Source organism: Natator depressus, chromosome 1 (genome assembly GCF_965152275.1).
Source record: "Natator depressus isolate rNatDep1 chromosome 1, rNatDep2.hap1, whole genome shotgun sequence".
Classification (NCBI taxonomy): Eukaryota; Metazoa; Chordata; order Testudines; family Cheloniidae; genus Natator; species Natator depressus.
Genome location: NC_134234.1, coordinates 39,613,173 through 39,720,568, shown reverse-complemented (window position 1 = coordinate 39,720,568; position 107,396 = coordinate 39,613,173). Strand labels below are relative to the sequence as shown.

The window sequence follows — 107,396 nt, the reverse complement described above, 5'->3', positions numbered from 1 at the left end:
CCCAGTATTGGTTATTGCCCCTAACCCCTGATTGCCCCCCTGTCCAACCCACCCCCTTTGGCGCCCTCCTCCCCTGCCTGCAGCCTAGCGGGGAGGAGTGGTCGACCTGCTTCCCCTTTCCCCTCCTCCTTCTGGTGTCTCCCCTTCCCTCCCTGCTCATGATGGCGGGGGCCAAGACGGGTGGGGCTGCTCCAGAAAACCCCACTGCACCCCCTCACCTGCCACCCCAATGCCCCCCCAAGCCTCTACCTCTGCTGCCACAGCCGAACCACCTGCTACTGCCCCCACTGGGGCACCGCAGCGGTGGACACCGGGGTGACCTCCGCTGCTGCCACGTTCCTCGCCCCCTCCGACCCTGGGGAAGCCCCCCCAGCCAGTGGGAAGGGCCAGGGAAAAAAGAAGGGTAAGGGCCCTGCAAAAAAGACCAGGCCCTCCATGGCAGGGGCTGCCCTCACTACCGCGGCCCCGACATCGGTTGTGGCGTCCCTCCCCGCTCTTCCCTCCACCAGCTCTGTGGGTGTCCCTCCCCTGGCCCCCAGGACATATGCCCAGGTGGCGGCAGCCCCCCCGCCTGCCACTATGTCATCTCTCCTGCCTACCGCCTCTGCTACCATCTATAGCGGCTGGGACCCCTTCCCGACCTTGACCAGGAAGCACGGCGTCCGTTGCCTCCTGGTGCCCGCTTCGCCCTATGTGCGGGCGTTGGCGAGGGTGGTGGGGCCCATGGCCATTGCGGCGGCCTCCAAAATGTACGGAAAGATCGTCTTCTTTTTAGCATCAGAGGCCGCCACCCAGGAGGCGGTGGAGACGGGCCTGACGGTGGGTGGTGTGTTCGTCCCCCTAGAGCTGTTGGAGGACCTGGGCGTCCGTCTGTCCCTCCCTTTCTTCCCAATGCTGCCCTTTTACCTGCCCTCTCTACCCTGTGGAAACCCATCTCCATTCTGAGCCCTCTCTCACTGGGCTGCAAAGACCCCATCCTCCGTCACGTCCTCTCCTTCCGCTGGCAGGTGCAGCTTCAACTGCCACCAGCGGCGTGTGGTGGAGAGGTGCTTGAGGGGTCATTTCTGGTCCCCTACCAGGGGGCCCATTACCAGGTGCACTACTCCACGGGGGAGACCCGGTGCTACCTCTGCTGGGCAATGGGGCATGTCTGGAGGGACTGCCCCTTGGCCCGGCAAGAAGGGACATCCGGGACCCCCGAGCCCCGGCAGGGTGCCGGCCCCGTCATCGCCGGAGCCCCTGGCTGCCTGGCCCCCGAAGCCACCCCTCCTCCTTCCCAGTCCACCACTGCTCCCACTATGCCCAGACGAGCGGGAGAGCCCCGCCTCCACCACACACAATCTGGCGGGGCCTGTGGAGGAGGGTGCGGCAGGGATGTCGCCGGGAATGGGAGAGGGTCCGCCCCAGGGGGAATCTTCCCTCGTACTGCCCCACCATTACCCCCCCGAGTCCCTGAGCCATCGCCCCTGCCCCCTGACTCAACACCTGTTAGCCAGCCCCAAGATGATGCCATGGAGGGCTGAGCCCTAGTACAGGGGAAGCAGGGCAAGCGGAAGGCTTGAGCTCCTCTCCTCCCATCTGATGCAGAGGCCACCCAGAAAACCAGAAAGAGGGGCACCGATGCCAAGCCTTCCGCTTTGCCCACAGGTGCATTCCATCCATCGGTGCTGGCTGGGAAAGACGTGGCAGCAGTGGAAGGTAGTATCTCCTCTCCACGGGAGTCCCTCCCCTCCGAGGCCCGCGAGGGAGCCCCTCTTGCCCTGGTACCATCTGAAGCCCCTGTGAGCCCCAAGGCGACCGTCACTTCGGGTGCCAGCGTGGAGAACCCCAGGGTGGCAGAAAGCAATCTCCCCTCCATATATGAGGAGATCGAGGCCCTGGGTCTGACCCCGGTCACCCAGGGGGAGGACGACCCTTTGCCAGCGGGCCTCAATCTGGGCGACCTCACTCCAGCCCCCCTTTCCCCATGGTCCCTCCCCCTAACCATTCTTTCCGCTCCCACCTCCGAGGAGCCCCTGGACTCCTCCATCAACCCAGCAGCAGAAGGCACCCTGCTGATGGCCGCCGAGCCTGTTGAGGCAGAAAGGTAAACGCCGAGATAGAGCAGCGGATCCGCGCTCCACCAGATGGCTTGAAGTGCAGGTGGGAGGGAGCTCGCCTGCCAGCCATCCCCGACCACCAGGACAGAGCTCTTGACTCAGCTGACCTGGGTGGAGGAGGCTGCCGAATAGATGGCCTGGCAAGCCTGCACCTGTGCCAAGTCGCCCGGGTCCTGGACCACAAGGAGCACGTCGTTGGCGTACGCTGACAGGACCAGCCGCAGCTCCAGCTCCTGCCGCACCAACCCTGTCAACCTCCTGCGGAGGAGACAGAGGAAGGGCTCGATCGCCAGAGCGTACAGCTGGCCCGAGAGGGGGCACCCCTGCTGTACTCCTCATCCGAAGCTGACTGGTTTGGTCAGGGTCCAGTTGAGCCTGACCAGACACTTTGCGGAAGCGTACAGCACCCAGAGAAAACCCACAAACTTGGGTCTGAAGCCAAACGCTTGCAGAGTGCTCAGGAGATACCCGTGGTCCACCCTGTCGAACACCTTCTCCTGTTACAAGGACAGGAGGGCGAGCAACAGACCATCCCTACACCCAAGTTCCAAAAGGTCCCAGACCAGATATAGGTTGTCAAAGATGCTGTGGCCCGGGACGGTGTAGGGCTTGTATAGAAGGCTCTTGCCCTCCCGCACATCTCCACCAGATCCGTGAGGGGGGTGCCGTCTTCTGCCAGACGCCTCTCCAGCTCTAAGACCTCCCGTTCCAACTGCTCTATCGCCGCATCCCTCCGTCGGCTGGCGCCCCGGGTGTAGTCACAGCAGAAGAGCCGGGCGTGTACCTTCCCCAGGTCCCACCACCGCCGCGCCGAGGGAAAGGCACGCTACTGCCCTCGCCAGGCCAGCCAGAACTCCCGGAAGGACGCCACGAAGCCCACATCCTCCAACAAGCTGTTGTTGAAATGCCAATAGGCCGGTCCCGGCCTCTCCGCGCAGAGGGAGGCCATCACGGTGGCTAAATGATGGTCAGAGAATGGGGCCGGCCGGATGCTGGAGGAGTGGGCTCGTGAAAGGTGGAAGTGTGATAAATAAATATGGTCCAACCAGGAGTGGCGCGACCGATGGGCCTCCACCTGGACAAAGGTGAACGTGGAAATGTCATCCGGGTGGTGGTCACGCCAGACGTCCACCAGGGACTGATGTTCTACTATCTCCCGGAGGACGTCCGCAGCGGCCGGGCACTGCTCGGTCCCCGAGCGGTCCCGCTCCTCAAGGGTGGTGTTGAAGTCCCCGCCCAGGACCAGGCACTCGTGAGGATCCAAGGTGCCGAGGAAGGCGGACGCCTGCTGATAGAATCACAGCCGCTCCGGGCCCCATGGACCCAACCGACCTCCCCGCCCCTTCACTGTGAGCCGGCTGCACAAGCTGCAGCCGGTCTGCTTCCAGACCATGCCAAGGAAACATCTATACACACTTGTGCTCCACATGCTTCACGCCCTCACCCTTGCGTCCTGCCCCAATACAAAATGGCGGGACCTCCTGCCACCTTTGGAGGGTGAGGAGCCCTGGTGGGCCAGCCTATATTCTACCTTGGTCCCGAGGCCTGCCAGGGATATCAGTTGGCAGCTCCTTCACGGAGCCGTGAACATGGGCGTGTACTTGGCGTGGTTCACCCCTGTCCCAGACACCTGCCCCTGAGGAAAACCCTGGCACACATATATTTGGAGTGTGCCACCCGGATGACATATATTTGGAGTGTGCCAGGCTGCAGCCCCTATTCCGGCTCCTCATGAATATTTTATTACGCTTTTGGTTGCACTTTTCCCCTCACCTTCTTATTTATACACTCCCTATCCACGGCCCCACAAAGTCACGGGATCTCCTGGTCAACCTCCTCCTGGCCCTAGCTAAAATGGCCATCTATAAAATCAGAGTGAGGAGGTTGGCTGATGGAGTCTTCTGTGACTGTGCGGCCTATTTCCGATCCTCCGTCCGTTCACGTATCTGGGCAGAGTTCCTCTGGGCGGCTTCCACTGGCTCCCTTGACGCCTTTGAGGAGCAGTGGGCACTATCCGCAGTTCTCTGCTCAGTGTCCCTTCGTTTGACCCTTTGACCACACTCCTGTCCCTGTTATTTCATTAGTTGTCCCCCGTATTTATTTGGTGTCCAGATCCTGTGGATCCCCCTGTTAGGCTGGGGGGGATCCACTGCTAAAAGATCCCCCCCTAGCCTAAGAGGGGGATCCACAGGACCTGGGGGGGATCCTTTAGCCCACTTCCCGGATCCCAATAGGATTACTCTCCTGTAGCCATCTGGCCCGACCCTGTCACACTAGGTAGACAGAATAACCTTTACACTCCTTCTTTTCCAGCAGACTTTTGATTTGCTGGTCTTGCTGCTGAAGTTGCTTAATGTCAAACTGACTGTTTGCATTAGGATTTGATGGCTGGACCTTGGAGATAAGTGGCGACGTGTGTATCCAGAGATGATCTTCGTTGAGAAGTGCAGCTTCCTTTGCTAGAAGGTCCACTTGATGATTCAGCTTTGACACTTCTATGTGGTCCTTGCTGTGGGCTTTTACTTTACACAGGTAAGTTTGTCCCAACCTCTTGGATGCCAGATCCCAGGCATGCTGAAGGTAATTAGCATACCATATGGGTTTTCCGTCTACCGAGTGCATCTGACGCTGAATCCACACAGGCATCCAGTCACTTAGGGCTCAGATCACCCAATCTGAATCAGAGCAGATGCAAATGTCTTCTTCCTGTTTTTCTTCGCATAGGACAGCCATAACTGCCTCTATCTCAGCTGCCTGAGCTGAATATGGCCTGACCATAGTATCCTTTTCGAGGTTGGCTGTACAGCAGCATAGCCGGCGTGGGTTTGGCCATCCCGGTGGTAACAACTACGATCTACAACCCACACAGTTAGCTCCATCTCTTTTCCCTTTATGAAGCTATTCTCAGCTTGAAGGGAGACTCAATCGCTGGAATCGATGGTGGCAAGGGCACTCGTGATCTTGACCCTCCAAGAGTAATGCATACGGAATAATACTGAACTGGGGTGACTTGTGAACCTTGATGTCCCAGTTTACTAAACTTAGAGTCCAGTTAGCTAGTAAGGGGGATGACACTTGCCCTTCCTTGATTTTTCCCGGCACCACGTACTTAATTGGAATGTGTGTTGTTCTTAGGACGACTGGAGTCAACCCCATTAATTACTGCCAGAAACTAATCGCCCATACCAGCGCCAGGACCTCCTTCTCACAGGGACTGAATGTACGTTCCACCTGAGTAAGAACCCTTGACCCATAGGCAACTGGGCGTAGTCCATTGCCTTGGTCCTGTAGTAACAGCGCACTGATCCCTTCTCCATCAGTAGCCAGTTGCAGGTGAAAGGGATTCTCAGGCTTAGGAAAAGCTAAAGCCGGAGCCTTTGCCAATGCTTGCTTTAAGGTGTGGAATGCGGTTGTAGTGGGCTGGTCACCTGCTCCTGCCCTGAAGGGCTTGAAATCAGCTCTGGGAGAGGACTGAGACTGCGAGATGGCTGCTGCTAGGAAAGCAGCAAGCCTCAGCTGATTGGGGAAACAGCCACAGCTGAAGCCACACCCCAGTCAGACCCCAGCTGGCCTGTAGAAAAAGGCTGTGAGCCAGAGGCCCAAGGAGTCTCTCTCCAGGCTGGGAGAGAGCAGGGCCTGGCTGCCTACCTGACAGGGTACTGAGAGTGGTGCAGTGCTGGGGAAGGAGCAGGCTGAGGGTGCTCCATGCTGGCAACTCCCCAGGCTGTAGGGCCTGGTCCAAGGCCCACAGAGGTATTGGGAGGCAGAGGAAGGCAAGAGGTCTGAACCCCCTTGCCTATGATGAGTGGCCTTTACACTGCAGTCTGCCCCAGGGAGCGGGGGCTTGGTGATGACTGGCAGTAGCCCAGACTGAGGCAAGGTGGGGATAGGGGGTTGGGGGTTCCCCAGGAAGGGGAGACCCAGAGGCAGAGTGTGGGGGTACTGCCAGGAGGCAGAACCCCAGAGAAAGGGGCACTGGGGTCTGTGAGGGTCTGACGGGGGCCAGAGCTGTGCGGATCACCGGCCTGCAGAGGGTGCTCCAGGCTGGAAAAGAGCTAATTCCCAAGGACGACCAGCAGGAGGCGCTGCAGGGGTGAGTCTGCTCCTTTACAGCGGTTGATGAGTGTCTTCCACCTCCATTCTCAGCCTTTCTGGAACAATCTATAGAGGGGTCTGGCGATGGTGGCATAGTCCTCTATAAATTCTCGGGAGAATCCCTTGAGGCCCAAGAATGATCGCAATGCTGAGATGTCTCTGGGTATTGGTAGCTTACAGATTAGCTCAACTCTTTGCCTGTCCGGCTGCTTCCCATTTGGGGACAAATGGATGCCCAGATATGTTACTTCAGTTTGTACCAGCTGAGCTTTTGCTGAGTTGACCAGGAAGCCAGTGGAGTAGATTTTCTCCAAAACTGTTTCGAGAATTCGCTGATTCTCTTCATGGTCCACTGTGGAAATCAGGATGTTGTCCACATAACTCAATATCTGGTCTTGGTCTGACATTCCTCTCCAAATCCCGGAGACACAGCGGTGGCATATACTTGGGGTGTTCTGCAGGCCCGGGGAACACGGGTAAAAGTCAGTTGACGTCCCCCGAAAGTGAAAGCGAACTTATGTTGGGACTCTTGGTGCGTTGGTATACTGAAGAAGGCATTGACAAGTCAATTACTGAGAAATACTTGGCTCCAGCGGTGATGGCAGCCATGATGTCAATAAACTTTGCCACTACTGGGGCCAACTGAGGAATCACCCAGTTCAACTCCCTATAATCTACGGTGAGACGCCATGTTTTTTTGTCGGCTTTCATCACCGGCCAAATAGGTGAGTTGCAGGGACTTTCTACTTCGATCAACACATTCTGTTGCACCAATGCTTCAGTTGTCACCTTCAAACTCTCTGCATCTTCTTCTGGGTATCTGTATTGTTTTAGAGGGCATGGGTCAGGTCCTTCTATCCGCACTTCTGCATGTATGCGTCCACACTGCAGTTTGTTATTCTCAAATGCTCCAAGGTGTCTTTGAACTACACAATTGACATCGTGCTCTAATTGAGGTATAAGAAGCTCTTCAGGGGCCTTTAAAGCAGACACTCTATGGGAAGCCGGGATGACACCATGCTGTTTACCCTTGCCTTCTATGAGCAGTTGTCTATTGGGGAGATCTACAACAATACCTAATTTCTTTAGGAGATCAGTCCCTAAAATCCCCTGTCCGTCGGGCAATCTTTGTATACCAAAGGTAGCCTTGATGGTAACTGCTGTCAGAGTGCATAATATGGGCACCGTAAATGGGACAGAGCAACTCTCGCCACTATAACCCTCCAGCGTCTTGCTTGATAATATGGGAATGTGATTGATTCCCGGGTTTCCACAAGAACTCAAAATGGAGACCAAAGTGCCAGTGTCAACCAACATTTGCTGACTGAAACAACCAAACCCACCCTTAAACAGAGCCATTGTAGTAGGCCGTCACCACTGATCCAGGTTAACTGGCGCTTTAACGGGGGAACAAAGGGGGTCTTGGCCCCATCACAAAAGGTTCGGAGATGCCAGTGTTTGTTGGTTTCCGAAGTTCTTTCTATGCCTAACCAGCTTTGCCAGCAGCTCGTCTGTTGAAAGCCCATCAATATCCTCCTTAAGCTCAAACTGAAGCAACTGCCTCCAAATCATGGTGCGGAAAGACTTGGCATCATCTCTAGACAGTGTTTCCCCTGAATGTTTCACTGAGCTAGGTTTTTGTGCAGCAGGGCTCCTGGGGTAGCAAGAATTTCTTGGGCTATACTGGGGGTTCTCTGCCTTATGCTAGGAGCTTCTCAGGTTAGCTCAAGAACTTTTGGTGTACTCCTTCCCTTTGTCGGTGATCACAGACACCCATTTCTTAAGGGCAGTAGGGAAGGCCTCCTTCTGGAACTCATACGCCACCCTTACTTTCTCCTCCAGCTCTCATAGGGGAATGTTAGCTGGGTCTATGGATCCCAGGGCAATTCGCATGGTTGATGTTAGACCTTGAAATGCCGCCTCCACAAACTCGGAGGTGTAGCACGTCTCTGAACTCGCCAGCCAGTATAGCAGCTTTTTGTGACTTAGATACTTTTCGGGGCGTTCTCCGGCTCATTGACAGTTTCAGAGTAATAACGTCCTATTACATTTTGGCTGGGGTAGTAGAATTTTAACACACCCTCGTACCGTTTCAGGCAAGAGGGGACATCAGCTACCTGCAAGTGCAACCCGAAGTCTTCCCCAGTCATACACTCCCTTAACAGAGATGCGGCATCTTCCTTGATAACATTAGGGAGGGCACAGACTTTAGCTAACCAGTCTAGTGCCATCTCTCTGGTTAAAGGGCCCAGGGCTTTACCCATAGCATGGGCCTGATCAGGGGTGTACACCTTCAGTTCCTGCCTGGTTTCTACTGGTCGGGCGGAACCAGGACCAAAGCTGACCACAGTAATGGTCACTGGGGCCATAGGAAGACTCTTCCCCTTCTCGCATGCTTCTTTTGGGGGAGCAGTTGGCAGTGCCGTTGGTTTGGCTGTCTTGAGGGGAGCTCTAATGTACTCCTTCTCTGATGCTGGAGAGCTGCTGTTGTGATTACCGCAAGACGATTCCCCTCTGCAGATGAGGGCCTTGCTGACAGTTCTCAGGAGGCCCCGAGTTTTTTCGAACTTCTTTGTCAGCCTCCTTGTCTCATGCTGACACTCTAGGTGGTCAGTGGGTTTACTTTCCCTGGAGCTCAGTTATTTAAGAAGCTCCCTAATAGCTGTCTGGGATTCTACCTGTTGGGTCTGATGGGAGAGAGCTTCCTTCTCCCTTTTTGCTAGTGAGATGGTTAGATCTTGGATCTGGAGCTCCAGATGCCCCAGCTGGGACATGTAGGTGGTGTTCTGTGCCTCCAGCCCTTCTAATTTGTACCCCAGTTTTTCTATTTCCTGATCCCATGCTTGCAGTGGGTATTGGAGGTCACTGATCTTGGCAGCCTGTGTCTTTCCACTCTTATGGAGCTCAGCACTGGCTAAGTACAATCTGTAGATCAAGGCTCTTTTCTTTACTTTTCAGGAAGCAAAGCAAATCAAAGCAATTTGGTTTATCATTGGCCATAGCCTGCCATGTACGGGATAACACACTGAATGCTTCCCGCCCATTAATTAACACTTCGGACCATGGGTTTTTGCCCTTTCCAAAATAATGGACGCTGGAAAACAAAGAATTTTTATTCTGTTCCTCTTCCCATCCGGTTGCCCCTAAGGTTCGCATACTACTCATGGGTAACCTGAGTTGTTCATGTTACCAGTGTTATACCAATAAAATAAAAACCAGCAGGATCTTATTAAAGGGGAAAAGCAAAATGCCACATTTATTGTGAATACAGAAAGAATCATAGTAAGCAGTTAGTTATAGCTACAACATTCCGTTCAATTTCATATTTATTCACACATTCATTCATGCACACACACACAGAGGTTCTGCAAGGTTGTTATCATAGTTACCAGCCTTAGAGTTGCTCATGCCAAGCCACTGGCCAGGTGGCCTGGACATGAGGAGGGAGCAGGGCCTTGTCAGATGCTCATCTGATGCTCCTGGAAGTTGGTTTGCAGAATCAGACCCCAAAGTTCTCACTTTCCAGAGTCCATTTTTATAGGAATTTCTTCCTATGTCAGTCTATGGGAATTGCTTCATCATGCTGTTGCTGAATCAATCAGCAGATGGCACATTCCTGACGGCTTCGTGCTGCCAGATGTTATCTTGTTCTTTGGTTCTCCCATTCTTGAGGCTGTTGGGTGGATTCCAGTCTGCCCTCCGGGGGTCCTCTGGTTATTTCCACTTGACGCCTTCTTCAGCCGATGGACACTGGATTCTTAGGCTGACACCTCCCTGATCATTCAGTTATTATCCACACCAAGCATCCATCCACATATATCCTCTATCACTATTTTAATCACAATTGTTAACAAAGCGAGATGAATATAACAAAAGGGTGGGGAGTCTCTGGGTGCTGTTTCTGTTGTTACAGAGTATTGCTTTGAGTCTCTCTCTCTGTGTGAGTAGTTGTTGTTACAAAGAATTGCTTTGAGAACAGACTCTGTCTTAGAGTGTACTAACACAATTAGCAGCTTGCAAGTTTCACACAGAGGGAGAGAAAGAGTACCAAAAACCAAGAGACCTCTTAATTAGTAATACCCTGGAATTTAAACTATGGGGAATCAAACTCATTTGTGATTTTAATACAGAACTTCTTTAATATGATCCAACACCAGGACCTTAAAGCTTATTACAGCTTACTGCCGTTATCGCTGCTCGGTACGGCACTTCCGCACTCCACAGCTCCTCCTTAGGTGCCTCGGGGTACGTGGACCCCTGGGACAGTGTCCAATGCTGTCCCTCTCCCAGTGTGGGGGAGTCAGATCTCTCTTCTCACGGGGGATATCCCGCCCTCCGTAGGCCTACTGCCTTTCCCAGCCCTGGCGTGTTGCCGGGGCCTTGCTGGATGGTGATCCAGCTGCTCAATTTAAAATGACCGTAGCCAAGTGGGACACAACCACACTCCTTGTGGCCGGTACACAGACCGCCCACTGTGGGAATCAATGGCCCGTGCCACTGGCATTTCTGCCCACCCGCTGGTCTCTGCTCTGAGTATGCCTGAGTATGTGGGGCCAATGGGGTCTGCGGGAAGGGCGGCCAGTAAGTCCCTTGGCCCGCGTCGCTTCCCACAGCCCCCATTGGCCTGGAGCGGCGAACCGCAGCCAGTGGGAGCCGTGATCAGCCAAACCTGCGGATGTGGCAGGTAAACAAACCGGTCCGGCCCGCCAGGGGCTTTCCCTGAACAAGCAGCGGACTGGCTTTGAAAACCACTGCTTTAGAGGATCCAAGATGGCCTTAGGATTTTTACCCTACAGAGCATGCAGGGTAGCAAGGAGGGGTTCAAGGCAGGGGCAGGACAAAGGCAAGGCTGGGTGCAAGACAGGAGCAGCAGGAACAAGGTAACGCAGGAGCAGGCACAGTGATGGGCATGAGTGTTGAGAAGCCAGTGAGCTGCTGCTACCGCTGGCTTCTGCAGCTGATCAGGTGGTGTGGCTAATCAGGCAGCCTGCTGCAGGCCAGCTGTACTGATGAGGCTGCTTGGAAAATAGCTCTGCTGCAGGCCCTGATTACTGACAGTACCTCCCCAGGGGCCTTGAGACCTGATTTCTCAGGTAAGTGTGGTGAAAGGTGTGTAGGAGTTTCAGGGCATGGATGCGTTCTGCAGGTTCCCATGAATGTTCATCGGGGCCATATCCATCCCAGTTAATTAGATATTGTAGTTTTCCTCAAATCTGACAAGAGTCTAGAATCTGCCAAACCACATATTCTTCTTGGCCCTGAACAGTTATAGTCAGAGAAGGGGGGTGCTGAGAGCCATTTAACCAAATTATAAACCCTGTATATATTGGAAACCACTTCAAGCCAGGGGGTGTGGCAGCACCCGCAGCAAGCCTAGTTCCAGCACTTATGGGGACAACCAATCATCCTGATGACAGTTTCGGAAGCAATGTAGGTACTGTTCAAGAACCTGACTGACCCACTCCTCCTGCCCATTGGTGCTGGGATCATAAGTTGTTGAGGTTAAGATCTGAAAACTCAGGCATCATAGAAATTCTCACTAGAAGTGGGAAATAAACTGGGATCCTCACTCAGACACCACACCTGTAGGCAAGCCATACAGATAAAAGATGTTGCTCACAAACAGGCAAGGTGTCTGCTCAGCAGAGGGAAGTGCTCGACATGGAACAAAATGCACTATCTTCGTTAAATGGTCAACCTCCATTAGAATGGTAGGTTGACCTTGGGAGTGGTGGTAATTCCACGATAAAATCTATTGATATGATGATGACCCAAGGCCAAGGTGGAGTGGGTAAGGGCTGGAGAAGACCAGCAGTCTTGAATGGGGGGTATTGGTCCAGGAGGAAAGGTCAAAAGACTCTGTGTAGGAGGACCCAACAGAGATGTGTATAGCACCCACCGAAAGTTCCTGGAAACCAATTCTTGGGTCTTGAAATGGCCGAAGTGGCCTGCTAGGAGAGCTGTGTGGCAAATTGTAGGACTCAAAACCAAGTGGCCCCTTCGGGCACATAAATGCATCCCTTGTGGTATAGGATCATGTCCTGGAATGTGAAGCCCATGGAGGTTTGGTCCTGGTCATGGTCTAAGTCTTGACGGGTTTGGATTGCAAAAGGATCACTAGGTAACTGAGAGCAGATGTAGGTCAGAGGCCACATAACTTCAGAAATGAAGTTTGAGGGCTTGAGAATCATGGACATAGTCTCCTCACCAGGTTTTTAGTACTCATTTTTTTTGTGACAAATGCATCCGCCTTCTTGTTCCTTGTCCCTGGCTAATAGGTGACTACAAACTCAAATAGCATGAAGAAGAGAGACCAGCATGCCTGCCACAGTTTCAGGTGCCTGGCCATTTTTAGGTACTGCAAATTTTTATGGTCTGTCAGGACTTGGACTGGGAACTAGCACCCTCCAGAAGATGACACCATTCTTCAAAGGCTGCTTTGATGGCCCCAAACTGGATATGACACAGAGGCGACATGTGGGGGGTGCGCCAAGGTTTCTCCCATGTATTTGGTTCTGCTATCTCCTCACGGAGGAATGTTGACGGGATGAGGGGTGGTTGTTGGATCATATTAAAGAAGTTCTGTATTAAAATCACAAATGAGTTTTTGATTCCCCATAGTTTAAATTCCAGGGTATTACTAATTAAGAGGTCTCTTGGTTTTTGGTACTCTTTCTCTTCCTCTATGTGTGAAACTTGCAAGCTGCTAACTGTGTTAGTACATTCTAAGACAGAGTCTGTTCTCAAAGCAATTCTTTGTAACAACAACTACTCACACAGAGAGAGAGAGACTCAAAGCAATACTCTGTAACAACAGAAACAGCACCCAGAGACTCCCCACCCTTTTGTTATATTCATCTCGCTTTGTTAACAATTGTGATTAAAATAGTGATAGAGGATATATGTGGATGGATGCTTGGTGTGGATAATAACTGAATGATCAGGGAGGTGCCAGCCTAAGAATCCAGTGTCCATCGGCTGAAGAAGGCGTCAAGTGGAAATAACCAGAGGACCCCCGGAGGGCAGACTGGAATCCACCCAACAGCCTCAAGAATGGGAGAACCAAAGAACAAGATAACATCTGGCAGCACGGAGCCGTCAGGAATGTGCCATCTGCTGATTGATTCAGCAACAGCATGATGAAGCAATTCCCATAGACTGACATAGGAAGAAATTCCTATAAAAATGGACTCTGGAAAGTGAGAACTTTGGGGTCTGATTCTGCAAACCAACTTCCAACCAACTTCCAGGAGCATCAGATGTGCATCTGACAAGGCCCTGCTCCCTCCTCATGTCCAGGCCACCTGGCCAGTGGCTTGGCATGAGCAACTCTAAGGCTGGTAACTATGATAACAACTTTGCAGAACCTGTGTGTGTGTGTGTGTGTGTGAATGAATGTGTGAATTGAATGGAATGTTGTAGCTATAACTAACTGCTTACTATGATTCTTTCTGTATTCACAATAAATGTGGCATTTTGCTTTTCCCCTTTAATAAGGTCCTGCTGGTTTTTATTTTATTGGTATAACATGGTGCCAGGAGCTCTGTGCCTGCTGAGCAGTTTCCTCACGTGGGCTGTGTAAAGGGAGGGCAAGAGAGCACTGACCTCACAGCAGAGCTCCTGCTTCGGGCCGTTTCCAATAAGAGCCAGGCAGCTGAGCTGCTTCCCAACCCAGGCGAGTGCTGAGCTGCTCATCCCAGTGCATGTGGGGGGTGGGGGCGGGGGAAGAGGACGATGGCACTTCCCCTGCAGAGAGCCACTGGAGCCAGGTCAGACCCACTCTCAGCAAACTCACCTGGCTCTAGGAAGCTTTGCATCCCCTGCCCCCATCACTCCTCAGCTGCGGAGAGAGGGGTCACTCTATGGGGAGCTACCCTCCCATCTGACCAGCCCCAGTGCATCTGGATCCCCAGCATCCTCCCACCGAGCTCCCCACACCTGAATCCCCACACCGTCGAGCCTCACCCCCTGCATCCAGAGCCTCCCCCCCACTGAGCCCCTCCCAAATATAGAAGTCCTTGGATGTGGTGGGAACAGCATGGATCTTGGCAAAGTTTAAGTCCATAAAATTACATGAGGCCTCCGAGTTGTCTAGGGTCTGTAGAGGGATCTCGGGGCTTACTGGTAGTCAGATTAATAGAGATATTCAGAGAAACTGACTCAGGGATCCTGTTGTGCCAACTGTGGCCCATGGATGCTGGGAACCACTGAAGTGGGGAGAAGACCAGCTCGGCTTGGACCCACTCCTAAGGGCTGGGGACGTGGTCTTTCCCGGCCCCGGTTCTGCCTTAGTCTTCACTGGACATGTCAAGGCAAAATGGCCAGGTTCTCCACAATATAAGCACAAACCTAATGCCGAGCATTGGTGTTTCCCCCAGTTGGAGAGGTGCGGATTAACCTGGTTGGTTTGCAGGAGCTCTGATGCCAGGGAAGATCTGCATATTTGCGATGTCAGGGACAGGGTGAATGGCGGCTTCCAGAAAATAGAGGTATGCTAATGACAATGCTCCATGAAGTGAAAGTTGATTCTGATGCACAAATCAATCAGCTTGTTCAAACTGGACAGAGGCTCCATCCATGCAAACTCGTCCTTTATATCCTCATTTAAACCCAAGCGGAAATGGTGATGCTGTGCTGCCTCATTCCACTTGGTGTCAGAAGAAAAAATGATGAAATTCAGCAGCATAGTTGGTATGGGCTGGACTCCTTGCCATAAGGTGTGAAGGGCTGCCTTGGTGGTCTGCACGTAGTTGGGGTCACTGAAGATGATGGACATAGCTTGAATAAATTCCTCTAATTGTCACGAGGGGGCCGGACTGTTTCAGGAAGCCAAGGCCAAGGCCTGAATCAACAAATTTAAGATGAGCCTGCAGGGGCCTTATCCATGGGAAATGATTGGTGGTGGAGGAGAAACAGTGGCTGACATTGGTTCAGGAACCTCTGAAACGTGTCCCAATCTCTGTCAAATTTGGCAGGAGGAAGTCCCCCAGAACTTACACCAGCAGTTGAGGTATATCTGTTAGGATTGATGGGCTAGGCCTGCTGCATTCTTCTCTGGCCATATGCAAAGTCCTCTGGTGGGGTGGTATTGGTGGAGCCTCCTCGAGCAGTGCATCTTGAGTTAGCAACTCATTAATTTGAACAGGGCAGTTTCTCCTCTCGGATCTACTGTTTGAGATTGTCTGCAGACATTGCTGCATCAGTTGTGTCATCCTGTGTTCATGTTTAGGAAGCAAAACTTGAAAACAGGAGAGCTAAACCCTTTTTTTTAAAATGTAATCTGAGATTCTGATGTAATCACATGTCTCCTGGAGCTGGGTCCTAGGCACAGTCCTGTAGTCCTGCCACAACCTGACAGAATGATTGATACTTTGGGGCTTCTGTCTACTTTTATCTAGCAGAAGGAAAAGATAATTTCTGACATCTTGCAGTTCAAGATGGGCCTGCTGGCCTGCTAGGGGACCATGGGAAAGTCAACTCACTTCTGTTTCCCCATCCATAAAATGGGGATAATGTAGTTACTTCCTTTCAGTCGGTATCAAGCGGAGTGCCCCAAGGGTTGGTCCTGGGGTCGGTTTTGTTCAATATCTTCATTAATGATCTGGAGGATGGCGTGGATTGCACCCTCAGCAAGTTTGCAGATGACACTAAACTGGGAGGAGAGGTAGATACGCTGGAGGGTAGGGATAGGATACAGAGGGACCTAGACAAATTAGAGGATTGGGCTAAAAGAAATCTGATGAGGTTCAACAAGGACAAGTGCAGAGTCCTGCACTTAGGCTGGAAGAATCCCATGCACCGCTACAGACTAGGGACCGAATGGCTAGGCAGCAGTTCTGCAGAAAAGGACCTAGGGGTTACAGTGGACAAGAAGCTGGATATAAGTCAACAGTGTGCCCTTGTTGCCAAGAAGGCGAACAGCATTTTGGGATGTATAAATAGGGGCATTGCCAGCAGATCGAGGGACGTGATCATTCCCCTCTATTTGACATTGGTGAGGCCTCATCTGGAGTACTGTGTCCAGTTTTGGGCCCCACACTACAAGAAGGATGTGGAAAAATTGGAAAGAGTCCAGCAGAGGGCAACAAAAATGGTTAGGGGGCTGGAGCACATGACTTATGAGGAAAGGCTGAGGGAACTGGGATTGTTTAGTCTGCAGAAGACAAGAATGAGGGGGGATTTGATAGCTGCTTTCAACTACCTGAAAGGGGGTTCCAAAGAGGATGGATCTAGACTGTTCTCAGTGGTAGCAGATGACAGAACAAGGAGTAATGGTCTCAAGTTGCAGTGGGGGAGGTTTAGGTTGGATGTTAGGGAAAACTTTTTCACTAGGAGGGTGGTGAAGCACTGGAATGGGTTACCTAGAGAGGTGGTGGAATCTCCTCCCTTAGAGGTTTTCAAGGTCAGACTTGACAAAGCCCAGGCTGGGATGATTTAGTTGGGATTGGTCCTGCTTCGAGCAGGGGGTTGGACTAGACAACCTCCTGAGGTCCCTTCCAACCCTGGTATTCTATTATTCTATGATTCTAAGAGAAGAGGAAGGTGATGCTTCCTATCCCTGATGGATTATTAAGCTTGCCAAATTCATCTGGCTTTCACCTGTTACCATGATGCAACACACGAACAAGGCTGATTGCCTATACTAAGGGCCCTACCAAATTCACGGTCCACTTTGGTCAATTTCACGGACATAGGATTTTAAAAATCGTTAATTTCATGATTTCAGCTATTTAAATCTGAAATTTCATGGTGGTGTAATTGTAGGGATCCTGACCCAAAAAGAAGTTGTGGGGGGAATCGCAAAGGTTATTGTAAGGGAGGGTTGCAGTATTTCTACCCTTACTTCTGTGCTGCTGTTGGCAGTGACACTGCCTTCAGAGCTGGGCAGCTGGAGAATGGTGGCTGCTGGCTGGGAGCTCAGCTCTGAAGGCAGAGCCGCCACTAGCAGCAGTGCAGAAGTAAGGGTGGCATGGTATGGTATTGCCAGCTTTACTTCTGTGCTGCTGCTCGGGGGGCGCCGCCTTCAGAGCTGGGCGCCCAGCCACCAGCCACTGCTCTCCGGCCATCCAGCTCTGAAGGCAGTGCAGAAGTAAGTGTGGCAGTACTGCAGCCCTCCTAAAATAACCATGCCACCCCCCTGCAACTCCTTTTTGGGTCAGAACCCCCAGTTTGAGAAACACTGGTCTCCCCTGTGAAATCTGTATAGTATAGGGTAAAAGCACACAAAAGACCAGATTTCACAGTCCATTTTTCATGACCAGGAATTTGGTAGGGCCATACCTATACTGAGTGCCCCAGAAAAAGACTTCTTTTTTCTACATTAGCCATCCTTTTTTTCTCAGCAACTGCTGTGGCCACTAGCTGAGAAATCAAGATCTCAGAGATTTTCTCCTCTTCTGCTCCAGAAGACTGCATATCAGAGGCAAACAGATACAGGAAAATAACTGCTTTTGGTTGCATTTAATGTGGAAGGGGATAATACATTGCAGTGAGTATTCTGACATACCTATTTTGCTTCAGTCTTCACTAAAAAAGTTAATTATGGTCAGGTGCTTAACACAATTAATATTAACAACAAGATAGAAAGAACAGGTTAATGAATGTTTATATAAGTTAGATGTATTCAAGTTGGCAGGGCTTGACAAAATTCACCCTAAGGTATTGAAGGAACTAGGCGAAGCAATCTCTGAACCATTAACAAATTATTCAACAGTAATCTATGCTGCTGTACAGCCAACCTCGAAAAGGATACTACAAGGCATGGTCAGGCCATATTCAGCTAAGGCTTCCGAGATAGTGGCAGTTATGGCTGTCCTATGCGAAGAAAAACAGGAAGAAGACATTTTGCATCTGCTCTGATTCAGATTGGGTGATCTGAGCCCTAAGTGACTGGATGCCTGTATGGATTCAGCGTCAGATGCACTCGGTAGACGGAAAACCCATATAGTATGCTAATTACCTTCAGCATGCCTGGGATCTGGCATCCAAGAGGTTGGGACAAACTTACCTGTGTAAAGTAAAAGCCCACAGCAAGGACCACATAGAAGTGTCAAAGCTGAATCATCAAGTGGACCTTCTAGCAAAGGAAGCTGCACTTCTCAACGAAGATCATCTCTGGATACACACGTCGCCACTTATCTCCAAGGTCCAGCCATCAAATCCTAATGCAAACAGTCAGTTTGACATCAAGCAACTTCAGCAGCAAGACCAGCAAATCAAAAGTCTGCTGGAAAAGAAGGAGTGTAAAGGTTATTCTGTCTACCTAGTGTGACAGGGTCGGGCCAGATGGCTACAGGAGCGTAATCCTTCCTATCCTGGGAAGTGGGCTAAAGGATCCCCCCCCAGGTCCTGTGGATCCCCCTCCTAGGCTCTTATTCAACAATCAGTTTGCAAGCTCGTAGGAAATTAGGTTGGTTTGGCATGACTTCTTGACAAGTCCATGTTGGCTATTACTTATCACCCTATTATCCTCTAAGTCAGTGGTGGGCAACCTGCGGCCCATTAGGGAATAGAGAGTATGCTTATAAGATGTGTGGATGATTCCAGGCTGGGTGGGGTTGCAAGCACTTTGGAGGACAGGATTAGAATTCAAAATGACCTTGGCAAATTGGAGAATTGATCTAAAATCAACAAGATGCAATTCAGAAAAGACAAGTGCAAAGTACTTTATTTAGGAAAGAAAAATCAAAGGCACAAATACAAAATGGGGAATAACCGGCTAGGCAGTAGTACTGCTGAAAAGGATCTGGAGGTGGTAGTGGAACACAAATTGAATATGAGCCAACAATATGATGAGTTGTGAAACAGACTTACATAATGTGGGGTATATTAACAGGATTGTTGTATGTAAGACATGGTTAGTAATTGTCCCACTCTGCTCAGCAGTGGTGAAGCCTTAGCTAGAGTATGGTGTCCAGTTTTGACACCACACTTTAGGAAAGATGTGGAGAAATAGGAGAGAGCCAAGAGGAGAGCAACAAAAATGATAACAGGTTTAGAAAACATGACCTGAGGAAGGGTTAAAAAAACTGGGTATGTTTAGTCTTGAGAAAAGAAGATTAAGGGGGGATCTGACAACAGTCTTCAAATATATTAAGGGCTGTTATAAAAAGGACGGTGAGCAATTGTTCTCTATGTCCACTGAAGGCAGAACAAGAAGTAATAGGCTTAATGTGCAGCAAGGGTGATTTAGGTTACATATTAGGAAAAAATTTCTTATTATAAGGATAGTTAAGTACTGGAATAGGCTTCCAAGGGTGATTGTGGAATCCCAGTCACTGGAGGTTTTTAAAAACAGGCTACACAAAGATGGTCTAGGTATATTTGATCCTGCCTCAGCAGGGGGATGGACTAGATGACCTCTCAAGGTCCTTCCAGCCCTACATTTCTATGATTGTACCACACATTTCCCTGCTTGACTGGGATACAGCTGCACAAAAAGTTCCAGATGACTTGTTTGTTTGGGTAAACTGCCTGCCCAAGTCCATCTCCTATTTTTGAACACAGTTTAAGTGACTGGTAAGAAATAGCTGAGCGCATATTATATTTCAGATGTTGCTGCATTACACAGTGGAAAGATTAGTACACTGCTTTCTATTTTAGTTGGGAGTCTGATTATAGCTTTCTTGTAAGCTGGAGTACAGGCAAAGTACTTTAGTTGGAAAATATTGCCAAACACATATTCTGTGACCTAGCAATGTTTGTGAGGGATACAGCTTTCAGAGTTATTTCTTTAGAAAAGCTAGGATGCTTTCCTCAAGCTCAAACTGGTGAGTCCGACAATCAAATTTCTGGCAGCCTTTGTTTCCTTGACCAAGATCAGCATTACTTATAGGAGTAAAAGGGAAGACATATTCAGAGACATTGGCTTTCCCCCTCATTTTTCCAGATTCTAATGATGGCCTGCAAAGAAATGTTGTAATAACTATGTTCGATTGGGTTTGATGGAGCATCTTGTAAAGGTGGTATGTTTAGAAGATTACTCTCTCCATTTAGACCCAGCAGCCATCCATTGTATAATTACGTTTAGTAGTGAATTGAACAGAGAAAGGAAGCCCACTCATACATTTTAAATTAGAAGTCCTCATCATCTTATTTCTCTAAGACTACAAAGGATAGACCAATTTATTCTAGGTTTCCCATTTTTTCTTTCCAGGTGATTTGATTAAAATTATTGAGACAATCCTGGATTTAGTCACCAGATGGCACTATAATGGTATTTTCTTGTAATCATAGACTATCAGGGTTGGAAGGGACCTCAGGAGATCATCTAGTCCAACCCCCTGCTCAAAGCAGGACCAATCCCCCATTTTTGCCCCAGATCCCTAAATGGCCCCCTCAAGGATTGAGCTTACAACCCTAGTTTTAGCAGGCCAATGCTCAAACTACTGAACTATCCCACCCCTGCTCTCTGAATAACTAAAAGTGACCCATAACATTGTCTACAATGAAAAATTATTGCAATTAAAAAAAAAGAGTTCTAACACCTCCAATGTTTGCAGTTTTACTTTGAACTCTGGCATGGAGATAGTTCTTTATTGGCCTCATGAAAATCCCTTCAGATTTTTCCAAGTTAAAGGTTTTGACAATTGCCCCTGCCTGTCTTTGTCTCACACACAGCACAGGTATTTTTGGAAATACACCAAAATCCCATAACATGTCATTGGCATGGCACATGCAGCTTCCTGTCACTTCAGCATTTTCCATTCAGAGCTGAACCTTCAGACGGGACAGACGAAAATGCATGATGATGGTCTTCATCCTCTTCAACCTGCTGCAACTTTTCCCTATCCCTATGCATTTTGGCCTAGGTCCAGGAGAATATATAATGTACTAAAACCCAGCCCTCGGTAACTACAGATTCTAATCTAGACTCATCTGTTTTACTAACTGGTGTTAGAGTAGCAGCCATGTTAGTCTGTATTCGCAAAAAGAAAAGGAGTACTTGTGGCACCTTAGAGACTAACCAATTTATCTGAGCATAAGCTTTCGTGAGCTACAGCCGTAAAGCTTATGCTCAGATGAATTGGTTAGTCTCTAAGGTGCCACAAGTACTCCTTTTCTTTTAACTGGTGTTAATAATTCTGTGCCTTTCACAATCCTTATTACTGATCACAAACTGACACATTATACAAATTGGGAATACAGCACAGATCGCTATCTAATGCAGCAGAACCTTGTCTCAAAATTAAGAACAAATAAACTGGTTGTGTGAAAACATGCTTATGTTGCAGTCATGTATCCCATCTCTTCCTACCCCCTGCTTGTTTGTTCTGAGTCTTGTTTATTCCAAGGGCCTGATCCTCCTAAAATACATGTGCAAATTAGGGGAGTACTGCTAGTAATGTTCTGCAGGTGTGTTTGCAGGGTTATGGTCTCAGCGAGTTAGCACTTCAGGGCAGTGACTACTATAAGGAGACCCCAAACTTTTTCAGGCCTTTAGATATAACGTAGCTTTACGATGAAGGGCCCAAAACTACTTCACTCACTGTAGAGAGAGAAAAGGAGTACTTGTGGCACCTTAGAGACTAACCAATTTATTTGAGCATAAGCTAAGTGAGCTACGGCTCACTTCATCTGCATATGCATCCGATGAAGTGAGCTATAGCAGCTTACGCTCAAATAAATTGGTTAGTCTCTAAGGTGCCACAAGTACTCCTTTTCTTTTTGCGAATACAGACTAACACGGCTGCTACTCTCAAACCTGTAGAGATAGCCACTCAACCACAGCCGCTTCGATAGAGGCTGGCTGCCAAGGAGGGTGCCGCGGGGATTTAAAAAGGCAACCCCCAGCTCCTCTGAAAAGCGCCATGGGACGAATGTCCCAGCACAGCGAGCGAGGCATCCCGTGACACAAGCAAACCTGCCCCACCCCTAGTCCCAGTTTCCACGCGCTCGCCTCGGACGGTCTCCCCGCCCCCTTTCTCCTGTCAATGGGAGTCACTGCGCAGGCGCAACGGTTGAGCAGTTGGTGGGAGGGGCTTTCCTCGGAGACGTTAACTCGTTCGGGCTGGCGCCGCCGCCATTTTGAATTCGCTCGCTGGTGGTCCGGTCAGTGGTTGCGGCGGCTCCGTGACCCCCTCAGAGCGCGAGAGAGACCGAAACATGGCAGCGAACAGCCGGAACTTGAAACAAGTGCGGATCGAAAACAGCTCCCCGGCGGCCCCGCTCGGCATGGTGGGGGGCGGCGGCCTGAAGGGGATGCGGGGCCTGGAGGCGGACAGCGAGGTAGGGGCCATGGCGCCGGGCAAAGAGGCTGGCGACGAGGAGCAGGAGGTCGGGTTCACCATCGACATCAAGAGCTTCCTCAAGCCTGGCGAAAAGAGCTACACGCAGCGCTGCCGCCTCTTCGTGGGGAACCTGCCCACCGACATCACCGAGGAGGACTTCAAGCGCCTCTTCGAGCGCTACGGGGAGCCCAGCGAGGTCTTTATCAACCGCGACCGCGGCTTTGGTTTCATCCGCCTGGTAAGGACTTCTTCCCCCGTCCGTGTCTGCGAGGGAGTGGGACAGGCCTCTCCCCTCCGGCCGTCTACAGTACTCCGGTACTGACACCGTCCGGGGGGCAGTGGGAGAGGCCTTGTCTCGGTGTTTGCATGCCGTACAGGCATTGTATGTGGGGGAGTGGGACGGACCTCGCCCCTAAAGTCGCCTAACCTACATCTCCCTGATACTGTGTGGAGGGGGGGGGGGAAGTGGAACAGTGCTTGTGTCGTCGCCCCCCCGCATGGCCTCCGTGTGCGTGTTGGAGGCGGAGTGGGACAGATGGTTCCCTGCAGCCTCGTCTCCTTTCCCTTGTCAGTACAGTCAGTGCTAGTTTCACTGCCACTAGCCTTATTGCTTCCCTTCTTCTGCTCCTCCGCCTGGTACAGTTCTTTCTTTCATGCCTTGCCATGGTTACTCTTCCATACACTAAAAAGAAAAGGAGTACTTCTAGCACCTTAGAGACTAACCAATTTATTTGGACATACCACTGAATGCATCCGATGAAGTGAGCTGTAGCTCACGAAAGCTTATGCTCAAATAAATTGGTTAGTCTCTAAGGTGCCACAAGTACTCCTTTTCTTTTTTGCAAATACAGACTAATACGGCTGCTTCTCTGAAATCTTCCATACACTGACTGCCAACTGCCTCACCGCCTCCATTTCTATCCCCAAGTAGTGCACACTGTTGCCTGTCCACTTACATGTCCAGCTGCCTTCACCTCCCACCCACCAGCCCCACTTGTTCTACACAGATAACCTGATACTTTTACTGCCTTTTAATTTTCAGTAGTAGAAAATGGAAAATGCTTTGAATAAGAAAGCATGTTTAGTTGGGTTGAGATGGTTGGTCCACCCTCATACTGCGTTATTTCATAAGTTTCTTTGTGTGATTAATTGGATTTTTCCTGTTTATGATGTAGCATGAATTAAGTTTTATTATACTTCAAGGAGGAGACTCTGGATACTTCTCCCACTCCTTTTGTTCTTTATTTCTTTGAAAGCCAAATATGTGAAGTCTGAGCCGGGTAGGATTATTTGCTGTAGGCATCCATTCATGAAAGAATGAGGCTCAATTTCAGAGGTTAAGTTATACCATTAGCATTTTAGTGAAATATATTGTGAGATACACATACTGTTTCCTTGAGATCCTTTTGAAAAGACAAGCCTACATTTTCAAAAGCTACTAGACTAGTACCAGTGTTTTTGCATGCCCCACTTAATGGTCTCCACTTTAAGAAACCTTAAAGGGGCCAGTCTGGTTTTTGGATTATATGTGCTGCTCATTTTTGAAAAACTGGTTTCTGGTGTATCATGAAAAAATTGAGGCAGTCAAAGCTAGGTTATTGCCCACAGGTTTTAACATATCATCAGTCTGTCTGCTATGCTGGGATGCTTTTCATAGTCAAAGCTGCTGTCAATAGAGAATGCACAGGGTGGTGGGCATAGAAAAGGAGAGTTAAGATTTTTTGGGGTACTTAAATTGTCAGTTTCCAATATTTTAGATTTTTTTTTAATTGTAACTTTGACATTGATTTTTCTAATGTGTAAATACTTGTATTTTTTAAAATGTTACTATACAGAGGCTTTTTTTTTTCTTGAATATATAACTGGGATAGAATACTGTCCCTTTGCTAGTAGTAGCTGAGAGGATTAAGGAATGGAGCATCTCACATCACTCTTTTGAAGTCTTTTTGGCCAACTGAATAATTTTGCAGAGGTTGTGAAGAAAGCTGTCTCCCACTTTCTTTGGCTTGATTTCTTTAGTACAATAACTTGGGGTATAGGTGAAAGAAGTGAAAGGAAAAACTCCAGGATAAGAATGGGAGGGCAACAGAAGGGAAAATTGACACTTGGGTAGATAGATGCAAAAGGCACAAAAACAAGTGAAGGGTAATAAATACAACAGGCATAATGAAAATCCCTAGAGAAAACAAAATACTGCTTCTAGGATGTAGATTGTATTTGACTTTATTTCAGCAATCAGTTCAATCAAAAGTGATTATGGATAAAAAGAACGGTAACAAAAAAATAAAATAAAAAATTCCCTATAAATTTTAAAATTTTTGTCAAAGAATGAATGAGGGAAACTTCCCCCCTCCCTCTCACAGAGGCAGAAATGAAAATAATATATATGTCCCTATGAAAAAAAGTTGTGTGAAAGTTCTGAACTCACTTTGACTGTCCATATAAAGAGTTGCATACTTTTCTGCTATAGGAATGTTTGGGGAATCATCCTCTAGCACATGCAAGCAAAACTAATGAATTTAAAGTACGACATATTAGAACAAATTGTATGGAAAGACAAATGCAGATTGCTGAAATCATTGAACAAACGGAATCTGAAAAACTCTTGCTTTGGGAAGAGGATACTTTGAATGTTGACCAATCCCCCCCCTTAATTTTAATATGCTCATAACTTAAAAAAAATGTTTTAAGTAATGGTAAAATAGCTGAAAACTAATAAATTGACTCAGTATCCTTGAGGCAAGTATAGAATGGATTCATATAAAATGTTTTTTTTTCCCCTCTTGGAAAGGAATCTAGAACACTGGCTGAAATAGCAAAGACAGAACTTGATGGTACTATTTTGAAGAGTAGACCACTTCGAATTCGATTTGCTACACATGGAGCTGCCTTAACAGTCAAGAATCTTTCACCTGTGGTTTCCAATGAGCTTCTGGAACAAGCTTTTTCTCAATTTGGTCCAGTGGAGAGGGCTGTTGTTGTAGTAGATGACCGTGGCAGAGCTACAGGAAAAGGTTTTGTAGAGTTTGCAGCAAAACCTCCGGCAAGGAAGGCTCTAGAGAGATGCAGTGATGGGGCATTCTTACTAACAACGTAAGTTACAGGTTTTTTTTTTTTCTGGTAAGATTTGTGGGTGAGAGTTTTATAATGTATAGAAAACTGCAACCAGGAGCATGGCCATACCTTTTATTGTGTTCTCAGAACTTGGACACCAGATTTACTGTGAAATAGATGTCAGCTGGAAGGTTGTTTTGAGTATTCACACCTAGCATCTTACTTTGCTCAAGAATTTTTTTCTGAATCCCAGCTAGTTATGAACTATATCTATAGCCATAAAATTTATTTGGTTATATGTAAATACAGTATTTTCGTGGGTAGGTGTTATTTTCTTTGTAGGTTCTTCAATTATTTTCCAGTAACTTTTACTTTCTCCGTACCTATTCAGAATTCTCCAAAGGTAATTAGATTCTTTTTGGTTTCATTCTTGACCATGAAGTTTCCAATAACAGTAGTGAAAACTGACAAGACTCTAGTTGGTGTTTACTTTGCGGTATCTTGGCAAAACTATAAGAAGCACTGAAGTTTTCTATTTGCAGACTTAGGAGGGACATGACCCTGCATCTGTTCATATTTTGAAGGTTATGTTAGCAACTGTATGGTTTCCTACTAACTGGACATGTAAATTTTTCAGGTCTTGCTATTATTGATAGCACCTCATCACCTTTTTTTAATCTCTTCCTTCATACTTTTGTAATTCTGCCTCTCCACACTTTGCCATAATGGCAGAGGACTGTCAGTGGTGGTGTGACTGCTTGCCTACATGCATTTGCCAGCAGCAGTTTTATGCTGCTTTGCTGAATATGGTTGAAATTGCAACTGCTTAGGAAAAAATGTATTGTGCGATTATCTATAACTTTTCTCATTCGGGTGAGTGACATAATGTTTGAGTGAATAAAAACACATGATTTTGGCCTGAATTAAAAATCCAAAATATTCCCTAATGGACTAAATTACAGGCATATTTAGTAGGTCCCTGTTGTGGCTGCTACATTGTGTTGCAGGCACATTACATATGGCACTTGTTACAAGATGTAACTGATAATGGAATCATTATGCAACTGTTTTGTAAATATACTTTTGTGCAAACTGCTGTGCTACAAAGATATAGGATAGGGAAAGAAGAGCCATGGAAAGAACAGTGTGGCTACCAGAACTTTACATTACAAGTTTTAGTATTCCAGAAAACTATCATACAATGAAACAATTTGTTACACTCTAATTTATGTAGCTTTTTGGGTTCTTTGTGAAGATCTATATAATGGGATGAGATTTTTCACATTTTTTACTCACCCAGATCGGTTTATGCAATTGTATTGAAAAACTCTTCTATTATATGTTGAATGCCCTTAATAATCAGGGATCGAGGGGGCTTTTCAGACCATTGAGGGCCAGATTTTGCCACCCTTGTGTTTCTGACTTGCTCTGTGACTATTTCCATTGAAATCAATAGGCCTGCTCAATTTGAGTAAGGGTGGCAGAATCAGGTACTCATGGTTTAATTTATTCTTTTTTCATGAAATCTGTTCTTTCTTCCGTTAGCATTTGATTCTCTGCATAAGTTGAACATGAGTATGCCCTATGTTGTAATGGCTATGCCATCCTATTACTTTGAATAGTATTGTGCAGTCCTGTAAGGTTTTCATTATTTGAAGCCCCTCTACTGTTCGTAAAATAACAATATTAAAAAGTCTAGAACTGACGATGTTGGGAAAGTAATGGAATTGGCTTTCCCACAAAAGCAAATCTCTATAATTTGTAGCTTGTTTGTGTTTGATACTCTGGTGTGTATAGCTCATGAAGGGAAGATGTTGATTTCTAAGAATATGGCACTTTACAGAACAGGACATTTAAAAAGTCAGTTATACTGAAATTATTTTTTAATTGTAGTGGGAACTCTGATGTCCACTTATCAATTCTATTTTTAATTGTGCAGGTAACTTTCAAAAGCATCTCTGTATTTCTTGTATATCTGAACAAAGCTGCTGTTTGTTTGTATTGTGATAGCTTCTAGGAGTCCCTCTCATGGACCCAGACCCATTTTTCTACATTTGTACAAATGCATAATAAAAAAATGATTCCTGCACTAAAGAATTTAGTTGCCTGTAAACAGTTATTTTTAGTTTTTTTAATTCTTTAAATTGCTCAGTTTATTTTTCCATCAGAAGGGCAGTAGTGTTTTCTAGATAAAGTTGGCTTGTGTAAGACAAATTTATTCACTAAGACAGTGCTTTTTTAAAATTTCATTAAACGTGAAGGAGTTGTACCTAACAGACCCTAAGAAGTCATTTTTTAGAATGTTTCCCAACAATATTACAAAATGTAACTTGTTTCAATGTGGATTTCCTTGGTTTAATTAATGAATTAAAATATTAACACAGAAAACCTTTAATATTTCTTTCAGAACACCTCGACCTGTTGTTGTAGAACCTATGGAACAATTTGATGATGAAGATGGGCTACCAGAGAAATTAATGCAAAAAACACAACAGTATCATAAGTAAGTTGGATTTAGATTCAGATTTCATTAAACATTATTAGGTTAGCTTGGTGAACAAAAGTTTATTAAATTTTACCTTGATGTGTGGAGTGAGGATGGGAGAGTGAGTGCTGTTTGTCTAATAAGCAGATTTTTTTTTTGTTTTTAAATATATATACAATTGTTAGGCTTTCCTGATTATGAAGTGCAAACTCAGATAATAGGCACTCAGTCCCTGATCCTGAAAAGATTTGTGCACATGTTTGTTTTTACTCTGAGCAGTCTCATTGACTCTGTACATCAGTGTTCCTGCAGGATCAGGGCTTCAAATACCGCAGTGATGGTTGCAATAAAGTAAACTGTGTAAGTCTTGAGTGTCAGGAGAAACCAAAGTTCTTTTAATTTTAGTGTTGAAATTTGAGACTCTCCCCAAGAAATCCTGATTGCTGGAGCCAAAATGCTTACTCAGATGACAAGCAAAAATAGAACGATTTATTTTTAAAATAATGTATGAGATAAATATTTTGGTTCATTGCTCTTTAATGAATTATTACAATAGAACAAGCATTTGAAAAGGATATTGTGAACTAAAATTTTGATGGGCTTTAGTTTTTGAAGGCTTTGAGTAATATGTTAATACAGCAAGCCATGACACGTTTTCAAACATTGGTGTTAAAAAAATCATGTTTATAAGCCACTTTCTTAGCAGCCTGATAATTATTAGTTTAGTTGCATAGCCTTCTGCTAAAGCATCAGAAATTTTCAATATAATGCAAAACAAGTCTTCCTTAAAAACGAATAAATTTACATGGGGTTTGATTTGGACTATTTCTCTGGTCATGCAGAGTAATCTTACTGCAGAGTCCTACCATAAAGTTTTGGGACTGAGTTCTGAAAATGAGCTGCTAATTTATAATTACAGAAATTGGCAACTTGATTTAAAGTTAGAAATTAAACCAGAATGTTTGATTAGGAATATATTTTGCTACTGCAGCTACTTTATAAATAAATTTCTGTACATTTTAACTGTGTACATTTTTATTAGGGAAAGAGAGCAGCCTCCACGTTTTGCTCAACCTGGAACATTTGAATTTGAGTATGCTTCCCGATGGAAGGCTCTTGATGAGATGGAAAAGCAGCAGCGAGAACAGGTTGACAGGAACATTAGAGAAGCCAAAGAGAAACTAGAAGCGGAAATGGAAGCAGCTAGACATGAACATCAGTTAATGCTGATGAGGCAAGGTAAAAATCAGATACTCCGCCAACTATAAAAAAAAAAAAAAAAACCTGTTTCTCAAAAAAGGTTCCTTCGCATAACATATTGAGTGATGAATCTCAGTTGTGTGTGACACATGTAAATGTTTGAGATTTTATTAGACTAAATATTTCTTGGCTTTTTAAGAAAATACTTAGAGGTTGGAAACAGTTTTTCATTTGAACCAAAATCAAGTCTACTCATCTTTTATTTTCAGAGTACAATATAATCGGATGTAAAACTAACTCCACTTACATCTAAATACTGTGTGTGGAGAGGCTGGGTAGCTTCACAAATTCCATAGGAAGGGTTTTTTAGTTTAATGTTGATTGTGATCCTGGGCTGAAATAAGTTAGATTTTGCACACTGTGTATAGAGAAATTGTGTGACTGGTGCTGCTCTATTATTTTCCATTTCTTATACATATGAGTGTTGAGGGAGATAATTTTATAGTTTTAATAGCTGAAAGCCTTTTGCTTTGATGCCCAACTTAGGAACCTGGTGATTCAAGGAGTATTCCATCCTCACCTTCTTGATTTTTAGTTTTTTTTTCTGCACAGTTGGAAGGACTGTCAGACTTCTGAGTAAATAACACAATAGCGTGTTTCATTACAAAGGATCCAAAAGCTTTTAACAAACCAGACACGTGCAGCACTGAAACCTGTTGGATAGTGGCAGACCACCGGCTCAATGCACAACAGTGGAAGTAGGGGAAACTGGCCAAGTGTATCTGGGTAAGCCCTACGAAAGGTGTTGTGGGATCTTCTGATCCACATTGGGGAGATAACAGCTGGATTTTCAAGTTCTTATCCAAAAGACCACTACACTAAGCATCATGCAGTTTTATTCTGTGTATCTGTTACTGTTTAGGCTGAAAGTCTGTATCAACACTTAAGGGATTTGAACCTCCAAGAGAAGGGAAATTATACGGTCATGGAATGATCACTTGTTAAAACTAAACATGAAGAAAAGACACACAATTGTGACAGAGGGGACATATTAGTTGCCCAGGCTTAAGGTTTGAAACACCTACATGCTCTGAAACCTTCATTGTCCCCTGGCTTACAAAGCTTGACCCAGTCAGGCAAATCCACATTCCTTTGTCTAAGGCAGGCTGGTTTATCAACTCTCTCAACAACATATCTCATTGACTTTAAGGCCAGAAAGGACCACCATGATCATCTATTTTGATCTCTTGTACGTTGCATGCCACAGAACCTCTCCCACCCACTCCTGTAATAAGACTCATAACCTCTGTCTGAGTTACTGAAGTCCACAAATCATGATTTACGTTACTGAGAATCCACCCTTTGCACTAGTTTAAACTTGCAAGTGACCCGTGCCCCATGTGACAGAGTAGGGGAAAAAAAACAACAACCCGGGGTCTCTGCCAGTCTGACCTGGGGGAAAATCCCTTCCCAACCTCAAATATGGCAAGTCAGTTGGATCCTGAGCATTTTGGCAAGATCCAACAGTCAGACTCCCAGAAAGAATTCTGTAATAACTCAGAGCCCTCTCTGTTTAGCATCCCATGACTGGTCATTAGGGATATTTGCTACTAGAAGTCGCAGATTGGCTGTATATCATTTAGGCAGTCTCGTCATACCATCCCCTCCATAAACTTATAAAGCTCTGTCTTGAAGCCAGTTAGGTTTTTTGCCCCCCACTGCTTGTCTTGGAAGGCTGTTTAAGAACTTCACTCGGATGGTTAGAAACCTTCATCTAATTTCAAGCCTGAATGTGTTGATGGCCAGTTTATATCCATTTGTTCTTTTGTCAGCTTTGGCGCTTAACTTAAATAACTCCTCCCACTCCCTGGTATTTATACTTTTGATGTATTTATAGAGAGCAGTCATATTTCCCATAGCCTTCATTTGGTTAGGTTAAAGAAGCCAACCTCTTTGGAAAGCCTACATTATGAGATGAAAATCATTCCTCTGATTCTAGTAGTCCTTTTCTGTACCTGTTCCAATTTTGAATTCATCATCTGGAGACCAGAACTGCACACAGTATTCCAGATGAGGTTTCACCAGTGCCTTGTATAATGGTAGTAACACTTCCCTATCTCTACTGGAAATATCCTGCCTAATGCATCCTAGGATTACATTATTCTTTTTCATAGCCACATTGGCAGCTCATAGTTATCCTATGATCAACCAATACACTCAAGTCTTTCTCCTCGTTGCTTCCAGTTGATACGTTCCCAGTTAATAGCAAAAAAATTCTTGTTGTTAGTCTCTAAGTGCATGACCTTGCACGATTAAATCACATTTCATCCCATTTCTGTTACTTCAGTTTTCAAGATCATCCAGTTCTTGTATGATGTGTTCTTAAGATAAAATATCTTAGGAAATATGTTCCTAACACACACCTATAACTCGTTGTACAAACACCTGTACATAAATTACACACTATTCATGACCAGCATGTCACTAGCTTTCATAAAAGACCTTACTTGATGCTCTTAATTCGATTGCTTATTCTTTGGGGTTCAGATCCACCGTTCTTCCAGTGGGGTGGATGGACCCTGATTGTCACACCTTACTACTAAGGCTAACATCCGTTATCTCCTGTTCTGCTTCTGGGTCAAACAAACCCCAGTGTTTTTTTGTGGAGTCCTTTCTTGAACTGGAATTTGGAATTCTTCTACACATTCTGTCTGATTCTGCTGGTTTGGAAGATCAGCTGAGACTGAGCCAAGCCCAAAATGGGTTTTGGCAGCTTTGTCTTCAGATGTCCTAGGTCTGGTGTGAGCACCACTTTCCAGTTTACTGGACCTTCATTTTCAGACTGGAGTAAGAATATCCACTTGAACCTCAGTCTTACAAGTTCTTGCTCAATTTTGGATTGCTGATATGCTTGATGAGGATGTTTTTTAAAAAGTTGATCGAGTACATTTGAGAGTTCTAACAAGCTACCTGAGTTGTGGTTTCAGCTTCCACCTTCCAGGCTTAGGCAACAGTTCTCAAATGGTAAAAGTCCAAGAGTTTGAAGGAGCTGTGTTAAGTCTGATATTAAATATATTAACAGTCTGGGAAGTGTGTGAGCAGTGAGGTAACATTGTGCAGATTGCAAGTTATTTAGGTTATTCATGTCCAGAGAAGACTTCAAGGAACATCATAGGGATTTAACCAAGTTAGGTAAATAGGCAACGAGATGGCAGAAGAAATTCAAAGTTGGTAAGTGCAAAGTAATGCACGTTGGAAGGAAAATTTTAACTACTCATACACTTTACAGTGTTCTAAATTAACTGTATTGACTCGGGAAAGGGATCTGGGCATCATGTTGGCAGCTCAGTGAAGACCTCTGCTTAGTGTACAGCTGTAGTCAAAAAGCAAACAGATACATAAGAAAAGGAATAGGAAATATGAGAAAAATATCTCATTATATAAATTCATGGTGAGGCCTCATCTGAAATATTGCATGAAGTACTGGTCACCTCATCTCAAATTAATGTTGCAGAATTAAAATGAGTTCTGAGAAGTGAATCGAGAATGATTAGGGGCATGGAAAAACTCACATGAAGAGGGATTGAAAAGGCGGATTGTTTAGAGGAAATATGTTGAAAGTATATAAATTAATGAATGGTGTAGATAAGGTAGATCGAGAGTTTACATTCTCTCATAGCACAAGAAGAAGGCAAGGGGACGTTCAGTGAAATTGAAAGTTGCAAATTCAAAACCGATAAAAGGGAATGATTTTTCACACTGTGTGTAATCAGACCATGGAACTCATTGCCACAGGATGTTGTTGAGTCCAAGAACTTCTTTGTATTAAATAAGGTCTGGATGCTTATATGAACAAGAGAATCCAGAGTTGTTGTAGTTAATGGGAACATGATGATGGTGATGAACTAAAAGAGTACTGTAAGGGAGATCAAACCAGGTTTTAAATTATTCTCTGTTTAGGATTAAGATGAGCTCTTCATTGAGGGGCAATTACTTTACATCTGCCTGTTTTGGAGGTTCTTGTACATTCCTTTGAAACATCTAATGCTGGCTACTGCTGGAGACAGGAATTGCTGTATTAGATAAGACCCATGGTCCATTTAAAAAGAAAAGGAGTACTTGTGGCACCTTAGAGACTAACAAATATCTTAGAGCATAATAAATAGTCTCTAAGGTGCCACAAGTACTCCTTTTCTTTTTACGGATACAGACTAACACGGCTGCTACTCTGAAAAATGGTCCATTTAGTCCAGTATCCTATGTGCTCTTGGCCCTAAAGGTAAATTACATTAGTTAAATGCATTGACCATTTTGATATGAGTTAGTAGCTCGTTCCTTAATCACATTCAGACTAAGTAACAGAATGCTAATTTTCTAATTTAAAAATAAAATCACTTTGTAATGGTGGTGACAGGGTGGATTTGATTTAAATCAAATTGATTTAAATCAAATTGATTTAAATCAGTAGTCAGGAAGACTCAATTTAATCAAAACAAGCATATGAATTTTTGAATTTAGTTAAATATTCAAGTTTTTAAAAATCAAGTTTTTGTTAAAATTGTTTTAACTAAAACAGTTAAATGAAATATTTAAAAAAAATCGACAATCAGCTGGGTCAACATGAGAGACTTAAAATATTGGCTTCTGCAGCTTACTCAGTCGTCTTCACCTTCATTTTCCTGTTTGTTCATAATCTGGAAAAGAAAAACAAGCTTTCCTGCTTTTTCAGGTCCCAAACAGTTTCTCAATTTGGAATGAATTAGTCCAAAGGAAGAAAATATTCTTTCTATACTGGCAGAAGAAGCTACTGCTGTTAAAAGTGAGATTGTCACTTCAACGGTCTCTGAATCCAAGTGCTTATGTGACTTCTACCAGTTCACTGGTGTGACTTTCTTTAAATCATCATCAGCAAACATATATTTCTTGAATGGTTTTTATTCTCGTATTCTTTTATGGCCTGTTGCCATTATAGGTTTTCCCTTCTAGTGAGAGAATGGTATGGTAGATCTCAAATCAATGAAGGCTACACTCAGAAAGACCTCAAGGCTTCTGAAATTTGCTGCTCAAACAGTTTCACTTTCATTTCTGCTGCATGTCCCTCCCTTCCCACATTTATCTTCAGACTACTTCTCCTTGTCCAGATCTATTCCACCCCAACAATTTTCTATTATTGAACTTTATGAAACTTTGCTATTTTAGAGAGAGGGGAGGGATTGACTCTGTGTACACAAATTTGCAGAGGGACAATAGGGTTGAGGTCTGTTGTTTCTCACCTGTGTGTGTATGTATAAACAAAAATTTTTGCTCTAACGAGCATGTTAGCTCTGGAGATACAAATCCACAGTTTGAGAACTGCAAAACTAAGCATCTCTGATGGTATCTTCTAGACTGAGCACTGAGTCCCATTAGGTAGGTAGAAAGATTAACCTAACTAATCTATACAGAAGCCCTTGGAACCCCATAAGATTGGGTTCCTAATCCATGAACTATTGGAACTCATTTACAAAACTTCTTAAACATTACGTGAATATGTTATCTCCTATTATAGAATTAGAATTTATAATCCCTATTCCATGATGAGAATATCTTTGAGCTATAACATATCTTAATTAAAACTATCTTTAGATAAAATGCTTTTTGAGGGAAAAAACCTATCCAAAAAATCTAATTTAAATTAAAAAAAAATCTGATTTTTATTCTTTTTTAAAATCATTGATTTTTATCCACCCTGGGTAGTGAACATTTTGCAATGTGCATTCCACTACTGACACTAGAACACTTGCAACCACAGAAGTCAAAAGAATAATTGAGGGCCTTGTATAATATTTAACTTTTTGCAGATCTCATGAGGCGCCAGGAAGAACTGAGACGTTTGGAAGAACTTAGAAATCAAGAGTTACAGAAACGCAAGCAAATACAATTGAGGTATTTTGTTTTATTTGGTATTGATCCAGCAAAGTGCTAGACATTCTAAATATATAACTGATATTTTAGGTCTAAGTGAATGAAGGTAGGTATTTTAGTTTGTAGGGACTGATTATGAAATCTAGTTCAAGCAGTGTTTTAAAAAGAATGCTAGAATAATGCTTCTCTGCAGGTGCAGAAGAATATAAATAGGACATTTCAATCCAGATATACTTAAAAATAAACAGAATATGAAACAGAGGGCTTACACCAATTAGAAAGTAGTATGTTTAATAATTCTGTGGGTTTTATTATTTCTTATGGTCAGCTGCGCTCAGACTAAATAGCGTAGGATTATATTAATTTGTTTTCTACATTCCTTGTGCCAGTTTCTTTTAAGATTTTATAAGAGGTGCATTTGTAGTCAGATATGAAGTTGAATTTGACTCATTTTGGGGCACTGTTCTTCAGTTAGATTAAAATGATAATACAAAATGATGCAGTCTTTTTAATTTATGATAGAGATTTTTCTGCAATAATTACCCAGTTATAACTTTCTCATATGCATCTCTGTGCTCTGACATCTGTCTCTGAATACTAAAATAAACATTCTTTTTTAAGATCTGTTTTTACAAATGTGGATGATATTTTATTAATGTGCTAAGATGAAATAAAATTGGAGAAGGGGCTTAGTTACTTGAATTGAGTTTACCAATGCCTTTTGGAAGAACTGTTTTCTGATGCTCCTATTGCTTATTTTTGCATTTCAAAGTAATTTACTGTAGTGAAATATGTACCAGAATGCAAAAAACAAATTGCAGGAGTTATTGATAAATTGTAGTTTTTAATGTTGTTAAAAAAAAAATCCTTTAGGATTCTAAATCACTATTGGAAATAATTGAAATTCTTCCAGCAGAGACTGTTCTGTATTTATAAATTTGAACTTGGTAAAAACTGAGCTCCCCGTCTTCCCCCCCAAACCCATTTTTTTTCTCAGTTTTCACTGTTGACAGTACCATCATGTTTTCAGTTACCCAGGCTTAAACTATCATAACCATGGCAAGCAGAGCACACACCTATAATGCTGTTAGGTATATACCAGGTGTGTGCCAAAATACTTCAGTGAAATGTCAAAGCCCAAAAGGTGGAGTGGAGGACTAGTAGTAAAATGTTATGATGCTATATAATGATTTAATTAAAAACACAACTTCTTATAGCTTAACTTAAAATTCATTCACTTTAGCCCTGAAAGTCTATTGAAACTCACATATGAAGAGGTCATGAACATAATTTACACAAGTTTATGAATAATTTTAGACATGAAGAAGAACATCGACGTCGTGAAGAAGAGATGCTACGCCAGAGAGAACAGGAAGAACTGAGACGACAGCAGGAAGGAGGATTTAAACCAAATTTCTTGGACAATGTAAGTAGAATTCTATTTGATTAAAACCTGAAGTGCAGAAGAACCTTTAGTTCTTTTTCTGTATTTTCAAGAATGATCATATTGAAATGACTTCCTCTCCTGGCTACTTGTACTACTTTCATGTGTATGCTCTTATTTCTGTAGCAAAGAGACCACAGTGATCAATAGTATGGTCTCATTTTATCCCCCATGATTTTGCCTAGGGTTCGTATTGACAGTGCTCTTATTGCTCCTCGTCAGTTATTCAGAGTTTTAACTAAGCGAAGGTTTTTAGATATTCATATATTTTGAACATTCAGGAAGTATCTCCTGTATAATCCCGCAATCTAAACACGCTACCACTTTTTTTCCAAGGTCAGACAACAGTGTTTTGCTTCTGAATGGAAATGCAGATAATAGCTAAGGCCATGTCTACATGGAGAGTTGTACTGGTTTTATTAAAGGCATTAATTTTATATCACTTAAGTTAAAGTGGTGCAAACCCCTGTGTAAACACTTATTTTAGTTTGAGTGGTATATTTTGGTTTAGATTAAGTCTGTTAGGGAAAATAAGCCACTTTTAAACAGAAATAAGAGTATTTACACAGTGGCTTGCATAGTTTAACTAAATTGGTACAAGTTTGTCTGTAGACAAATCCTAACATACAGCCCATCTTGATTCTATCACTGTGGGTGAAAAAAGGAGAATGTTTTTAAAATTAAGCCTAAAGATAACCTGCAAAGAAAAAATGGGCATATATTCCTTTTTATGAACGGGGTTAGGTGGCCTAGTTGTTAGAGCACTAGTGTTACCACCCAGTGGGTAGGTCTTACAGTTCAGGCCCTCTTTTAATTAGAGGTGCAGTGAGGTGGGCAGATGGCTTGGATTTCTCCTGTAGTAGAGGCAATGGTGTGGGGCCTGGGCCTGCCCACTCAACCAGGCTCCAACCTAGGGGCCCTAGGAGGGTCAACAGCATGTGATCCACAAAAGCACCCTCCAAGTTACTGTATGCTTCCCCCCACCGCCCCAAGTCCAATATAAAGTGAAAAGAAAAGGCAACCAAACTATCAGCCCTCAGCAGGGCTCTGCACACAGTCGTATTTCCTCTGGGAGTCTTCTCCAGCTCCCTTGTCAGGAGCCTTCAGGGTAGGTCTGTCTACCTCCCTCCTGAGCTGGGTTGTTCCCTTTTCAATCCTTTCTCTAGTTGGAGCATGCTCTGGAGGGGCTTGGAAACCTGGGCCCAGTCCTGTCTTTTAACCCCTTTTGGCCCAGTATGGAGTTTTTATGCTCCATCACATTTGGGAGATACTGATGTCTGGAGGTCTAGTGAAATGATGACATCATGAGAGAGGGAGAATTTTAGACTCTTAGGCCTGGTCTATGGACAATTATTATATTGATCTTTCAGTTGGGGGAGGGGTGACTTTTCTACAGAAATACTTAAATCAGTACAACACCTCTTGTTGACACAGTTGTAATGTTGTTATAGCTATCATCTTTGGGAAGGGGAATAAGATATGCATGTATAAGCCATCTTTATGCCAATATATCTGCGTCTGCATTATGGGACTTGTGCCACTTTAAATATCCAATATATTTAAAGCAGTACAATTTATGTATAGACAAGGCCTTAGCTTTTGGGTTGTTTTTACCATGTTCCTCAATGATTTCATATTTTGGAGAAAGAATATCATTGTTAAATATTCAGCACCATCACACTAACTATTAAGCTTGAAGAGAACCCAACATGCATGTTCTGAGACATCCCAGGAGGTTCTTTAGCAAAACTATACAAAACCACGTTTGCTATTCCAAGCAGAACTCTTTTTTCACCCCCCCCCCTTTTTTTTTTTTTGAGGGGGTGGTGGTGATAGGAATGGAGCTAAAAAAGGCATGGGTTATAGTTTTCTGTGAGGCATTGCCAAGTGCTATTAGAGGTTTTGGTCATATCTATGTTTGATTACACCTCTCTAAAAAGCTTGTTGCAAAAAATATTTCAGATTTTTTCCTTCATTTCTATACATGCTTGCATTGTGAAAAAGAAAATGTGTATGCATTGTGCATGTTTTTTCTTTTGGGTGAGGGAAGTGATAGAAGAAAAGGAGATTTCAGAAGTCTGAAGGTTAAAATATTGCTATTGCCCCTTCGTGTGTAGTTTTTAAAGTAGGGTTATATAGGATTTATGTATTATAAAACTTACAAAATTATATTTAAATAAAGGGATTAAATATTTTATAACGGATCTTGAGACTGTACTTGTAATGCCAAATTTGACTCTAGTTCACATTAGTGTCTAAAGGACCCATAGCATATAATCTGTTACATACAGCATGTGTTTTACCTATCATTATCTTTAAGGCTGTATGAATATGAACCTCAGATCCTGTCATTTCACTGAAATTTGACCCTCCGTTAAAATTGATGTCCTGAACATATACCGGAATGTAGCATGAGAAGAGAAGGGGATGGCTTAAGTGGAAAGTATTTTAATTTATGCTGTTTCACACATTGAAGTGGTCAGGATGCCTTTTTGGGGGAGCAAAGCGGTGGTGTACTTATTGTAAGCTCTTTTTGAAGAAACTTGGGTAACTGTTCCATTGAGTGCCACTGAGTAATTTGTGATCACCTGAAACAGTGCTGCTGCAGGAAATTGTATGTATATTTTGTAATAGTCATACAGTATGAAGCTACTACAACTGGTATGAGTTACACAAAAATGGTTGCACATAAATTTATTTTAAATTGGGATATGTCATATGAACTTGAAATGGCAGATTCCAAATACTACTATTTAACTGTCTCATGGTTTTCAGGTCACGTTTAGTGATTCTAGTATTGTAGTGATAAGTTGACTTTCGTTCCAAAAGCATTTTTAAAGCTGTGCAAAAATTAAAATACAGTAATTTACATGATTATGGAACTTTTTCTCTAACAGTGGTTTCTAATGGAAGGAATCCATATTATACTTACACAACTTTTACTTTTGAATGTAGCAGATGAAACCAATTTCGTATATGTACATTACAGCACATCTGTAGATAACTATAAATAACAGTAATTTTAAAGTGTGAACAAGAGCTTCTTTATTAAAAACATCTGGTTTTGGAATAAACCGGAAAGATGAACAGCTAATTTCAGGATATCGTGAAGGGGTGAATCTGAATTCTGCCATCAGATTAATGAATAGGTTTTTTTTCTATGATCATATTCCCTTTAAGTGATCAGTTTCTAACTCAGACTTGTTGATTGTAAGAAGATTTGATCTGCTAATTTGTCTTTGCATTAGACTGCCATTTTATCAATATTGAGAATGTTTACTTCTGTATTTGAAGCCTCAAACTTTGATTGTTGTGGATGAAACAGTAATTTCTATAATATATGAATATATTCATGGATGATTTTCACTGTATCCAATCTTTGCCAGCAAACTGTAATTATGGCATGTTTCTTTAATCCTTAGACGATCATACACTCTAATATAATTTTTGTATATGGAAAGAAATTAGTAATTGTTTCTAATACTTGTTTTTGTTTCTTAAAAGCTTTGAAAATATAAGCTTCCTTCACTTATATCCTATCCTTTTCACTGTTCAGTTTTAAAGAAGGACCTAAATGGTAAGTGTAATAATTACCAGAATTGGAACCCTTCATGCAAGGATCTTATATTAGGCTATCTTCATTCACTAGGTTACTTTCCATATCTTTAATTATTTTTTCACTCTTAAACTTTGATTTTCAATATGTTCGACTAAAAGAGCACTTCTTTTGAAAAGAGTTTGATTGCTATTTTTTAATATGCTCTACTAATTGCATTTGATTCAGTTATTAGTCAGTGTTTCTCAGTTTTATTTTTAACTGACAAAAATATAAGCCAAACAACATTTTCTGATTTAAGCTGTTTTAAGTCTTTGAAAGGCTGATTTGGTCTGCTTCCTCAAAGAAGTAATATTGAATTTACAAAATTAGGAATCTGCTTGCTCTCTGGCTTAATGGATGACCTTTTCCAAGGGTTGTCTAAGGATTACTTCAGTAATTAGTGTTACCTGTAATGCAGCGAGAGTACCCTTAAATCCCATTTTTTATACTGTTTAGGGTTCTGGTTTCTTAATGTCTAAAGGTTGGTGCTCACAGAAGTCTGCCTTTATAGCTCAAAGATCACTATATAAATTCTATACAATTTTCAGTCATTGAGTTTTGTTCTAATTTAGTTTGGAAATTGTTACCTTTTTCCTGCTTAATCTCTTCAGATAACTGGCACTTTGCATGAATACTGTTCCTTGCTAGAAGGGGAACTTGTCTACAGTGGATAACAAATGCAGCATTTTATTTATTAGCCACATAAATATTTGCTTTTTAGTGTGATATTTCTTACCCTTGAACACAAATAACTTCAAAAATTATACTTTTTTTCATAGATTCATAGATACTAAGGTCAGAAGGGACCATTATGATCATCTAGTCTGACCACCTGCACAATGCTTAGTAAACCTATTCAAATTGCACAATGTTTAAAAACCTCTCAATTGGATGCTAAAGTGAACGTTGTGTGCATATGTATCAAAACCATTTCCCCAAATGTTCGTTTCAGTGCTTAGAATCTGTTCTTTTAATTCACTTTCCTCTTTGGGTGGGAGACGTGGAGATGATCATTCTGAACCAGTACAAACAAAAATATTGAGCTTTCTGGGCAGGTCTACCAAAAATAGGCAGAATATGCAGGAATTGTGTTCTTAGAGAGATGGTTCTGCAGCAGCGACATAAGAAAAAGTATATATAATATCAAATGGAGTATTGTAACCTGCTAAAACACTAGTTATAAGGATTGAACAGTGCCATCGCACTTAAGATCTATGTTCTGATCTTTAAAAGAGGAAATCATGGTATAGACTTTGGTGTTTTTGAAAATTTTACCCCAAGTTCTGTTTTCAAAAGTGACACAGGCGTTTAACTGAATGTCATAGAAAGTTAATGGGATTTAGGCTCCTAAGTCACTTACTCTTCTAAGAATTTTGCCCCTTGGTCTTTTAAAAAATTGTTAATTGTAGATGTTTAGTTGACTTCCCATTTGTTTTCTTACCTGAACAGTGGGGCTTCTACCTATGTTCCATAGGCTTCAGAGTAAGGAGCCCGCCACAGCAGAGGTTGCATGAATAGAAGTATCTCTAGTAGCTTCAAAACGCAGAAGCCCTAAAAGAGCTGGGAGCAGAACAGAGAAAAAGAACTTATAGTGCCATCCTCTTCTCTTTTCCCCCTCCCCCACAAACAAATGGTGGCAAGTGTTTTTTTAAGGATTTTTTCCTTCCAACTCCATTCCAAAACTGAGTGTAGGGAAAAAACTTGTTTCCTCCGTTTCTTTTCTCTCTTGAAGGTGCTGCTGTTGTGGCTGGCCCTGTCTCATGCTGATGTACAAATAAACACCAGTAATAAGCATGAGTTCTACTTGTGATGAGATAGAAAAGGAGAGGGTCAGTTGAGGGCCCCTAAACAGGAAAAACAGGATTGGTCAATTACATACCAAAAGAAAAGACATTAGTGAATAGAACAGCACTTCAATCATTCTGATTTTCTTGTACATCTAAAGGCCTTGCTAACTTTGTGAATTTTGAATGCAGGGTTGGGCACTTGTGGTAAAACTAATATTCTTTTCTTCTTTTAACCCTTTTTTGCCCTTTGAAGAAATTGTCTCTTGTGCCACGTAAATACTTTAAGTAAACAAGGTCAACTGAATGTCTGTTCAAACCAGTGTGTGACAGCAAGCCGTCTACTATCAATAAATGCCAATTAGCTTCTATAATAATTTGGTCAACTTAGAGTGTGCTTTTCAGATCCTGACTCATCCAAGTAGTCCATGAATAGTACTCTGTTCCTCAGCATAAACTGCTGTAAATTAAACAAACTGCTTTATAAAAATGTTATTGAAGTGTTTCACTTAGAAATGTTCTCCTCATTGTAATCCAGTATACATACAGATGCATGTAATGATAAATTGTTTGTTTGACACCTTAATAGCTTTTATAGGTCTTTTTAATGTAAAACTGCGTTCTGAAAAGACAGATTTGACTAAATGAAACTGACAAAACTAAATGAACAAAAGTCATGACTGTGACACTTTCCTGCTCTGGCTTTTTATTCAGTGGTGGATCAAGTTTATTTCCTGGAATAAAGTCCTGTAGGTTGGGGGTAGGGCAAATGTTTTTAAATGTGTGGCATGTTTCAGCATTTCTTTGTAACTGTGTTTAAATTGGTTTGGCAATACCATTAAAAAGTTTCCTTTCAAAAAGATGGTGGTGATGCACGCTGTAGGGAAAGCAGTTACTTTTTTTTTGCCCTTACGCTTCCTCCATGCACAAAACTCCCACTGAAATATATATTGCAGCCCGTAGATGGTAATGGACACAATTCTGCAACAGCCATTAAACAAACATTAAGAATACATCAGTTTTATTTTCAGAAACAAAACTTCTCCATTTTCAGATTACAAAATAATTAAAAGCTATAAATGGTGCAGTTATCGTATTTTCTTACAGTAGGGAAGAACACTGCATGCATAGTGTAGATCCCACTTTTTACAGCAAAATGTCTATTTGTGTTTATGTATTTTTCATATATATATTTTGTTTAGCAAAGCTATATGAAAGTGGTCTTCCAGTTTTGCAGGTAGCTGCTGTATTAATGAAAGTAAACATTTTTTGAGTATTAGTATGGGAGGGTACTGTCTAAAATTCTTAACCTGTTTCTCTCCTTTTCTCATTGTTTCTGCAGTGGGAGGGGTGTAAAGCAGGTAGAGTCACCACCCAGCTACACGGGAAAGCTGCATGTTCATAGAGAGAGCCTGCTTTTATTAACAAAAATGTAATTCCAAAATAACACTATGAACTCTAGTCTGAGCCTTCTCTTTAGAACAGGGTGCTCCTGAAGTTCCTACCACCAGGACCTGTCTGTTGTAGACTCTAGTCCCCTCTGCCAACGGTTTATTCCCACATTCCATATATTCAAGATGGAGTCAATAATTAGCTTGAAATTCCTTATAGGTTTCCAACACCTGCTAAGATCAGTGGTTCCAAAACTTTACTGGTTGACACATCTCCTTATTTTTATTTTTTTAAAGATATTTGAAGTACCACATTCAATTTTATTTCTTTTGTGCACGTTTATTTTTGGCCTTAATAGGTTTACTTGAATATTCACAAACTTGCACTAAAATAAATTTTTGAATTTGGCTGGTGGAGATCTGCCTGGGAAAAAATTAGAAGAGAAGGGGGATTAGCTGGGGGGAGTTTGGGTGGGAGAGTTAGAGGACAGTTGGTCAGGAATTATTTGACAAAACATTTTTTGTCGGGAAATGCCAGTTCATTGAAATTTTGCAGGCACCCACCTGCTTTGACAAAACTTCAGTTGGAAAAAGATTTCTCGAGTTCAAGATGGAAGTACTGGTGCAAACCAGACTCTCACCCATCCCTGAATAGCTTGGTGGTCAGGGCACTCTCCTTGGATGTGGGAGACACTGGTTCAGTTCCTTGCTCTGCCTAGTTGAGGTGTGTGCCTTTAACACCAGGCTATTTTGGGATTTCTCTGTCTTCTGAAATTGGTTTTTGTGAAACAACTTCAGAAGCTTTAATTTTTGTCCTGATGCACAATGGGAGAATTTTTTGAAGTCAGAGGTTAGACTGAGTGTAGTTATTTTGGTTGGAGTGCAGGGAAGGCTCTGATGGTGGGTATGTGGGGAGTTCAAGGAAGGCTAAGAAGGGAGGAGCGCAGAGGTGGTAGTGGGGAATGCTTTACCTGGGAATCAGGCAGCTTCAGCTCCTATCATCCTTGTTCCTGGTTCCCATCCAGTTCTTTGAACCAGAGATTTCTGCCAATTCCACTGCAGCCCTAGGCTTCCGTGGAGACTTTCCCACGGATTTCCTCTTGCCCTGGTCCCTGGACTCACAGTTCCTTCCTCTTGGTTAAGGGATTCCATAGCCCATCTTCACTGGATTATGCTAGGATTCAAGCAGGCTTCCCCAGCCCACCAGTATCTAGGTTACAGCCTTTTCCACGGAACCTCCCTTGGTCCTTGAATTGACGCACTGTGTCCTCTTCGTCTCAGGCCCCCACAGTTGTCCTCTCTGGCAGGAGTGGCCAAACTTATTGACCCTCTGAGTCACATACAGTAATATTCAGAAGTTGGAGAGCTGCAAGATGTGCACAGCCTGTCCCACTGGGCGGTGCCTGCCAGGGTGCAGAGCTTTTTCCCCATTGTCTGTTCTTCTCCCCACTGGGCTAAAGCCCTTAGACACCACCTGCAGGGCTGAAGCCCTTAGTCCCACCACCCCACTGCAGGGCAAAAGACCCTAGTTCCACCACTCAGCTGCAGGGCAGAAGCCCCTAGCTCCACCCTGCCCAATCTTGTAGGTGGAGAATGGGGAGGAGGTACGTTGGGGGCTCTGGGAGCCTCATGTTAACTGTAGAAGAGCCACATGCTGCTCACAGGTCATAGTTTAGCCATGCCATGGGTTTGGGTGGTGATTCAGGCAGGCTTCCCCAGCCTGCCAGCTTCCCTTCTGATTCTGGTTCCCCTGTCAAGGAGTGTATCTCCTGACTCAGTGCTCCCCTGCAGTTCTGCTTTCCAAGATGTCTACCCTCTCCTTAATCTTCTTGGAAGTCACCTAATAGCTGGATTTTATAGTATTAAGGAGGTAGCTATCTAACACCTGGCTCCCATGCCTCAGTTAGTTTGCTGCTCTCCTGAATATCTTTTTCCTTAAAGGGGCTATGTAATGGAACAGGGTTTGGCTGGCCTTGGGCCTCATTTCCCCTTAAAGGGGGACAGACCACCCTGTTCCAGTGTACCACTTCAAACAAGGTTATATACACAGTTTGGGAACGTCAGGAATAGGTCAGTAAGAGAATTCCAGCATCCTGCTTTGTGGTAGGAAAACTTTCAAAAACAAATCAAGCAGAATTTTTTCCCTTGCTCAGATAGTATTTTATGCAGGTTGGGAACTGATTTCTAGTCTTACATTGGGCTTCTAAACACGTGTCATTAATGTCATTTTTCAGTAATATAGTAACCACCGACTTTGGCTCAGATGTACTCATTTAAAGAAAAACTTGAATTTTAGTTGTAACTCGCACTTCATACAGGGTGAAGTAGGAATGTTTAGATTCTTTAGAACATAGTATTGAGTAAAAAGGTTTTGATTTTCCTTTGATATATGCAAAAATAGTCTTACCCAGGTTATTTGGAGGTATTCAATATACGGTTTTAATCTTGGTTAGTTCTTTTTAGTTTAATGTTGCAGTCATATTTTCAGTATTTGTACAGAATATTTTTGAACAAAATGTACATTAAATTTCAGTTTTTTCATAAGAACATACAAACAGGTGATTTTAGAAAACAGAATTTAGAAGACTTGTCAGTTCATACATACTAAGCTTTTGTCTGCATCATGCAGTGGGCAGGATCACAGTAAAATAAGCAGAAATCACTAGTGTGAATCCATGCAACTGTTTCTTCAGACTCAGTTTTGTTGAGTCTTGCGGAAGGCACAGAGGCTATTCTCTCACCAGTTCCTTTTTCTATACTTTTATATCTAGTTTTCTGGGTTTAGTTCTTTCAGTATGGTTGACAAATCAAGAAACTGAAGGAAAAGCTCTTGTAAATATATTTCTTGTGTATGCAAATGCACTCAAGGTGAGTTGATAAACATCTTGTTTAGAGCCCTAGACAGCACTAGCATGCCAACAGAGACCTTAAATACAGCTGACACAAATATTTTGAGTTAAATGTGGTTTGCATGCTCATTTTGTACTATCACATGATTTTATTTACTTATGATGTCCTGCTTCATCCATTTTATGTCTGATAACGGTGAAGCCCCCTCCTTTTCTGTGAGGCAGATGAAATCAAATGATGCAGTTTCATTCCAGCGCTTACTGTTAATGCTCAAGTCCTGGACACTAAATTTACATTGCCAGTTATGAAGCTCTCCATAAGTGACCACCAGAAAAGTCTGATTCCCAACATTGGACTCCTGCAAGAGCATACTGCTCCAGCAAATCTTTTCTCTCTGAGGATAACACTGCTTCCAGAACTTCATCAGCAAATTAGGGCAGCTTTTGAAGAGATGAGGATCAGGTGGTCTGTCACTAGAAAGTGTAAATCTGTTTTTTTTAAATGGGACCAAAATTAGTTATTTATTCGCCCAGCCCTTTTCTCCCCCCTCCCCCAATTAGTGAGGATCAGTTTGCTTTGAAGACCCCATATATATATATACACACACGCTCGCGCGCGCACACTCAAGCTGAGAAGAGAGAAACTTTTAAGTTTTAGCCCTATGTGTCCATCTGTCTGAGCCATAGAAATCATATCTGTGCAGATTCTCTTGAGATTGAGAATTCTTGGCTTGATTAACAATCCAGTCTCCTGTTTCTGTGGTTAGGAAAGTTTGTAATTGTTCTAAGAACGTATTATCTAGAGTGAGGGATAATCTACTATCTAGCAGGTAGGATAAGTATATCCAGGGGAATGGTATCTTTTCTTGTCAATATTCGCATCTCTGGAATTCAGTTTTGACACCCATCGATGGAACTATTAACATTCTCAGTGAATACAAGGAAACCTGGTTTGCAGATCTGGGTTACCTGTTTAGATACAGGTGCAGACTCTCCCACAGCTTCCCATCTTTTTTTTTCTGGGACATGGACCTCCTCTTGGACTTACAGATGCTAAGGCTTGATGTGTGAAAGTTTAACTATTCAGTAACAATGGTGTTAAATTACTTAATTTTAGGAGAACCAGGATTTGCATTATATGATGATTTTGTGAGTGTCTTTTGATGTCAAGGTGTGTGTTGTCCTTTTAAGTAAAAATCCTCTATCTTTTTTGTAACTGTTTTGATTAACATTGAGAATTACTCAAGCTTCAGTTCTGTGCTTTACAAACCTAAGCTTTATGCTCTCACCGGTTATTCAGTAGAGGCTAATGCTCTTATTGTCTGATAATTTTAATCTCAGACCTCCCATAAGAAATACTGAAATTAGTTCTTGCAGCTCTGTGTATGTCTCCCTTTGAGCCTGTTGGCACACTTCAAATTTAGTTCTAGTTGCCATTGTTTTCCCTAGAGTAGTAAGTTGCTCTTTTCTTTTAGCAGCCTTTTACATGATTATTAAGAAAACAGTAAGTTTGTGTACTAGTTCTTTTTCATAAGTGTTCAGATGAATGGCTGACTGGCTCGATGAATCCAGAAATAGTTTTAAAGCTTCCAAAGGCTGTCAACCAAATGGGTTGAAGTCTGCAATTTAAAGAAGCTTGTTTTTAGAAGGTGCGCACAGCAATGTGAAGGGTCACTCAGTGAGATCAACAGCTGTCTTGTAAGATAAAAGGGCATATATTATAGAATTTTATGCTGGAACACAGTTGGGAGCACTCGGATTAGATAACATGTTGCTGAATACATCTTGGTGATCAAAATAGATCAGGATATGTTCTGGTCAAAATTGTAATCTGACTTGAGTGCTCCAAGTTAAAACAAATAAAATTTTCTAGCAAAGACAGAAAGAGGAGCCCTTCATGGATGAGACCTACAGAGCTGCATTTTGGTCCTCAATTCAGCCTATGACAGGGATTAGAATCCTACCCTCACTTTATTGACACCACTACGTGCGTCCTGATATCTTGCCCTTGCTTATGTATTACACTTATATCTTTAATTAGGTTAATTGTAAATTCTTTATGACCGGGATCATGTTTTTCTGTACATTTGCATAATGCCAGGTGTAATCCACTAAAGTTTGATTTTACAAGTACCCCTATAATTCCATTTTACTGCAGGAATAGCGAGTGGGTTCAGTCTGTTTTGACAGTGGCACGCCCACCTGTAAATAGTAACACAGAAGATAAATGTGCAGATTTGGACAGTAGTGGATGTCCATATCCTGAGTTGCTCCGGTTTGAAATAAGAGCACAACAATGTAGTAAAACTGCTCAGACTAAAAATTATGGGAAGACAGTGTGCGGGTTAATTAAGACTCCTTATACATTTAAACATGTTATAGCAATACAGTAAATACCATGCAAACAAAAACAGTATCAAACATACTGTATTGTGTGTGTTTGTGATGTATATGTAATTGGGAGGAGGGTGACGGGGAGAGGGAAGATTTCTTCAGTACCAAACGGTACACAGGACACAAATCCTATGCATTTAAAACTGTGATCTGCTGTTTGGGCATTTATGTCACTGCACCATCCTGCTCTGAACAAGTGACAGGTGCCCAGTTCTTTGAATAGGCTGGAATCCTTCTCCTTGTAGTTATTTTCTTACTGCAGTTAGTAAAAGTAGGTCTATCACCATTAGCCCTCAGGGCAAAGAACTTCACCTCCCCTCCATAATGGCTGTCTTCCTCTGGGTTTGGCTGAACTCACTCAAGAATTTTGAGCAGCTGCTCCCTTCCTCCCCCCTCCTTCTCCCCCCTCCCCCCCATATATATACATCACAAACACACACAATACAATATTCTTAAACATCTAACAGTAATTCCTAACAGGGAATCCCTAACTAAGTTTGGCTCCAGTGCATACCTGCAATTTGTAAAAACAGGCCTGCAAGCATCAGCAGTCAGGGCAGAGATCTTAATACCTCTCCTTTGTAAAGCTACCTCAGATGTTGGGATGAAAAGTGCTGTTTTTACGCTTAAGCAAGATTGTATAGACTGGTCTGAATCAGTGAGGATGTCATTTTTAAATTTTAAACAGTATTTCACTTCATTTGGATTAGTCCAAATTATCAGCTTACTTTTTTTTTAGTACTCACCTCTATTTTAGTATAGGTTTTGCTTACCATATAGTCGGCTCAGTTTGATGTATTGCATTTTTGTCTCGTGAATAAATTAAAACACTTTTCTGTATTAGTTTCATTCATATAATTTGCTTCCTCGTTTGCTGAGACTTGTGTTATACACCCTTCTCTCTGTTTGAATAGTTAATAACAATCTTCTAATCTGTATGGCAGTGGTTGTTGGAAATTTAGGGAGAGATGGGATGGTGCCTGGCTTCGTGCCAATAAAATTTGTCATGTCATTGGTGCTTCTTTCCGCTTTACAGTGTGTGGTGTAGATAAAGGCGATGTATGTATGGACTGACCTAAAACCTGTCAGAGAAATATAATTTACAAGTAAAATATTTTTACTTCCCCAACCAGGGACACATCCTTTCAGTCTGCAACATTATTTTATATGTAGGTCCCTACCAAATTCACAGTCCATTTTGGTCAATTTCATGGTCATAGAATTTTAAAAATAGTAAATTTAATTATTTCAGCTAGTTAAATCTGAAATTTCATAGTGTTGTAATTGTTGGGGTCCTGACCCAAAAAGGAGTTGTGGAGGGGTTGCATGGTTATTGTAGGGGTCGGGTTGCGGTACTGCTACCCTTGCTTCTGTGCTGTTGCTCGCAGCGGTGCTGCCTTCAGAGCTGGGCAACTGGAGAGGGGCGGTTGCTGGCCGGGTGCCCAGCTGTGAAGGCAGAGCTGCTGCCAGCAGCAGCATAGAAGTAAGGATGGCATGGTATGGTATTGCCACCCTTACTTCTCTGCTGCTACCTGCAGAGCTGGGCCCTCAGTCAGCAGCTGCACTCTCTGGCCACCCAACTTTGAAGGCAGCATCGCAGAAGTAAGGGTGGCACAGTATGGTATTGCCACCCTTACTTCTGCACTGCTGCTGGCGGGGCGCTTCTTTCAGAGCTGGGCAGCTGGCCAACAGTTGCCACTCTCCAGCCACTGAGCTCTGAAGGCAGTGCACAAATAATGGTGGCAATACTGCAACCCCCCTAAAATAGCCTTGCGAGACACCCTCCCTGCCTCCCCCAACTCCCTTTTGGGCAGGACCCCCAATTTGAGATATGCTGGTCTCCCCCTGGGAAATCTGTATAGTATAGGATAAAAGCACACAAAAGACCAGATTTCACGGTCCGTGATGCATTTTACATGGCTGTGAATTTGGTAGGGCCTTATTTATATGCAAGTTATCAGTTCAGTATATAAATATTATGCTGAAAGTATCCTTATAAGAACTTCAGTGTGATTGAGAGTTGCTATGTTTCCACCTCTGTTGGAAAATTTGGCTTTTGGCTATATTGTGGTATACAATAAATAATTGGTTGTGGTGATGCATGTCCAAAATGCTTGGCACTACCCAAGTTGATTATATGATAAAACATATTAGAAATATATAACTAATTGCCGGTATATACTGTGAAACAGTACATGTTCCATTGTAAGAAAAACATTTAAACTGGAAAAATAGTTAAGCTTTCAGCTGAAAAGAAATATTGTGTTTGCCAGGCTTTGAAATTGGCTCTGCTCCTCTTCCTCTCTTTCAAAATTTCTTAAAGATAAGGCAGTGGGGTTATATTTCGCATTTCATCAAAAAATAGTACCAGAATTTCATTTTATGTGTCTGTTGCACTTCAACTATGAGAAGTGATTTTTATTTTTTGGGGGGGGGGGGGGGTCTCTCCCTGGAACCAATTAGGTATACTTTTAATTCGATTTTTCTATCTTGTCATGGCATCTCATACCTTAAATTTAATCTTCAGAAGATAGACAGTTCTTTTCAAGTGTCTAATGCCCCCTCTATCTGGGTCCAAAGATTTAATTAACTCCTCTGTCATATGCATTGTTAATGTATATAATGTATTAAACATTGCATTGTTTTAAAATTTCGTAACTTTAAAGTTAAGATTTTTTTGCTGTATTTCTACATGTACAGGTGGTACAGTTAGTCCAGCTTTCTCTCTTACTGGGTAAGACAGCTCTTCATCTCTGCAGCCTCCACAGGTGGGGATTTGTGGAGTATGGAATTAATTGAAAAGTTTGTAACTGAGGTTCTCTGAAGGTAATCTATTCTCCATATTGCAACACATCCTCCAGTTTTCCTTGAGATTCAACTATTGTGATGTTAAACTACTACTGTTAGTTAAATCAAATATAAAGTAAATGACTGGAGGATAAGTTATTGCATAAAATCCTTTAATATCCATTCCTGGACATTTGAACATAAGGACACACCATGAGCTTGGATAAAGTGGATATTGCTTTTAAATAACTATTTTTACAGGTAAGCACTATTTTATTTCTCAAAATAGTTGATTTTTGTCACTAGTACATTGTAAGCAATAAGTGTGTATGAAAAGTGAAGTCTGGTCACAAATTGGTGTGATGTTTATCCTGTGTTTAAATAGCAACAAATATGGTAAGATGGATTATTATTGAATTAGATTTTTTTTTGTAAGTTTACATTTTTGGAGTAATTGAAATGGTAGTGAGGAACATGAAGCTAGATTTTTTTCATGCCTGCTGCTTCCTCAGTTCTTAAGCTGTGCTTTACAGCTCCTGGGAACTAAGAATAAAAATGTAGGAACTGTTTGATTCTCATTTGCTTTTAAAAAAAATGTGTTTTTTAAAGTGACTTGCAGACACTTTTTTTAAAAAAAGAATTGAGCTTATGCCCTCCTAGTTTTGATATATAAAGAAGGCCTGAAAAACTTAGTTGTTCAAGACGAAAAACATAAAAAGATTTTACATCAGGAATGTAAAATATAAACTTCTCTTGTTTTGATGGATAGGTCCAATAGATCAGCAAGAGCTCTAAGAGATGTTTAATGTGAGCTCTTTATATTTTAATTGAAGTTCTGAGGGTGTTGAATCAAGACTTTCGTTATTGAAAGGTTAGCTGTTAAAGTTGGATTGATAACAAACACAGTACTAAAATTCTCTGGGCTCTTGTGGTGGTGTAATTTCATTAGCATTCCAGTCAACATAGTCTTCTAGATAGATCCTGAATTTCTAATTAAAAAGCAGGTTTTTTAAATAAACCCTTTCAGTCCTGGTTTATACACAATTAAGAAGCAAAAAAGGGCACAAGTCCAGTTTTTTCCTTTGCGAGGTTATCTTGAAGTAGTTCCCAGAAGCAAAGGAGAGCTAGGCAGCACAAGCTGCTTTGTGAGCTTGGGATGCAGTATCCTCTGTGGGAGAAGGAGCCTATTTTGAATGGTGCTTTGAATAATGGGGTAAAAAGGCAGGGGGAGAGAATAGAAATGCCTGTGTGATATTAACTTCTGTTTTTTAAGAGGGAGTACCCATCTGTGTACCCTCTAATTTTTTCCATCCATGTGCGGAATGAATTTTGTTATGTGCACTATATCAAGGTAACGTGTGCCACCAGTAGAAACCAGAAAACTAGATATGATATATATTTTTAAAAAGTTAACATAGGGGTAATTATTCCAGCAAGGACAGGTTAGGCATTTTAGAACTCACTACTCAAATAATTAAATTTAAGCATAAGAGAGAAATAAAAGTTATGAAATGCATAGACCAGTCAAAAAACTAAAATAACACACTTTGAAAGAAGTACAGTATCAAGAAGTAAAAACAACAATACAAGTATGTGTTGGGAGGTGAGCGTGAAAGACAGAGTGTGTGTGTTTGACAGACACACAGCGTGTGTGTGTGTGACACGGACAGATGCTCATTGCTCCTTTAAGTTTTCTGACTCCACTTTAAGTATGCTGCCCTTTTAAGTAGATCAGCAAGTTAAGACACAGCAGCAGCTGCCAGCAAGCTCCTTCCGTCCTGAGCCCTGTCATGTCTCTCCCCTCCCCTGCACTCTGTGGAGATGGGGTACAGGGGCAGGGGGAGAGGAGGAGACCCTGACATCAGCACCTTTGTTTGAAAAAGGAGTGTAAATAACCAGTTATCTGTACAAAGAACACAAGTTGTCTTCTCTGTAAGTTGGTATATATACACCCACAGTTATACATTGTGTGTGTGTGTGTGCACGCGTGTGTGTGAATCAATATGTATACTTAGATATTTCCCTAGATAATGGGAAAACATAGGGTCTGTTTAAAAAAAAAAAAAAAACCCTTCAGCTCCATAAAATCATTTTGTTCCACTTAGTGAGCACCAGATCTATGAAGTCCTGCACAATGGACATTAAAAAACCTTTGGGGCTGGGGGATTTTCTTAACAGATTAGATTCTAGTGACTGAGTCTAGAAGAGGGGGACAGTGAGGCTAGAGCAGGGAGCTGAAAATTGGGGAAACTGGGATTCTACTCCTCTCTAAGGTGCCACAAGTACTCCTTTTCTTTTTACTCCTGAGTAGACTGTGATGGTGAGCAGTTCATATAGCGGGAGATTCTTCCACCCATATTTATGGACAGTATAACCTTGTTTTGTGAGTACTCAGTCAATTGAAAACAACTTGAGTAAAAATGGCAGAATCTGTCTTTTAATGTGTCTGTTCCTAATCTTCTCCATCTGTAAATACCCACCTTTTGTATAGCACTTTGATATCCTATGAAGGAACGGCAAATGTTTATTATTATAATGTAAAAAGACCAGGTATAAAAATTTACTCCAGAAAACTTCTAACTCTTAAGGCTAATCCTGCATATACTTTTCACAAATGCAGGAAAGTATAAACAATTACAGAAAAAAGGCTGAAATGTCAATCGACAAAGAATATATAAAAATTTCCAAATTTGGAATGAAGTTTTGTAATAGATCAACAGATTTTAAACCTTTCCTAGTTTTAGGCTACAAGTTTTGGGTTTGAATCAACAAAGTTCTAAGCATCATCAGGATAAGAATATAAGGAAATTCTTGCCATCCATTATCACTTGCATTTTTGGTTTGGGATATGGCATTGTCCAAATGAAAGATTTTTGTTTGACTATATGAAATTTTGTTTCAAATTTTCTGTAAAGCGTCACAGGAATCAAATTTAGTTTCTAGAGCCAGGATGGTATTGCACAGTCTGTCAAAGGAGACTCCAGGTTAAGAATTCAAAAAGACCTTGGGCAAGAATGTAGAGTGAAGTTTGCCCGGTCTTCTGTGGTGGGGCTGGATGAGAGTGTCTCTGAACAGGCAAGAGGCACTTGAGCAATAGTCTGACTGAATTTCTCCAGTGCTCCTACAGTAGACTTTTTCTTGGGTGCCTCTTCAGCACAATCATACAAAACAGTATGTTTAAGAGTCAAGTTTATTTCAAAGTGAACAGAGGAAAAAGTCTCCTTGTGAAGACAGTAACTAGTTCTGCTTAATTGTACACTAAATTGCCATTGTACACTAAAATACACTAAGTGGGATATAAACTGTAATAAGACGGAGCTTTTGTTCAGAAGAGTTGCATTTTGTTGTCAAAAGTTTTTATATTTGACTGTTTTAAATCTGAGGGGAATTTTTGCCGGATCAATGAGAAACCTCCTTGCATAGTCAGGGGAGAGACTTATACCCCAGTATGTTGTCATGGTAAATATTTCTGGCTCAGACTGCCAGTGCTGTCATTGGGCTCCTCCACCCTTCACTTGCCCAAGCAGGCACAATGATGGCCAGTCATTGTCCGCAATTTTCCTGCTCTGAGTTTGGTCTTACACTTCTCCAGTCAGATTCCTGCCTTACTTAGAACAACATACAGGAAAGTGACCTCTCTGGTTGCTTCTGACTCGAACTCAGCAAGAAGTATTTTTCCCATCCTGTGATATGAGTTTTTGAACATTTTTCCCATCCCAATCAAAATCTCAATTTTTTGTGAATCAAAAGTCAGTTTTTTACACTTTCATTTTTTACTGTAAATTAACTTAAATATTGAAAGTTATATGCTCTGAAAAACTTTCATTTAGAAGATATCAAAATGGGACGTTTTGACAATTTTGAAACTTTTGTAAAGTTTTTAAACTGGAAATTTGTCAAAACCAACCTTTTTGGTTTTGGCAAATCAGCATTTTCTGAGGAATAACATTTTGTTGAAATATTCCGGACCAGCTCGACTTCCCATGTGACCAGCATTTGTCTTTTGACCACAGAAGGCTAGTAGAGAAAAAGAAGAACCTTCTCCTGAATGCTACGTACTTTCCTGCAAGAGTCTAAAGTGTTTTCTGTGGTCTCCTGCTCAGTGACTGAAGCAATTTCTGGAGCTATGACTAGGGGGGGGAAAAAAAACCCTAAAACAAGCACTTGGTTTGCCTAAAGGGTAGAGAAGCTCTGCTTAATGCAGCAGTGGACAGAGGCAGGTTCTGGAATAGTAAAAGAGAGAACTCCTCTGCTGTCCCCCTACAAAAAGAAATTCACAACAAACTGTGAAATACTTTGAATCCTTTAGTAGGAGACATTAACTTCTTCCAGGTATTGCTTAAAGTCTGAGAGGGGCTTGTTGGGCTACTCTGTCATATTAGCCCTGTTTAGGTCATATGTAAACCCTTTACTTAGTGAAAGGTTTCAGAGTAGCAGCCGTGTTAGTCTGTATCTGCAAAAAGAACAGGAGTACTTGTGGTACTTTAGAGACTAGGAAATTTATTAGAGCATACAACCCACTTCATCGGATGGACAGAATGGAACATATAGTAAGAAATTTTATATATATATACATATATATATATACACACACACACATACAGAGAAGGTGGAAGTTGCCATACAAACTGCAAGAGGCTAATTAATTAAGATGAGCTATTATCAGCAGGAGAAAAACACTTTTGTAGTAATAATCAAGATGGCCCATTTAGACAGTTTACAAAAAGGTGTGAGGATGTACGTTGGCCAAACCGGACAGTCTCTGCGTAAAAGAATAAATGGACACAAATCTGACATCAGGAATCATAACATTCAAAAACCGGTAGGAGAACACTTCAGCCTCTCTGGCCACTCAGTAAAAGATTTAAGCGTGGCAATTTTGCAACAGAAAAGCTTCAGAAACAGACTCCAGTGAGAAACTGCTGAGCTTGAAATAATATGCAAACTAGATACCATTAACTTGGGTTTGAATAGAGACTGGAAGTGGCGGGGTCATTACACATATTAAATCTATTTCTCCATGTTAAGTATCCTCATACATTCTTGTGAACTATCTAAATGGGCCATCTTGATTATCACTACAAAAGTGTTTTTCTCCTGCTGATGATAGCTCATCTTAATTAATTAGCCTCTTACAGTTTGTATGGCAACTTCCACCTTCTCTGTATGGGTATATATATATCTTCTTACTATACGTTCCATTCTGTGCATCCAATGAAGTGGGCTGTAGCCCACGAAAGCTTATGCTCTAATAAATTTGTTAGTCTCTGTGGTGGGATGGTGCCCGACTCCCATGCCAGATTGGGCTACGACAGGCCAGAGTGGCTGTGCAAGGCGGCAGCCAATCAGGGAGGGCCTGTTAGAGAGCCAATCAGGGCCAGTATTACAGCCAGCCAATCAGGGCTAGGCTAGGCCCTATATAAAGGCTGCCCAGGAAGAGAGCTGGTAGTCTCTCTCAGGCCTTCAGAAGGTGAAGGTCTGTCTTCTGCATGAGGAGACTAGCACCAGGGACAGCACAGTGCTGGGCAGGTGGAGGGAGCAGAAGGGAACTCCTGCCTGGTACCTGCCGGGCTGCGGACCCTGAGAAAAAGGGCCTAGCCGGTGAAAAGGGGCCAAAGGGGAAATGGCCCAGGGAGAGAGATGGACAAAGGGAGAGGAGGCGGGCAGGCAGGAAGGCTGCTGCCAAAGGGTCCCTGGGTCGGGACGAAGAGTAGAGGGCAGGCCTGGGTCTCCCACCTTCCCCCTTGCACGTCCACCTGGCCGTTTGGAGTGGCCATCACAGAGTGCATCAGATCTCTGCCAAAAGGGGGTTAGACTTTGGGGTGTAGTTGGCCATTGTGACTGGGATGAAGAGAAGGACTGTTGATAACACCAAACCCCCGGAAGGGGGTGAGACCGGAGCAGTGGGCACTGCCGGAGGGCATTGTCCTGAAGAGGACGCCGCAAGCTGGGAGCAACGTGGGTCGATCAGCCAATCTAGGGCAAGAGACAGACAGGACACTACTGTCAGAGGGCGCTCTGCATTAACTGAGCTAATTCCCAGAGTGAACAGCAGGAGGTGCTGCGGTGGTGAGTCCCAATCTCATTAGTATCTAAGGTGCCACAAGTACTCCTGTTCTTTTTCCTTAGTGAAGGGATCTCCCAAATTTCTGGTGGTGAGCTTCTCAAGTTTTGCTAAATCTGCTCAGGCACTGTGTATCCTTCTAAAGAATTATGGAAATAATCGGATCTGCTTCCTTAAAGTAGATTCTGCATTTCTTGCTCATGACCTGAAGAAGAGCTCTGTGTAAGCCCAAAAGCTTGTGTCTGACCGAAAGAAGTTTGTCCAAAAAAAGATACTACCTTACCCACCTTGTCTATAAACTCAGACATCCGTGTGTACTCTAACATCAGCGGAAAGGATATTCAGGGTAGGAATAAGGAGTCTCCTAGAAAGCTGCACACAAACCTTGTACCTAGGCTAAAAAATTAAAACTATCCAGGAGGCCCTTTCACAGTTAGGAGCCTGACGCATATTATCCAGAACTCCCTCAGGATTTCTACTAACATCCTCGGCTCACTGAGCATGATAGATTTGGATAGATACTGTGCTCTGAATGCGCAGGCGACTCCAGATAGAGTAATTGACCACGGAGTGCTTACAGCTGGGCTTCTGTGAGAAGCTGCTTTTTTTTTTTTTTTGTAGAATAGGCAAAGAGGCTACAGATTCCTGTTTCTATTCATTCCCCTCCCTTTTCCTCAGGATTTTTCTAGTTCAACCTTGTCTCTTGTTCTCCTTTGATGTTTTCTAGTGCTGTCAATCGCAGTTAATGCATGTTGTGATTTTTTTTTTAATTCTCATGATTAATTGCGACTTTTTTTAAAAAATAATTTGACAGCCCTAATGTTTTCTTATAACATCTTTCTGATCAGAAACCAATTCCTGTGCTGTTGTGGACCAAGTCATAAAAAGACAATTTTTATATTATTTTTACAATTTTTATATTTCCCACTTTTATTGCTCATTGTGATTCTAGACGCTCCCGTTCTTCCTCGCTTCAGTAAGAGAATTGCTCTCTCTCTTACCAAGGTGTAGCAGGCCAGCAGACTTTTTTCCAGATGGATGGCATCACAGTGTAGAAGCAGGAGAGGGGGAACCCTGTGAGCAGGAAAATCTTGGATGGTGATTGCTTGTTACCCTGCTTGGCAAAACAAATGAGAGGAAAGAGCCCAGCATCTGTGTTGTCTTGAATGATCCACAGAAAGCATATTACCTGGAAAATGGGAATATTTTCTTTCCTTGCCAAGGCACAAAAACAAGTATGTTCTAATAAAGAACTTGAACTGCCTTTACACTTGCTGGATCAGGTTTTATAGAAAACCTGTGAAATCTCATAAGGCATATAATGAGATTCAGCCTTTTAAGAAATTGATAGCAATGAAAAACACTGCTCACATCAGCAATTATATCTCTTATACTAGACAATAAACTTACATTATTTGCTTATTCAAAATTTGCAACCATCCAATCAAATCTGCTTTCAAATAAGTGAAGGGTTACACTGACAGGCTGTCCAGTGACCCAAATAATCACATTAGCTGAGTTGGTTTTTTTTTTATCATAGAATCATAGGCTTTAAGGTCAGAAGGGACCATTATGATAGTCTAGTCTGACCTGCACAACACAGGCCATAGAATCTCACCCACCCACTCCTGTAGTGTTGGCATGTAAAGCCTGGTATACATTAAGGACAGTTGGCTAAAATTTCTCATTGGGGCTAGAATTGTTCAGTATCAGTGGTGTTAGCAAGGATGGGAGCCTTTCTGTTGAGCTGCTGCTGCTCTCCTGTAGATGAGTTGTTGGCTGCTGTTCATTAGATCTGCTCTCTCCATGGGTAGATTACAGCATGTTTGGCTCATATGCACTAGGGCTGTTAATGTGCTAACATTAGTGGAACTGAACCAGACTTGGCAATAGTGATGATTTTTTGCAAAAATTTCCTAGTGTAGTCAAGACTTAAGTGATCAACATTAGAGGAAGTTAGCACTTTTCAGTGTTGGGTATGAAAGGGCACCCAAATAAGATAAAACATTGCATCTGTTTTTCATGGTCAGGGCAGGCATTCCACACAAGAGTTTAAAGGAAAATGTATATTTCTGTGGATACACAAAGTCAGCAAGAAGACCCTAAACCAGTGGTTTTCATCCTTTTTTCATTTGCAGACCCCTAAAAATACTTCAAATGGAAGCGTGGATCCCTTTTGAAATCCTAGCCCTTGTCTGCTGCCCCCAGTGGTCTGCGAAACACAGGTTAAAACGACTGCCCTAAACCTAGTGTTAATGGAATTAGTATGCTAGCTGATTTCTTGTTTCACCTGATGCTCCGTTAATTCTTTTAGATATGATTATTAAGCCTGCACTTTCCCAAATGGTACTGTTGTTTCCTGGGAGCTGAGCCAATGCAATAATATTTTAAATGCTTTCTAGAATTTATTCCCATATTTTAGGAAAGGGTAGCGAGCCATGCTGTAGAGCAGTAAATCAGTGTGTTTTGAAAAAGCGGGTAACATCTTCAACTAAAGTAGCCCAAATCATTTTTTTATTATTGAATAAAAAGTGGAAATTTGTGAGCAAAGCCTTCAGAGTTTTGGAAAACAATTTGCACTTTCTGTTGGTTTCAGTATATTCAAAATATTTAAATGTTTTTACAAGATGAAGTTAGTTTTACTTTAATATCTTCCCCCCTCCCCCCTATCTAAAGACATTTAACAACCTATAGTTTTTAAAATGAGAATTGGTGGATTTTTTTTAAAAAGCTGTGGATTTTTAAAGATGGATTTCTTTCCATCTGAAAGTAGATATTAGTCTTACCAAACCCATAAAATAATATATTGAATTTCATTAATTTGTATATTCCCGTTCAGTCTTTAATGGCCTGCCAATGGGTGAGACGCTAGGATACATTTATGAAGGGGTTTATTAATAAAATAGTACATTACTAATGAAACCCTATCTAGTTTTTGGGTTGGTCGTGTGCATAGTATTTTTAGCATTAGTTAACATTTAAATTATAACGCATATTTTTACTGTGTATTTTTATACAACACTATACCCTACTTGACTTGCATGGTGTTAGAATTAAATATCAATGTGTATTTTCAATCACATTGTAACTTTTTTTAGAAAATTTTCTCTTGGGAAGTGTTAAAATATGTTGTACTCTTTCTGTTCAAGGAAATATCCTTGTGTGATTTTAACTTCTGTTTTTAAGACTAGCTGAAGACTGAACACTAAATACCGTAGACAGCATTAACTGGTCTTATATGCTCTTCAATTCTATCTCAGCTAGGGTCTAGACTGGGGAGTAAGGGAAGGTTCCACAAAAGTGGGTGACGTCCCCCACGTACGTACCTCCCAAAATAAAACATATAGGACAAGGGAGTTTAGCATGGAGGTTTCCTTGAAAGTGATAACTTGTGGGGAATGATGACTTCCTCTGTAAAAGTGCAGGCCTAAATAACTTGTACTGGTTTTTCTACTATTCCTGCCCACCTGATTTTAAGGAAGTTGTTACATTTCAATTTTCTCTTTCCCTCTGTGTATGTATATATGTGTGTGTGTGTGTATTACACTTAGGACAGATGATTAATGTATCTTTTTTTCCCTAAAAGATCAGATTTTTTGGCCAGCTATCTTTACCCTTATTACTAACATTAGTAATATTTTTCCCAACATGAAGATTTCATGGGATGTCTGTTTGTGTATATTTTATATAAAATATATGTTTGTTATAGGTTTCATTGATTTGATTCTTACAGTATCCGCATTTGCAGTAGTTTGTAAGTTGGTTGAATTTAATACTTAAAGGCAGGCTTGGCAGAATTAATTTTTTATAATTTCAACAGATATCAGTGTTTATTTGTGGGGGGGGGGGAAATTAGACTTTGATTTAAATTTTCATAATTGTGGGAAATTCTGGGGGGATGTCAGACAGTAGTTCTTAATGACAGCAGATATTAAGATTCAAAAAGTTAAAACACAAATTTTATATTTTGATATGTGATGTTGACAAAGTATAAAGATCCTTATTCGAACTCTGGTAAGTTCTTAAACAAAATTTTTCTTTCTTTATTAATCTGTAAATTTTAATTAACATTGGTGGAAATATTTTTCATCTGTTTTCGTGTGTAGTGAAATTGATGTTTACCAATATTTACTGATAAAAATCTAATCCTTTCAAGTCTACTTCATCTGTTTGGTCTTAAAAGCTGACCTAATCGAAAATTTGGTGTAATGCAACAGTTCATATTTGCTGTTCTGTTTCCAAAAATCTGGGTTGGGAGGGAAGGGAATGGCTCCTTTTTAGGAGCAGTAACTCCAAAATGGAATTTCATGCACTGCCCAAGGTGGTCTCTGGAATGGAGTTAATATTGCCACTCTACGTTGAAGTTTTGAATGAAATGGACTGCAAGCTTCTGAGCTGGTCATTTTCCTACTAAACAATACATGCTAGTGCACAAAGGATTATGTTCAGTCTTACAATGGAATATTGACTATTTTTTCCAGAGTGTTTCTTTTAAACTTCGTGGGAGATACTGAAGTGCTAAAGATCTGTACTTATCTGACATTGTAGTCAAAGTCCCCTCTGTTGTGGAACGAATCCTATTTTCTATTTAACACATTGAATATCTTTACAGTGAGAAAAACATGATGTCACCGGAGTTTTGTTTTGCTTGAAAAATTAAAATGGTCTGATAACTGCATCCATATTTTAAAAAAATAACTTGATTTTAATAGATAACATTTAAAGTGACTTCACAGGAAGTGTTCTGGGACCAAAATTGCAGTGTTTCTTTTTGAATTCCCTTCTTTTCATTTTGCTACTCTTGTGATCATTAATCTCAGCTGGGAAGGTGAGTGATTGGTCTTAGATTGGTCAAGATTTGCATTCACTGCCACTGGGTGCTGATGAGAATTACATGGTTTGCCTTCTGATATAAACCCAATATAAATATTACATTGCTGGTATTCTTGCTTTCTGCCATTGTTGTTCCACAGAATAGTCCATTTCAAATATATTTCTATTTACAGCTTTATTATGATGAATAACATAGCATATGTAGACTTGAATTTCTTTGGTTCCTTAGGCTACTGAAATTGGAAGGCAAACTTCCAAGGAAAAAATGTGGTGGTTACCTTGTTTTGGCTGTACTTTAACTCTTGCATTCTGATGCTTTTTTAATACTAAAGGGGAGATGACATTTAATGATGATGGAGATGCTTTCATCCCTCATCTCAACAAACTTTTCCCCATACCTCTTAATTTCATGAAGTTTTATAGCAATAGACTTCAAAAATTCTTTTAATATTTTTATATTTTAAAAAGATGTGTATATTTTTAAAGATTCTTAGTGTATTTATTTAGCTCAGTGGTACTGATATTCCTGTTTTTAAAGGTCTTTTTGTGTGTGTGTGTGTGTGTGTAAAATTAATGTAGAGGAATGGCAAGCTGCAAGTAGATTTTAAATTGTATATGAGGGTACATGTTTGGTACATGCTCCAGGAATTTCTTTTGTATAAAATCCTAAAAAAGGGGGAGAATGCATAAAATTAAAATTCTATGAAGATACAAAAATGCAGGGAATACAATGTAACTTCTACAGTGTTGAAATAAGAAAGTCAAAAACCTACAAAAAAAACTGTTTTGGGTTCATGTGACTCTTACAGCTGCCCAGGACTATAACCATAATTGCCAACATACCAAGAAGTTTTCTAGGGACAAATTTTTCAGATAAATCGGGGCCACTGGAGGTTTTTAGTTGCATTCCAGCACGTTTTAAATTTATTTTCTTAGAAGTGTGTGAGAGGCAGGAAAGAATAACCTAACATTTGCAGTTAAATCACTCTACACCCTTGGTTTATTTGAAGAGTTGTCCTTTGAAAATTGTGTTGCTCCCTTCTGTCCCCATTATTCATTCTCTGCACTCCATATGACTCCTACTGTGCTCTTCATGGTCCAGCCTTCTCTTCCCATGGCTTCTTAATTGTCTTCCATGGCTCCCAGAATCCCATAGGATTGCAAACTCTGTCCCCTCCCAGTCTCTTGGTTGCTACCTCAGTTTCTCAGCCCTCTTTTCCCATCTTCTCCCCAACAACTCCTATCCCATGCAGGCTCCTGCGTTGGCAGCTTAGATGTTCCTGCCCACCTTTCCTTCTCAGTATCAGCTGGCTCCACTTTAATCCCCTGCTGTGCACAGCTGACAGGTGTCTGCAGGGGCTAGAACTGGTTCTGCTAGCGAAAGGACAAGCATCTAGAGAGCGAGAAAAGGGCCCAGTGATCTGGAAAGGAGCAATTTAGTCCTGCTTTTGTACTGTCCTAAGGTATTCTGGGACACCATTTATGTGGGATAGATTTTTTGACTCTCATGGCCAAACCCAGACTACTGTTCTGTAATTCAGTAGGTGGTCTTATTCTGAATAAATGATTTTTAAGGATAATGTGGCTGTTAAGAATTATATCAGTCAAGCCACAGAGTAACCCTTAATATTTAGTGATTTTTTGTGAAGCTAAATGCCTCCTTTTGTCACATTGATGTGTTTTTTGTGTCCTTGTGTTTTATTTGTACCTCACAAAACAAGTGAAGAAGAGAATGTCCCAGCTCTGAAGAGTATAAAAACTAAAATTTAACAAGACACTAAAAGTTGGTTACAACCAGACACAACTGGGGAAGATGGAAGAATAGATTTGTTGGAATGATGGCAAACAAATGGACATCAAACAATCTGCAGGCAAATTTTGTGGTCCTTTGGTCTGCAACCTGAAACATTACCTCTCTCCTTTAAAAGTCAGCAGCAAAGCTAAAATGAAAGTAAAGTTGAATAAAACCCAGTAGATACTGTTGAGTACTCTCACTAACCAGTTTTTTTGGGTGGAAAGGGGAGTTAGTTTAAAAAACAAACAACCCCACCCTAAACCATCACCTTAAGTGAAATCCTTGAGCATTAACTGCTTTACTGAAGACATGCAGTATTACGTAGCAAGCCACGTAGTGCTGGTGTGATTGATTGGGGACGAAAAGATTTTTTAAAAGCCTAAATTAAAACATAGTGTATATGGTAAATGCTTCCTGTCTCCAAACCCCCCCCCGCACCCCCCCCCCCAAAAAGCCTACCCCTCAAAACCAAACACCAAAAACTGGTTGCTTTTGGATATTCACTGATTTTTATGTAGTTTGGTGTTCAGTACCATTGCAGCTTGCTTTAACTAAATATTTGGGTCTACATTTGGCTCTGGCACAGCACCTTTCATCAGACTTCCTATGTGCAGTGGAGTCTGAGATGCTGTAAATTCTAGTCTTGCGTGCTGTGGGAATTGGTAGTGCCTCATACTAGATTGTGTAGTAATTCACCTAGATGTTGCTGACTTCCAAGTCTGTCTTTAAGGGCAAAATAAAATGGGTTGGGATTGGTAATGAAATGTGGCCCATTTCATCTCTAGGTCACCTGCTTCAGTCTAAGCCAGCACTTGAGTCAGCTGTAACTGAAAGTCATTTTCTGCTCGGTGTTTTGTGGCCCTTATGTATTGGTGGTCTATGCCTAGTTCCTAACTGGTTACAAAACCAAAAAATACCAATATGATTGGCACAAATTGACATCTCTGCTCCTTGTGGTGATCTTTTCAGCTCAGTAGTGAGGCAAATTAACAGAGCAGTGTGGTACTGCTTCTGTGGATAAGTGGTTGACAAGTGTTTCAGAATATGAATTGGCACCTTGTAGGAACATTAATTTTGCCTCTCTTTCCCCCCCCCCCCCCTGCAATAGTGCAAACTATTTTGAGAGAATAAAGCTGTGGTCTAAAAACAGAATTACTGTAGCATCATTAGGCCTTTGCTTCTGTTTAATGAAACTTCTCTGTAAGATTTGTATTAGGTTTAAGGGAACTTTTAATAAGACTTATGCACTTTTGTTCGTTTATTACCAAATAATCCCAATTCATATCAATTGAAGAATATATTTAATTGTATTTCCTGTATTTTTTCTAAACATGACGAAAGAAATTAAAACATAAAAGAAAATTGTGCTTTTTTTGTAGTAGATGGGAATGTTAAAATAATCATGATAGGTTGACCATGAAAACTATGTTTACTTTCAGAGAGAACAGGAAATGAGAATGGGTGATATGGGTCCTCGTGGAGCAATAAACATGGGAGGTAGGGATCTGAAGCAAATAGGCTTCTATAATATAAGACTACAATTCTTTGGGACTGTACATGTTACTCATTGGTATTATACATTAGTGACAAGAGCTAGTAGTAAGGAAAAAACATTTTAATGATAGGTAATATAAAATCTCATCCATTTTGTCTCTGAATAACTGATTCTTGCAGTAAGTATCTATTTACTGAACTTGCATTTTATTATTTTAGTCTGTGTGTGGGAGAAAAATTTGGATATTTACAAAGTAGGAAAACAGGCGAAGATAGTGAAGATGATATCCTGAAAAATGTTGTTTGATGGAGAACATGAAACAGTTTCTGCTGTTTATAAGAAGTCTTGGGGGGGGGGGGAGGACATTTTGTATCTGAATACAAAAGTTAAATATAATGTATATTTAAATAGATTTAGCATAGTTCTGTTCATGGCTTTATTAGATCACTTCTTACTGCTATGTTACTTAACAAGAAGTTAAATACTTTGTGGGGGCTAAACTTTAATAATTTTATCCCAAGTAATAGCTGGAAATTGTCTTGCAATTTCATTGTTGCCCTCAGTGATATTGTCGCTGTTACAAACCTGCTTTTATTAACTGAATGTTCAGGCTAAAAATATAAAACTATTTTGTATATATAGCTTGGGTAATCACCACTTCTATTTCATACTGAATCAGTCAATGTGAAAAAAGTGTTCAGTTAGATTAAGCAAAATATCTGCTTTTAAGCTACACTAAAATTCAAGTAGTCTATCTCTTGAAGAATCAATTCTGTTAAAATAGATTACTCATGAATATGTATTTTCACTGAGCTTCATAATCTTTGATTAAAAAAATCTTGAAATAAACTTGAATAGTATTTGTTAAGGAATAAAATTGGCATACCTTTTAAACTTTAAATTATGTATGAACCGTACATCATTCATCTTATGGCTTTTAATACCTTTTGACACTTGGTAAAGAAATATTATTTTCATTTTCAAAATAAGCTGTATTTTACATCTTCTCTGTTGTGCCTTTTAAAATATAACAGGCTTGGAAAATTAAATTTGACAAGTATACTCTAAACTTGAATCACAGGTTTACATTAATATCCAATGATACTTGATATGATCCAAGTTCTAAATATATTGGTGCCTATTGTCACATACACCAATAGAAAAAAAGATTTACAACTTTAACATAACCTCTTTTGCCTTTAAAAATGTATCATCCAAGAAATAAATAATAAGGAATTCAAGAAAGACAGTTCAGAAAAAAAATGAGCTAGAAATGTAACATATCTAAAAGACCATTAGTCTTTGATCTAATGCTCAAATCATTGAATATATTACATTTAAAAAGGGATTCTGCTTATGTTAGTTAAACTGAATATTCTTTGGTTTCTTAAATAAGAGCCAGAACTTCCCAGGGTGTAGCTCATACACTCTCACAGGTGTGTGCCCATGTAGAAAAGCATAGTCTGTTTTCTTAGTAACATTGCAATAGTGATGCTCTGTGCTAGTTGAATATGCACCTATTGAGTCACCTGTGATACCAGCACTGAGCACTGCCATCATTATAGGCAGTGTGCTGCTACTGTCCGAAGATGCATGTGTGCGCCTGTTATGACTCTAGCAATAATATTAGCTCCTCTCCCTTTTCTTTTTCTGTCTGCTCCTCTGGAATGGCAAGAGTTAGCAGAGGATCCATGGTATGCTCACAAGGATGGATACTCAGAGCAGACTGTTCTTGTGGACTGAGATTTCTGCTTCTCTACATCCCATGAACTAATCTTGCTCATGGTTGAGTGAGAAGCTCTTTACCCTCCTCTTATTCTCCACCCTCTAGAGCAGCATCTGTCTGTAGTGGGTCAGGGAGACATCTGCTGAAGTTCACGTGGAGGAACAATCCTTCAGAACTGTGATGAGTTCAAACTTTTCTTTAATTAAAGACTAGTGCCTCTCCTCCAAATCTTCTAACAGAAAGTCCTGTAGCACTTATCACTAGTACCACAGATCCTTTGCAAAACCTTTTTCCTCCAGCGGAACTAATATAAGAGGGTTAGGGTGAGTCTGATTTTAGCACTCCTCTAGTATCAGAATCATGCACATACATCTTTGGGGGCAATGATTTGCTAGTTGATCACTGTGATAACGAGCAGTCAGTGCTAATAACACAGAGGAAGTGTCATGTACGTATTGTAGTAGTAGCAATATGATGATAGTTCTGAATGACCTATTTACAGTTAATGCATTTATTATAATTTCTTCCTAACATGAAAGGTAGTAATCTAATGGAGAATGGGAAGGACTTTACTAGGTATTTCAGTCCATCCAACATGTTTGATCCTTGGATGGAATTCACATACTACAGTGACGGACATGGTGTAAAACCTTGGAATTTGGCACATTTTTTTGTTTTGTTTATTGTCAAAGAAAATGGATGCATATAGTTGGCTGAACAGGATGGATTGTCCATCTGAACAAATACTGTTCCATTCCCGTTCTAGTTGGATTTTTTTTACATTACATCTCATATGTCTAATTTACATACCAAGTTTTTTCTTCCTTATAATACAACCTTGCAAATGTATACAATTAGTCTTACTGTATCTGCTGATTAGTTTAGTTGTTACTGACAAATGAATCATATATGATAGCTGAATTTTTATTATAGATAAACTTTCTGTCCACCTCAGATTGCTGTTTCTTTTGTTTTTGCTTCTACTGTCTTACCTATTACTGTTCCAACAATGGATCAAAAGTTTTAATGGTTTAGTGTTAAATGTTCCATTTGTTTTGTTGTATCTTCTTAATTTCAGAATCTATTGATGTTTGTAATATTAGCCATAAATCTCTTTACAATCCTGTTCTTAACTTTCCACTATCCAACACTTCTGTAAAAGAGCATGTTTTTAAAAGAATTGGAAAACCTAGGTTTCAGTATTGCAATTGATTTGTAATATGGAATAAAGTAGAGTGTTGTCTTTTCTGATGTAAGGTGCTTGAAACCTAAATGGCCAAGTTGTGTAAAAGTTGGCCAGTTGCAAATTGACTAATTTTTCTCATCTATTGTAATTGTGTATATTACTCACAAACTATAAATACATTTAGTAAACTTTTGTTCAAAACCAGTAGAAGTACATTTATTTGCATACCTTGAGGTTCTCAGATTAAAGGAAGAAAATGTTTTTGTTCGGAAAGCAAGTTGTAGAATAAAAATCATTTGAGCAATAACTTGAAAATGAAGATCAATATAGAAGTAGATTGAGATAAATGTACAGTCTCAAAGAATAAAAGCAACTTTTATATTTCAAGTAATGGAAGTCTTGTATAGTTGGTTTCTTAAATATTATAAATTGTTTGTTGCTTCTTGTAAAATTCAGATAGGACAGCTCTAAGTATAGATTGTTTTGCATAGATGCGTTTAGCCCAGCACCTGCTGGTAACCAAGGTCCTCCTCCAATGATGGGTATGAATATGAACAACAGAGGAACTTTACCTGGCCCTGCACTGGGTCCTGGTCCTTCCATGGGACCAGAAGGAGCTGCAAATATGGGAACACCAATGATGCCAGATAATGGAGCAGTGGTAATGTATCATTATAAAACTTAATTACTTTGAACAGTTGTCATGTCTCATGGCACATCTTTTGCACCAAAGTTAACTTCACACTAAAGTGAGTTTATAGTAGCTCACATTTTTAATCTAGTGACAATACTTACCTGAAAACATTTTTAGGAAGTTTAAACAAAAACGTTCTGAGTCTGTTAAAAGCAACTGATAGGTAAATCTTTTATATGCTTAAATTAAATATTTTTGCACAAGAAGAACCTTTTTCACTTTAAAATCTGTAGAGGATATAAACTAGGAATATTGAAAATCCGGAATTAATTTCCCCCCCAGAACAGAGATGATTATCTTCAAATGGAAATGTAGCTATTAGTGGACCAGTCTTCTAAGAAGTTGTCTGGTCCTTACTTTAAATGAACCTTAGACTAAAATTGTCACTTGTAGTAGAACTGTGAATGTAAAATCTATCATGTAAAAATACATTTAATCTAGCAAAATATTAATTTTTGTGAAGGGTATTCTTCATGTGTTAAATATACTTAAATCACTATATTATGTTATGTGTTCTCTATTCTGTTAGTTATGAAACTAAAATGTATATATTAGTTTTACTCTGTTATGAGGTTGAATTTTTTAAATAACACCAAATACAATTGTGATTAAAGGTGTACATAGTGTGAAGATATCTTTGGGTAAAATTCTTTTAAAAATTATTTTAGTATATAAGCACATTATTACAAGGGCACTGGCTCAAGCACGTGAAAGAGTTAAGAGTTATGGCAGTGATTTCATATCATTGTAGAATAGTTACACCAGCAAAAATTATGTGGGATAATTGATGTACCAGGCTAGGAAAAGTCCTATTGTCCAGAAGATCAGGGTGACCAAAAACCTGGTCTGGACAGTTGGAATTTACTTACTGAACAACAGAAGAACTCCTGGCCTGCACTTAAAAGGGATGGTTATCTTGGCTCTGCCCATTAACTCATGCACCCTCTTTTCCTATCTAATATCTTTTGGAGAGAGAGAGCCATCTGTTTTTAATAACTTTTTAATATTACATATTTTCTGTGTTTCTGGATGTGTTCATGTCTGAGGGGATGTTCTGATGGCAATATATGAAGAGTAGAACAGGCAGCTTACAGTATTCCATGATCGCTTTGCTGGAGCACTGAAACATGTAGCTGATTTTTTTTTTTCCCCCCTCTATCTGTTTCCTCAAAGGAAAATTAACTTGAGGAAACAATATACACTGTCTCAACAGCTGACTTGGAGAGGTAGATGCTGACAGGAATGCATGCTCCTTCAATACCAGACTCACATTTTTGATTTTTCTAGTGAGAATGGAGAACCTCTTTCACCTTCTGGACTTTTACTATCAGTGCTCACAGGAGCCAGCTTGTTCCCTCAGTAGTGAACATGAGAGCAGCCATACTGGGTCAGACCAAAGGTCCATCTAGCCCAGTATCCTGTCTTCCAACAGTAGCCAATGCCTGGTGCTCCAAAGGGAATAAACAGAAGAAGTGATCCATCCCCTGTTGCCCATTCCCAGTTTCTGGCAAACAGAGGTTATGGACACCATCCCTGCCCATCTGGGCTAATAACCATTGATTGACCTATCCTCTATGAACATATCTTTTTCTTTTTTGAACCCTGTTATACCTTCACAACATCCTCTGGCAAAGATACTGTCTCCTGGAAATGGCTCACTTCCTTCTCCATGGGACAGATCAGCCTAAAAGCTAGTGAAGAGAGTAGATGCTGTCATCAAGGTAACAGACTGTTGCTGGTAACTACTGTACTGATTAAATGGGCCTTTCATGCATTTGCCAAAGTTTTGGCTTCATTGTGCTCACTGAAGTCAGCTTCTCCAAACTGGTTTCTTAAAGAGGGAGCGCAAAGGAGAAAAAACGTATATTAACTATTGCAGTGATCCAGCAAAACTGTTGAACACTGAAAAAGTCCTTATTCTGCTTGCTCAGCTTACCTCTGGAACACACCCTTAGGGTTGCATAAGATCAGAAACTGAAGGCAGGTATGGAAAAAGACACGATTTTATTTTAAGTGTATTTAAAAATAATCCCCTAACTCTCCCCCCCCCCCCATGGTAATTTCAAATATTGACGCTTCAAAACTGCTGGATATAATGACACGTCAGTTTGACCAGCCTAAAGTTGAAGATTAAAACTGCTGACATTTAGAAGGAAATGGAAGGTTAAAGAGCAGAATAAGTGGATGATATGCTCATCTGGCCCTCTAATTTTAATAATTCCTTTTTTTGGCTTTGCTCAGACATTTATTTTTTGTGTTATGTGGTGAAAGGAATGTAGCTGGCTAATCCTTGTGTTCTTCTGAAAGGACTGTAATATAGAGTATTTGTCATTTGGTGGGTACAAGAAAACAGAGAATGGGGGATGGAGAGAGGGGAATCCAGTTTTCATTTTCAACTTCAGATGGACACGCACCTAGAATTTTTTTTTAAGTGCAGGTGATATCAGCATCTTGTTATTGATGTAGACATACAACCATAATTTCATTTAAAATAAAACACCTCACTTTGGCTTCCGTAAATGTTGGACAGCCATATTTTCTTCATGCACAACCAAATTTGAGATCCAGATTGTCATTGAAGAAATCACTTTAAAATGTCCTAGCTTGGCTCAGACCTTTACCATAGATACTTAATAGTCATAGTTCATTTTTCAGTCTAGAAGTAGAAACTCTAATTAAAATACCCATCATTAGCTTATGACTATCTGAAAATTAGACCAGCAGTAAGTTATATTATTAGGAGTATGGGAACCTTGCATTTAGACAAGCCGTTCTTTCATGTCTGGGTATATTCAGTGTTGGCAGATTTGAGTTGATTAGAAACAAGATTTTATTAAAAGTACTTTCTTATATTTTAAAATTATCTCCCAAAAATTACCTAGAAGGGGAAAAAAAGGAGCACTGCAGCATTAAGAATTAGGGGCTAGATTTTCAGAAGTGGTTAGCACCCAAAATCTGGCCACTTCATTTAGGTGTCTAAAGGGGCTGAGCTCTTTTGGAAAGTCTGACCCAATATGTAACAGTACATATTATATCCACATTGTATTTAGATAAAACTTTTAAAATGTTAGTGACTAGAGCCCTTATCTTGCAAATGCTTATGTTTGTTTAAATTAGAGTACTTAGATGTGTAAGTATTTGCATAATTGGGGCCTAAGAGAAGACTTTTAAAGAAGGATTATGGTACCCACATTTGTATTAGTTTATTTTTAACTTTTAATATGGTTCAGGGAGCGAAATAAAATGTGTCCTAGAACACTAATCTGATTTGTATCTTACATCTGTATTTCAAGTTGGGCTACATTTAAATCTGTCTGAAGAAACGTAGATGTATAATATTCTCTGATGGGAGAAACTTTATTCCTTGAGTCAATAAACTTTGGAAACATTGAAGCTACAACTCACAATCTCATTTTTTTTCTACTTTGACAATGCTTCAGTTTCTGAACAAGCTAGTGAATAGAGGAGCATTGAAATACGGGAAGAGTCGCATAAAATGTTTGCTCCCTGTCTTCTAATAGGCTAAAAAATGTTTTTACGTTTACATAGAGAATAAGTACGGTTTTGTGGAGAGGCAAGCTTTAGAGTGTAAATTTTAAATTATATACTCTATAAAAGTGGTTGCTGATACAGTCTGAGTGGGACGCAGCTCTTTAGTATTTATTTCATGTACCTTTGTTTTAATTTTACAAAGTTGGAGCATAGCGTTTAATAAGCTTTTATTTTCAGCTCCTTTTTGAATAATAACTAATTTAATTGCTCCTTTCTTCCTTCTATGTATGATCCTGATTCTGCTGGACTATCTGCCGAACTTCATGACAACACCACTTGGGGTTTTGCCATTTTTGTTATAATTTACATTTGGCGCATTCCAAATGGACTTAATATTCATTGTATGTTGTTAGCATAATGAGAGATTCCCACAAGGAGGCCCATCACAGATGGGTTCACCTCTGGTTAGTAGAACAGGCTCCGAAACCCCTCAGCCGCCAATGAGTGGTGTAGGTGCCGTGAGTGGTGGACCTGGTGGCTTTGGTAGAGGAAATCCAGGGGGCAACTTTGAAGGACCTAACAAACGTCGCAGATATTAAAACTTTCTTTCATTCCTTACTGTTTAGAAAATTCAGTACAAATATCCGGTGGTATGCCTTTATAATTTTTAGCTGTTATCTGGAAAGCAGTTTTATTGTTAATGTAGTCTTTAAAACAATTTATTTTGTAATTCCTAAACTTTTTTGTATTCCATCTTAGGCTATGTAGTGTAGAGCAGAAATGATGTGCATCATTATGTAAGTCAGCTGTGTTTGTGACTTCTGCGAAATATCAATGTGTGACCATGCTGTAAAACTTGTGCAGTTATTTGATCACAATAAAATATAAAACAAATTACTTTAAAGGATTTTGGAAATGTTATTACAAATACTAATGAATTTTAAGTTTAATTGTAAACAGCTTCATTTTCATTCATCTTATTACTTAGGAATTCCCACCTTAAGTGTGAAGAAAATTCCATACTTAACTGCAATTGTGTGGAAATAGAACTGTGAGTTTCAGTACGTGTCAGGAATACTTGTTATAACAAGTGATTGAAGCTAATGCAACTTTTGAATGGTATCCCATTATCTATAAACCCTTAATGATCTGTAAAAAATACTGTTAACCTGTTTCTCACCTTCCTGTACAAACTTAGTCACAATAGGATTGTCAACAAAATATGTTCTGTGTTGAATTTTTCAAATAAATATTTTGAACCTTGGAAAATAACTTCTTACAGAAAGTAAATCTTCACCAGTGCTTATTCATTCATAAAACGCAACAAATGGTATTAAAGATATTTTACACAAAATAAGGTTTTATAAAAATTAAGTTGTCATTTCTGTGCATTTGTGAAATATGGTGAGCATTAGTGAATAGTATTAAAGTACCCTGTTATAACAGATAATGGTGCTTTATTTACACCTAGTTTATTTAAGGCCTTTTATCAAGTTACACACTGGGAAGATGTGTGTCTCCTTCTAGCAGCTGGTCCATATAGCAAATATTCATTTACCAATGGCTTGTAAAAAGACACTATATCAGTGACTTTCCCATGTTTATTTCAGAGAGGGAGATCATCTTTGTTTTTCCAATTTATTATTGCAATTACTGGCATTTGCCTCCGGTGTAGAATCAAGTATTTTTTATTGAGAAATAACTAAATATTAATACCAGTTATTCTAGATTTTGAAATGAATAATTACAATTTGATCATTTAATTAAATGTATTCTGGATAAAAATGATTTATTGAAGTGTAAGACTTAAAACCCCACTTCCAGCACAAGTACCCAAGAGCAAGTTATGAGACAGAATTATTGGGAAAGTCTGTTATGATAAACTTGTTTTTGTGGAAATCCACTTCTGTAAATGATGGAAAAGGTGGAATGACCTATTAGATTATCTAATCCTCTGTAAAGACAAGTGGGTCTAAATCTTGGCTGCCTTGCACTTTTTTGTCACTTTCGCCTGTGCAAAAATGGTATAAAATGCTACCATTTTGATTTGGGATGATTTGCACCCATTTTGCACAGGTAGAACTGACTACATGGGGATTTATGTACACAAGTTGCACTGGTTTAAAGGTATGATGTTACACAGATTAAGTTAAACACCTTTAATTGAACATCATATCTTTTAGATAAATCAGTGCAAATTCTGTGTGTAGACCAGGCCAAGGACACAAGGCCGCTGATAATTGGGCCCAAAGGCTGTATGTCATGTTAAACTTTTGATATAGAGGTGTGGTGATCTTGTTGAATTTCTTTCTAAATAAATGGATAGCCATTTTGAAATTAGAAGTAGTGCCAGGACTTGAAAAATACTTTTATGCACACCATGTTATTGAATTGCTTAAGGGAGATATTAACTGATTGCCACAAACATAACACAAAAATCAAGAATACTGCTCAGCAAATTTACAGCTGTGTAATTTGTGACCACTATAGCTAAATCCATTAGCAACATCCTTTCTCTTAGGCTATTGCTGTATTTTGTCTAACACAACAAACTTGATTGTTTCTTACAGTTTGCTGTGCAAAACAATTAGTTTGGTTAAAAGTTTGGTATATTTTTGTTGCATGCTACAAATTGCAAAAAAGAATACCGATTCTTAAAAGTAAGCTGCACCCAATTTACTGAGCATATTATCCTTAAACTTAATACAGTGAGAAACATTACTACTTGTCCTTGTATCAAGTGTAAAAGCTTTCCTACTTGGCACTCAGTCTTGTCAGAAAATGACATTTGTAACAATGCTACTATTGTGGGGGACCAATGTTGGAGATGAACTTTATCCCATCCTTTCAGGCTGCATTAGTTGAAGATGGCAAATTTTGCCTAAAGATTAAGAAATATATTATTTTTACATTTAAGCTGGCCAATGATAAATATTTTTCCAGTGTGTGTTTAAATTTATAATTTGAATGAGAGGCATAATGAGATCTTCATCAATTGATAAAGATCCAAGAGTATTTTTTTTTCTTTTTTTTTTTCCTAGTAGGGGGTTTCATTCTGAGTGCCCTGGCCAAATCCTTATGTATTAGTCAGGCTTATGTATGGCCATCATAACTGTAGTATCTGAACATCTTCCAGAAGCATATTAAGCAGTGTAACAAGAATCTGTCATGTGGTTCTTTCTTTTTTTCTTCTTCCACACGGAGAAATTGTCTTTTTTCAATATGTGGTGTTACACTGATTAGCGAAAGTTAGTTCAAAGAAGTACACCTTGGATTTAGAAATGAGGTTTATGGTACATTTTAATTCTTGTGGGAGTTAGTTCCAGTGTCTTGAACTGGTCCGTCCCCCCGTCCCCCCCCCCCCAAAAAAAATGTCTCCTGCACACCCTTGTGGTGGGTAGTTCCATGGTACCGCAGGAGTAGAGCTGTTGTCTGCTGTATGTGTGCCCGAACAGTAGTGATCTTACGTGAACTTTTAGGTATTCTGGGCCAAAACCATTGGCTGCCTTAAAAATAACATAGATCTTGAATTTGACACATTATTCTATGAGAAGCCATCTTAGAGAATAGAACACAGGTTTGAAGTGTGTGCGGTTCCTGGGTTGTTGAGACAGGCTGGCACATTCTGTGCCAGCTGGAACTTCCTAAATGGTGCCTGCTTCATGCCCAGGAAGGTATCATTCTGTAGTCCTTTGGGAAGGTGGTAAAAGCAGGTATAACTAAGGCCAGCTGTAAAGTGGGGGTCCTAAAGTATTTCAGATGGTAAGTAGAGATGGCTAAGGCTGCTGGTATGTTGACTACTGCCTGTCATGCCTATCAGTATTGTCTCATTGTTTCCTTTTACTCCCATGTCTATCCGTCTATCGTCCTTTGTGTTATACTTAGATTGTAAGCTTTGGGAGCAGGGACTGTCATTTTGTTCTGTGTTTTTGCAACACAATGGGGTCCTGCTTCATGACTATGGCTCCTAGGCTCTACGGTAATATAAACAATAGATAGTAGTAGTATATATTTTTATTCTGTAAAGGAAATGAGAATTTATGTAATTCATATAATTGTCTACTGTAATGCCTTTGAGTTATACATGAGAAATCAGAAAGATGTTCCTGAAATTTCTTCCCAAAGTGACTTAGTTTTTGTGAGACAGTTTATCTTCCTGTAGTGTCGTCCAGAGGTTTGAACAGCATTAACGTTCTATTTAAACAAGTCACAAAACTTGGTAGAAACTACCAAACTTTTCATTTTGATAGAATACAACAAACTTGAGAGATTTTGCATTTTGGAGTCATTGAAAGCTGTTCTCTGTACTATTGTGCTGAAAACTGTTATAGTAATATTTAATTTTCTGCTTTGGAAAGAAAAGGAAAGATAGCATCCATGCAGAAGAGGACACAGTACATGTACAGGATTTAGAAGAAATATGTCAATTCTTATTGTAACACAATTTTTTCCCAACTATCACAGGCCTGGATGCATGATGATGTGTGGCATGCAGATGCCTCATTTGAGTCTCAGTTACTTTGGTTTAAGGAGGACTATCTGGCTTACATATTATTACTTTGATTTTCACTTTTGAGTTCATTACTATTTAGTGCCTACCTGCCCAGATTTCTGGTTCTTAGAAAAAACAATTTTTTTATTTGGAAATTAATTTTTGTGATTCAGATCCACTCTGCTGGATTTCTCACAAAACAAAATATTTAGAAGAACATCCTGAAGACCTGTCCAGATGAGTGAAAGTTCCTGAACGTGCAGTGCTTTTTTTATTGGCTACATGTCTTTCAGACAGAAGAGATCCAGTCGGACATAGAGATGCAATACAAGTTGAAACCAAATTTTCTAAACGACAGACCTTTTCTCCTTCTCTTATTTACCATTTTGAATATTGTACTAATAATGTACTAAGAACGTGTCCTCCTGAATATAATACAAGCTTTGTAATAAGATCAAGTAATCTGAATAGGACTTAAAAATATTTAGTATTTACATAGTTCACTGACATAATTACTTAACTCATTATAACATATACTGTTTTGTTTCAGCCCTACTCTTAAAGATATTTTTCTGTATAGTTCACTGTTCTCCCTTATCCAGTCTTCACTTTTATTTCTTAATCTTCTTCCTGTCTTGAAAAAATAGAACCATTTTAATTGGCCTTTCAGTTGGTTTCAAATAGTTTTTGTGAAGCACTGCTTTCTTAAATAATTCTTGTATTCTAACTGGAAATAACCTCAGGAGTTGTAAGAGGCACAATAGTAACTTCGTGAGATAGAAAGTCCATTGTTAGGACACGTGCTCCATATTTGCAAAAATAATGCACTTTTTCAGAAGGTGTGTGCTCATCTGACTCCTGCTACATAATGCAAGAGCTAGGTAAGATGTGATATTACTGTGATTTGCCTGTGATGGGGAATGGGAAAATTTTGCATAATGAGCAGTTATAGGAAAGCAACTTTTTTATACAACTGTTCTACTATGTATGTTACATTTATACAACAAGGTGAATGAAAATTTCTTTGAAATCCTGTTTTCACATTTTAAACCGTGAAGTAGGCTTCTGAGTCACAAAGCAAAATAAGCATCTTGTATCTTCTTTCTAGGCTATCAACTATCATGTTACCTTTATAGCAAATGTCTCAGAGACTTCTCATTATTTAGATTCTATCATTTTTACTAAAATCCATTTGAAATGATATATATATACAAATGTAACAGAGAATTGCATAAAGAAACTTGCAGTATTATTTAAACTTGTCTATAACTTGTATTGAATGTTTAATTTTGATTCCTGTGACTCTCAACATAAAGGATACTTTTATGGATATTTTTAATAGCAGGTAATGTCTTCTCACCAATGCATTGTGCTGATATGAAGAATTAAAGCATAAGTTTATCAATAGATTTTTTTTCTATAAAACATCTATAATCTTAAAAGCCTCACTTCAGCTATATAAATTTCAGAGCTTCATTTTACTTCTGTGACAGTCCATGAGATGTGATACTTTTACCATGATTAATCAATCCATGATGAACTTTTAACTAGTAAAACTTCTGTTGTAACTAATAAACTGAATTTTTAATTTTGTCATAAACAATACTTATGAATACATTCTGAACATATGGAAAGAAACCTTTACTATAGATACATCTTTTATCTGCATTTTCAAGAGGATAGATTTAATAGGTCTTTTCCATCTTAAATGTACTTTTATCTACAGTAAAAGTTAAAATCAGATTTAAAGTTTATATTTTAAGGCATTTTTTATGTTCCTGTTTTATAGAATGGTTCTACATTTGAGTCATGCAGCATTAAACAGCTGGTTGACATGATGAAAAATCCCTTTGTCTTTTGTGCTGTCCCATTAATTAGAACAAAATGCTGCTGTAATCTCTAGCAGTAATCAGAACAAACATAACCTTGGTATTTCATGCACACACATCTCAGCGTTAATATATTTTTGACTTTCTTTGCTGGTGCATAGTGAATGTATTGATCTAAAAACTTCTAACTGTGCCTAATTGTTTTAGTGCTTTCATGTCTAACTCTTTTAGATCTGACCACTGTCAGAAGACAGGATACTGGGTTAGATGGATCATTGGTCTGACTCCGTATGGATGTTCTTGTGTAGTACATTGCTGTGTAATTTGATTCCTTCGTTGACTGAGAGTACTTATTTCTGCTATCCTGCTGGATGTGGGGCATAAGTGTTGCATTTTTTAAAAAAATGCACTGAATATGGGGTGGTGGTGTTGCCCCGATGAAAAAGGTTGAATATCTGAGAATAACATAAGCACAAACAGTTGTGTGTAAACTGTAAAAAGTGGAAAATAAACAAACATGCAATGAAAATAAAGCAAGACTGTGGTTTAATTTTGTATTTATATCAAATGTACCACCATATACTTTTGGAAGTTTGTCATACATGGAAGTTTATAGGGGAAAAAATTGAACCAATTGCTGTCGGGGATACCGGAAAGAATGTACGTTTGAGTTACTTTTCCTGTTATTGTCTAAAATACTTGGTTACATTTAAAAAAAAAAGTTCATCTTTGTGTACATTGTCAGGAAATATCAAGAAAAGTACTAGATACAGAGTAATTGAAACCAATTAAATATCTTAAAATAATTTTGCTATGAAACAAATAGTGAAATTTCTTGCACATCACTCTTAAGGGACTGGTGGGTCAGACTCAGTTTCATGGCTGAATATTTTTTGCCCACAAGAGTAGCAAAAGATTCAAAAAATGTAATTTGAACCTTTTCACTGTTATGTCCAAATGGTATAGACTATGACTCTCCCTACTGACTTCATTATAGTTGAAAAAATGTAAACAGGATGGGGTACAAGAATATAACTTGGCAGTTAACAAATTTTAAATCTAGGTACTGAATAGAGCTGGAATGTTTCGGGGCCAGGGTCTGCAAATGCCCAAGCCCACTCTTCAGCCTATAAATTCTAATCATATGGTTAAAAGGGAAACTAGAATATTATTTCAAGTGAGGATGTTTAAAAGAGGCAAACTAAAGTTAAGTAAAAGTTCAGCTTTCTGTGTACCCATACATGTTTACCAGTTAACGTAGGTAGCAGAGAAAATGTTATCAATAGTCTGAGCCATAGAAGATTTAAAAAAGAAACATGAATGTTCATTATAAAATAAAAAGAACAGGAGTACTTGTGGCACCTTAGAGACTAACAAATTTATTTGAGCATAAGCTTTCGTGAGCTATAGCTCACTTCATTGGATGCATTCAGTGGAAAATACAGTGGGGAGATTTATGTACACAGAGAACATGAAATAATGGGTGTTACCGTACACACTGTAAAGAGAGTGATCACTTAAGGTGAGCTGCCATTAGCAGGTTTCAGAGTAACAGCCGTGTTAGTCTGTATTCGCGAAAAGAAGAGTACTAGTGGCACCTCAGAGAGTAACCAATTTATTTGAGCATAAGCTTTCGTGAGCTACAGCTCACTTCATCGGATGCATTCCAGCAGGAGAGTGGTGATCACTTAAGGTGAGCTATTATTAGCAGGAGACCACCCGCTCTCCTGCTGATAATAGCTCACCTTAAGTGATCACTCTCTTTACAGTGTGTATGGTAACACCCATTGTTTCATGTTCTCTGTGTATATAAATCTACCCACTGTATTTTCCACCAAATACATCCGATGAAGTGAGCTGTAGCTCACGAAAGCTTATGCCCAAATAAATTGTTTAGTCTCTAAGGTGCCACAAGTACTCCTTTTCTTTTTGCAAATACAGACTAACGCGGCTGCTACTCTGAAACCGGTCATTAGAGACTAACAAAATTATTAGAGCATAAGCTTCCGTGGGCTACAGCTCACTTCATCGGATGCATAGAATGGAACATATAGTAAGATATATTTTTATGTATATATACAGATAAGTTGGAAGTTACCATACAAACTATGAGAGGCTAATTAGTTAAGATGAGCTATTATCAGCAGGAGAAAAAAACTTTTGTAGTGATAATCAAGATGGCCCATTTAGACAGTTGACAAGAAGGTGTGAGGATACTTAACTTAAGGCAATAGAGTCAATATGTGTAATGACCCAGCCACTCCCAGTCTCTATTCAAACCCAAGTTAATGGTATCTTGTTTGCATATTAATTCAAGCTCAGCAGTTTCTCCTTGGAGTCTTATGCTCAAATAAATTGGTTTGTCTCTAAGGTGCCACAAGTACTCCTTTTCTCCTTGGAGTCTGTTTTTGAAGCTTTTAATATGCAAACTAGATACCATTAACTTGGGTTTGAATAGAGACTAGGAGTGGCTGGGTCATTACACATATTGACTCTATTTCCTTAAGTTAAGTATCCTCACACCTTCTTGTCAACTGTCTAAATGGGCCATCTTGATTATCACTACAAAAGTTTTTTTTCTCCTGCTGATAACTCATCTTAACTAATTAGCCTCTCACAGTTTGTATGGTAACTTCCAACTTACTCTGTGTGTGTGTGTGTGTATATATATATACACACACATATCTTACTATATGTTCCATTCTATGCATCCGATGAAGTGGGCTGTAGCCCACAAAAGCTTATGCTCTAATACATTTGTTTCATCTCTAAGGTGCCACAGATACTCCTGTTCTTTTTGCTGATACAGACTAACATGGCTGCTACTCTGAAACATGTCATTATAAAATAAGTTATTTCTGTGGCTAATTATCCTTACTCGTTTTGTGCTCCCCACTATGCCTGCTCCCTTGATTTTCTTAGTATCCATACTGGCTATATTAATTCTTTGATTAGTGAATATTAATATTTCCTCTGGGGTTAAAAAGATACATGTTTGACTGGCATATTTTAATCAGACTGTTGGATCTTGGTGGTCCAGTAGTCCATATGATTGTTATTTTATTTCCCAGGGAGTTAAATCAGGCATTTTACTTATAAACATCTCAAATGTCTGTAGCCACCCTCCGCAGCACTATCTGCATCCGCCATCCACATTACTTCCCTCCTCTTTTTCTTTAGTACGTCGCATTTTTAAAAAAGATATTCTCTGGCTGGAATTGTGCTGCTGACGAGCCTAGATATTTGTCTAGCATAAAATTGAAAGAGTTCTATGTAAACAGCTACTTCACTGTGAAAATGTAGTTCCAATATAGTTCCAAACATAAGTGGCCTCTTAAACTGTTAGTACATGTGCTTCATGTAAAGATTTTTCTGTTAATTAGAAATGATTAAGCAACATTGATGTCTAAAATCTAAATATTCATGGATCCAGCCTAGCTAGCATGAGTGAGCTGCTTGTCAGATATTACTAATTTTTATTTGTTGGTAGATCGTCCATCTGGTTGTGACTGAAACTGTAAGGAAGCTGTTTTCAGTCATAGGTAAGAAGCTTTGCCTGTAAGTGTCCTCTGTCCGCAGTAAATAAATATTTCATGAGTAACTGCCACCTTTGTGTGCGAATCTTTTTCTGGTTCAGCACCTATTGTGCAATAGGAACTATGAAAATAAATAAATACTCATTGCTATCATGTCCTGTTTAAGTATCTTTTCAGTACTATCAGGCAAATACTTGGCTTAGAAATGAGTGGATGAGAAATGAGTTGGGAGCGTCAGTCACATTCTTCATATTCAAACGTCCACATTACAAAAAAATCATAAGTGGTACTGTTAATGTCAGTCTCAGCAGAGGTCAAGAATTAAAGGCGTGGAGAGTTAATTAACTAACCTATAAATGGTCCCTCCAGATTTTGCTTGTGTGCTAGCTGTGGGAGGAAGCTTGCCTGTTTACTGCCTGCATTTTTATTCTGTCTGTGGAAAAAATGAGAGCTTTGGTATTCAAAGTTCGCAATATATTATTTGTCAAGAATGCTAAAATTCATGTGAAATATTTTTTTGTGTAAGAAATATAGTAATGGTAACAAATGAATGATTCATAGACTCCAGGCCAGAAGGGACCATTATGATCATGTAGTCTGACATGATATGTATGTAATCACTTAGGGGGATAAAGTATATAACAGATAAGATACAATTTTAATCAATTTGAAGCAGAAACATTGAAAGGAAGAAGAGAACTGAGTATAATATGAAGCAGTAGTTTTATGTCCTCTATTTTTGATGCAATTTAGACTTCAGACTCCTAGAATTTACTGCATTATCTGTAACTGTTCTGCATCTGAACCTGTTTGGAATAACCAGTGCTGTTCCAAGTAATACAAATATTTTTGATCTAGTGTTGGGGAATGTGATTTTTTCACTTTTCAAAGTACAATATTTAGAGATCAGAAATCTAATTTATAAGAGAATTACAATGGTATATCAACATGTAAATTATTACAATAATCACATTAACAGATGTTCATATTTTAAGTATTTTGATTTACAGTAATGAAAGTGCTGTACAATTTAACTTCATGTTGGCATGAGCTGTGAATATGTAGAACCTTTATAATGTCGGTTTACTGTTGCCTTACGTCCATCTGATGTCTCTGGTTTTCTGTTCGCATTTTTGCGTTAATACAATTTCAGCACAATTAACTGATATACACTGTGTGCAGTGTACATACATCCTACCTACCCATAGCTTTGAATGCTAATGCACCAGTGTGGGATCAGTTTGTTAGAGCATTTATTTCAACCTTCCTACTAGGACTTACTGTACTAATAACTATGAGGTTTTTATTGCTAAACTTGCTTTCCTTTTTCCTTTGAACAATGTAAATGTTTTGTGGATGTTGAACCTATTGCACATGAGGATGGATAAAACATTGATTATTTAAAAAATCAGATTTGTATTTAAATTGGATTTTTTTAAATTTATACAGATTTTAAAAAGCCACCTATTTAAAATTAAATTTAAAGTTGACAACTTACGTTAAGGCTTAAACTTCTTATAATTTGGTATTTAAATTGAATACTAAAAATAATATTAAGCAGTACATGTTTGCTTCCATGTTTTAAAGAAAGACCACTGAACTCATTGCCTAAGCATCTGGAACCAGAGTTTTTCCAGTGCTAAAGCAGCGTTTGACAGCTGTAGCTTCTTCTGCAGAAGATTTTCTTCATTTATTCAATTAGTTCAGTTCAATGACTAGTTCATTCAAAGCTAAGAAATGAGTTGGGAGTTGAAAAAAGAAGGAAAGCTTGTTTTCAACTTCCAATCTCTGAATAGATATTAGGTGTGAAAGGATGAGATCTAGTGCTAAAATCTTGGACAGGGTGACCAGAAACAATCAGAAAAGGAGTACTTGTGGCACCTTAGAGACTAACCAGTGAGAAGTGAGCTGTAGCTCACGAAAGCTCATGCTCAAATAAATTGGTTAGTCTCTAAGGTGCCACAAGTACTCCTTTTCTTTTTGCAAATAGACTAACACGGCTGTTACTCTGAAACCAGAAACAATCAGTTCACTAACTAGGAACAAGATTTCCTTTTTAAATAAATCATTTAGTTTTAAAAGCACATCATGCTGTGATATACTTTCTGAAACTTTTCTCTTATGTAAGCAGCACATTTAAGGTAGCTTTATATATATAACTAGTTAATCACAATTAAAATGCTGTTTTTGTGCATTTTTAATTGAATTTGAATTTCTATCCAAATAGACCTTGACACAAAACAAGGTTAAAAATTAATCTAGTAAATAAGAAATGCATCATTCACCATTTTTCATCACAGTAAAAATTAAAAATCAGAGTAAATGTATGTTAAGATGTATAATTGCTTAGACAATAAATATACATATAGTGTACTCTCCTGATTAGCAAACAGAAGCACTAACTGTAGTGTAAAGGCTATATTTAATAGCAAATAAACATGTTTTAATGGTCCCTAACCAGGGAGAAGGAACCTTTCTTTAGGAAAATAAACATACCAGTGCAAAAGCTTATTTAAGTCAATGATTTTATATTGTAATTTGGGGAATTCAGATCTATAATCACAAACTACAGTTTGAGTGTAGTCACTTTCACCTTTAGAACTGAGAAAATAATTGAAGATGCTGTGTGGACTAGGATGATCCACTGCATAAAACTAGTCTATATAAAATATATTTGTGGGGGAATAGTAAACTTTCATAGTTTGTGGGGGTTTATGAGATGCCACTGGCCATGTGCTGTAGACTTGGCTCTTTCATTTTGTTTTATTGGGAAATACCACTTTACATTGCAATGGGATTTTTCATTATAAAAAGAGTTAACCAACTGGTGTACGAAGAGAGTTGAAATCAAGAGGTCCAGTGACCATTCTTAAGTCCGAAAATGAACCAGTTGGGTAAAATTGCAACTAATTATGTCAACATCTCAGGCAGTACAATGTCATCTATAGTAATAAAAGCATGCTTTGAGATGAGGAAAAAATCACAGCAATGTCAGAAGTCAGAAAACAATTGAATTTAAGTGATGTTTGCACTTACTGAATATTGTGATTCATTTATATTCAGTGTTTCTAGTCTAAGACTAGATGAGGATTTTTCATATTTTTTCCCTCATGGCATCATTATGGAGCAGAGCTAAGGTTGTTTGGGTGTCTTAACTGTGCAATTGTGTGCTTTAATATGTTGGATTTCTTTAAAGTTTAATCTTAACTCTGACTTTCCAGGGTTTGTAACACTTGCTTTAGGATGATTACAGCACTCTTGTACCCTTTTACCCTTAAATTACTGATATGTGATCATAATCTTAGACCCCAATCCTGTAAACACTTAGACTATGCTTAACTTTACTATAGTAGGAAAGTTTTGCATATGTGTGTTTGCAGAATCAGGGTCTTAATGTAGATCTTACATCTGGGAGTAATTATATATTCATATATATAATTACGTCTAGACCTTGGAAGGAAGGAAGAATTATAACGAATACATTTTAGAAACCTGAATATTACTTAAAAAGCTTTTTCATAACATCTCTCTCAAAAATTGGATATTTTGGGGACTTTCTAAGGCAACAGAATCAAGTGGTGTATCCCATTTGAAAGTTATCTATCTTTTCCCAGTGATACTAAGTTTTTGTGACATATCAGAGCCTTAAATCAGTATAACAGGATGGTGGGGAGGGAGACTTACACGTTTTGGGGGAAGGACAGAATTTTTTGGAAAGCTGGCTTCAAAAATAAAAATGGTATCTGTTATGCAGGAAGGCAGCGTGGCCTAGTGGATAGAGCATGGGACTCAGGAGACCTGGGTTTTGTTACCAGCTCAACCACTGGCTTGCTAGTCACCTTGGGCAAGTCATTTCCTGTCTTCATGCCTCAGTTTTCCCATCTGTAAAATGGGGTACTGCTACTGTGACCTCATCTGTAAAGTGCTCTGAGATCTACTGATGAAAATCACTATATAATTGCTAGGTTGTTTATTATATAATTCAGAGGATTGGAATAGTAAACCCGGCAGCATTTGATTAGTGGGCAGCTGAAGAAGAGGAGTTCAAAGTGCACGGTAAATACAGTTTTATCATATGGTCCTGCAGGATATCACCCCCACCTATGTATTCTCTGTGTGTATCTGTGTTATACCTTGTGTGAGTATATGTATATTTTATTTTAACCTGTTAATTGAGGTTAAAAAGGGGTTGTGAGAGGCTTTGGTGTGCTGTAATCCCTAAAAGTCAATACTTCAACTTCATTATAAGGGTTCTGAACTATAGTTATGCTAATGAACTCCCAAACGTTGTACGTTTGCACAATAATTGAGCTATAGAATATATTATGGCAATTCTAATTAAAAGTAGTAGGTGATATCTCTTCACTGCCTCATGGAATGCTTAGGGATATTCATGTGAAAAAAGCACCATTGCGAAATTTAATTTGACTTAGAATTTTTTCAGTTTCTTTATCTCCCCCTCATTCCGTTAAAAAAATTTGGAAGTCAAAAATTAAAAAAGCAAGCAAACAAAAGAACCCCACTCCAAACTAAGCTGATCCATCTCTTCATAAACTTCATCTGTGTAAAATTTTTCAAAATTTTAGAACGTTTATTTACATAAGTACAAATGCATTTAATGTACACAGAATAAATAAATATATGTACCATATGCTATGGTGATCGGCTCTTTTAGGCTTTAATTAAGCCGTTCTTCAGATATGAAGAAGGAAACTAGTTAGTCAAAGGGTATTACTCATTCCAGGGCAAAATGAGGCAACTCTAGAGATTTCTCAGATCATCTTTTCACTGAAATTTTTTTTGGCAACAAACAGACCCACCTAGGTGGAAATTTCATGAACGCTTGAAAAGACAGTCAACTTATTTTTCATAATTCTAATGAATTTGTACTTTATTTTAATATTACGTGGTGCTGAAACATTACATAAACCACAAGTTGTATACTTAATAAAAATTATGTTGGTTTCCTGGTTTGGCAAATGATGAGGATTATAATTAGTAAACCAAATACCTAGCAAATAAGAGTCAAATTGGTCACAAAGCTAGTAGGGTATGACCATTGTCAGTGCTTCTGATGCTTTTGTATCTTGTGAAGTTAACGCTACTACTTTCTTCATGGATGTTAGTGAAATGCGTAAAGAATCGTGACATATAAGGGAGAGATGAAGAGACAGCCTGGGACCATGCTATAAGTCAAAGGGCTGAGTTCAGAACATGTGAAACTGGACACGTATGTTCTATAGAAAAGTGGAATGTTAATGCCATTTTAGAGAACTCTTCACTTCTTTATAGAAACAGACACTGCACAGCAGAAGTGCTCCTTGGAATTCTACCCACCTCTGCGATAGCACTGATATCATGGTGGAAGCTGTGATTGGTGACTTCCAGAACAACAAGAAGAAATACGTTTATAAAATTGCTTTGGCAGAAAAATTCCTCCTTCAGAGTTATAGGTTTGGAAAAACTAAGGTATACTCTTTTAATTCTCCCATTCCTATAATACTCGAGTTTCTGCCAATAACAAGTAATGTGACATCATTCTCAGTAAGGGATAGACTCAGTTAAATAGGAAATATAAATTGAACTGATTACCACATCCCAGTTATACAAAAATGTAGATAAATGGAATGTGGCAACAGACAGCTCTCATGGGTTTAAAATTCCTTATAAATTATTTTAAGGCAAAAGCCATTAAGCTAGTATTACCAGATTTATCAACTCTTTAAGTTTTAAAAACACCTCATTCAAGTAAAGAAATGGAGCCAGACTGGATGAATGTTCCTCACTAGATACATTTCTCAAGTCTTCCAATAAAAAAGTGAGGTCAGAATTAGGAGTAAAAGACTCCTTGCCTTTCATTCTCCAAAACACAATCCTAGATTGTGTTTTGACATCTATATTTGTTACAGTTTTAGTTTATATAAAATCTTGGTGGTGATAGGGCTTTTTCTGGTCATTTGCTGTTACAAGATTTTATACTGCCTTCACAAGAGAGAGAGCAGAAATAGGACTTAAGTAGTAATTAAGAGTAAACCTGTTAAAGGTGAGCAGGAATATGAATGTAGAGTGAAGGAAGCAATAAAGCTCATTGAAAGATTTGCTATTTTAGCACCACTCAGGGAGAGACTGATGTCACAAGAACAAACCATGCTGTAATCTTGATAACAGCTTTATGTTCTATTCACTTTCCAAACAAACCAACTTATCAAGTTAAACAAGGCTGTATATTTCATTTGCTCTAACAGTTCTCTTATGACTCAGCCTGAGATAAACTTCTGAATTGAAAACTCCGTGTGCCCTCACAGTAGAGAAGTTTTCAAGATGGATGGCAGTGCATGCTAAATTGTACTAGAATCAAACATAAGATTGGAGAGCATTCCTCGTTTTGCATGATGGCAGTATACAGTGAAGGTTAGAAAAAGGTAGCTTTTAAGCTCTCACTTAACTGTCAGTTCCACATGCTGCTTCATATATATGTTTATTTTAAACGTATAGTTGATGCTTTTTTGAGTAGTGCCCCTGTATGTGCTCCACTTCAGGTGCACCTGAGCCCTATGCCTTTGATTGAAAATTTTTGGTAGTAGTGCCTGTGCTGCCTGCTCATTTACACCCCACACATTCTCATGCCTGGTGCTGAGGCTATATGGGGCTGTGTAGGCAAACTGCCCTCAGTTCCTTCAGAGCTCCCTTTGGCATCTACTGTGTGCCTGTTCTCTAATATTTAGCTTTTTCTCACTTAGTTACCTTATAGTGATAGTTGTTGGAACAACTGTTCCCTCAGGGATTTTTTTCCTTAAAAAAGCCAAACGTTTTATTCACAGAGACAGTTATATAGTTTGGAGATTTCCCCTTCCAGGGGTTACATTTTCATTAGTTTTTCTTGGGACAGCTGGGCTCCCATTCAAGAGATGCCTCTACTATTGTGTGGCTATTCCAATAAGTGATGGACATTCTTAGTGCCTCTGCTGTCTGGATGATATTCATATCCCTAATAAGTGCAGGATCTGCACTTTCTTCAAAGATAGATTTTAAAAAATAGAGAAAGTAAGTATCAGCTCCTAATGATGGAGAAAGCTTTAGGTCCTGTGTCGGATGTAGGAGCGGAGGATCCACTCCTCCACCCACCAATACATTTAACTCCCAGTATAGGTAGTGCCCCGTTCACATCAATGTCTGAGTCACTGGAGACTGGTAGAGAGGTAGGCAGCACTGTGGCACAGAGTACATCTATGGTCCTTATTTACATCTGGCTCTGAGCAGGAGGAGGAAAGGAATAAATCTCATGGGCAAATATGGCTATTTAAATTACAACAAATTATTCTTTAATGAGCGCCTGCCAGAAGAACATCAAGAGCAATTTAAGTCCATTATACAAGGGGGTCAGCTCCTGGCATCACTCCAGGCCCCCTTGGATGGGGCACATAAGACAGCACAGTCTAACTCCACTGCAGTGGTTATGAGAAGAGCATAATATATGGCTATAGCTGTCGGGCTTTCCAAGAGAGGTTCATAGTACTGTCATAGACCTCCCCTTTGACCGTCGCAGTCTCTTTGCAGACTTGATGGATGCCTCTCTCCACATTTTAAAAGACTCAAGAGCCACACTGTGATCACTAGGGATTTAAAGATCTGTAAATAAAAGATTTAGTAGGTCTGGTACTGCACAAGGAGCATACCAAGCCCTGTATTCAATATACCATAGACCAGGAATATTCAGTTATTTTTTGTCAAGGTTCAAATTTCTTGGTGAAGTTATAGTCAAAGTCCAGTCTGCAGAGAAAATAATAAAAATGTTGGGGTCTATACAAACGCATCTGGCAGTCTGTATTTGGTCCGTGGTCCGCCTGCTTGACTACCTCTGCCCTAGACCCTTTGAACCCCCAGCCAAGAGATGAAGATCAGATGTTTTGTCCACCAAATGACAGTTTTGATGGCTTGGTTGAGAGTCTCAATCATCCAATCAACAGAATAGAGGGTGGAAGCCAATTTTAGACTTCAGGTCTCTTGACAAATATGTAAAGCAACAAAAAATCAGGACGGTGACTCTGGCAGCAATAATTCCTTCATTAGAAGTAGGAGATTGGTTTGCAACTTTCAGCCTACAAGAAACATATTGTCATGTCTCTATTCACCCTTTTCGTTTTCTAATAACAAACACTGCCAATACAGGGTGCTCCCTTTAGGCTTATCTTCAGCACCAAGGATATTTTCAAAGATTCTGGCAGTAGTTGCTGCTCACCTACGGCATACTCATTCTGCCATCTTAGACAATTGGTTGATCAGGAGCGGATCATATCAGGAAGTGTTGATGTCAGTAAAGATCATGTGTTCCCAGTTTCACAGCCAGGACCTTGAGGGGGGAGGGATAGCTCAGTGGTTTGAGCATTGGCCTGCTAAACCCAGGGTTGTGAGTTCAATCCTTGAGGGGGCCATTTAGGGAACTGGGGCAAAAATTGGGGATTGGTCCTGCTTTGAGCAGGGGGTTGGGCTAGATGACCTCCTGAGGTCCCTTCCAAACCTGATATTCTATGAAATCAACCTTGAAAAGTCCATTTTGACTCCACTACCATGTCTAGATTTCATAGGAACTTTCTTGGATGCGGTGACAGGCAGAGCATATCTACCATTGAGCAGATTTCTCACATCTCAAAGATTCAGCATATTCCTCAAGTAACAGAAAGAGATTGACTTCAACTGCTGGGACACATCAGCTTGTGTCACTGTAGTGCAGCATGCCTGATTCGACCTCCAAAGTCGACAGGGATAGTTTCAGTTTGCAAACCAAGCAAACACAGTCTAGTCAGGTTACTGTCTGTTCTCCAGTGGGTTCTGCAATCAGTTGGTATAAAGACCAGACCAAAACCTGTGTAGGTGTTCCGCTCTTGCAAATTCCCCTTACTGGAGTGATAATATCAGATGCGTCACTTTTGGGTTGGGTGGGCACATCCGGGACCTCATAAAGTATAAGGAAAGGGACATTATAAGAACAGCTTCTCCACATCAGTCTTTTGGAATTGAGAGCCATCAAAAATGCTTCCTTATGCTTTCTATCGCTAATCAATTTGAAGTCAGTAAAGATAATGACAGACAGGAATTCATGTATTATGTCAGTTGTCAAGGAGGTGCACTTTTCCCAGCAGTCTGTGCGGTAGCAGTAGAACTCTGGAACTGGTGCATAGCCAGCAACACAGTCATCTCAGCTTCTTACTTCCCAGGTATTCAGAACACCATGGCAGATGACCTCAGCATACATTTCTTTCTATATTACGAATGGGAATTGAAGAGTCCTCCGCAAGATAGTCTTACCCTGGGGGTTCCCGCAGGTCAGTCTGTTTGCCATAGCAGCCAATAGAAAATGCATCAGGCATTGCTCCATGAGAGGGCTCGATCCTCAATGCATTGGAGGCATGTTCCTCATCTCATAGACAAAAGGACTTCTCGGTCCATATCTACTGATACCATTATTATTAAAGGTTCTCAGCAAGATCGAGCCAGAGTCATACTGATCACACTAATGTGACCAAGACAGGTCTGGTATCCCTATTTGATCAGATTCACTTCTTGCCCTTTGTGGAGGCTATTGGTCAGTCCTTATCTAATGACCCACGATGCCAGTCCATCACTTCACCCCAACCTGAAGATCTTGAGGCTACAAGCATGGTTCCCCAGTGGTTCTCAGTAATAGCGATACCCTGTTTGTCAGAGGTACAACATGTTTTATTAAATAGTAGAAAAGAATCTACAAGAAATAACTTTAGAAAATGGAAACAATATTATCTTTGGTGTAACATTCACCAGATGTTGCCAACTCGCTCTCCTCTTCCCAGGGTATTGAATTCCCTATTGGAACTGAAAACATTGGGTCTTTCTCTAAATTCCATAACTTTTCACATATCCATAGGGGTTTTTTCACTCTTCACTTACCCAGCTATGGCAAGATCTCTAAGGGATTTATTGAATATCTCCCCTACTCCAAGCTGGGACTTGAACCCAGTACTTACTTGCCTTATGAAACACCCTTTTGAGCCACTGACTACATCTTCTTTGGTAAATTGATCAACAAAGACAATCTTCCTGATAGTAATAACTTCTGCCTGAAGGGTGAGAAAATTGGGGGCCTTAATGGCAGACACAACATTTACAGTATTCACCAGAGAGAAAGTATCAGTACAGGCACTTCCAAGGTTTTTTTTACCTACAGTGTCCTCCGAATTTTATATTAATCAAACCATTCCTCTCCCAGATTTTCCCCCCAAAACCGCACTGGACTACTCAGGAAACTATATTTGATAGCCTAGATGTCATGAGGGCGTTAGCCTTCTACATAGTTAGGACCAAACCATTTAGAAGATCCCTTAGACTATTTATATCCATTGCAGACAAAAACAAGGATTCAGTAACTTCAAAACAGGTTATCAAAATTGATCTCCGGTTGTATTAAGATTTGTTGTGACAGAAGTCATGTTCAACGCCGTTCGAGAGTGGTAGCACGTTCCACAAAAGCACTATCTACATCTATAGCCTTACTTAAGGATGTACCAGTTGCAGACATCTGTAGGGTGGCAACTTGGTCATCTGATCATATTTTGTTTAATCATTATGCTTTGGTACCTGCAGCAAGATCAGATGCTGTTGTAGGCAATACAGTTCTCTCTTCGTGTTGGACTCTGCTCCGAACCTGCCACCTCCTTTAATGGGGGTACTGCTCACAAGTCACCTGAAGTGGAGAACCCCCAGAGACACTACTTGATGAAGGAGAAATTCTGAGGACACCTTAGGTAAAAATCTTGGACGCTTTCTCACCTTGTACAATAGCTGGAGTTTGAGATGTTTGGTGCTACACTACCCGCCCTCCTTCCCCTCTGTTTTGGAGTCTCTGTTATGGGTCTTGGTGGTGGAGAAGGAACTGAAGGTGGCTTACCTGTGCAGCCCCATAGAATCTTGGCACAGGGCACAAGGATTTGTGGGGTACACATGCACGCTGAACGGGCACTGCTACCAGAAATCTCTGATCAAAGGTGCAGGGCACAAGCGAACCTGAAGTGGAGCACCAACAAGGGGACATATCTCAAAGAACTCCAGTTATTGCTCAAGATGAGTAACCGCTCCCTCCTTCCTCTGCTATGTGGCTGGTACAGGTGTGAGCTATATAATTGATTTGACACACTAATACTTGAGTGTTATATTAAGAACTTCTTATATTTTGAAAGTGAAATTTTGTTGAATGCTATATACAGTACCAAATAATGCTTACAACAGTTCTATACCTTTTGCGTGAAATATTTCAGTCTGGGTAACAGTTTTACGAATAATAGTTTAATCTTTAAACTGGTATCAGCTGATCTGCACTTGGGTGGGAAGAGGGGAAACCATGTATTTTTGCCTCTTTCAGACCATAAATCAAGGGCTAGTGCTGGGGAAGGTTGTTTTGCCATGAAAGCACTTGACTTGGTCTGCCAAGGCATATTTAGGCATGGTAAGTTGCTGTTGGTTGAAGGATGATTTTGTGGTGAATGGCATTAGACTGGGAGTCAAGAGACTTCTGTTCCCAGTTCTACCACTGACTTGCTGGTTAATCTTGGGAAAATCAGTCCTTTTGCTTCAGCTTTTGCCAGCTGTAAAATGGGGATAAAACTTCCACTTCGCTGTGTTGAGCCTTTTTTCATAGACTGATAGCTTTTAAGGTGAGAATGGGCCATTATGGTTCTAGAATTTCATCAAGCCCAGTAATTTGTGCTTGAACTAGAGTGTATCTTTTAGAAAGTCATCAAACATGTCTGTAAAATGCATTGAGATGCATAATAATGTTACTAATATTACTGCTTTTCTATTATTATCAGAACTTAAACTCACTTTATTGCTATTGGTGTGCTTTTCAGTCCTCAGTTAGGACTTGATATTAGTGATTATGTCTCAAACTCCAGAAACTAAAAACTAAGGGTCAGATTTTTAAAGATGGATTTCAAAAGTTATTCCTAATTTATAGTTAACAGTTTACACCTATTTTAAAAATATTTCTAAAATAGTGTGAACATTGATTTCTGGTTCTAAAGATAGTGGCAATTCTATCAGAATTGGTATAGGAAAAAAAGCAAGATGAGAAACTGTTGTGATGTTACTCTGATAGCTCACAACTTGCCAGGCTGTAAATGGATGTGGCATAATAGTAAATTTGAGAACCAGCCTCTTCTTTCTAATGTTACGTGGGGTATTAAATTCTAGCCCTAATATTTCACAAGATATCCAGACTTAACTTTATCACTTGTTCCTTGCTTTTAGTAGTGCTGTTTAGATGGTGGTCCAAGGCTGAGTATCAGTTGTCCCAGATTTTGTACTAGTGCAGTTTTTGTCCCCGGGAAGTCTTAGTGCAAACACATGCCTCCATCCCAACAAAATATGTATGTTCACTATTTATTTGAAACATCTATATTTAATTTTTTCTGTTTTTTTATAAACTGTCGGGTAAGTCACATCTAGGTAGACCTATAAGATGTAAAGCATTTGTGGCGTATGCTACCATTTATTAAAGATGCTTGTGTATTTTTTGTGGCTATCTTGAAATAGTGGCTTAGTTCCTTGTTTCAGATCAAATTTAGAATTTTTTTTCTTTCAAGATTATAGTAGAAGCTTTAAATAGTTACTGTGTGCTTATATCATGATAAAGAAATTCTTATGAAATGGAAGAGACTGCATACGCTAGTGAAGGGAGTACAGGACTTCACTGCAATAAAAATAATTTATTTCAAAATATAGGTCAACTGAGATACGTAAAATAAAATTTGGTCTAATTTTTTGACCTGTGTGAATTGATATAAATTATACACCTGCTGCTAAATTTGTTTCCCTTTGCTTGTTCTCCTTTTCATGCATATATGTATGTATTCTCAGTATCTCTATAGATATTTTAATTTTAAATTAAGGATTTAAAAGATGGGGGTTCTTTGAATAAAACTTCTTGAAATTGTTGATCTTTACAAAGACATGCAACATAGCCCTTCCTTGCCCTTCCCCCAGAACATTCATGTCATGGTTTAAGAAGTTGTAGCCCTACAAAGACTTTTCAAATCTGCTGTCATTATTTGGAAGAGGATATTAGAATACTTGATACCTGCTGCAAAATGACAGGTAAGAAAAAATACACAGGAGGGAATGGGAAGCATTGAGTTTATTTGTATAAAGCAGGAATATTAAAATATTCTGAAAATTATTTTACTATTTTAACATAAGACATGCATTTAAATAACTTAAATATTGCATACTTGGAAATGCTGACCTGATTTATGACGTACAGATAAACTCAGATTATCTGTAACTCAGATTATCCAAAATTCAGAAATATCCCCTGAATTATAATTTTGTTTTCCCAAATTTTATAGTTTGCTGAAATTCATATATGTCCTCTTAGCAGTTAAGATACCCAGGGTTCAGCTACACTTAAATACTTTCTGTATGCTGGAAAACTTGTTCTTGTTTTGTAAATTTTACATAGTGTTACTAAAGTGTAAATATAAGCACACCTTCTCCTAGACTTTGTCTACACACAAATCTTGCACTAGTTTAACTAAAATCAGTTTTAAAATTCCTGTAAACAGCAGGTACAAAACTTTTCATGGAATGACTTAAATCTGTTTACCAACTAGCTTATATCAATATGGTTTAATTTGATAAGGGATTGTTTTACATTATAATGTAGAAATCAGTTATAGGTCAAGTTTGCTGTTTGTACAGTGCCTAACAGTGGAGTCCTGGCCATGACTAGGGCTCCTAGGAGGTATGATAATACAAATAATTAATAATTTAAATAGATCCATGTTTGTGCTAGTTTAACTAAATCTATTTCAAAACAGACTTTAGGTATATCAGTGCAAGTTCTGTTTGTAGATCACACTTTAATCTACGTTTCTGTAACTGGAAAAACTGTCATTCAGAATACTGTAGGAACGTAATTTTAAAAAAATCCTTAAATTTATAAATACAATTTTAAGACCATGATTGATTGCACTGACTTGAGGTCCTTTTCATCCTAAAATTTACTGATTTATTTTTCATTTGAATCTAATGTCACACCTACACCTCAGAATATTTGCAAGTGAGAGATTACCATGTTGGGGAGAAGGTTGTATATTCTCAGTCTCCCTCTTTGAGCAACTTTGTATTTCATAGCTATCTAATAATATAAAATATAATAATATGCTTGTGTACAGTTAGCAGTTAAGTGTAAAATTGATTGGTATTACTGCGTGTGACCTTCTTGAATGGAAAAAGCCTCCTTATTCCTTTCAAGATACCATTCTCACATTTATAGTGTGGAAATCATATCAAATGCCTTTTTAAAATTCCCTTTAAAAGTCCCCTTGTACATATGTAAAGTGTATAAAGAACTAGTGTAAATACACACAGCTGTTTTCTAATAATTCCAACAGATATTTGTAATGAATGCTTACAAAAATCACTTGGTGATACATCAAAGTACTTCACTGATACATATGTTAAATGAACAGTCTGACCACAAATTTTATTGACTCAGCAGAATAAACCAACAGTTCAGACTCATATCTGTCAGTCTTGAGATCTGGTAGATCCAGATTCAAAATGTACTCATTTAAGACCTGTTGTTTCATATACATTTATTTTAAAATATACCATTTCAGTGTTATTTATAGACAACTTAAAATCCATAAAGCTTTTTATAAATATTGTGTCTTGTATCATATCTTCATTACACATCACATGGCAAATGGAAATCTTTGTGATACAAACTGCATTGTCTTTGCTTTTTCACTGATCTATTAAAGTCAATTTTTTAACCATTTATTTTTGCTGGTCAGATCCAAAGCCCATTGAATACATTGGGAAGCTTTCCATTGACTTCAGTGGGCTTTAGATCAGGCTCTAAATTTAGGCAAAGTAGTTTTTGCTAACAATTGTAAGATGCAAGGTCTGACATCTAGAAACACCTGACTACAAGTAAACAAATTGTGGGATTTTCAGGAATTTTTTTTAATGTCCAAAAATCTACAGCGTGCTGTAAATTCCATTTTATCTTCAAATCTACATTTCAGTTGAATTATGTTGCGTAAAGCTCTGCAGCTGCTGTGTTTCAGGTTTCATAAATATTTTCAAATAAGTCCAAATATTCTTCAGAAAGTAATTGCTTTAAATCCTAGCATGAATAAAATATGATCTAATAAAAGGCTAAATATAGTGAATGAAATCTTTCTCTTGAGCATGCTGTCTTTTATCCCCACTGACATTTGCTTTAACATTATTAAATCTCCCATTTTTTCTTATGATTAAAAGTTCCTCTGGAAAGAAAATAGTACTGTATTCACATTTTCTCATTCCTTTCAAGAATGATAATTTTGCAGATATCTCCTAATCTGTAAACTGAAAGCTGTAAAATAGATGGAAAATGTCTTTTCAATTTGTAAGCCCTTCTCTGCCAATAAAAATGATTGTTTTTGTTTGGCATCAGTTAACGCAGTATTTACCCTTGATATATACAACAGTTTAATTTTGGTCTGTACTGTGTAATAAAGTTTTAATTATTCCTTCGCATATCCCGCCTTCTCTCAGCTATCTGCTGATATACATTTGTTGTTCTTAAGGAACAAATTATGCTTGTTTTATTGACAGTAATGCACCAGTTTGTTTTAGTAGGGTCTATACTCTTGTTTAAGTTGAGCAGGATTCAGCCCTGAATGAATAAGAAATACTTAAGTAAAAGTGATAGCTAAGGGAAACAGAGTCATTGGTTGACAATTTTTAAAATGTATATCGTATTTTTTTATTGCTACTTCAACAACCAGTGTTGTTCTCTGTCACCTTTTGCCAAGAAGTCAAATGGACAAATGCAAATACGAATACAGCTGTGCGGAATATCTGGCTGAAGGTTTCTTTTGGATAACATCTGTTTCCCCAAATACATGATCACATGTCCTGAGTGCATCTCAAAAATAGAGTTCTTCCTTTCTCTATGGTGGATAGTGGGTATGCTGATCATAAAATGATTGCTTTTCCTGCTGGCTAAGTCAAAGTGCCATATGGCCCACTTCAGTGGAAGTCTGTTTGCTCTGTAGTTATATATCTTTAGGTAAATTTTATCTAGACACACAGTAAAGAGGTGGGTCAGGGTGGAAGGGGAGACCAGATATAAAAATTACCATTAACATTGTCATTTATGTTAAGAAAAAAGTAGGAAGCAACCTCAGCCTGTGCACTCAACCAAGCCAATGAAGCTGTGTAAAGAATTATGTCCAGAGAGAATGAGGGTACAGTACAAATGTTAAAACAGAAATACAAGACTCAGAAGGTGCTTGGCTGTAAGTGATAAGTGTGGTATAAAATCATAGATAGACTTCTGCTATGTATTTGGGATTTTAACTAAGAGATTCATACCAAAATTGTGTGTTAATTTTTAAGGAAATAATATATTTTAAAGAAGCTCTTAATTAAACTACACATACCAATATTTGCAAGTTATGTGCAACTCATGCTGCACTGAAGAGCTAATGCTTTCATTAGATTACTGAAGAGAATAACCTCCATGAGCCTTAGAAGGAAGTAATATTTTGCTACAGTAGTATACTTGCAAAGAGTCAAGAGTGTTTAGCTCTTATATTCATTCTACTCTCTTAACATAGAGCATATTTTTTGTGCCCTATAAGTGTTTAAATAATATTTAAATATTACTACTTATTGAGTAAGTAACCACATTCTGGGCTTAAAAACCAAAACCAAACCTCTTTAGCTGAATTAACATGATGAAACTTCCAGTTATTATACCAAAAAGTGATCTTTCCTCATCAGTGCACTCCATCTAGCTATTATAAATCTCTGAGCTCAGCTGTTGCCAGAATACTCCATTCAGTCCTCACTAAGAATAATTCCTTTGTAATTAAATTCTAGCTCACAGTTTGGGTTAGAGTGACAGGGAGGGGTCAGAGTTGAGAGGGCATAGCTCATTGTGGGGATTTGATTCTGATGAGAGTAGCCAGTCAGAGCACAAAGAGATATAATCATAGTTATCCCTGTGCTCTCACTAGCTGAGAAAATTCTATTTTAGTATTATACATGCTTTTTAATTAAAATAAGTGTAATAAAATACAGTTTGTGTAATCAATTTAATGATGGAAAAATACACTCTATAAAATATCACTTCTTACAAATTTGTTTATTAGCATTCAGATTTCTGAAAGCCACTGACACTAGTTTTGGTAAAAGGATACCTACCTATTTATTTTGCCCTTGTGGTTAATCCGGTTTTAGCTATCCTCACTTTTGGCCAAAGAGAACAGTTCTAAAGCAGGACTGACCAATATTGGCCCTTATATAGTAGGTGAACTGCTTCAGATGGAGATTGGCTATGATGGGGAAGGCAGATTGAGGACTCTTATCTGTTAGTGTGGTACATGAGAATGTGGAAGTTGTAAAGATCGCATTGCTTGTAATGAGTGTACAGGATGGTTTTGGAAGCTGGGAGGGTAGTAAAATTTGGAGGTTTGCTATGGCATCTTTTGGAGGCTGGTTCATATTGGGAAAGTTACTTTCATTTTGTCTTAGACATTTCACCCTTCCTCCTCCTTTCCTGTCACCTGTGTCTGAACCCCTCATGCTTCAGCCAGCCTTCACCTGCATCACTGGCCTCCGTAACTTGACCTTGTGGACCAGTTGAACCTGTGCTGACATACACAACATTTCTTTTTTAAATCAGACCCAGAGCCTTTCATGTATCAGATATATGTGACAGCTGCTTCTAACAGCTCTTTATTTCTGATCCTGCTGCATTTAACGTATTTTGGAGGATTTTAAAAATAATACCTGAATGTAAACATCTACAATGGAAGATCAACTGTGCATTCAGCCAAATTCTACAGTGGAAGTGGATAGTTTGGTAAACGTGAGCTGTCTTCATCTGGGACCAGTTGAGTTTTTCTTAGCGAGGATTTTTCTGGTTACGTTGCAGATAAAAAAAAACCTGGGATTTCACATGGAACTGGTCATATCTGAGGGTGCAGAGCAGTGTTTTAATATTCAAAAACCAAATCTTCTGTGATTGAATTTTGACCAGTGTTACTTACTAAACACCTGGAAATGTTGGGGCACCTGCTTATTGCAGCCCTGTCCCCTCGTCTGATAAAACTCAGTAGTGAGAAATGGGTACTTGTCAATTCCTCCTTATCTGAGAGTGGAGTTGGGACTGCTACATAACATGACACATACATGACACATAAATGGCTGATTATGAGAATCCAGAATAAGGGTCTATTACTAATTTGAATAGGATACATATATCCTGGGTGTGCATCCGATGAAGTGAGCTGTAGCTCACGAAAGCTTATGCTCAGATAAATTGGTTAGTCTCTAAGGTGCCACAAGTACTCCTTTTCTTTTTGCAAATACAGACTAACACGGCTGTTACTCTGAAACTTTAAGATTAAGGAGGTTTATGGAAAAGGACTAAGATTTGGTTGAGTGGAATGCAGGAGAGATTTGTTTGGTTGTTTCCAGAAGGAGAGAGAGGTTTTAAAGATTAAATGAGATAGGGAGGTTGACGAAACAGGATCGGAGGTGTGTGTTGGACAAGTGTTGAAATGGTCTTTTGAAGCTTGACCAGGAAGTTATGTGGGAGCCTAGTTCCAGCAGCTTTGTTCCTTCAGTAACTACTTCTAGGTGGCTAAGTAAGTGTATCAATGCTATCATTCACTGAGAATCTGATAAGAAGTTGAAGGGAGCTCATTGCAGGCTTTGGGTTCCTCAGGCTTTGTGGTGATGGGTAGTGGGAGGATCAGGTAGGAAACAGCAAAAAGAAAATCATAGTTACAGGCTAAAATGATTAATCTCTGTTTTATTAGCTTTGCTAGATATAGACATGGCTCACAAGGATCTTTGTCTTTACTTAAAGTTGTTGAATGGATTTCCCTACTGCACCACATTATTCCTTAGCTGAATTTTAGATACCTCACTAAAATGGTGTTGGAAGTGATGGCAAATAGTGGTGATGCTCACAGATTTTAATATCTGTCCAAATGACAATTCATCTAGATTGATCCAGGAGTTTGAGACAGTTATGGGAATTATCCCACATAGTTTTTGGTTCTATATGTATAGCAATATAACTAGCCACATTCTGGATCTAGTGTTTGGAGGTTGGAGATGTAATATTTATGTCCTTATGGGACAGCCATTACCTCCTGTGGTTTGAGGTTGGGGTTTTCCTTTATTCCATTGCGGGAAAGGGACATGATTTGATAGTCCATTCAAGGAGATCGATGAAACTGGATAGGTTTCATGGGCTCTGTGAGCATGTGTTGTGCAGACAATGGCATATGTGATAGAAGGCTCCTAAATGCTTTCTCCTATAGTTTTGTCCTTGCATGTCATCCTGGTTTTCAGATATCTTGCGATGGATGAAATGAGGGAGCACAGACAGTGTGAGTACTGAAAGTCCTGAGTGGAGACCAGCCACATATGATATAAATAATTTAAAAACACTTAATCCATGGATGTGCAGGCAAGAGTTCCTTTGCCTTAACTGTAGACCTGTTGTTACCTGAGGTTTTCAGAACCCACAGCAGTGGTAACTTCGCTGTTTCACTCGAGGTGATGTCAGGAATACATCAGTGGGAACACAGCCATTCCATCTGATGGTAATTGATACAAGTGTGCTCTTGTCTAAAACTGCAGTTTATTAGATTTAAGCATACACAGACATAAGCAATAGGTTTAGAACAGCCCAAATATTTACTTAAATTCTGGCATGATATTGAGTAATTAACAGCAGGTCCATGATGGCCATTCGCTTCCGCCTTGAGGAGTAAAGATGTCAGAAAAAAAGTCTCTCCTTGGATAGCTCCAGAGGACTGCTCTAAAATACATTACATTAGCTAATCTTTTATAACTAACTTTTACAAAACACATAGGTCATAGTGACCTCTACTGGGTCATCACTTTTCCACATTTCAGAAAACTATGTATCCAGTGGTGAGCTGGAGCCGGTTCGGATGAACCGGTTGTTAAATTTTGAAGCTGGTTTAGAATCGGTTGTTAAAGGGGGTGGGCAAACTCCGGCCCGCGGGCCACATCTGGCCCGCAGGACCGTCCTGCTGGCCCACCTGAGCTCCCGGCTGGGTAGGCTCCCCAGCTGAGAATCCCTTTTTAATTTTCACTCACCTGGCGGCGCTCCGAGTCTTCGGTGGCACTTCGGCAGCAGGCCCTTTATTCGCTCAGGGTCTTCGGCAGCAGCTACTTCAGTGCCACTGAAGACCCGGAGCCACTGAAGGACCCTCCCCCGAAGTGCCGCCAAAGACCCTGAGCGACTGAAGGAACCGGTTCTTCAGATTTTGGCAGCTCATCACTGTATGTATCAACAAACATTCCTAGCAATCTTAGTCATGATAAACTTTCTATATCGAAGGCGTCCAGATTCAAGGCTTTTTGTCCACGTATTTTATTTCAGTCTCAGTTTTAATAACTTTTCTCTCCTTCTCCCCTTCTGATTACAGAACCTGCCAGCATACAGCTAGCATTTGACCTTGCCTTCAAAAGCTTGCTTATTCCAATTAACCCTCAACTAGATGGGTTCTATTTTATTAATTCACCGTGGCTGAATGTGCATAATATGGTTGCAATTAGTTTAATCACATTCTGGGGTCCACACACCCCTCAAATCCAGGGCAACACTGCAAAGTCTCTCTCAGCCAAATTCTACAGTGGAAGTGGATAGTTTGGTAAACGTGAGCTGTCTTCATCTGGGACCAGTTGAGTTTTTCTTAGCGAGGATTTTTCTGGTTACGTTGCAGATAAAAAAAAAAACCTGGATTTCACATGGAACTGGTCATATCTGAGGGTGCAGAGCAGTGTTTTAATATTCAAAAACCAAATCTTCTGTGATTGAATTTTGACCAGTGTTACTTACTAAACACCTGGAAATGTTGGGGCACCTGCTTATTGCAGCCCTGTCCCCTCGTCTGATAAAACTCAGTAGTGAGAAATGGGTACTTTGTTAGTGGCGATTGTCAGTTCCTCCTTATCTGAGAGTGGAGTTGGGACTGCTACATAGAAAGGAAATCAAGTTTTGACTTTGATAATCTCACCCAGGGTGCAATTGAATCTCCCATGTATGAAAAAATTTACAGAAGGTGGCGGTGAAGCAGAATAGCAATATTTCCAGTATCAGAAGGGTAGCTGTGTTAGTCTGTATCCACAAAAACAACAAGGAGTCTGGTGGCACCTTAAAGACTAACAGATTTATTTGGGCATAACCCTGGTCAGTCTGGGTTTAGACCTGGATGTGGGATAGAAACTGCACTAGTGGTGGTAGTTGGTATTCTTCTGGGTAGGGTATTAAAGGCATGCCCAGGCTGATTTTATTAGAGAGATGTATGTATATAGTCAACTTTTGATACACTTGATCATGAAATAGTGCTGCTAGAGCGGTAGTTCTTTGTAGTATGAGCCCTTTAGAAGTGTTAGTAAGAATATATGGGCTATAGTGTCTGCAGTAGGCAGAGGATACCCAGTTGAATAATTACATTATGGCTAGTCTCACTGGTGTAGTGGAATGGATGACCATATGTCTATGGAGAATGATGTGAATGAAGACTAGCTAGCTGAGGATCAGTCTAGATCACGCAGAAATAATTTTAGTGTAGAATAGGGGAAGCAATTGGAAAAATTGGCTAGAATTATATTAGCACTTCTGATTGGATGCAGCTATTATTTATGAATCATTTTTCAACTTCGGAGTCTTATTAGACCCAAAGCAGCTTGTGGATGATTATGTAGCAACTATATGTCGGCTGTACTTGGTATGGATATGTGACCTTTATTTTGTGTGTGGACCTGCTTTTGTAACTTCAGTTGAGTACTGTTGAAATGTATTGGGCCTCCACCTTGCAATTCAAGCAACTGAAGCTAGTCTAGAATGCTGCAGCCTGCTTATGTGGATATTTACTTTGGGAGTACATAACATAACAAGATATCCTAGGTGTCTGTCAGCTTCAGACTAGAACTCAAGGTGTTGGTAAATGATAGTTTTAAAAAGCCCTGGATGGTTTGAGTCTAGGTTACTTGGAGTACACCCATCTCCTTGTGTCATACTGCTGTAGTTGTAGTGAACACAGACCCTCAAATCAGTTCCTTCATGTAGAAAGGAGGGTTTCCTTAGGGCTTTTTAACTTCGGAACATGTGTTTCTCTCCCTCTGCCTCCCTGGTCTGTTAGTGCCATGATTTGAAAAAGACCTGAATACTCTGCAGTGTTTTGGGTTTTTTTTAAACCCTCAAGTGTTTGTGGAGAGAAGATGAGGGTTAAATGGGTCTTTTTTTTTTGTTTTTGTTTGTTTTTTGTAATTAAGTTTTTGGGCCAGATTGATTTGTGGGGGCAGTGGATTTAAGCGGTCTGAATTTTTGATGATTCTGGATGTTAAGTGTTCTAAGGGACATCCAGAGTTTGGGATGCATACCCCTGTTAGTTTTTAAAATAACTAATTACTTTGACTTTTTTGTGCTTTATAGTAACATTCATTGTAAAATATGAATTAGTACTTTTAACAGAAATAAAATTATAACTTGTATTATGAATTGCTCTTTAAAGTTGACTGCATTTATATTTAAAGTGAGCAAATCTTGTGTTTAAGCTGAATATATATTTATAAAGAATTTTAAACCACAAAACAAATGTCTTAAACTTGAATATTAAACTTTACAGTTTAATATTAAAGATCTGCATGGATTAAGTATATCATATTTAAATATATTAAAATATGATTCTGCTCCAAAATGTTCCTAAAAAATATGGTGGTTCCTTGGACTAGATGACCTTCTGGGGTCCCTTCCAACCCTGATATTCTATGATTGATTATGCCACATATTTGCTCCCTGTTTGCAATTCAGCAATATCTGCTGATTTTAGATAGTGTTTACTGCTTTGTATATCTGCTAGTTATATTCATTCTGTGGAGCTAGAGGGGAGGGAGCTGAATTCTATTCCTGCTTGCACACCATCAGCAGAATTATGTACAACATTGCAATACACTTGTGCAATTCCACTGAAGGCACTGGGATTGCACAGATGTTACTGAGGGCCTGCTTTGGCAGAATCTTTTACTAGTGGTAACATGAGAAGAAAAGAACCTAGTTTGATTCTCAGATCCTTCAGTGTGTTTGAGTGGGCAAAGGGAACTAATGTCATACACATTTTTCTTAGTAGAACTGCACTTTGAGCTGAAATGTTCATAGCAATATAATGACAAAGGAACTCATAATGACTGAAACACCAACTGGCTGTTAACTGACTGGTACAATAACAGATTTTAAAGATCTTAGTAATTAAGAGTAGGGAAAACTGCTTATAGTGGAGGGAATGGTTAGAGATGAAAATGAATTTGTGAGGAGGTAATTTCAATTTTGGTCACATGTCCTACAATAATTCTACCTTTAAAAAATTCATATGTTAGGGAAGGGAAGAGTTATTGTACTTTGAACAGTATAGGGCCCACTACCATGTAGATAATTGTTTTATTTTGCTTAAAATGCCCCAGATATTTGACTATAACTACATATTATTTTTTTTTCTAGGTTAAAATTAAAATGCTAAAATGCAGATGAAGATTGGTTTAAAAACAAAGTTCTACTCTGTCTTAAGAGTACAGAGGGTCAAGATCCTGAAGCTTTTTTTTTTTTTTTTTTTTACGTTCAGGTATGTATTTGCACATTTGGCTTTTTATTTAGTAATTACTTACAGTTATGAGACAGATGGATTTTTTTGTTTTTGCATTTAATTTGATGAAGGAATTTGTTCATACACTTCCACCAATACCTTTGAATCTTACCTTCAGGTAATAATTACTATATCCTTTGACACTTATAATTTCTATCAACCATTATGTTAACAGACTTTAGTCTTTTAAGATATTGTTGAATTTGTGTTTCCCTTTGCTTCGTCTGTGAGGAGAGGGCTTGAGTAACAGTATGTTGCTCTAATACATATACAGGACATATGAAAGGCTAGTGTTGTGGGACGCACAGTGTGTAAATGCATGTGTGGCACCAAGTTCTCCCACTTGGTCTAAAACTGAGGCTTTGTGTATATTACAGATTGCACCAATTTAACTAAAGGTGTGTTTTTAAAATTGATTTAAAGTGGTCCAAACTCCTATGTGGACACCTCAATTTAGCATAAATCAATTCATTAAACTAAATCCTTATAAGCCAGGTTTAGAGCATGCAGACTTGCACTGCTTTAACTATATTGATTTTTAAAAATCGGACTTTCGGTTAAACAGCTGCAACTTGTGATATAAACAAGGCCTAAATGGATTCTATGAGAACTTCATCCAGTCTAAAATGTGTCTAATCTCTGAAGATACTCAACAAACAAATGTTTGATTCACATATATATTGAAAGATAATTGGAGTTTTATCTGTTACGGCATCTCCCATAAAAATAGAACAGAGTATTCCAGATTTTTACCCCAAAAAATATATTATGGAGATGAGATAATTGTGATTGCTTGGATACAGTGTTGTTTGGTGTTTCATTACTTAAGGAATCTTAAGCAAGATTTGCAAAGGTTGAAATGATCAGTCAGGAGGAGTTCAGATAGATAATTATTTCTCTGTGTTTTTATACACTGCCTGTCACTGTGGGGTTAGAGAGCCTTCCCAGTGGTTTTGCCATCATCAGTAAATAGATAGGGAGAGGAGAATTAAGAATAGCCCAGTGCACCATGAATATGGGGTGCGGTGGAATACATAAGGGTAAAGGGTGAGGCTGATCAAGAATTTTAAAACCAGTATATTAAGGCTATGGACAAAAGGTGTGGATGAGAAACCGTAAAACTTGCGGAAAGTTGCATTGGCAGGGAATGGATCTAACAGATCCTTTCCATTTCTAGCTGCTGAGTCTGTTGGGATGGGATTTGTAAAGGGTAGGGAAGCT

At 40.0% G+C, this 107,396-nt stretch overlaps 1 protein-coding gene across 4 annotated transcripts; it reads left to right on the top strand.

Annotated features, from left to right (window-relative positions):
* The first annotated feature begins 22,169 nt into the window (after positions 1 to 22,169).
* On the top strand, positions 22,170 to 106,131 carry PSPC1 (paraspeckle component 1). Of its 4 annotated transcripts, XM_074957936.1 has the most exons (9): positions 22,170 to 22,661; positions 25,215 to 25,516; positions 27,885 to 27,980; positions 29,005 to 29,201; positions 35,003 to 35,087; positions 36,384 to 36,492; positions 65,445 to 65,502; positions 68,904 to 69,073; positions 73,012 to 73,768. In XM_074957936.1, exons 1-9 carry the CDS (start codon positions 22,299 to 22,301, stop codon positions 73,195 to 73,197), a joined length of 1,566 nt encoding a protein of 521 aa, XP_074814037.1. In that variant the 5' UTR covers positions 22,170 to 22,298; the 3' UTR covers positions 73,198 to 73,768. The 4 variants fall into 4 exon arrangements, with proteins under 4 accessions (XP_074814037.1, XP_074814046.1, XP_074814060.1 ...); XM_074957945.1 differs by lacking the exons at positions 65,445 to 65,502; positions 68,904 to 69,073; positions 73,012 to 73,768 and adding an exon at positions 106,034 to 106,131; XM_074957959.1 differs by lacking the exons at positions 65,445 to 65,502; positions 68,904 to 69,073; positions 73,012 to 73,768 and adding an exon at positions 40,015 to 40,035.
* Positions 106,132 to 107,396: the final 1,265 nt, after the last annotated feature.

What these genes read in the sequence shown, in the direction of transcription:
- PSPC1 (XM_074957936.1), top strand. Translation starts at nt 22,299, where the DNA reads ATGGCAGCGAACAGCCGGAACTTGAAACAAGTGCGGATCGAAAACAGC. An exon ending in GCTTTGGTTTCATCCGCCTG is followed by an intron (nt 22,662 to 25,214) that starts GTAAGGACTTCT and finishes CCTCTTGGAAAG; the next exon opens with GAATCTAGAACACTGGCTGA. An exon ending in TGGAGCAATAAACATGGGAG is followed by an intron (nt 65,503 to 68,903) that starts GTAGGGATCTGA and finishes TGTTTTGCATAG; the next exon opens with ATGCGTTTAGCCCAGCACCT.